This window comes from Corvus kubaryi, unplaced genomic scaffold (assembly GCF_017639235.1).
Source record: "Corvus kubaryi isolate FWS band 111438036 unplaced genomic scaffold, C.kubaryi_AGA036_p1.0 37398, whole genome shotgun sequence".
Taxonomy (NCBI): domain Eukaryota; kingdom Metazoa; phylum Chordata; class Aves; order Passeriformes; family Corvidae; genus Corvus; species Corvus kubaryi.
This window is the reverse complement of record NW_024581137.1, coordinates 43,012,122-43,156,300: the sequence shown is the minus strand read 5'-3', so window position 1 is coordinate 43,156,300 and position 144,179 is coordinate 43,012,122. Positions and strand designations below refer to the sequence as shown.

Below are 144,179 nucleotides of genomic sequence, written 5' to 3'. Positions count from 1 at the left end.
CTTGACACCTGGTATGTAGCTGTGGATGTTGGTCTGCTCTGTTCAGTCAACTCACTCCACAAATCCCATGTTTTGCAATGAGGAAAAAACCTTGATACATACCTTTGTTTTTAATAGGGAGAATCAAGGAAAAATATTCTGTTTTCTTGAATACCCAAAAAATGTGAGTCAGCTCTGGTTTCTTAGGTGGGCTTTCAGGGTGGCAGTGTCCTTCTACTTGAAAATTAATCTAAAAATCAGTTAAAATCATATAATATGCAAGAAGTATCCTATAACTTCTTTTTTCCTTTTCTTCTCAAGCCAATTCTGGAACTGGAAAGGATTGTTATATTTGTCTATACAAAGAGCTCTCTGAAACAGTCAAGAACTGTTTATGCTTTGATAATTAAATATGTTTGAAAACCTGAAAGGAGATAGATTGGATGACTTTTGGGAAGCGTTCTTTCTGTTTCCTATTTTGAATTTTTCACTCTTTTCAGCATAGCAATGCATGTAGTTTGCTAATCTTTACACGTATTTGTGTATTATACGCTTGGAAGCAAAATAAAAGTGGGCCTTTTAGGTGATGATCGTATGCATACCCATATTGAGGAAAGAGTAAAAAACCTACAAAACCTTTTCTGCAAGAATTATTTGCACTGAAATAAATCCAGTCTAGTTCTAAGTTACTAAAAGGATCAGTTTTTAATGGAAATGCCAATTCTTATTTTCACTTTAATAGCCAAGTGAACTGTTCCATCATGTGTATGTGTAAATACACATGCCTATCCAGCATTTAGCCCTTTTCTTGAAAGATAAAACATAATAATTCTCACATGGTACCTGTTAAAGTGAAAAACATTTTACATGTCATGTGTGCACTGGAGGAGGGGGCAGAACAATGTACACTCCATATTGAAAGGTAAGTGAAATCATACATTTCCATGTGCAAATGGAGAAGATGCAGAGTTTGATGGTACCTGGGACTGAAGTTGAAAGAAACTGGCAGTGTAGGTGGAACCTGCACTGACAAGAGGAAGATGTAGAAAAAGTAGGAATAAAAAATAAAGGGAAAAGAGAGGAAGTGAAATTTTGTATTGAGGATGAAGAAAAGGAGAAGGAATTGCAACAAGGGCAATGGAAGAACAGATGGACAAAATCTGCCCCTTAGCCCCATTAAGCAAAACCCCACAGAGGATGGGCTTTGATATTATTAGATTAATGCAATTAACAGTATTATGCAGGAGTGTTGCTATAGTCATTGCTATTTGTGCAGTGGTTCAATTGCTTGCTGATTCTGTTTAAATAAAATACTAATATATGTATTTTGTAAAAGTCTTTGAAACAGTGAATGCAAAAATTACTGACAAGAACTCTGACCTGATTTTTTTTGCTATTGTTGGTAGAAAACCTTAGTAAGTTCAACAGTAATATCTGACACGTGAGATAAGTGGCTGTTAGATGTTCAGACCTGCTGATAAGATTGATATGTTAATTCCCAGGCTCAGGGTTAGTGCAGAAGTGATGGAGGAATAACGAACCACTGAAGCATATTCAGCATTTTTTCAGTACTTAACAGCAATGACTTTTCAGCAAAAAGTGGTTTTGTACATTAATACTGTGGGGAAAAGATAGTGGGGAAAAAATTGTAGGAACAGGCAGCATAGGAAAAAAAATAGGAAAATGGAATGAAAGTAAAGGAACAGAGTTGCATGAGATTGTGTGCGTAGGACTAACCCTGCATGTGCTGGAATGGTGAACATGCCATATACCTGAGTGGGTGTGAGGGAACTCTCTGGGATGCAGAGGGAGGTACTGTTGGTGTGTCTGCCTGTGTGCAACAGGCTTTCATGTGTCTGAGCTTGTGAGCCACTGCTGAATGCCAGCTCCACAGAAACCTGCTCACCTGGAATTCCTCAATAATACTTAACAGCATTCCCGGCTTTAGGAGGTCACCTTAGCTTGGACAGCTTTGTCAGCCAGAGATGGTTCTGTGAGTTGTCCTGTTGCTGCATGCCAGCTAAATTGGAGTGACATGAGACTTTGTATGAGGAAGAATTATTTTTTAAATAGCTCCCAGTCTGTTAACTTCAATACAAAGACTGCTCATGCTCTGACTGTAATAGATATTGCCAACAGGTTTGGTCATTCTTGCATGTGTAGACTACGTTAATTTGTAGGCACAAGTGCTAAACTGTTTTTTTAAGGAACAAAAAATCTTTTCATAACAACCAAACAACTTACTATTCTGCAGTTGTTATAAACTGCAGTTATCAGCCAAATTATATTCCTTCAGCATAATTTTGCTTTCACAGTGGTTACTCTGTTTATTCTTATGTTATGTATGTGTTGTCTCTGGTATGAAAATTGCTGGTAACTTTATATTTTATACTAGCGTAGCCTGTAAGCTCTGTTAGCTTGTGCACTGCATTCATATGTGTACATGTACATCCATACCCTGTGTACAGTTTAATATATGTTTGTAGCATATATGACAGAGTTGTTCAGAGATGTCTTTTTCATGAAAATACATTTGTTCTGTGTATTTAATGCTAAATGTAAATACTTACTGTGATAAAGCCGTCACCATATAGTTTTTCTAAGGCTTAAAACCCATTTTACTTTCAATTTTGATTTACCATATATGACTGGCATTGTATGAGCAAGAGGAAAGACTTAACTGCAGCCAAATGGTGTTCATTCAAACCCAGTTTACCCATAGTTGAGTGTCTTTTGAATTGAAGATTGTGTTCTGCCAACAAAAAAATTTTAACAGGCTAAAAGAATAAATGTTTTGTACAACTTGTGTTTGAAGACCAAACATTTAGGATAAATGTATATTAGGATTCTTTTGCTTGTTATAATTGCTGCACAATCTTAACTCTGCCTTTCTTCTCAGTATTTTTCTGTGTTCATATTTGAAACTTGATTGCCCACCTGCAGATAGTTACGAGTATATAAAAAAAATAAACCAGACCTATAAATTAGCACATTAGCATTTTTGTTCAGAAGTCTCCTGTCCTTACAAATCTTAACTTCCTACTACCACAGAGAAATTAAGGAAACCGGAAGCTGGATGTCATTTGAGTCCAGGTCACGTGAGACAGAACTGGAAATGGATCTGTCCTTCACTGCAAGACCATCCTTCTTCATTTTCCAAATTATCTTCGTAGAGATACTGTTACCTGATGGTTTTATGAGAGAATTAAATTAGATCATCTTAAATTTCCTATTGCATGAACTTATATGTATCATTCAATCTACAAAACTCCATAGGATAAAAACCTGCAAAACAGTAAAAATGTTGATTGCTATGTGGGACTGTTCATCACTAAAAAATCAAGACTGCTTAATAAGGTAGAGCATTGTCCCAAAGTAAAGTATAGTTTAAGGAATAATGCAACTTTTTTGTGATAAGAAACTAGAACAGAGCTGCTGGGTCTAATTTTAGATTGAGAAACATCTAAGTAAAATTGCTTGGTGGAAATATTTTTGAAAGAAAATCAACAAAAGCTAAAATTCTTAATCTGGTGCTGGACTGTTCCAAAGAGTTGAGAATGCTCCTGGAAGTGGCCCTGGTTTTGAGCTTCCTAAGTAGTATAATTTAGGTGAGGCCCCCAAAACCAAATCTTGATTACATTTCAGTTAAAATACATACAAAAACACAGTGTATGCGATACTGGTTTTCATTGTTATAGTTTAGCATTATTGGCTACGCTGAAATCTTTCTAAAATGAATAAAACCACCTACTTCTTAAGCTTCCATTGCACTTGTGTTTCCTATTTCTTTTTTCCCATTTGTCTTGTTACAGCTTTGTTGTTGTTTCATAAACCTGTTTCATGACTATTTTCTTTGGAACTTCCTCTCCCTTCTTACCACAATATATTTCATTGATTGTATTTCTTGTTTTCTCTGTGTTTTATTTGCTCGATGTTGCCTTATGGTTTGGGTTTGGTTTTTTTTTCATTTTGTCGTTGCTTTTGTTTTCCTACTTCCCATCAGATTTCCTCCTCTTCAGTCCATGACCTCTTTTAGTCTTTAATTTTTCCCTTCTAGATGAAGATCTCTATTTCCTTTCTCAGCCCACTTCAACTTAGTGAAACTGTATTGAAAAACTGTATAGTTTTTCATGTCTCAGAACTTTGGAACTTTGGACACTTACTTGCTGCATGCATACAACTGCTCCAGATGCACAGAGCTGTATTTAGTAGTGAATCACAATACAAAGTTTCCTGGCAAGTCACCTCTGACTTTACTAGGGACAGGCAATAGCCCTGGTAAAATTCCTTGTAAAGTTCAAACTGGGAGCTACATGTTGATGACTGTTTATAGCTGCATTAAGCTATGAAAACCCAGTGATTTCCAAGATATTTTCATTACAGACTGTTATTTTCAACCTTAAAAGTAGCCCAAGAAAGTTAAGAGCAGTATTAAGAAGGAAGATTTTTAACAAAACACAAAAAGTTCAAAACTCCTTTACTTTATCTCAGCATTAAACCTCAGCTTGTAGACATTTTGGCTTGTGCTCTCTGGGATCAGCTGACTCACTTGGGAATCCTAATGTCTTTCATTTATGGATAAGCATGTTCCCTTTCCTGGCAGGGGTAGCCCAGAAGCCTGGATTCCTTTCAGCTGTTCTCAGCCCTGATGCTGTAACTTCACCATCTACCACACCTGCAGGACTCCTGTGAGTTCTGCAGTGGTCAGGCTTGAGCGAGTGTACACCTGTTCAGACCTCTGTCCATGTGTACACACAGACCTTCTTTGCTCCTGCTCTGGTTTTTCATGTTCATAAATGAGGACTTACCTGTTACCATTGTTAAAATACCAGACAGTATTTTAAAATGCACACTCACTAGTTAAGTCAAATAATTTTCTTGAATTCAGGAGACTTTTAAAATCTATTTATATGAACTGGTGTTGAGCATTAGTGACTTGTTTTCAGGAGATACATTGTAGTCTACTGAAAGTCATGGAAATGGAAATATAGAAAAACTTGGACATTACAGAGAAGGAGAAAAGAATTAGTACCTGGAAGCCAGCCTGCCATTCCAGATCCAGCTTTAGGGCATTTGTCAAGAACTGGGAGCTTTTAAAGTCAAGAGAGGAAAATGGATCCAGTGCTTTCACTTTTAACTCACAAAACTGTCTACACTCTTTTAAGACACCAGATGTGGTCAACCAAGCAGTGTTCACCTTAGGGGACTTCCCAGCCAACTTAAACCATATGGTCACCTTGACCATAGAAATAAACTTTAAATAAGATTCAAAAAAGTCTTCCAAATTTGTATTTTAAAATGTAAGTCCTCAAGAAAAATGGTACCAAGAAATGATTGTACAAAACATTATTTTTCCTGCAGCAAAAGAGACTCTTAATTTCATGATGTGGAATGAGAAAAGCTCTTCCATGTGGTCATATATGCAGGGGAATTTTGACCTAGTTTTTATTTTGTACATTAGTTATGCATAAAAGGTTGTAAAATAGCTCTTGAATAATTTTTCACACTCTGAGAAAAGACATGCTTCATGGAAAGTCTTTGAAATAATTATATTTTAAGCCTATTTATTCACATTTTAAAGGAAATTTGAATGAAAGGTAGATTGTTAAATCTCTCTATAAATCTTAACCTTAGTATGTATTATCTTTGTGCACAGAACTCCATTATATTTATCTTTCTTTTCTGTATAACCCAAAAGATGATTAGAAAAATGTATGTTTTCTACTATCAAGGCAGCAGAAATTTATTGATTTACTATAGGTAAGGAGAAAGTCTTAAGTAGATCTATTATATTAGGATAATGTCAGAGAAAAGATTACAAGAGTATATAAATTCTTCCAGCATGTTTTCAGCTGCAATTGTAGACTTAAAAAAAACAAGACAAAACAAAAAAACAAACCAACAAACAAAACCAACCAAACAGAAAAGCCATAACCAAAAAAGCCTCTTCAAAATCCAGCTCCACGGGCAGTACCAGCTGTTACTGTAAGTGCAAAAAAATACTGAGATTGTGTTCATGGTAGTGTTTCCTAGAAATTCTAGATTAAGATTGATTGATTTGAACTAACAAACTTTACATTTAATACCAAAGAGATCGTCCATGACAACTGGGTAAGGTCATTGCTACCAAATGAATAGTGGAAGAATCTCATATGGGAAGTTTAAAGTGCACGTAGTATTTCAATGCCTTTTTACGTCCTTTTCTGAGTGCAGTTAAACTCAGTACTGGTATGTTGGTATATGCCTCAATTTAATAGGTGCTGTCAAGAGAATTTGAGAGTAGCTTACATACCTGAATTTTTTCCTATTTATGAAGTATTAAACAATAATACTTTGTCTTTTTGGCTGTTCTAAGATGAGGAAGCGGTTGAGTGTGGTAGGTGCATTTTTCTTTTTCGATTTAACTTTTCTTTCTTAGGTTATGTTTTCACTCAATTTAATTATTTCCTTTCCTATTTTTCCTTTGTGCTTCTCAGAGGAAATTGAAGGTACATGTATAAAAGTTTCCCTGAATAGCCCAATAATTTTATTTAGAGAACATGTGTTTAGAATTAAATTGAATATAGTCCAATCTTTCTAAGAGATGTTATACCTATGATGCTTTTATATTGCCACCAAATACATTGAATCATGTTTTAAAGTAGATAAAAATACCAGAATATTCCTAGTTGCTTCATTTAATGATCAGTAATTTGAACTATTGTTTTAAACTGCTTTCTCTCTCTTGAACTTCTGCAAGATAGGTATAGAAAAGTAGTATGATAGAATAATACTAGCAGCACTTGGGTGGGCTGGGATGGAAAGAGATGGTTCTGAGTTAATTTCATGGCCATCAGAGGTCTTGCGTTTCTAATTAATACTGACAGACTATTTCTCTGAGATGGTAGAAAGTTCATCTATGTGGTATCATCGTTACTGTTTTCCCTCTGAGTGTAGCCAGTTACTGTTATGTTTGCAGCATATGTTAAAGTAATAGCAGCTGATCTCTTGTGGTTTTTTGTTTGGTTGGTTGGGGTTTTTTTGGTTTTTTTTTTACTTAAGAGGCTTTTGTTTATAAAAGCATTAGAAATTGTAGCTCATATTTTTGATCAAAGGGCTTCTGGCATGTAAAAATATACATTATAGCTATTTTATATTAAATGAGAGGATGTGTTTTTGATCAAAAACCTTTCTGTCTAATCCAGTGAGCCAAAATTTAAAGCTAAAGTCTGATAATGTATAGTTTACAAAAAAGCTTGATTTACATCAGATCGTTTTGCTTTCTTTTAAGTGGCATATTTTCTATTAACTGATAAAATGTGAATAATACAGTGTTAGAATTCTTTTTAGAATGGTTGTTGTCATCACAACTTTTGCTTGAAAAGGTAAAAAGATCAGTGTGCATGCTGCAAAATCCAAGAATATCTCCAGCTAAAATATAAAACAATAAATATTGTTTTATGTTTTTAAGAAAATGGCTTATTGAAGGCTTTTTAATGCTATGCTTTGTACAGTTGTCATTTTTAAAATAATTTCTTCTGTATTTTTTGCTGGGCTTCTAACTATTCTGCTTTATTTCTTGGCTTTATTCTGTATGCTTTTACCCTTCGTCCAGAAGATGCTGAATGTTCTGGTCACAACAGTGGATCCTATCTAGGTGAGCAATTGGTTACAAAAGACGATTTTTTTCCTTTCTTTCAGCTTCTTTTCCCTGGAGCTACTGTGTCCACTTTGCTTTTGGGGGTAATCTGCATACAAATGTCCTTAATCTGCATGACAAATGCATGAATATTAAGGTTTTAAACATGGCTCATTGGATTTGACATAAAGGGTTTATGTAGTGTATGCCTTTACCTGGTTAAACATGGGCTACTAAAATACTGGTTTGATTTTAAAGTCAAAATTTTTAAAGTACATGAAGTAAGCAAAGTGTTTAATGAAACAAAAAGGTTACTGTATCATGAAAAATTTGAGTAATTATTTTAAAGCACTTTCAAGGTTTTATTCAAGTTTTGTGTACACATTTTTTCTTTGTACATGTCTATCTAACCACTTTGGGAGGATTCAGTGAGAATACAGAGTAAATTTGCAGGCACCAGTTCTTTTTCCACATTACAAATATAATAAGTCATAATAACTCAGTAGCTTCAATCTAGCTTTAAAGCTAGTCTGAGCTCAATGTATCATTGCAGGGAGTGGGAAAGAGGAGGGGAAAGAGTCCTTTGGCTTCAGTTTCAAGATTCCAAATTTCAAACAAACGTAACATTTAAAAAAGGTGAATGTTCCATGATATGTTTCAACTTTTTAATTTGTGCCATTTTGAAAGCTATGTAAAAATATTTTAGTTGAAACTGTCCAGAATTCCTGCCAGCTGGAGGCTGGCTGGAGCAGATTTTGTGGCAACCAGCCCTTTTCCCAAGACTTTCATCCTCCTACTACAAGAGGAGTGGGAAGAAACTTGTTGAAGTACTTGAGTACATCCAAGCCATTGGGTTCACCAGTGCTGTAAACTGGAGTTGGTTTTCACATTGTGCTTTAATGGTTTTAAATGTGGTATATAAACTACATCAGGTATACACAAAGTATATATAATTGAAAGAACTTTGACCTTTTTACAAAACCTTAGTGTGGTATAATTCCATCATGTGTTTGTGGAACTCGTGGTCATCTGATCATGTTGCAAATACACATCTTACCTTTGTTAAGTAATCAACTAAGTTAATGTTGAATTGTAATTGTATTGAAATATTGAGTATGTTTGGAAAATGATAATTTGGATGTGATTCCAGATGAAATTAATTTTCCTTATCAAATAATTTCTTTGAAACAGGAGCAACACTCTCCCATGAATTGTTAGGGTGAGACTATCATGGTTTTGCAATCAGATCTTAGTGGGCTGCTGCTTTATTTGAGAATGAAGGTAGCTAAACAGAATCCACCTTTTCTTGGTGCTGTAGCCTTTTTCATGGAAACGTTTTGGTCCATAGTTAGCAAAAAGACATGGCGATCTTGGGAAGGAGGTGTCTTGAGGAAGAAGCTACTGTTGTCCCAGAAGCAAAGGACAAAAAATCAAGATGGGTATAGTTCACTTAGGCAAAACTTTACAAAAATTATTCAGAATTATTAAGTACAGTTCAGGCAATGGTTTCTTTCTTGGGAGCTTCCATATAGTGGCATGCTGCCATCAGTCCAGAGGTGGTACCTTCAGCCTTCTCATGCTGGGTATGTGCTTTTGGAATGAGATGTCAGAGAGGAGAGTCAGAAGGCAGTAAAACTAGGGCCAGTTTTGGAGTAAGGACACAAGTATATTCACTGATTGTGAGTAAGTAGCTTTTTGATTTAGAAATTAGAGGTTCCTTGGAGCTCTTCACTAAGGATCATTCGTTAAAAAAGCAGGTAGGTTTTTGAAAGTTGATGTTACCATTCTTTTGCATGCAGTAACAGGACACAGTGATTTATAAATCAAACTGTCTCATGCACTTCAGTGTCTCCTTGTTTCACAAACCATATATATGGCTCTGGCACTTCAATCCATGAACCAGATTATTCTGTGAACATCTGACCCTCTCTGAAAGGATATGTACTTCAGACCACTTACAAGGTGGTCATGAAGAGCACAGGAAGAGAGTGTTCAGAAGGCAGAATGACTGAACCATTTGGGGTCAAATCTTTTATATCCAAGGTTATACTGCTATTAATTTGAACCCTCTCCTCTACAGTGACTCAGATAAATGTAATGATTTTTCACCAAATTCTAATATTTAAGTCACAGTATAGTATTGTATGTTTCTGCTGTAATTTCCTGAGGAATTGTTGAGGAAAAAGTTAGGAGTTTGCCTTTGCCAAGCTTAAATTCTAGTTACATTGCTTGAACCTTTATGAACATACAGTAAATATAGATGAATGTCATCTGTTTACTATTCTCAATTTCATCTTTAAAATCCAGACATAATCTAAATTTTTATTAACCCTGTCTAAATGTGCAAGCTGGGAATCAGTCCAGAAGCAAACAGAGTAAGAAGTCTGCTCTGTGTTTGTGCAGTTCTGTGTAACAATAGAAATCCTCAGTATATGAGCCAGTGTAAAAAAATACCAATATTTTGGGGGAAAAAGAATATCCAGAAATATCTAGTAAAAATGTTATGTTCATACAAACCTAGATAATGACCGTGGTACCAAACTTACTTTTGTCAGTAATATGAATACAAAGGGTGCTCTTAAATGCATTTACAATTAAATAGAAGTTGTTCACTCTATGATGACATTAAATTCCGTGAAGCACATATGTAATATAAACACGTACTTAAGTACTTGTTTTAATGAATGAAAATTAACAAAAGCCTGTGGAAGTGCTTTTTAACATTCTGGAGCCTTACTTGTGAATTCATGAAGCATGCATGAATTTATATTTTATTATTTCCTGTTAGTGTAGTTTCTCTGAACTTGAGAAATTTACTTTCTGGTGTTATTAGTATATTTGGACTGAAATTTACACAACATAGTTGCAATCTACTTATTCAGAATTATGTCATTAAATGTAAATAAGCACATCTATTTACATCATCATCCTTTTAAAATATTGCGAGGGGGGCAGGTTCACACATTGCCTGTTTTCAGTTTGGATTTCTGTGTGAGGCCCCAGTGGATTTCTCTGTGTAAGTGTAAGGATGTTGTTCTGAGATGACGAAATGTGTACTGCTAAGGGTTAAAAGAATAATCAAACTTTTCTGCTAAGGTGTTTTTTTAATTCTTAGAGATCTAAGTGGTTTCTCTTGGATTGTTGGGCCTTAATTAAGTTTATTAGTATTTTATTTTTATTTCATATTGAGAAATATTATAAGTTTTGAAGACATCAGTAGTTTGAGAACATTTGTTCTTAATATTTTCTTCCCTGAGCCTGCTCTTATTTCACCAGATCTGTTACATTCCAGCAGTAGTTTATGGGTTTGCATGTTCAGTAAGCTTCTAGTTGTGTAGCTGTAACCAGTGAGCTGGTGCAAGCTTCTGAGTGTTCAGGAAATTATGTCGCTTTAGTGACAGAATTTTCCCCTTTTATTTTATAGTCTGCATACTTGGCAACTAAGGTTAATCTCTGCTGATATCCATATTCCACAGACAGTGTAGCCTGCAGCTCCTTTCATATTCATCAAGTTTTATATTATCAAATATTATCAAATATTCTAGGCAAGCAATACTTTTTCCTTTTCTTCTTTATAGAAATATACTTTTAAATTACCTAATGATACCTAAATAATTTTATAGAAACTTTTTCTGTTGCATATTAGTATTTGGTTTGGTTCTCCGTAGTAATTGTCACTACATTTTAAATGATGCTCTATTGTTAATTTAAATATATGGAGTTTGGTTTTCATGTTTTCAAAACTATAAAATATGCAAACATTAGTAGAATATTTTTTGCCTTTTCATAAATGTTTTTATTCCTTACAAGTACAATAATATTGTTTCAGTTCAGCCTAATACTTTTGTGCAGTCATAGTTCCCAACATAAAATGCAATTACAAATGCAGACATACAATAGAAAATATTTATTAACATTTCTATAAAATAGCTTCTAGGTCACAGTAAAGTTAAGCCATGTATGAGAGGACATGTAATGGCAGATGATGAGCGATGAAGAATGAAGATGCTTTCAGGAATGCAGCAGCAGTACCATAAAAGTGTTCGACATATTTGAAACAGTGTCATCCTTACTCTTGGAACTGTATGTTTTAAAACTGCTGTTTTAAAGCAAGGTTTCTTGAGTTACTGTATGGGGCTATTCAGATGGACTTCGAGGAATAGTTTAAAACACTTTCATATTTACAATAGTCATAAAGTGGCGAAGCAAACAGCGTATCACAAACTTAATAGTCAGTAGTTGTACAGAGCATCTTCACCAGCACACTGCAGAGAAGTCAGCCTTACTTTGTCTTCTGTATTTGTCTCACGTTTGTTCCTTTTAATTAGTATATTTTATTTTCTGTAACATCTAAGTCCTGGTTGAACTTCTTGTTGAGCTTTCTTAATATATAGGACAATATTACTATTTTCATTTTACCAATGAGTTTCAGTGGCAGAAATATTTATTCAAAGAAATGCATGTTAGCAGTGGAATCATATCACCTGAGTCTTTGTTATGTTTTCTGTGGAGCCTGTAAAAGTGACAAGGGAAAAATCAGACTGCAGACAGCACTGAAAGATTTTCTCCTTTTTGAAGGAATAAAAGAAATAAAAATTATTAAATAGTCCACCACCTGGTAGTTTGGTAACAAAATCTGAGTAAATTGGTTGGAGAAAAGAGGAACAACTTAGAAATGTTCATACTAAAACCTAAAAGCGGGGATTGAATTTATATGAAGACTTTGCAGAAAAAATATTTTTCCTAAAGATTGCACAGTTCACCATTTAAGTGGAGGTTGAGAAGCTGTTCTAATGGCATTTTGAGACAGCTGATCAGGGGCACAGAGCTCTTGTAACTGTAAGTTCAACACCAAACTGGAACGGAGACCATTGATTTAGCTTCATTTGGTCGTTATCCTTACTTTTTGCCTTTTCCAGGTATGTGGATTCTTGTTCTTGTAGCAAAGCTCTTACTTTTGTAAACCATTTCATAGTCAATGGTGAAGAATTATTCTTTTTTTTTTCTCTATTTTTTCTTTTTCCATAAAATGATTATACAGAAAAAAAAATGCAACAAACAGAATAATTTTCAGCTTTTTGGGAAACTTCTTCTGTTGGTTTTTGTCTTTTGTGGAGCATTTTAGATGAGGCCTCAGGAAACTTGTAACTCACTTCCTGTGTCTGTAGTCTGTATTGCTAAAGCTACTTTTCTGTATATAGCTGTCTCAAATCATAACTACAGGCATAGTTATGATCAAGAGAACATCCTTGTGTCATGATGGACTTCACCATAGGGAAGGCAAGATCTCCCAGGCCCTCTTGTGGGTGTGTAAGCTCTCCAGCTGGGCATTTCTCTTTCTGACTGCAGTCACTTCAGTGTTAGTGTTCTCTAAATAACAAAATAATGTAACCCAGTTTATTTCATTATGTTTTCATAGCTCATATTTTGATGTTTTTTCTATGCCAGCCCACATCCTACTTAGTCTAGACTATACTTCTTGAAAATATCATCTCCCCTTTCTGTGGATGCTAGATCTCCTTTGTCATAGATTTTCATTTTACTTATTGGTATTTTGAATATGAATGGGTTGACATCATGGTATTCTCAAAGACATTTTTCTTCATTTTTTATGTGTATGCATGTGTTGTAGATTCCCATAGGTATAGGGGCTCACATCAATTAAATAACTTGGTTAACATCCTCTGTGGTCCAGGTTCCATGACAATTCATGTTAGTGAAACTGTGTGTGTGCAAAATGTTAAACCTGTAACTAAGCCTTGTAGCATTTCTCTTGAGATCTGGTTCTAAATATTTGCAGAACTGAATCTTGAACTTGCACGAAATTACCTTTGAAGAAGAAATTGTAATATGAATACTTCTCAAACACCTAAACTTGAGTGCTATTACAAGAATATGAAAACATTTTGCTGAAAATTTGGGGTCACCAAATGTTTAAGCGTTTAATGTCCTATTAAGTGTTCTGGGGGAAAAACCCAACAACTTGTCCAGTATTTAAAGTATAGTTTGTGTTTTACTCTGCTACCACCAGGTAGTGAAATCAGCTTTGCAGTCTTTGCAGTCTTTCCTGTACTTCCATATAGAACAAAAGTGGTGTTGTAGAGATACCAGTAAAATATAATATAATACAATATAAAGGATTTATTTTAAAAAGTAAGGTAAGCATTAACAGAGGAGTAAATTAGTTTTTAACATGTAGTGTAGAGCAGGTTTTTTGTGCTGTTCTGCTTGAAAATGCCTATAATTTTCTCCTTTGAGAGTGCTTAAAAGCTATGTGAAATTTCAATTCTTCTTTAGAAGTCACTATAGATGTCACACTGTTGATGCAATTGTAAATATAGATTTAGTAGCAATATTAACTTTTAATTTCATAATATGGGTACTGTATTGTCTAAGCTGTTTCTAGTATTTTGTAATTTAACTATGAGTGTTTGGATTGACTATTAAACATATTCAGGAAAGGTTTCATGCACTTTTTAAATATACTACCAGCATGGAGCTAAGCAAAACAGAATTGTTCAAGGAACTAAATCTCATCAACCCTTTCAACCACCAGTTGTGTTTCTATCATATATTGTATTTGTGTGCTGTGGTGATTTAATAGACATGCATTAGATGTGGTATGAGAGTCCAGCTTGCATGAATTGCCTTGTGTATATATATTAATTTATAAGATACTCAAATTGTCTAAATAATCTAAATATATTAACAATTTATTGCAATTGTATTTTGCAGTTTGTTGTTGCAAAGGTTATGTTTTTTATTGGTAATATTAATTTTGCAGTTTAAATAGGTACCTGATATAGTTTAAAAACATGGGAAATATCATTCTAATGACCTGGCTTATTAAACATATAATATACTTTTTATTCCATGCTCCAATCCTTGAATGTTTGGAAGAGACTATTTTCAAATGTTTTAAGAAGACTTACTTTCTTACTTTGAAAAAACCCTGTTCTTAACTGCAGCTGGTTTTAGAAGAAGCTTTCGTCTTAGCAGAAAAGATAAAAAAACAAACAAGTCCATGTATGAGTGCAAGAAGAGTGATCAGTATGATACAGCAGATATCCCAACCTATGAAGAAGTTGCAAAATATAGACGACAACCTAATGACAAATACAGGCTTGTTGTTTTGGTTGGTAAGTTGTTTTCTTTATTTTTTACCTGGTAAAACAGAGACCTGCTGATTAGCACAATGCTTACCAAAAAGTCATTTAGATTGGAAGGGTTCTCAGGAGTTGACCTGGTCCAGCCTCCCACTGAGCAAGATTAACACTAGATTCAAAGCAGGTTGCTGATGGCAGCAACTTTGGGAATCTGTTGTCCCATCATGTCTTCTATTGTCTTCCCACCTCACACCTCAGTAAAGAGATGGCCTCCATCTTTTCAGTGAGTATCAGAAGGGTGCTGGTGGGTCCCCCTGAAGACACCTCTTCCCCAAGCTAGGCAAGCCCAATTCGCTCAGTCTCTCTCAAAGGTCATGTGCTTCAGCTCTTGACCATCTTGGAGGCCCTCTGATGTCTTTGATCCAGTTTATCAACAGTGTTGTAGTGCAGGGCTTGTGGACAGAGTATTCCTCACAGGGTCTAACAAGTGCTGAGTGAAGGGGAAGAATCATTCCCCCCTATCTGTGGGCCAGGCTCTTGCTGATACAGCCCAGTCTCCTGTTACCCTTCATTGCTGCCAGAGAGGGCTGGGGACTCATGCTTAGCTCTGCCCACCTGGACCCCAAGGTCCTTGCCATCCAGCCAGCAGTCCCCAGCCTGTAATGCAGAACTTTGTCTTCATCAAATTTCATAAAGTTCTGCCACCCTATGCCTGTAGCGCTCTGGATGGAAGCCCTGCCCTTGAGCAAGTCACTTGCCTCACCCATCTTGGCATCAGCAAGCTTTGTAAGGGCCCACTCTGTGTCATTGGTATGGATGTGAAAGAGAGTATGTCCCAGGGAACTCCTCTTATAATGAGTCCTAGAGCACAGACCAATAAGCCCTTCCCTTTAAACATGCTCCAGTTTTCACCTGTCTAGTAGTCCACCTTTCTAGAGAGGATGTCCCAACTTGCATATAAGGATGCTTTATGAGATTGTGTTTAAAGTTTTCCTAAACCAAGGGGAGATGACATTAAAATACAGCTACCATGGTTACAAGTCTGAACGTGGCAGTCAAGCTGTACTAAAACTCAAAAGAATTGTGTTGGTATTCCACTCTTAGAGATCAATCAATATATCTTAAGAGATCAGTCAATCAATATATTTATGTAGGAAAAAAACGGACAGGATAAATACCTGAGGTCAATGAAGACAGACAATAAAAGTGGAAAGAAACAAAAACACCTACTGCATTAGAAAAAGTAAATGGACAAGTAGTAAGAAAGGTGGATGCAAGGTCTACCTCTGTAGGCCAAGGATGAATGTAAGCATAGCTGCAGAAGACTCAACATTATCATCCTTAGTCAGCTTTCTGTTCTTCTATAATCTGTCACTGCCATGGCTTCCTCACAGCATTTATTATATAACCAAAATGTATTGCTTCAGTCTCCCCAAAAGAGAGAAAGTGCATTATCTTAAGCTTTTTAAAGGCAATGATTGGCATACCAATGAGTAATGAGTTACCATTGCTACCAGTGTGTAATGTCTCACTGATTATTGTTTCTTTGCCAGTAGCACATAGGCTGATGCTTCATTAGTAAAATTTCCTGCATTCTGAAAGCAGCAGAGCAGAGGAATATAACCCTCTATCAGGGACTTTTAGGAACTGTTGAGTAGCTGTGTTTTTATATTGCTCATATCCAAGAGAACATTAAATTGAGTTTTTAATAAACAGTTTTGTCACTCTCCAGCACTAAAAATCAGCCACCTACTAGTGTGATTGTGGGCTATATGCAACAAGTAATAACATGGTTGAGTTGATTTTACAGTTACATCAACATAGTGTAGTGCAAACGTGTGATAAATAGACTTTTTATAACAATTTGTGTATGTCTGATCTAAGGAATGCCTAGAGATTCCATTTGAATTTTGTTGTAATAAATCAAATGAAGAAAGAGTGCTTTTTCAGTAACAAAAGCAATTCAGAAATTTATTGCAGACTTCAGTAATTCTAATGTTTTTTCTCTGGATATTAAGAGCAGCTTAAGTCTGGCCAATACCATAAAAATGTCTTGGGCAAAATGTGGAAAAACTAGCAGAGCTAAGCAATACAGGTATAGTAGAAGTGAACACATTTTTAAAAGCTTTTTGTGTGCCAGTAGCAGCATTCCATATAATACATTTAATATAATTTGGATAGTAGTACCAGGAAAGAAAGGGACATACAATTAATTTATAGCTGTAATTGGTGGAGGCACTAGATGTCTATTGTGTCTAAATATATAATTTACTGTTTAAAAGGGAGCATTTAGGTTTGGTTTTGCCCTTTTTTTAGGGGGAGGGAGTTTGACAACTTCAAAACAAATTTAACTTAATTTTGAATTGGTCTAGTCTACTTTAAAGAACATGAATTGTACACACAGTCATTTTAGTACCCTGTAGTGTGATACACACTACTCTCTGGTTCAGCTCAATGTACCAGTTTGTCAGGATTTTACCTTGTCTGCAAATGTAAGTTCATGAATAAAGCCCTGCAAATCCTTGGGGCTTAAATAACATCATCTGAAGCAGTAATGATACAAACATTTCTGTGTGCTTTTAATTGTTAGGATTGTGATGAGTCTGCTAAAAACGAAATTATCCAGTATTATGTCACCAGTCAGCTTCTAGTAACCTACTGTTCCCAAACTGCCAAGAAATCCTTAAAGTCTTCCATCACAAATATTGCCTGCATCCTAAGTGTTATACCTCACAGCCTTATCAGACAAAGGCAGAATATTTTAATGCATGTATTATTTAGACACCAGAATTTTCATTTATATCAATGAGGGAAAAGTCCTGCTCACAAAGTCTTCTGCTGTGGTTAATTTTAAGAGCCAGAGTAGCATAAATTTTATTTCCTTAGAGTTAGAATGAATGTGCTGCATGCTATAACTTTATCTGGCATAGTTTCAGCTAAGTCAGAGCTTTCTGAAGGGGCAGTGCTAGGATAAAGCGAAGTTGTCAGTAACAAACCATGAGCATTTGTCCCACAGAATACACACTGTTTTGTGCATGCAGTGTGATCACCAAAGCTGTGCAGAACCTTTCAGGTGCTGTGGTCACCCATGGTGATGCCTCTGTCCAAAGTGGGCAGTGGTGGAAGCAAGGACCAGAGGTGTGTAACCATAAAGGAGAAGTTGGTGGTGGTGTCTGACACGATCAGAAAAGCATCTGTCTCTGAATGAGGCTGTCAGTACTTCTCACAAAGATGTGCTTCTGGTCACTACTGTGAAGGAAAGGAATCTGGGACTGGAAAAGCTCTCTATTTGTTGTATTGCTTAGATATCTTTTAAAATCCATCACCTCTGGTTTTATCATGAAGGAGTATATGATGAGGCCAGGTCTATTTCAGAGCAAAGGAGGATGAAATGAACGGGCCTTTTAACTCTCCACATCTCCTGACTTAGCTTTAACATGTTCAGTAGTGGCTTGCAGAGTCTTAGGTGATCTGCTGCAGTAGTGCAGGAAAGTGGCCTGCCATGGCCATGCTACTTCCGGTAAACTAACTGGACAATGACGAAGGAGACCTATAATTGCTATCTGCCTTAAACCTTCCTGACTGAAGGCATGGGAAGGTCAGCAAGGTTCAGGAATAAATACGTAGGATGTAACATAGTGCCTAGCCTTGCCCATGAGAACACCAGGATGAACTCATTGATCCTACTTCAGTGAACAGCAGATCTTGAAGTACACTCCCACTGCTTGTTAAAATGTACTGAAACACAAAATAATGAGGTTCTCCTTTCCTACCACACTGAGCTACAGTCAGACATGCTTGTGCAGTTACTGCGTTATAGTGTACTAGGAATTGAGCCACAGCGCCTCTCACAAGGCATGTCTCTTACTGGGTCTTTATGATCCCAGAGGGGATATTGTCACAAACTCACAAAATCTTTTCTGAAAGACCACTTTCATTTTCTTTTAAAAAGACTATTAGGAGCTCATTATGTGTCTATGGGTGAAGAATGGCTGGTTGGCTTAACCCTCCCAAGACCTAAACTTAGAGTTTTTTCAGTTTTCTTCAGACATGTATGAGTGGTACAAAATTTAGTGCAAGTTTTAATGATGGGTAGCTTAATTCTGCAGATGTCCCTCAATAAAGTGAGGTAGGCACTGCAGTCCACTTGTGTAGGATTTGACTATTAACATGACTTAACATGCAAGAGCAAGCAGCACAAATGTTCCTTTGAAAAAAGTAAACAAAGTATCTCTAAATCTGTCACTGTAACTATAAATATTGCTGCCTAGGGTGATTTATAGTAAATGAAAACTATGCTACAGTCATGGACCCTGCATGCCTTACATTTGACTATAAGAATCTGGATTGTCCTTTTAAGTCCTGACACTTTATTCTCTTTTTGAGTTCAAATTGTGTTCAGATTCATAACTATTAGAAACTGGCATCATTCTCTGCTGCATCAAAATGAAAATAATATTTAGAAGGGCACTGTATGTAACACCTGGGAGAGGTAGTGTAAAAATCCACATAATGGATGGCTTTGCTGAGCTGGAATCAGCCTTCAGTGTCCACATGCTACAGTTATGAGAATTCTGTGAGGACAGCACTGAAAAAGAAGAGTCTATACCTTTCAGTAGTTCAATTTAAAGATGATTTTTAAATGGTAATCTGGAAAGGGAGACAGTAGTAGTGAAGTTGTGGTCTGGAAGCAGAGTTGAGCTAAGTTTCCAAAGCATGTGTCGCAGGAAGTGAAGCCTGGATTCTTTATATATATAAATAGAGCTAAAAGCGTACTGTTGATTTGACAGCATGTAGACTGAGGAAATAATATTTGTGTAGATTTGATGAGAAAGATTTTTTGCTTAAAAGTAATAGAGTGATTTTTAAAAATTGAATTCCATTTGGTTTGGTTTACTTTGCTAGGATATATTAAGAGTTTTAATTACTTTTCATCTAAAAGTCCATATTTGCCTTAAATAGCTAAACTATTGTAAAAAGGAAAAAAAAAGATAACAAAAGTAATGCCATTATCTACACAACACATTGTAGTCCTCTGCAGACATGCACCAGTAGAGGCTGCTGTACACCATATTAAATAAACATTTATACATACTGATAGATTAATTTACAGGAAGGTCAGAGATGGCACTTGGAATGTAGTTGTGAGTTTAACTAATATGAACACATAGAAATTTTAAATGTAGAAACTCTTAAGATTTTACAGCAGGACCATAGTCTGGGCGTAGCAGCAAAGTAGCAAGCACTTGCTTTTCATCATTATGTGTTTCAGCTCCAGACAGGGTGTTTGGTCATTTTTACAAACAGGCACCTCAAGGTACTGAAGCATCAGTCTGGTTTTGGACTCTGACTAGTATTAGCGATTACAACACTATTTCATTGAAATGTTTATTAGGTTTTGTATTTACAATGTTTAAAATGTCTTTGTTAAGAAGCACTCTATACATAAACCTGTCACTTTTACTAGATATGCAACAACTTTCCTTAAAACCACAGGTATTATCTTTGCATTACTTGGGATATGGTTCCAATGACTCATTCTCCTTTGCCTTCTGCTCTTGACCTGGCTCTGTAGAAATGAAGGCTCTCCACTGTCAGAAACATAAGAACATGCAGAGCTGAGCTCCCTTCACACACAGCACCATGTCCCTGTCACCAAAGTGGGCACGCAGGCTGGAGCCCTTCACGAAGGGCTCCTGGGGACAGGCAGCGAGTGCCTGTGGAGCCTTTGAGACCTCACAGGACAGAGTGCCCTCACTGAGACCTAAGGCACTGCTGGCAAACAGCTAAGAAACCCAAAAGCCAAGAGGAATGTCTTGCTCAGTAGCTTCTAGTACAGCACTACTCAAGTGGAGGTGGAGGAGACGGGTCAAAAAAATTCCATGCAGTCTTTGTTTATTCCTGCCATCCTCTTTCCAAGAGTGGTCTCTCTTTGGCAGTCGCATGACGAAGGAAACATTTGCTTTGGACCAGTTCAGACAGCAAGCAGGAGACAAGCACAGTTTAAAAGAAAATCAACAACAAAGAAAGAAACCCAAACATCCCAAATGGGTTGTGACCTGGCAAGTGCTGCCCTTCCTTCCTCTCTCCATGCAATGCCACCCTCACACAGTTGAAAGGTGGATGGTGACAGCTACAGCCAGCCAGGACCTGGGCAGTGTTTCTGCCTGCAGCAGGGGCTGGCAGGAGCAGTGCTTCCAGGGCATGAGAAGGTGGAAGCAATTGTCCCCAGGGGCATCTGGTGCAGGCAAGGGATGCAGCAGCAGGAGGGAGTGAGGCCATGTCAACACAGAGTGCAGAGGCTTTGGGGGCACTTTGCACATTGCCAGCTGGGGTCCTGTAGTCTGAAAGTTGGGGATATTCTGGCAAAATAAACAGCCAAATCAGTTTTTATTCTGGAAAGCTGCAGGTTAGGATGCAGGGGTTTGTAGTAGGGCTGAGATGGAGGTGGGTGCACACTGAGGGTAGTTGCTGTAGAAAAGAAAGTCAGCTTTGCTGGCACCTTTTGTCACTGATTTTTCCTCAGTAATAAAGTCAGAGCAGAGTAACCGCCAACTACATCCCCTGAAATTTGTCAGCTCTGTATATTCTAGGAGAGGCTGGAACCATGGGCATTTCCAAATCCCTGATTAAGAGGCAGTAATGTCACAGCTACATGCTATGTAGTCTTATCTTGGAGTATACTTGCACCTGAATACAAGAGACAACTGGCTGTTGGGAAACAGGACAATTTTTTTCTTTCAGGTCCTGTAGGGGTTGGACTGAATGAACTTAAACGGAAATTGCTCATCAGCGATACCCAGCACTACGGGGTAACAGTGCCACGTAAGTAAAAATGCACTTCTATTCTCTAATGATATATTTGCATTATTATAATTTATTATTGTATTACCTTTAAGGTACTTTCAAATTTGGGTCTCTAAATGCATGCTTGGCATCCAAATTACTTTTCTAATTTTTAAAAGTGCTGCTGCAGTTCTGTATTAAATGCTCCCTAAAAAAACTGATAGGGCTTTTTGGCTCAGAGGCATTGCAGTACAATTTCAGTACAAGTTTAGCATGATTGATGTCAGTGAGGTTTAGTAAATGAAACTCTGCTGAAGAACACCCTGGATTTGGCTGTAAAGCAGTGAAATGTACTCTGTTGCATTCAGCAAACTGGCCTTTATCTGTTAGGCTGAAAAATGAAGACTGATGATAAACAGTTTAATCCAGTGAATAAATTAATTATATATATCTCTTTAATTAGCTTTAGAAGAGTTGATTTGGGGATGTTTTTTTTCCTCTTTCCCCTATCTGACCAAGTAGTGTGATTTTTATAAAATTGAATAGCATTGTGCTCTATTAACTTCTACAATACTTTATCGGGTTTTCTTTAATATGGAGAACTCAACTGTTTTAGACTTCCATTTCTTGATTTGCTTTCTACTTGTACCTTCTATAGGGATCCGTCAAAAATATTGTTCCAACTTTCTGAATTTGGGAAATCCTGTCACAGGTTTTTTGCAAGTGCAGATACTCTGTAAAGCATATATATATGAATGAATTTGCTAAAGTAGAAAAATTAATGCATTTGGTTTGGCAAGTCATTTCTTTTGCATGTATTTGCTTCAGCTGGGTATTGAAAGCAAGAACAACAAAAAAGCCAGATGTTCCCAAAATATTTAACTCATTGAAGTATATGCAGTCATTTGCCCAAAAATATTTCTCTAAAAATTGCCAGTATTCATCAAGCTGCCTTCTCTTTTTTCTCTTCCAAATTTGTGGTTATAATTTAAAACAAACATGTAAAGAAATCCCTCTCCCTGAAATTCAGTAAGTCAGGACTTGGAGAGAGAACTGGGGTTCCTGTCTTGAAAATGTTCCTCATTGTGTCAGCCTAAGAAGAAGAGCATTATATCAAATGGCATTTAAGACTGTATTGCTGCAAGCAGGTTTTGTGTGTCCATATGTGATGGAGAATACATGATGCTGTAGTATTCAACTTGTTTGAAACAGGATGTTTTAATGAGTTCATTAATCATAAGTGGCAACCCCACAAATAAGTTTCATGTATAAGCAAAACCCTTATACCTACTTGGGGGAAAGTAAGAAGTGCAAATAATACAGGGCTACTGAAAGAAAACAGAGTTCTATTTTGATCACCAGATAAAGAAAAGCACTAAAACATAAAGTTCACACCCCATTTTTTTACTACCATGCTTCACATGCCATAGCTACAAGTGTTGTTAATGAACATAATGTTTTATAAATCAGGATGGTGTGCTTGTTTCCCTTTATGGTGTCATATGCTAATAAGTTTAACAAGAGGCAAGGCCGGGGTAATTGTTATGGACTGCTGCTCCTTTTATTATTCAGCTGTCCTCATTTTATTGGATTTTTCCACTACTTAATAAAAAATGATAATCTGATACTTGTCCAATAGGTTTTTTCCTGCTTTTCCTGCATGCATTTAAAACTCAATCCTGTAATGTGCTTGTGTGCTGCCTTCCAGATCCAGAGCAGCCTTATATGCTTCAGAAGTGAGGGAAGTGCTAGGCTTAGTATTGCACAAAGAGTTTGTGCTTTTCCATTTTTCCTGAACTGGTTTGCATTATATTGTTTTGTGCATATTTTTCTTTTTTTTTATATGATGAAACTGCAGACACTACCCGTCCAAGGAGAAGCCAAGAAAGTGATGGTGTCGAATACATTTTCATTTCCAAGCACTTGTTTGAGACAGACGTACAGAATAACAAGTATGTTGAAGAGATTTTTAACTAGAACTGCAGTTAAAACAATGGTTTATTATAAAATGGGGCTGGTTGTTATTGTAGATAATAAGTCAAAGTGGATATAACTTGCAGTGATTTAAAGATGTGTTAAAATTACATTTTGTTATATAAGCAGCTGGGAAAAAACACAGAGCAAAAAAAAAGGCATTACGTGCAAACAACAGTTTCTAAGCGTACAAGCAGTTTCAGTACCTCAGCTTCTCAAGAAGATACTGAAATTATAGGTGCTTAGGATGGGGGAGCATTCTTTTAATAGAGCATCTTCTGTCATAGCAGCAAAGCATTGCAGCTCTAGGGAAGGGAGGGCGTGGAAGTGCTGCAGACGTGCCTGAGTCAATGTTTGCATAGTTCTGCTCTCTTTCAGGCCAGGCACTTCCTCTGCTTTTGAGTTTAGAGATCCACAGTGAAGCCCCTGCCTGTACACCCTCCAGAAAGTAAACTAAAATGAAGAGACAATGGTAGCATCGTGCTCTCCAGCAGCCTGTAAAATTCTGTAGCTTGAAATTCTGCCCCAGTTTCAGAGGGCAAAAGTGTATTAGACACAAAGCTGTGGGTTTTATTGAAACGTCAAACTTTTGAAGCTTTGCTTTTCTGGCAAATAGTGCTTGTACTTTTATAGCAAATAACCAGCCGCCTTGGTTCCACCAGCACCATCGTCAGTCCTCCTCCTCTTCTGAGACAGAGAATTTGGATATTCTGTAGTGTGCAATGAAATTTCAGTAGTTTCTATTGTTTAGCTTATCCACTGTTTTATTGCATTGCATTAGTTCAGAAAAAGAGGTGATGGAAAACATTAGTGGGCTGTTGGACTACAGTACTTTTTTCTCTTTAAGTGTAATACAAGCAGGTGTTACTGATTTGAAAGCAGTAAAGTAGAAGATTTCTTAAAATTGACATGCTGAAGTACTTGACAGCATTTCCTTTATAAAACATGGTAGAACTCTTATGTAAAGTAAAATATTTTTGCTCCTGAATTAAATCTTATAAAGCAAACTGTTAAGGTTTTTTCTGGAGAAAATGGAAATGATTCCAGTTGTTTTCACTTTCTGCCACAGGTTTATCGAGTATGGCGAGTATAAGAACAACTACTATGGTACAAGTTTAGACTCTGTTCGATCAGTTCTAGCTAAAAACAAGGTTTGTTTGTTGGATGTGCAACCTCATGTAAGTAAGCATGTCTTCTGAACTCTTGTACTTCCCCATATTGCATATTGCAATTCCAGGGAAAAAGTATTTCTAAAAAGGTGTACTTTATCCCACACTGAATGACTGTTGAGTGGGTTTGCTGGCTACCTTTATCTCAGCAAGGCTCTCTGAAAAGAGACAAATATACAGCCAGTAAATAAGGGAATTGGAAGCCTGCAGCATAATACCAAAGATTTAATTACAGAACACTCCTATATTTCCATTCATCTTTCTGTTAGCTTGGGCAAGAGATTGTCCCTGAAACTTTAATTTCAGAATAGCTTTATCATGCAGTCCAGCAACTCTGTCTCACATGTTTCACTAGACTGTTCATGCCAAAGGTTTCCCTGCAGGGTGAACATGAGTCAAGGGATGCACTAAATGTGATGTTGGCTGGATAATTGTTAAGAACATTCCTCTCTAAACCATTTTTTCTTGCACTGACCTTGTTTTTTAACCCCTCTGAACAGCTCCACCAGGAATTTTTTTGCTCCTAATAACCCCAGTGCTTCCAGGAGCTGGACTAGTTTGTTTAACCTAGCCAAAACATCTCTTCTCCAAGGGTGGCCAGTGTATGCCTTCTGAACCTTGGCAGCTTATGTGCAGCTCCTGGGGCAGTTTCAGATGCAGGCTTGTGCCCTGGGAGCAGGGCAGCAGCTCCACTGGCAGAGGAGTGGCCGGGGAAGCCATACCCCATGCCAGGGGAAGAGGGGAGCTGACGAGACCATTGCCTGTCCCACACAGCCCTGTGTTCCTGCAGAGCACTAAATTCTTTTAGGGACCCAAGCTTGTGAACCATTCTGGGACTCCACTCTCCAATATGGGATTTTCCTGTGGACCCTGGCAGTGTGGAAAGGATAGAAAGCTTCTGACCATCCATACTACCACCCTGTGCTGCAACTGAATCATAGACCTGCCTCTAACACCACACAGTAGCTTGCTCAGGAAGAACAAACAGCAGGGAGTTGTGTGGTGGGCACAGAGTACTGAAGAGAAGAATCACTGACCTTTTGTGAACTTTTCATGGGTACAGAAGGAGTTATTCTTGCTAAAATGGGTTGAACTTTTCCTCCCCTGGACACCTGCTGTTCCCCTCCATCCTCTTGCTGCCAGTGGCACTGGTGTGCACAGCTCAGCTTTTGCCAGACTGATGGGGTTTACCAGCAGGCATGTGGAAATCAAGACCAGTGATCACCCTTGGAGAAAGGGTGTTCTTACCATTCTGAAAATTCTCCCTACATGAATCAATGCTGGTCAGCAGAGCAGGATGACAGTAAATGAAAAATACCCGCCTAGAAATGCTTTATGGGTTTATTCTGGTCAGTGGGGAGTTTCTTTTATTACAGTAAATTCCATTTTGTAAAATCAACTAATTAATTAAAATCTTTCCTCTTCCCAGACAGTGAAACACTTGCGGACATACGAGTTTAAACCATTTGTTATATTTATAAAGCCTCCATCACTTGACCGTTTGAGAGAGACCAGAAAAAATGCCAAGATTATTTCAAGTAAAGATGATAAGGGAACTGCAAAACCCTTTACAGTAAGTATAATTAGACATGGTAAAACATGAGAACCTGTTAAGTGTTTTGTTGTAGAAGTTTACCTTGAAAATAAAGGTGATCACTGGATCTCATTGACTGCACTTGTCAGGGCTTACACAAGCATCTTTCTGTTTCCCAGCCTCTCTCACATTACACATTTACTGTGGTGTTTTCATTGTTTGATATGCTCATGGGTATTTACAATTTCCATGGTCCTCTGATTTTATGTCATTGAAGAACCCCCACAGTGCAAGCATATCTTTATGAGAGATAATGCTGTGGATTTCCTTTAAAAAATTTGCACCTGGGCTTAGATGTTTCTGTTCAAATATAAGAATTTATTTGTTTTATCAATGTATTAAGGGGTCTAAATTAAGAGCAAAATTCAAATATAAAAAACAATTAAAAAATAAATGCTACTGTAATAAAAAGCCCATATTTGTGGATAAGAGAAATAGAGGGGTTTTTAAATGTTATAGGAAAATAAACACTGTAAGATAGAAGAAGAAATAGCTAAGCAAGGAAAAAATGCTGGTTTTTGTCAATAGTCAGAAAAAAAATCTAGATTACCCAATATTAACATACTTGCTTCCTTGTAATATAATGAAATCATATTTAATTGAAGCTACAGCAAAGCTGATCATTGTTAGACTGTTTATCTAGTGTGTATAATTTTTCCTCATTCAGATGTTATTTAGGATTTTTTAGGTTTTTTTTCAAAGTCAGTCACAGATATAGTCACAGATTGTATCTGTGTACAATGTGCATTTGGAATAGTTTGGAAACTACATGCTGTCAGAAAATGTTGGTTTGTTACTTATAAAAAGTAAGAGGAGTTTGTTTGTAAGAGCAACCTTCAGGACATTGCTTAGTTAGGACAGGTTTAATCTCTCAAAGTCATTTAAACAAGTTGCTAAGGTTTGTTCCCTCCCCAAACATGACGAAAAATCCACTAAGCCAGATCGAAGAAGGCATAAAATGTTGACTGCTACCAGGCTCTTAAAAGAAAAAAGGCTGTGCTGTAATACATGGTGTGCTAGTAGCAAGCCAAGACTAACATAAAGAAACTTTAAATGTATCATCAAAGTAAACAGCTAGAAACATTTTGCACTGGTGCTGCTAACAGAAAATGTCTCTGTAATTACCATCCAGTGACTAATTGTGTCATTTCAAGGGAAGAGATGAAAGAATTGCCTGTTGAGCAGAGTCAACTCATCAGAATACTCTCTGAGATCACTTGTAGTGGTAATTTCTATTTTTTTAAATTAGAAGTACAGTTTCCATCTCCTGATGAAATAAGAAATAAGCGATTAGACCGTGTTTAATACAGAATGAGTTTATGCAGTGTTGCTATGGACTGGCTGTGCACTGATCTTCATTGCACTGATCTTACTAGGAAGAAGATTTTCATGAAATGATTAAATCTGCCCATGTGATGGAGAGCCAGTATGGCCACCTTTTTGACAAGGTGATAGTCAACGATGACCTCGCTACAGCTTACAGTGAGCTTAAAACAACTTTTGACAGGTTGGAGACCGAGACCTTCTGGGTTCCTGTCAGCTGGCTGCACTCATAGTAACGTTTTAAGTAGAAAAAACCTCTGTTGTGGTATCAGCATCTAAACCTGGGGCATGGTTAGGCTTTACTCGATGGCCATTTTCTTGGGAGGAGGGCTTTTAACTCTACTGAGCAGCAGGTATACTCTTCATGCACTTGGAACTGGTCCTGTTTTCCTGTGTCTTCAATTCTCTTGCCCACAATTTGGGGCAGAACAGTCAGATTATACCAGAGATTTACTGTGCTCCATAAAGTGAGCTAATACTAGTGTAGCAAAACTGCCAAACACCTCTTTATCAACATCTGTGTTTCTCCAAGGTGAGTGTTTTTAACAGAGTTTGCAGAAGATAGAAATCAATGCTGGAGATCAGCACTTCAATGGTTTTAGGCATAACTGTTCCTATAAAAGAGCACATCAGCACTTGGAAGTTATTGCCCTTTTAATGTTTGAGAGAACTGAAACAGGCAAAAGTGACCAACATTTTTATGAGGAAGACATCATAATTTTAATTATGCATCAGTGTGTTTTCACTTTTCTAGATGTGAACCTTGTCTTACATGTACAGACTGATTTAAGTATTCCTTTGCAATTACATAATCATGTGAAGAAAGATGTACTCAGTGGCTTAATTGTGAAATACTCAGCTGTGAGTATGCATGGATTGAAAATACTTTCACACATGCTCTGTGGCACAACAAAGAAAAGTCATGGGAATAATTATTTAAATAGGAAAAAATGTGAGTTGGTGTGTGTATATAACTTCAAAGTCTTTGGGATTAAACTTCTGTAAAATCAGTGGCAAAGTGATACGAATAGCAACAAAATAGAGAATAATTTTTTTCCTCCTTTAAATTGATTTCAAATATTTTTTGGCATGCTTTAGAACAATTTTCCCATCAGAAATTTTCAAACAGTGAGGAAACCTTGGACATCTGAGAAGCAGTTGAAAGAGATAAATTCTTTTTATTGTCGAGTATATAGTGATACTTTCTAGTAGTGTAACATGTATTTTGTCTCCACTCAAAAATAAATTAATGCTGTAGAGTTCTCTATAAAAAACATCCTTGACACTGGTCAGACAGTTGGAAACCCTGTTTCAAGATCTGATGTGTCAGTGTAAGCAAATGTATATTAGAGGATGTATTTTTAATATAGATAATTTGGTATTTTTCTTTATTTACTACTGATATGCAGCAAATGAGTACAGATGTAAAGACCAAGTAACACCTGTGTGTTGTGTTGTGAATATGTCTTGTAAGTACAGAATGTGTATAGGAACTTGCTGACTTCAGATCTTCCCATCTGTGGTATTCAAACAGGAAACCATTATTTCATGGTAATCTGTAAAGAGAATATAGCTCTCTTGTTTAAAGAAAGAATAATTTAGTGAAACTTTATATATTTATGAAAGGGTTGAAAAGGGATGTTAAGTTTTTAAATTTCTTGTCAATGTGATCATTTATTAAAGAGATTACTAAGTCTGTAATTTGAAACAGTCTGTAAATGGAGCTCAACATTCCATGTAAATATTTTATTTCAGTTCGTATGCTGATAAAGCCATCAGGTTTTGCAGTTTTATTCTAAATGTGTATTTAATGTGTGGGCCATTGCATTTGGCTTAGAGTCTTATAAAACAAATGAAATGTAAGAAACAACAGCAAAATCCCTAGGAGTCTGGAAATGTTTATGCAAGAGTTACAGATGTACTGAGTCCCAGTATGGATACATACTCTGCTTGAACAGCCCTACTGTAACTTCTGTCAAATTTCACCATTTTCCTGGTGGACTTAAACTTTTTTTGTAACATAAATAGGAATTTGTTGATTAAATTAACTGCACAGAGATTATCTGAGTTGAGAAGACATTTTCTATTTTTTTTTTTATTACTGAAAATCAAACTATTTTTCAGGGGATATGGAATTCAGTGGGTCAGTTTGCCTTTGCCTGTGAGATGCCAGGTGCCTTCACCATCTCTTGAAATGGAGAGGACACTCGGCATCTCTCAGGATCTGGCCATTTCCAGCAGAAGGGGCTTTAGTCCTCACTAAAACACTATTAGCACTGCTTCTAACCTTGGCTGTCTTGGAACATTGGGGTACAATAATGCTCACATAAAGGACCTGCTTTTCTCTTTATGAAGTAGATGCTAGAATAATCTGCAAACTCCCTGGTAGGGACAGTTCTGGCTGTCCTGCAGGCTGTTTTTCCTGTCTTTTTGAAATTAATTTAATTCCCATTCCTGGGTCAGTGTGGTCTAGAAGGGTCTTGTGCACAGCTTTGCTGTCCTGGGCAGCAGTAAGCAGCGTGGTGCTCAGCTGCATTCCCAGAGACACTGACCCTCTGATCCGCGGCACAGTCCTGGCAGGAGTCTCCCAGACCGATGGCTGCCTGCCCTGTCTCTGAGCCAGGAGCTAATTCCTGAATAGTAACACCTGCAAAAGAAAGGGAATCTCAAAAATATAGATCCAACCAACAGAGTAAAATGTGCACAGTCTTTGAGGAGCTAGAAATGGTTTTAATTACATTACTAAATTGCTTTTGAAAAATCAACATTATTGCAGTGTTAACTTCAAAAGCTAAAAATCAAAGCCCTCCACGAGGCAGGCAGAGATGACAGTAAGTCTAGGCAAAAAAATCTTAGCCCAACAGTTTCAACAGGACAGGAGCCTGCTTATCAGGATGGATGCTGAGCCTGCGTGCTGAACTATTCTGGGATACCAAGGGGAACAGGGGGGTGGATTGTTCCTTTGACTCCTAAGAATTTGGGAATGAAGACAACTAAACATGTTTCCAATATTCCACATATTCAAGTTCTGCTGTGTGGGTTTTTAGAGAAATATATGTTTTGACAGTCAAGTCCAGATGTTTTTATTGTGTTCTAGCTGTTTGCTGTAGTCAAACAAAGGGTAGTACTTTTTAATATTGTACCAAGCTCTATACTTGAATTCACCATCAGGTTCTTGGTTGATGTCTTACCTGAAATCTGATCTTACCTTCTTATGCAAAACAATAAATTATTGATATATCACTGAAGGTGTTTTTTCTTTATTGTAAATTGCACCATAAAATATCATAGACTTATAGAATGGTTGGCATGGGAAGGGACCTTAAAGATCATCTCATTCCAACCCCCTGCCATTGTCAGGAACACTTTCACTTGACCAGGTTACTCTGAGCCCCATCCAACCTGGCCTTGAACATTGCCAGCAATGGGGCATCCACAATGTCTCTGGACAACCTGTTTGTGTCTTACCCCTCTCACAGTAAAGAATTTCTTCCTAATACCTAATCTAAACCCACCATCCTTCATCTTAAAGCCATTCCCCCTTGTTCTATCGCAACATTGCCTTGTATAAAGTCCTTCTCCAGCTCTCTTGTAGCTCCCTTTCAGCACTGGAAGGTGCTATTATAAAGATCTCCTCAGAGCCTTCTCTTCTCCAGGATGAATAAAATTACTTAAAAAGGTAAAATGCCTAAGTATTAAATTATTTAATGGGACTCTCTATTAACTGTAATGCTCCGATTATCTTAAATGGAAAAACAAAGCACCCTAGAACAAGAACAACAATTCTTAATATTTCATTTTTATTGCCAAACTCTTCTTCAGAATTGATGTTTACCCTTTCCTGTAGCCCACCCCATAATGAACCATTTTCTTTCTGAGAGGAAAAGCTTATGTCAGTGGATCAGACTGGAATATCAGCTTATCTGGGCTTGCAAAGTCTCAGGGTGTTATCCAAGTTGTTGACTTGGAGTGTTTCACCAGGCACATACATTTCTAGGCCACTCACTAGTCCCACAGGAAGTTGTGCTCATTTGTAGGACTCAGAGAAAGTAATGCTTGAACTCAGTTACTTTTTGCATTGTGTTATGCGTTTTCCAGAAAACAAAAAAGAAGCCTAACACAAACTAGGATTAGAGAGAAGACTTTTAAGCCCCTTCTGTTTTGTTTCAGTGCACTATTTTGCATTTCCCACATGTACTTCAGTTCAGGTTTCTACTATGTGTGGAGAATTTTTTCTTCAGTAAAGCTCATATTTAGCTTTTCTGAGATTGTTTCAAAGGATGAGTAGTTTCTTCAGAGATTTGAAGTTGAAGTTATAATCTAGTCTATTTTTGCTACTGCTCTCTCTACAGTCATTTCCCCACAGGATTAAGAGTTTTCTGTGTATCAGTGCTTAAAGTCATTTGTACTTGAAATTTGCCCAAGATCCTTCTGCTCTCAGAGTCATTAAGTATTTATCATATATTACCATGATTAATGTATGATACCAAGCATTCAACAGAAAAACGTCTGAACACAAAATTAAAGGAAGACTGTAGGTGTATTTATTGTTTAGGAATTCTGGTGCTAGATAATAGTTAAAGGTTTCAGCAGAAATACACACAAAACCATTTGGAAACAGTTAAAGTCTGGTCTTAAATTTTGTCTTATGTTAAATGGCAGTACAAATGAGAGAATTTGGAGTTCTAGACAGCTGGAGACTTTTCCCCTCTTGATATCTGTGTCTGAAATACAAGCTGGATATTTGGAAGACTGTATGGAATGATTTTACATCTCTATAATAAAATACTATGGTATTTTGTGTAACTGACATCCAACATTTGAACCAAGAGGGCAAATCTGTGTGATTATTGAGACTTTGCTTTGCTTCTGTTTCAGTTGTACGCTTACGTATGTTTAAACAATTTTTAAAGACTCAGTGGCAAAAGCTACCAGCTACACATTTCAATATGTGGAGAAAAATATCCTCAGGGTTTCCAAGAGGGTTCAAATGGCTCCAACAGTATCTGAAAACTTGTTAATAGGAAATAAATAGAGAAAATTAGGTCACAATTATTTTGTAATTAGATCTGTTTCTTTTCAGTAGCTGGGTTAATATTCAGAACTTGAATATGTTAAAAAACCCAGAAGGCAATAATTTTCAAGTGAAATTTAGATTTGTGTTTTAACAAAGATGTTACAAGCTTTCTATAGGATTATACACAGGCTCATAGAAACTTTGGGTACATGTTTTAAAGTGAGGGTCTGTGGGTATGGCAGAGATGAACTGAGAACATTAAAAATGCAAGTACTGCCTTGAAAATGCATATTTGGTTTCGTAAATCACTGAACAGAAGGTCAGAGACCTGTCTGCAAATGTGCTGTGGTTTCTGTTCCCTCCTTGGTAAATACAAATAAGCACCAGTAATTCTTCATTGGTAAACAAAACTAAAATTGTCCAAATTACGGTGCTGAAATGTAGTATTCCTGGTGATGTTGGCCAAGGTGATGCTTTACTTCCTTCTAACTTGATTAACTTTTGCAGCAAGAGTACGGCAATCACAGCTCTAAGTCAAAATTACCAAACTGTGTTTAGTCATTGGCAGTTTCATTCTTTGTTTTCCTCTTCACCCTTGTACAGCTTCAATTCAGTAATTCAGTCATACAAGGAGGGGAAAAGGGACGATTAACTGATCTTGGAAAACAGACACCAAAAATTTGATACAAGGGCATTTTTACCTCCTTCCCAATGGGCACTGGGGTGGTGTGTTCCTGAAACGCAAGTGAAGAGCTAGTGTTTTTTCCAGATGGAGAGCACCTGAACAGTGTTTTGTCCCATGAAAATAATTGCTCTGAGAGTTCCCTGTGGCCTGTTGGATGCATGATAGCAGCATGTGGTAAAAATGACCAGGAGCAATTCTAAATTTTATGCAGCCAATGTTGGCTTCAGGGGTTCTTGTTTAAGGCAATGGCCATTGGGGGCAGTTGTGCTTGTTTTCTGTGTGACCTCTGGACATTTCCTGGTGTGTTCTCTCCCTTTTCTAGACTTGCATTAACGACTTGTTTTTAAGCAAATACGGTTCCCTAAAATTGGTCTTAACCTTAGGTAGTGGGAGTAGTCATGTTTCACGATCAAGGCCTGTATTCATGATGGGGCAGTTGCCCAGATGTGCGCATGGGTTGAGACCACTCCACAGAGCTTTCTTTGCATGCCCTGTGTGGGTTATGCTTCTCCACTAAACCGACTTGGATGCAGCTTCTGGAGCCCTACCCCCACATACAGACTGGCCTGTGTTAGGCACCAAATGAACATGGACTAAAGACATAGTCCCAGGTTCAAAGGAGCTGACTAAACAAAGTGAGAGAGATGGCAAAGCAGTGCAGCAGGAAGGTGCAAAGAGATGCACTGGGCACAACTCTTCCTACCAGCTGGCACAGAGGCAGTGCTGGCCTAATGGGGCTGTCAGATCTAGGATTCAGCACCTCATGGAAGGACCAGGTGGTTGGAGCTCCCTGGCAGGGCTTTGGCCCATGCTGTGCAGTGCCCAAGCACAGCTGAGGGCTTGCAGAAGCCTGGCCCTGGCAGCTGTGCAGCCAGCTTGGCTGCAGGAGGGAATTAGCTGTGTGTGTATGAGCTGTGCTCCGCCTCCTTCCTGCAGAGCCACAACGGCAGGTCTGGTCTTGTCCCGTTTCCCTGCCTGGTGCCAATGGAGGCAGGAATGCTCCAAGTCCTGTGTGCAGTCCTGGCTACTACTGACTGTAAGGCACAAAAGGAGTTTTCTTGTTTGGTTGTGGTTTTTTCATTGTTGTTGTTGAAAACTGGCTTGAAAGCTTTGTTATTATTGGTGCTATCTGGATAGTATGAAAGAGCAGCCTAACTTATTGGCCCTGCTGGGTTATTATTCCAGATGTTTTTCTTTACACAGCTGTTAAGCAGGAAGTAGAACCAAAACCAAAGATTGATTTGAACCATTGTTTTGTCAAAAACCAGAACTGAACCTGAATTATTGTCTTCTTTTGACTTCATTGAATTCAGATCATCACTAGCCACAGCTGGATTCAACCCCAGCTCAAACCGCACTGAAAAAAGCACAGAGCCTGACCACACTTTTGAGTAGGTGAGACTTTGAAGGCCAAGAGCCTGCATCTTGTCATGAGTGCAGCTGATGTTACCTTCAAGCCAACAGCAGCTTTTACTAAGTGTGTATGCACAGGTACATATTGTTATGTATTTATCAAGTGCTTTAGTGTACACCAGTTTATTTTAATGAAAAATGCAGGCTTATGTTGCATAATTGGAAGATTACGGGCAGACTAAAGAAAAAAGTCAACTTAAAGAATACCAAAGTTTTAGCAAATAGATGTACAGTTTTACTCCAGCAGGACTCGCACATCTCAGGAAACTTCGAATTTTACATTTCGTATATATTGGTTTGTCCCTTTTTTCTGGAAGTCAAAAGAGCTTGATTGAATGCAGACTACAAACTTGTTCACTGCAAACCTAGTTAAACATGAAATCTTGTGGGATTAGCTTAATTGTTCCCTAAATGAAAAGGCTACTTTGTACACAGACTACAATTTTATGCTTGCCAGATAAAGAAATGTGAACCTGTCCAGAGACACAGGAATTTGTCTGTGTAGGAGTATCACTGGGCCAACTGTCTTGCTTTTTATGCGATATTGTGGTGTAAAACATCACTCCACTGGTTTCATTTTACAGAAAATAGTCTTTGTGGTGGTACCCTGTGGGAACTGAAGTATCAAGTTCTATTTTCCCTTCAAAAATCCAACTCCATTCATACCCTGCTCCTGACACTGTGCTCTCCGTGAGTGTCAGCCAGCGCGTGGGCTCGGGGGATGCTGCGACACGGCAGGGGAGCTGCAGGGAAGCTGTTCCAAGCAAAGCAGGAGGTGCCACTCTTTGCCACGGGAGAGGCTGCCATAGGTAACACCACAGTGTTTGAAATGAGGGATGGTATCCCTGATAAGATTACACAGTAACTAAGTAAATGAGGAAAATATTTTATTATTCCATTTTTAATTTTCAGAGGATTACGTGACACTTCTGATTATCAGACATTATTACTGTGACTGCACAGTCTTCTGTTTTTCTTTGGCTTCCCTACTGCCTCCTTGAAAGCAAGGGTTGCTGTAATTAAAGACTTTGTTATATAAATGTAACCATAAAACATGTGGAGTTCCTATCTTCCAAAGCTACCAGACCAAGCAAATAAAGACAAAGTTTCTGCAAATGTTCTCAAGTGACCAATTCTATTTAATCTCGTTTCCTTTCTTCCTAACCAGTCTTCTCAAAAAGCCTCTCCATGTCAGGGGCCAAGAGTTTAACAAAGGCAGTTTGAAGCAGAGAGGAGAGGCTGGCCAGGAACCGCTGGAATAGAGAGGCTGGGGCACTGCTGGGCTCTCAACACTGGCAAGTCTCCAAGCCTGCACAAAAGTGAGCAACCTATGGGTGAAGACAGCGTGGGAAGATGATTTGAGCAGCGTCATTCACTCCACTCCCTCCACTACAAGAAGGAGCCGTCACCACCCTTAGCCCTTCACTTACGCACATTTAGCAAGGAGCATTTGCATTACCTGTGTCAGGTAACACACTCCAGTGTGTAATTCTTGACTACCTCGTGGCAGACTCTGCATGTGCTTCCCCTTCACAGTGTCACTGAACATAGCTCTTGACTTTGTGGTCTCCAGAAATCATCTTCTGAAAGTGGAATTAAAACCTGACTACCCTTAAGAGCCTGTTTGAGTCCAGCAAGTCCCGTGACAGGCATGGTTGAAGTGTCTGTGTATTGCTGACAAGGTGATAGCACTTTTAATCCTGAGCCTCCTTCACATTCACCTACTTTGTGCCAGAGGGGTGACTGGTGTTAACTCTGCTGCTGCAACCGTGTTTAAGTACCCGCAGTGAGACACTCCGCTCAGATTTTCTGCAGGAACTCCTGCGTCGCTCCCAGCTACACTTATTTGTCTGTCACAAAGTGTAAGTGGAAAACACAAGAGGCCAGATTCTCTCCAAATCTGAGCAAGCTCTGCTTCCCTCACAGCTCCACTTACAGCAGTGGTTACTTGGCTTGGGCTCATGAGCATCATGTAAAGTCCTTATGGATCCTCATGGTTCCAGTGCTCAGGATTGATGATTCTTTCTTCTCTTTTAGCATCTTGTGAATAACTTAGAATTTTTTTATGCCAGTGCAACTCCCTCTCTTCCTGGTAAATTGACTCATTTTGTGCTATTGGAAAGTGCTTAGTCTGGATTGCTTCACTGTGAATACCTAATGGCTGCTGCTGCTTTCTGTATCATGTGCCTTGGACAAGGGTGAAATATCAGCAGAGAGCTGACACCACTTCAATCCCTAAAGGAGCGATAGTAGGAACTCCTCCTGTAGTTAGCCTCAAATGACTTTCATCTGTACCACTTGAGCACACAGGATGGTTCCTTCAGTTTAACATCGTGGCACAGATGAGATGGCAGTGGATGAACACGATAAACACACAGTGCTGGTGAAGTTAGAAAAGTTTGATTTTTACTTTAACAGTATCAGAGTTTTACCTCTTGTCTTTCTGTGCTTGGGAAATCAGGGATGCCTTTGCTCTGAAGACCTTGTAATCTAATGCCAGGTCTTGCTGACTTTTACAGTTGAACCTTAGTGCGTTTCATGTGTGGTCCCTTTGACTTCTGCAACACTCCTCACAATGGGGTTGGCAGCTCTTATCCTGGAACCAAGCTGATTACTTCTCTGGGCTCAGGGTTTGGCTTTGAGATAAGATGCAATCAGGAAAGATGATAAGTATTTCAGCAACTAATCAAATGTGTGAGAGCTGTCTGGTTATTATCTTTGGATTAGTATCTGAGATTAGTATCTGGGAGCAAACTTCAATGCAAATGCATCAAAGTCCCGTCAAACACGTGGTAGTAAACATGTGTGGCTGATAAATCTATTGACTCTTTGTCTAAATTATTTAATGGAAATTGTGGGACTGCATTAGATGGCCCTGCCCTTTGCTGCTCAGCTGTCCTTCCAGCATTTCATTTCTTTTACACCTACAATGTGGTCACAATAAATCTTCTCTCACGCTTTTAAGTAATTTCCCAAGAGCTCTCAAAATGGAGGCAGCAATTCATTGCTGTCACTTTAGGCAATTATTACTGAAATCTATGAAACAGTGTTTCAGAATAATTAACCTTAGTTAACCTTAAGCCTTGAAAGATTTTCTAGCGTTGCTCAGCAGCCTGTAAGCTGCCAGTCATACATTTGTACATTCGGAGCTCGCAAACCCTGTCGAGTGAGCTCTGTCTGCTTTACTGATTTCAGCTCATGCACAGGCACAGCACTGTACAGCTCAACTTGTAAACGGCGTATCTTGGGGGTTTTTGTTATTATATTTCTGTGTAATACTTTCCAAACTCTACTTTATTGTATTTTATAGTTAAAAAACCACCTGGATATTCCTTTTCAATTTTTTTCTTTTTTTTTTTTTTTTTCCTTTTTGTTTTTGAGACTATCTCTAAGCCCTTAGCCTTGCATGTTTTTGTAATGTGTAAGACAGACTCAGACAGAGGCTTGAGAAGACTTGTGCAGCTGGTAGCTTTTTGATGATTTCATTTCACAATTCTTTAGAAATAAATATGGGTACTAATGAGAACAATCAGTAAAATGTCAGTTGTACAAAATATAAGTGATCTGTTCTAGAAAAATACAAAAACTTCCGTCAGTTCAACTACACCTGTGCATCATTCTACTTTAGCAGAGTAAAAAAAGTAAAGTCTAATGGATGTGTGGTAAGGATACAAATGTTTTGATCCAAGGAAACATCATAAATCCTTTATACTAGAACTTTTGGTGAATGTTTTAAAGACTGGGAGATGGGGATGTGTCCAGGTGTCCTTTGAACCCTGCAAGGTGATTAAAATGAACAGTATAAAGCCGAAGTGACAGTACCGAAATACATGGAGATAAATGCATGGGATGGGGATTTACAGAAGAGGAACAGCAGGTTCACGGGAATGGCAAGACTATCATGCATGGGAAATAGGGGAAAGGAATATTTACAACTTTCTCCAAGTGGGAAAACTGGTTGTGGGGAATCTCTTTAAATATCTTCTTTCACAGGAAGTAAAATCTTATTTATTTATCTCAAAATATTCATTACTCTGCTGGAAAAAAAATGAGAGCCATGATGAGTTGAAAGAGTACAGCCAGTTACAATCAGCATCTAAGGTCTTCATGAAACAGTGAAATATTCAGTGCTAGAAGGGGATAATCAGTTTTAGACATTTTAAAATTAATACAAAATGCTACTCTCCCATTTTCGCTGTACAGCCTGGGTTTTAGAATGTCAAGAAAGTATTTGACATTTACAAGAGACTGCAGGCTCTAATACAAATCATTTTTATCCATTTATGCATTTTAACCACCACGCTGAGTGAATTGTTGGCTCTGTGCAATTAGTCTCTGCGCTTCTTGACAATATAACCACAGATTTTCACAAATTCTATTAAAAATGCAAGGTGGAAGCTCTGTTCTCCAAGTCTGCTAGTTTGCTTCTAGAAAAACATTTAATTTCTTACAAACCTGATATAAATAGGCCAGCTGACAAGTATCCCAAAAGAACAGAATATGCTTGGAATAGTAAGTTTTGAACTGACATATTTCTGGCAAAAGAAAAGTTATACAAGCTGTATTTGTCTGAAAAATTAAAAATAGGAGCCTTTGTCATATATGGCAAGAGAGGCCAGGTTGAGTCATGATTGATGTCACTTGAAAGAATACTTTAAGCTTAGAAAATGACATCAGAATCATCAGAATTTAGTGAGATTTAGAGCGGTTCCTGAAGCCAGGGTGCTGGGGATTCAGGAAGATACTTTGTGGATGATACACAGCACACTGCCAGACATCATCTGAACAGAAGCCAGGAGTTACGGTACTTTCAGATTACATTTCTGAATGATGGGTATAATTTGTTTTAATAACATTCATTTTAAGTTAAATGCATGTTTTCAGTTTTTTAGATTTGGTGCAACTCCCCATTTCAGGCTGGCAGAGCAGTCTGTCACTGCCTGACCTCTCCCCTTACTCACTTACATGACAAGTTTCCAAGAGCAGTCAGGAGTGCTTTCCTTATTACCACGAGTCTGCAAATACAGCAGGATCTCTTTCCATTTACTCTTCTCCAGTTTTAGTGCTCAATTCCTGCTGACTTTACTACTGAGCATTTATAAGTCAGACTGTAACAGTACATATGTATGTTAGAAGTATTTCTTTTAGCTCCCAGGCTAAAACTAAACTTTGTCTGTCTGTCTGCTACTGCTGGTGTTAAAATGGAAGTAACAAAACAGAAAAGGCGCTTGAATTTCGCTTTATTAAAGATAACCAATAAATCGTGCAGAGCCCAGGTCACGGAGAGGCTGAGCAGAGCTTTTGCTGTGCGGAGGAGCGAACCTCTCTGGAATAGTTTCTTACATTTCTCCTTTGATTTGCCACATATAACAAGTCTTTGCTCCATAAAGTAATTTTAGTGTGAAAATTGGTATATTCAATCTAAGTACACAAAGCTACTTTTGATCTGGTTAGTCTGTTTTGCTTTGAAATAGCTTTTAAACATGAAGAGAAAGTAAACTGCAAATCACATTTCTGAGCAGACTTGTACTTGCATTTAGCAGCAGCATGTTTTGTTCCTAAAAATGATAGATATTAGTGAAAAAGAGAGTTGTACAGTTGCTTGGCTGCATGCCTTTAACAATATGCATAATCAGTTTTCATAACTAAAATGAGTTCATTCCAGGAAAATAAAAAGTTCATCCCGCAAGCAGCTCCATGGGTGAAGCGTGTGTGTGTGTGTGTGTGTTAGCTGAGAGCCGCCGTTATCTGCCATTTAGATTTGCACGTCGTGCTCGTTCCTGTTCTGTTTGAAGAGCCAAGTGGTGGATGAATTATTCCTGGTATTCCTGACTTTTACTTCAAGCCAATAAACACCTGTGTGCGACTGGTCTGCCAGAGCCATTCCATGAAACATCTGGGCATGCTCCAGCCCTGGGGCTACTGGCGTTCAAAACAGTTTTCCCAGATCCTACCGCTCACCGCAGCTGCAATCGGGCCTGATTACACGCAGGAATTGGATCAGGAATCCCATCACTCCCATGCACCCAACACTCCTGGTGGTAGAAGAGGCAGACAAAAGGACAAGGGCTATGGTGGATTATGTCAGTGGTGAGGCAGAGGGAACTGTGTGTGATTCCTTTGAGCAGAGGGAGTTTTCCATGCCCTCCTGTGTTGTGTAGCGCACAGACAGGACCCGCGCTGGAGGACAAATCATGCCATAGTAAAAGTGGATGTGCTCTGTACAACCTGTACTTTGCTGCAGCTGTTGGAAGGACACAGTGAATGAAGCAGACAATTGCAGAGAACACGTTTTTCATGATTAACGCATGAGTGCAGCTCTGGGGAACCGAATCGTATCCCTGCCTTTGCCACAGATTTCCTGTGCGATACAAGTCACTTTGCACATGTGGTTGTTAACTCTGTTTTTCGTGGTGCTTGGTATGGAGGAGTGTAATTTGCAGAAGTGCCACTGCAAACTGTAGGCAGCGGGAGCTGTGCTGTGCTGAACACTGAGAAAGCAGGCACCCTGCATCCCAATGAGGCAGGCAAGCCAAAGTGGAGGAAGGGATTACAAAGATAAATCTTCGTGAGTTCAATTTCTGTGGTTGAAGAACAGCTTGAAGGGGCTTGTCCTTCTTAAACTTGTTCTTCCCTGTACCTAAAATAAGAACAGCAAATTTCTAGCTAAATACAAGTGCAGTATTTGTGAGCAATTGCTGAGTTTAAGATAGATCTGCTAAGCTGAGACGTAGTAAAGTTACTGTTTAGCACTTGTCTGTCCTTATCTTTCTTCTTCATCTTTTTAAATGGAAATGTTATTCCATCACTGAGCAGTCACTGAAGAAGTTCCTATTAAAGCAATATTGTGAATGAATACATGTATGCTTTTACTGGTCATATGTAAATTAGAGATTCAGTAACTTCTGTGTTTTCCCATAGTCTTAAGGTGCAAAACAAAAGCTTAACAGTACAGCTAAAAGGAATAAAAATACTATACTGTTCTGTTGGTAGAAAGACAATAGGACACTTAATGGGAAGATACTTCTTGAAGTGAAGAGTTACTTTTCTGCTTACACACAAAATAAAGCATGATAGTTTGTGTATTGTGGATCTTATACATCACAGATTACATGAAAAAATGTATAGCTTTTTGTGTGGAAGCCTTCCTTCTATCAAGATGGGCAAAGGCATATGTGAAATGGAACAATGAGAACAGGAAAACCTATAACTTCACAGATTTCTGTAGCATAGTTTTGTCAGCTTAAATATTGTCATTCCTTGATATTGTAATCCCGTGCCAAGGACAATTACAATTTGCTTTTCAGAAGTTCTATTTATTTTGCATAATTACCATATTTTATTAGAAAATTCTTCTATTCCCCCACTGGTTAATCACAGGTTTTTAAAACAATACATTTGGGAGTGTCTTTTTTATTAAACTGGAAGAGGTATGCTCCATTCCACCAGAGGTGTTAGTTACATAGTTGACTAGAAAATTACAGGATTTTTTTTTACTTTAGTAATCACAAACACATAGTACAATGGAAACCCAACTATTTTCAAAATTTTGTTTATTTGAGATGTAACCTATATTTTTGTTGGAATACAGATCATACACTCAGGATGTACACAAGGCACCAAAAGAAGAATTCAGGCAATCCAAATCCACAAAAGTGGTTCAGAAAACCTCTGTTTTACTGACTGTAAAATGTGAATTCATTTGGCTCCATTGTTTTAGTCCCGTCAGTGTGCTAAGTGCCAAAGCTCAGGTTTCTGTGAGTACATCAAACTCTCAGTTTCTACCTGCAGCTTCTTTTAACCCCACTAAAGGACAAGTCTGGACTTGGTTCCTCGAGGGTTCGCTTCAGTCCAGGTGCCCTGAGCACACCTACCACTTAGTGACACCACTGGCTGCTTCCAGGATGGATCTCACTCATGTCCTGGGCTCGTGGGTACTTGGCAATTGCCCGTGACCTTGTGGAGTTGTCCAGTAAAGTGGTGAGTTACAGAGGACCTGGGTTCCTGCACGCTTCAGAGTCCCTGCCTGACTGTGCAAAGCTTCAGCCAGTTTTATAGAAGGAAATCCCACTGGACAGAGACAGGAGCTCCATGAGGAGCCCTGGGAGAGTGCCTTAGAGCCCTGCACCCACACAGGCACCCCCAGGCTCCCCAGAGAAATGGAGAGGTTCAGAAACCCCTCTACGCTCACCATTCCTGTCTGGCAGACTCAAGAGCTGAGCACAGCATGTCTGTATGTGCAGTGCAGCATGTTCACAAAATCTGAAAGCTGTAAAATGTTTTGAGATTCATTTAAATATGGTCTGCTCTCAATCTTAAACACAGCATATATAATGATCACCAAAAGTGGACATGAAAAAAATCACCATATCATCCTTTACATTTACCAGTAAAGCAGACAACATCAAGCATTTCTAATTACTGTATCCTACTTCTATAGAGAATAAAATAAAGCTGGGTTTAATTGTAGTCTCAATAGAGTGAGATTGCAAACAATTTGCCCCCCTGAAGATTCTACTCAATCCTTCCCCATGTGGCGTATTTAATTCCAGTTTTGCTTACTTTAAACTGAATGGAATTTTTGTACCAAATTAGGACAACTAAGTCCTTCCACGCAGAAAACTACTAAGCTCACTGAATATTTTTCTGTTGTGGTGCCAAACCATACAGTAATCATACTGAGGATATGGATGGAAGAAACATTGCTCTGCACAGTAATTCCATATAGGAATCACTATTGATTACAGCGAGGCTACTTTATGGGTAATGGTAAATTATGAGGTTTCTCTGGTAAGTGAGAACATTGATTTACATGAGTAATGCAAAGGCTCACACGTAAACTGAACTCAGACTTCAACTGTCAGCCGTAACACATCTATTTATACCACAGATCTGTGCTTAGCTACTTATATTTAATTACAATCAGTTGTGGTGCCTCCATTTTCTGTGTTTACACAGAGAATCACATTTCTGAGGTCAAATGGAATGACAGTTATACTGTAGTTATTTGAAAACATGCTTAGCAGACATTATGCCTGTATCTGAGGACTAAATTTCTGCAGAAGAGAGGATGCGTATGATTCATCAATCTTTCCTTACATGAATAAAATTTCACACACTTCAGTTTTAGTCAGGGCATGTCTGTGCTGCACAACATGGAGAGATACCCAGAGCAGCTCAAAAGGAGCCAGGTTGGGTAACTGGAAGCAGTTTAACCACATTGCTTAATGCTGCACACTGTCTAATTTACCCTGGTTTGTAGCAAAGTAAATTAGCTTTGACAAAGCACTGCACAAATAGGCTACCCTGCTCCCAGCCCATGAGCCAGCTTTGGCACCGATTTCTACGTCAGACTTACTGTGCAGTACAGCACAGCTACTAGCAGATGCAAAAGACTGCTTGCATAAAAATGTGCAGATTCAGATCCTCAAATTTTATTCTGCGCTCATTCATTTTAATAGCATAAAACATTTTTAATTCTTAAATGTCCCTGATTAAAATTCAGTGGTATCACTGAACCAGAACATCAAAAGACTACAATACCACTATAAATGAATCACTAAAGCACATCAGTTTAGGCTTGCCATGCTCAAACAGGCTTTTTTTTTTTTTTTTAAATTTATTTACTGACAGCAGTAGCAATCTGCTAATTGGTAGCAGATTTATTCAGACTCTTAAGCCTAATTTCTACTGACCTTTGGCATCCTTATTTCCAGCATGAAAGGCTTTACCAAAATCCTAACAGATCACAAAGCTTTCACACTGAAACCTCAGAAGAAAAATGTCATTAATATAACCACAGTATGTTTTAGAATGTCACAGGACCTAGATTTTTTTTAAATACTCTGAAAAAATGAAGCTTTACTGCCTGCTTTCTGACAGCACTGTTGATAGACCAAATCTTTCCTCCCATGAAATCAGTGACAGAAATCCACCAATGACAATGGGTGCAGACACTAAGGTCTTGCCAGGTACAATTTTCCAGTAGGGACAGAATCCTTTTTCATCTCTCAAAAATTATTTCAAACTTCCTAGTAAGACAGTCTTTTGGCATCATAATCAGCAACCTTTTCAATACCAAAGCAAAACATGCTAACTTGATATTCCAGGAAAAAATTATGTTCAAACTATTCTGTTATTCTTCCCAAATCTAAACAGAGCACATACACATGCATTTTGAAAAAGTGGCCTGCTTCAGCCCCCATATTTTACATTCAGAGTTGAAGGCTTGCTGAAAATCAACAGCTCTTGTAATAAGCTGAAATATTAATTTATGTATAAATTGGGTAGAAAAGTAAGAGTTTTAAAAACTAGATAGTTTCAATCTCTATCTCTGCTTGAGCTAAAATATAGATGTAAGAGCTACATGCAACTCTTTCTACAATAAAATAACTAACTACCTAACTGTGGCAGAGCTCCAGATCCTCCAGAAGAACCTTAATGATCCTAAATTTAAATTAAAATACTTGGATGTATACAGTTATTACCAGAGAAAGAAACGGAAAAAATCAGAGGAAAAATGTACCCATATGGAGGACTCTAATATCCATGGCACAGATCTTGAGAACAATACCAGAAAATTGGCTGAATTAACTGTATCAGAATGTACACTATGCAAGAAGACATGTATATGCAACACGCATTTCTGCTTCTCTCAATAAAAATAATTTTGATAAAAAGGCAACTTTCCTCTCCACATTGAAGTTCTATTGTAAAAAGACTTGGAATGGAGCTATAATCTCTGTTCTCATCCATGCAGGACTTCATTTTCATCCAAGTTGAGTGAAGATGTCATATTCATCAAACATATTCTATGGACTTAGAACTGGTTTTTTATTTTGCTTTGTTTCACAGTTCACACAGTGCAATGACTATGAAGCAGAAATTTAGATAAATACATTATTTTTCTACCAGGCACTGGATTAATGCTCAACCTTGCAACATCCAACTGTTGCTCTATATTAATTTTACAGCCAGTTGCTGCTCAAACCCTGTAGCGATTTGGCTTTATTCTGATCTCCACTCCTCTCACAATTTCACATTTTCCCATATAATATTACCGTACCACCATAAATGATAGAAGCAGTCTCTTCAAAACCAGTGATTGCTCCAAGGTGCTTGAATTTCTGCCTTGAAATGACCTACAAAGAAGAGAAAATGCCCTGATGTCAGTCTTGGCTTTCTTTCTGATTATATAACAGGGGAAAAATGATACAGATTTTTTTTACTGATATTTTTATGTTAGTTTTGTAAAAACTATGCAGGGAATTATCCAGAATTACTATTGGTGATTACCTAAGGAGTGAAATGGGGCTACCACAGTAATAACTGGGAGCTGAGTAACTGGAAAGTATTCTAACCTTCTCTCTAACTATGTAGTGTCTTTTTTGTGTTTGTATTCGCACCTCGTGCGAGAATCTGCTCTTCAAGAAACGGTCAAAATCTCTCTCCCGATTAATATCCCCACATTACAGTCCAAAATACTTTCCACCAATAACTCTCATTTTTTCTCTAGGAAAAGAAATTCATAACTGGAGACTACTTATGACATTCTATTTCTAATTTTAAAACAATCTCCTTTTCACACTCCCACCACAAAACAAACAGCCCAATCCTTTCTCCCTTTTTCCCCTTGAAAAAGAAGGCAATTTATAGAAACTACTAAGAAAGCAAAAGACATTTGAGCATGTCAGTAGCATTCACTTTCAGAAGGTTTATGTTTGAAAGCTAAAAACACTGTCCTCAATACAGTACAAGACACACTATCTGCAGTATTGCTTTTATTATCAAATTATTGCAAATGTCTAGCACCACAAGCTAAACCTATAACTAAGAAGTGTAGCTAGCAATTTTTCTGCATACATTTAAAAATAATTTTCCATCTTATTTTTACTCGCCAGAAAGTCGAATTCATTTCTAAGGTACAAAGTGTTTTAGGATACACCTAACTTAGTTTGCAGAGTTACTAGTTAGTCCATTACACTTGGCACACACTGTTTGGGACAGTTTTCTTGGTTTGATTTTGTTTTGTTTTAATTGAATCTCTACTACTTTGGAGAAAAGTACCATTGCCTGATTTACACTAAAGCCTTAAAAGGCTGCTATATCCTTCTGATGCTGCACGGACATTGTATTAACTTTGTAGTTATAATCCACTCATGCAGCCAATTCAACTCACCAAAGGGCAAGTTTTAAAAGACACTATGTATTTCCACTGATACTGAATTGCTATACTATTAAGGTCAGAACAATTAACCAGTTCTAGAAAAGCATTTTATCTATACATCAAAATGCATAGATATTCTTTCTCCCTGAAAAAATATAGGCAAAATATGATTTTTTTAATGCAGGGAAGAATAAATCATAAAAATAAAGAGAAATAGCCATTAATGCTTTCTGTGTGTAAGGGGTTGTACCAGTACATGAACAAATTAAGGTGGCTCATTGAGTCAATACTTTGGTGACACCTTGCATTTTAAAACAATTCCAAATTTATTCATATACTTAGAAAGCTCTACTTCAGAACAGCTTTCTCCAAAGCTTTCTCTTTCAGTGGTATTAAGCACACATATTTTTTTGCAGAAATTTCAAGGCAAAGTATTACATGAAGAGGGAATTGAGGTTGAAGATGCAAAAAGATAATGCAGGGATTAAAAAGTAAAATCTTTGAATGTAATTATTCCCCACTAGAGTATTACAAACCCAGGAAAAACAACCTAAGTTTCACTGAAGCAACATGCTACCATCTTAAGGCCCCTGATAACCTGAGATTTTTTTTTTTTCCAATGATGCAAAGAAAACAAGTGAATGAATTTACTGCATCTTTCAAAACCACAGTCTTCTAACCTAGTATTCCAAATATTAGTATGACACAGTTACAGTCATCTAGTTATTACACCAGACTGTTTATTTCTTTCAAATTATACTCAAAAATCCTGGGTAGTAGTAAATAGAAATTAACAAAAAGGAATTAATAGCCATCTACAAAATAGAGGGAAGTCTAGTAACACTGTTCATATTTTGAAATATTATAACTTTTACTGATAGAAACTGATTAAATCACATTCAATCTTGGACTGTAAAACATGAATCCCATCTGGAAGCCATTTCTAAAAAAGAGCAGCAGAATCTCTGTTACTGTCATTGTTCAGAAAATAACTGTGCAGATATTGTCAATCTATCACTCATTAACCAAAATATTGTCCTTCCTTATTTTCTTTGAAGATTTTTGAGTAACTCTCTCTTTGCCAGACACCCATGCACACCCTTGCACACCTCTGCCCCTTGCAGGAAGTCCCATTTGAAAAGTGGCCTTTTCTGTTTCTTAATTTCTAGGCCCAAGAGAGTGTATTGCACAATGTTCAAGCCTTAAAAATCTCCACTGCAAATAATCTGGCATTTTTTGAAGCACATAATTACTCAGAAAACAAGATGTGAGTATGAGATCACAACACAGAAATCAGAGACGGGGTGAAAAATTAGTAGTCCTTTTCTTTCTAAAGATTAAGTTTTAAACATTGTTTTCCATTAAATCTTGCTTAAAGAAAAGATATCAACAGATTCATCATGTCCTCTGCTTCATTTTCCATTCTTATGTACATCATCTTTTGAGCTGAAATCCTGCCTTTCCACAAAGCACTGCTCCCCAATTAAAAAAAACCCCCAAACACACAAAAACCCCAAAAGACAACAACAAACAACAACAGATGACCAGAAATAAAGATGCAAGAAAAGGTTGGTTAACAACTCCACACACCTAAATGGTGCATTTGTACTGATACAAAATTAAATAAAAGCAGCACAAATGGATTTTTTTATTTCTCTTATTAAACCCTTTACATCAAAACAGTAGGAGTTTGGTTTGTTTTGTGAATGCCAAAAATATGTAAATGTTTCAAGAAAGGCAAGCTAATGAACAATAAAAGGAAATTGATGAATATTATATTGTTTTCTGCTGATTTTCAGCTTGTCTGACAAACTGACCATGAAACTGATCAGCTAAACTGCTATTTAACAGAAGGACTAGCTGGTCTGATTGACCTTTTTTATTTTATGCAAACCTCTACAATTTTTTTTACAATGGGTGTTACTGTTCTTCTTCAACAGTAATAATTTACACCCTCTTCTATAATAATGTGAGGAAAAATATGCATGAAAAATTTCTTGCACATTCTGGCTGCAACTTTGAGATTGTAAAAAAAATTTCCAATTGCCTTACTCTCCATGTTAACAAATTCTTCATATTCCCCATTTCTTTGTGCCAGTAAGAAATGATCTCATCTTTTGTTACTGGCAAACATCTCACCTACTGTTTTATAAAATGTCTTTTACATTCAAAATGTAAAAACAACAGAGAAAAAAATCACTTGTACATAAATGTACTACTACCAGTTTACAGAATTAGCCAAACATGGTGCAAATGCCATCTCTGGGCGGACCCAGTTCCTGAGTGAGCTGTTTTTGAGAACACATTACAGCTTTATTGCCTGGAATTTTTTGCACACTGATTTTGGGGCACCAAAAGAACACTTTTATATTTCTTTAAATGATTACTTAACACTTTAGCTTTCAGGCAAAATTTTCTTGCAAGGTATCCACTTACACTCTTGTGCTAGTTAAGTGAAGAAGTACCTAAATACTTATTTTTTAGTGATAGCTGATGTAAGAGGGCAAGATTCCTTGTCATCCAGCAAGATAGGCCTGAATGTAACCAAGGGAATAAGCCAGAGCTCAAATACCAATGCAATAACTGCTGTAATGACTTGCTACAGCTGATATATATCTGAAAACGTGCAAAAACCTACACAGCACAGAGACTACAAGCAGTAACAGAAATTGTTCATATCAGTTAATTATTTCCAAGACCACAACCCTCTGTGAAATACGTTTCAAATTTAATATCAGATTCAAAAGCTACTTTGGAAAGAGGAAGAGGATGAGAACTAAAATACAGAGACCACATGCTAGAAATATTTTTTTTTCCTTTAAAAGTGGAATTTGATTTTATAAGGGCAAACTGCAATATTATATGCTCAAATCCTGCAGAAAGCTACAAACCCATCAGCTGAAAATAAAAGTAATGGATTAAAAATTGGTTGATTTATTCAGTTACAAGGTGACAACAATCCCCAAATGTGAAAACCAAATGTAATCCTAGAGTGTAGTAGAGGAACTTCCAAAAGAGATGAAGACTATTAATGCCATTGTAATGGATCTTTGTGAAAGGATCTTAGAAACAGTGCTGAATAGAAAAAAAAGCTCAGAACACAGGCAAATAAGGGATACTAAGATGGTAAAAGAAATTATGAACTTGCAGTCTGAGTCTAGAGGAACTGGACTGGTTTAGCCAAACAAAGTTAAGTCTAGGACAAAATATTCTAACTCAGAAAATGGGTGTAAAATCTATGGAGGAAAAGTAGCTGTTGAAAATAAGATAAAGAACCAACATTTATACAAGAAAAAGTACACACAAACTAGTCATACATATTGAGGTTATAAATTAAATCAGGTGGTTTCCAGCCTTCAGAAGAGTTAGAGCAGTCTTCCTAGGAGTACTGCTATGCTACAAACTCTGCATTTGCCACAAAGAAAAAAGAGGAAAACTTCTGACTCTTGAGCATCCATAGGCATTGCTTCTTATACCAGATCCCAGCAGCATTCCTCACTGCCGGCTTGCAGAATCTGTTCTGCTTTATCATTTTTTGGCTTACCTGTCCCCACAGAAAGTTCCACTGGTAACTAAGCCTGAGCTAGTTACCAAAGCTCCTTTTATGGTCAGTGGAGATGCATAGTCTTTGAGGGCACACCATCCCATTTATCTTTGTCATTGAAATATCTTTGCTTCTTGCTGTTCAGTGGAACAGAGTGATCTCATTTAGGAATTCTATTTCTTACTCCACCGACTTCTTGCTTAAAATACTCATCTCTGTGTGAAAACTCACTGTCTTCACTCCCCACCACCCATGGCAGGGATACTTTTACTCCCTTTCCCATTTTGTTTCTTGCACCTTCTGCCCTCAAAATCAATTTTTAAAGAGTCATTATTTCAGTAAAATGAAGAGATTTAATCCCTTCTGGAAATGCATTCATACACAGTATTCCATACAGAAAAGAAATTGCCTTAAGTCTTTAACCAGGCTTTTAACTAAAAAATTCTTTCAGTTTCACTTAATAAAATTAGTAATTTTCTATCTACTCTAAGTTAAACAAGTAAAACAAGAAAAGTCAATCCTATTCTTAAGCCATTAATGTGCAGACTTCATGTACTTATACATAGTTCCTGCTTGAAAGTTTAGGTAAGTAAAATGTATATGGACAATCATCTCCATGCAAAAAAGTGTATTAATCCCATACTGTTATTCTTTGAGATATATCCCACATACATTCCATGACCTTCCTCATTGTTAGAGGTTTCTTACCCGGCTGAGTTCTCAGCTGGTAAATAACTCTCGGCTATGTTGACTCTATAGTGTAGGAAGCTGGGTACTCCTGCTGGACTGTCCTTGAAAGGATTATTTTCCTGTGTCTTCAGAAGGACACATATACTGGAAAGCTGACCACAGCTTCCTAACTTCAGTCAGCGTACAGCAGGTAGCAATTCCTTCCCAGGTCAAATCTAAGTCCAATTTTTATCATCTGATCGGGATTTTGATGGAGACAAACTGGAGGGGGAACTGGAGGGGTCATGTACAAGTGGGAAGGGAAGTCAGAGAATATATTTCTTACTGGCTCAGTGGTACAAAAGATGACCCAGTGCATGATGAGTTCAGTAGGAACTTTTTAACAAAAATTTATCCAAAGTGATGGCTCATTCAACAACTTATGAGTTGATAATAGGATCGGGGAAATAGGGTAAATTTCCATTCTGTGTTTGGGGCTTTCTATTTGTGTGTGTACAGTGCTGTGTTGTCCTCAGTATGTGAAAGGACTTTATTCACTGGCACTACCCCGACCTATTTCCTTCCTTCACTTTCAAGAAATACTAATTACACATTACATTTCCTTTAACCAAAAGCATTTCAAGCACGATCTGTCACGCTGCCTCAAGAACTAAAAGTGGTCAATCTTAACCTTTATTAATTAAAGCTGTTTTCCTGTAACCACTGACAGTCAGGGAAAGGTTTAAGCTGTACTGGATAGAAGTCAAGCTAAAAAACTTTCGGTGGTCTTCCTTCAACCTCCGGTGCAAGGTAACTCTAGTTACTACATTATTTAACTCCACACAAAAAGCACACAGCCCGCTTTACGACTTCCAGCGCCGCTCCCTTCCCTTCCGACGAGGAATGCCGGCCGGGGCCGCGGCTGTCCCCGCTGTCCCGGTAACGCCGGCCCGTCCCCACGGCAACGCCGCCGGCCATGGCGGGGCGCGGCGCGGCGGGCCCGGGGCGAGGTGAGGGCCGAACGTGGGGCGGGCTGCGTGCGACCCCCGGGCTCCCTGTGTCCCTGCTCCGGGCCCTCGGCTCCCGGCTCCCTCCCGCTCCCACCCCAGACCCTGGTCCGTGCTCCCCACGCGGCCGAGGCCGCCCCGAGCCGGGCTCACTTGGGCGGCCCTCGGCCTCCCCTGGGCTGGCCGGGCGGGGCTGAGCCCCTCTTTCCGCCATTCAGCGGCAGTGCCGGGGGTCATGGGGCCGCGTCTGTCCGCCTGCACACGGGGCTTTAACAGTAGGATTCTTTTGCTGCAGCTTCAACAGAGGCCTTCTGCTGCCGGCTGCAGGATTTCTAGTAACACCAGCAATTAAGAAAAAATAATCAGTGTTTGCACTTGATTTCCCCATTTCTTTAAAATTTGCGAGTTGGCTTCATCGAGTCCCCCTTCCCCTCTTCAGGGATTTAAATGAGTTAAAAGAACCCAGTCGTTCCTAGATAGGTTTATATCAAATCATAGCAGCCACAGCATATTTAACCATTTGAGAGCTCGGTTTGGTCGTTCTGTGACAGGGTCTCGTTGCCACGGTGGGCTCCGGTGACACTGACCAAGACCATGGGAGTGGCATTGGCGAGAGCAGCTCAGTGGACTGCTGCTGGCTCTGGAACTGGCACACTTGAAATCACCCCTTTGAACGAATCCCTTTTAAATCAAATTATTAAGTTTGCAGAGGACTTCAGCACTAAGCATCCTCAGGAAGCAGCGTTTGTCTTCAGAGAGCCTCTTGAGTGGAAAACGCAGTTGGACTCTTCAGTGTTTGGAGAGGGTTATGAGGTCAAGTAAGTCTGAACTGCGGTGTGTTTTCAAATGCAGATGTGAACTATGATGCAATATTGTCCTCATTTAGCATAAACAAAACCTTATTGTATTTGGGAGGCTGAAACAGGTGGAGGTTTTTTTGATAGATATTGAAAATTTTGAGCTAATATTAGTAGAGTGTAAAAACTTGCTTTTTGAGAGTTTGAGACAATTCTGTCTGGTTTGTGATGCAGACTTGTTTAGCCAGTGATCTATATAACCTGCCCTGTCTAGTCCCAAGATTTTTTACAACATGTGTAACAGTGATTAACTGTGTAATTTCTCTTGGTGTTAGGAGTTACTCCTGTTTGGTGGGTTGACCTTGGCTGGTTGCCAGGTGTCCAGTAAGCTGCTCCCCCTCCTGTAATGGACAGGAGAGAAAAGTACAATGAAAGGCCCATGGACTGAGATAAGGACAGGGAGAGATCACTCACCAGTTACTGTCATCAGCAAACCAGACTTGAGTCACGGAAATTAATTTAATCTACTGCCAATCAAAAGTCAGAGTAGGATAATGAGAAATAAAACAAATCTTAAGACTTTCTACCTTTGTCCCACACCTACCTCTTCCCAAGCTCAACTTCACTCCTAATTTTCTCTACTTCCTTACCCCCGAGTGGCACAAGGGGACAGGGAATGAGGGTTGAGGTCAGTTTTATTCTGATGTTTCTTCCTCCTCACACTCTTCTGCTCCATCATGGGGTCCCTCCCACAGGACAGTCCTTTACGAACTTCTCCAATGTGAGTCCTTTGCAAAGCCTGCAGGTCTTCACAGCCTGCTCCAGCATGGGTCCCTTCTGTGGGGTGCAGTCCATCAGGAACAGGCTGCTCCAGTGTGGGTGTCCCTCAGGGTCCCAAGTCCGGCCAGCAAACCTGCTCCAGCGTGGTCTCCCTTCTCCATTGGTTCATGGGTCCTTCCAGGACCCTGCTTATTGTGGGCTTCCCATGGAGTCACAGTTTGCTTTGGGCCTATCTATCTGCTGATGTGCTGCAAATAAATTGGTTTACCTTGGAAGTTTTCTGAAATACAGTTTAAAGAAATTGTATATCATGCTTTATTATGTGATGCTTGAATAACATTCAAGATTCTTCTCTATTCAAGTTCTTATTTTAAAAAGATAACAATTTAATTTTTCTAGTGAAGCGACTGTTCAGTCTGAAGCCAAAGGTAAAGATGGCCAACCATTGCTTATCCTCTCGGCATCAACTCTCAGAGTTCGCAGTTTTGACCAGCTGTCCCGTTTGCTACGAGTTGCTATGGAAAAAAAGTTAAAGGAAGCACAGGCATGCCTTGAAGGTTTTCTTTCTTCTTTTTTTTTTCATCTCTCCTCTTTCTTAAGAAGTATATGTCTTCTTCAGTTCATATTTATGAAATGTCCGGGAAGGAAGATATGCCTTCATTTTAAGTATATGAGAAGGTGTTAATTCATGAAGGTGGCTAAAAGTGCTGATCCAGAATGTAATGGAGTTTCTATTTCTTCTTTTATTTACATAGAAATTAATAACCCAGAAATTTGGAATAAAGTTAAATAAAACTGTTGAATCTCATATACAAATTCATGTATACTGAGTAATATCCCAGCTATTGCAACAGACAGTAGATTTAAATTTTGAAAAAAAAGGAATGTTTTATTTGAGGCTAATAACAGATTTTCCTATGTATGTAGTTTAATACTCCTTTAAAATGCTACATCCTTTAAAGATAGCCAAAGAAAAAATAATATGCTTAAAGCCATTCTTACCTGCACAAGGTTCACTGTGAGCACTTCTAGATTCCTTCTCACAATGGCTTTAAAACAGAGGTACAAGTACTTCCACTGTGTCATCTTCAAGTCCTAGATTTTCAAGCTGACAAGACTCTTGATATGCTAAACTACTTATCATTCTCCTACCTAGAGGTAGAAGAAATCAGTGGTATTCTTTGATAGTAGTAGTGGAAACTGCCTTAATAAAATATAAATGCTCATACTGGATCAAGTTTCAGAGCCATCTAATTATGGGTCCTGTCATTGATCAACCATGAATATTAGGGAAGAATAATATGGACAGTGTATCATGCAGAGCCATTCACAGATGCATGGGACTTCATTTGCAGGAACAGAGCAAAATGGTTTTGTAAAACACATTGATATGCAGTTATGTCACTGTTTACCCAGAAGAACAGCTGGCATAGCTGAGGAAGTAATGGGGCCATTGGGAATGCTGCTAGAAAACCTAAAGATGTTCTTTAACACTAAATTGTATTTCCAAAATGATCAGTTTTCAGTGAGTTAAGCCCATTGATTTCCTGTTTTGGAAATCAGCCAGCCATATTTTTGGATTAGGAGAGAGTGTTGATAAAAGGAGCTATTTAATATTCACCCCTTGGTTGAATGAATCTTACAATCTTTGCTTTGAAAAGGAATTAGTTTGTTAAGGAAAAAAATCCTTTTGTTCTTAATGTTTTCATATTCTTAAAAGTACATTTCAAATTACAGTAGAGGGATATGAAAAAATACATCATACAGTAATGTTTGATGAATAGCTATGCACATTATAAACTTTTTATTGAAAATTAATAGCCTCAAAATCATTGAGCAATTGGAATAAAAAGAGTTTGTCTTACCCGAGCATTTTAAACATAGTAGCACATAACATGATTCTGTTTCGTGTTTACAGCTAACAGAGATCCTATAGTGAAAATTCTTGGCCCTGAATATGGGACTGTTGAAGGAGAAGATACGTCCATCTTGCATTTATTTGACAAAGTGAAAAAAGAATCTGATTTTGAAACAGAACTGAAAATGAAAATCGTTCTTCTTCTTCATCAGCTGGATTTGCAACTGCTTAATAGTTCTTTGAAACAGATTTCACAGTAAGTGCATTTCAAATAGAAGCTAAGCATCTCAGGCAGTACATTTTTTTGGTTTTTTTTTTAAATCAGATTGGTTTCAACCCACAACATGTGTTTTTGGTGTGACAAAGAAATTTATTGAAATAATTTTCACTGTTTTCTAAGTTAATGAAAAGTCATTTTTTTCTGAAGTTTTTTCTATAGATGTGGGTATGTAAGTGTGTGCCCACAAGTGTGGGGGTGTTATTGCATTTATTGCATATGTTTTGCATTTTGTTAGCAAATTGAAGTCATTTGTGCAAACAACAAAGTCACAGTTAAGTATTTTCGAGGAACTGTTTATTTCTTCATGGAATTGTATTAAGTATTACATCGAGTCTGTTTCAGAGTTACAAGGACTTTGCATTAGGTATGGAACTAAAATTTCACTAGCCTATGGACAAAATTAAGAAGATGGAAGATAACCCATTTTCATATTTTTGTTGCTTCTATTAAGACTTGGTGTAAACGAAAAAAAAGTGTAATATTCTCTGAGTACATCCTTTTCAATGAATACATATCGGACCATTTTCTATTAATTGCAGAGATGTAAGACTAAATCCAGCTGCTGTAAATAATCAAGTGAATCTTCTCAAGAATTTCTCTGGGCAAGGAGAAGATACTGTACTGGAATCACTGGAATATACATCAGGTACCAATCTGACCATATCTCACGTTTACATAGACCTTTATTTAAGTACTTGAATTCTGTGTGAAATTTTCTGAATTAATTTCAATAATACATTTGAGGTGTTTATTTCTACCTTGAAGTTATAAAGTAAAATAAGAAGTATTTTCTGATATGCAGTGTTGTTCCTCAGCCTTTACATACAGAAATAATCTCTCAATTATATGAATATTTTCAATGGAAGCAGAGGAAGAGATATGAGTCCCTGATCCTGAAAAGTGCTAAGCACAGTTATAGTTCTTGGTTGGATTGGGCCATGGGTCACAGAGTTTTGGATGATTAATACTTAACAATATGAATTCTTAAGAGCAAGGTATTGATTTTGGAATTTGATTTGCATACGTGTAATATTAATCATCAAGCATAACTATTAAAATATTTTTAAACTGGATTCAAACACTAATGCTAATTGATTACAGATTACATGTTCTCTAATGGATGCCGAGCTCCTCCCTGGAGACAAGTGCATGGAGAAATTTGTTATTTAGTCATCAAACCACATGACACTGATCCTTTGTATATCACTTGCAGCACAGCAGGAGTGTTTTTAAATGGAGTAAGTAATAATAAAGGATGCCATTGAGTAATGAATATTTTTATGTGCTAAAATCAAAACTCAGTCATGTTAGGGTGGTTGTATTGGGCTGTAAGACCTGCAGAGCTAGTGTTTTGGTACAGGAGGGAAAGCCACAGTAATAAATGTATGCTAGTTTGCCCATATGTTCTAAGTGCTTTTTCTATAAGTTTTATACTAGGAATGTATTCTGCACTCTTTGCTAGCAGTGTTTGATTAGTCTCTAAATAAAAGTTCTTCACACTATTCCTATTTAAAGGTACTGTGGGACTTGATGCCTCTCTGGTGCCTCATTGCTCTTGATCTGAGGTGTGATGTTAATATGTGAGGCTAGTAGAGCTTGCTTTGGTCTTTTTATAAATGATAAGCCGTTCCTCCTTCTTTCAGCAGAAGTTTTTTAGAAATTGCTTCTCTCTTTTCTCCTTCTTTTCCTTTTGGCTACCTTTTTCCTAAAACCTAAAGATGTGTTTTATTTAGTCCCTTACGTGTGTTAAGTGGTGACCAGAGCTCTTACATTAATTTTGAAGAGAGATTGATGTCTGTCAGGCATAACTCCACAGATTGATTTCCCAAGAGTTGAAAAATCCAGGGAAGTTTTGACTTGGCCCATTTTTAATAGATGAAGCTCATAAAGCTCAGGCCGTCAAGTCACGTTATTTTCTGTGCCTTTTAGACATCTGCCATACTGCACAGGAAACTCATATTTACTTGATTGTTTGCCATAAGCCATAAATTCTTTTCAGTGGAACTACACAGTGTACAATTAGCTGATGGTTATTGCCTGCAAAATTCTGTGTAAGATCTTGATCATTTGTCCATTGGGGTCCATGGAGATGATCCACGTCTCTTTATGAAGCATTTTTGAAGTTTGGTCAACTCTGCTGAGCATGAGACTTCTTTATCTAATCCATTACAGTATGACCTTGGTGCTCTTTTGCATTATTTTATGATGCAGATTAAATTATCTGTGTAAGGCATAACTATTAACAATTTTAAATGTATTCTCTTTTTAAGGGTCAGCTAAAGGGTAAAGATATTGACTATGAAAGAAAAAGTGATCTTTATAAAGACATAGTCACATTTTTAAGGGAGAAATCACCTAGATTTGTAGAAAATATGGCTAAACAGGTATGTATTTATTGGTACTGAGTGTACTTCTTTGTGCAAATATACATTGGTAAGAGTTACCTTGTAAACCTGGCTGAACGTTTATGTTCTTTATCAAAGATAAATCTAAGATTAAATGAAGAATTTTAAAGACTGCAGTGCTTTTTAAAATTATTATTTGTTTCAGTTTCTAATAAATAAGTTTATTTTGTAAATAGCAAATAATACACCATTTCATGTATTGTTCTATCATACTTTATGGTGGGGTTTGATCCAGCATGTGAGGTCAGCTTCTAATTTTGCATGAAATGTTTTGCCTGTCTTCTGGTATTGTTCTTTATGGAGCAGTGGAAATGTTAAAGCAGGAAAATATGATATCTGTATGGAAAAGGTCAGCTTTTTATGACAATATTTTTCTGTGATCAAAACCACTTAAAGTTTTATTTTCATTTTTTGTAACCCAAACATAAATAATTGCCCAACTTTTTTTATGAGAGCTGCCTGATTTAAATATCAGAGCTCTGAGAGTTAGGTATCCAGCTTACATACTTTGTCTTGCTTCAGACACTGTAAAATGCAAGTGTTTTGGCTTTTATTTAGAACTCTATACTAGCTAGAATCACACATTACCACTATAATTTTAGTTGTTTCATTGTTCCTGATAAAACTATTTTTTTTTTCAGATTTCTAGTGTGGTTTTAACAGATTAACTTGGTGGTAAAATTCATCACAGGCCAAAACCTGTCAGGAGTTTCATTGTGATTATTTTAATCCAATTTTAATTATTGAAAGAAGGAAGTAATTAATGGGGAATTAATTATTCTCTAGTTCTGATTTTCTGGGATGTAGGGCTGATATTTTTTTGAGAAACAGACATTTGACAGTTTTGAAGGAACAGAGCATTCCAAGTTGTGCACATAAATACAGTTGCTTATATTAACAGTAATGGAATGGGATGGAATTAATGGAAAAAGAATTTGTGAGTTGTTCTGTTTGAAAGGGTATTAAGTTCCAAATTTTTTCATTTATCTCATAAGCAAGTATTTTTTTAATGTTATACCTAGATATTGGTTTACACTTTATAAATAGGACAACATATGAATGTTTTTAGACATTGGCTTAATGTATTTGCAGTGATTTGGCTTCATTTGATGCTCATAAAAGGTAAAATATGGTAATATTTTACTGGTTTTTCTGTTCTAATCCTAAATGTTAATATAGATTAATGTTACTATTGGTGATAGAGATAACATACCTTTATTTACTAGTTTTCTGTCCTTGTATGTTGTAACTATTTAAGAAATGTGTGCACTTATTAAATAAGAGCAAATAAATAGAATTTATCCTGTTTTTCTTCAATTTTCATGTAAATCACATACTGAGTATTCCCTGGCTGTGTAAACAAGTTAATGCAGAAGAGTATACATTATACCTTTTTAATGGTTTAGGAATTTCATATCATCTTGCCTTGCTGAAGAGCTAGTTTAGTATATTTTGCTTTCTAAATCTAGAATTTGAACAAGTTGATACCATAGAGCTGCAGCATATTTGTACCTGAGGGAAAATCTTCTCTGCTCTAGAACTATGAAAATGCAGAGAAAAACTGTAATTTCAAGTTTCCCTAAATGAAGTGAAATATGAGTGGAACTAGTTTTGATTTATTTTCTGAAGAGAAGAGAGCTTCAGAAAGCTCATTACATACACATATATTGCAATACCAATTAACTTTTATATCTGCCTGGCCTTGTTTAAGCTAACATTCAGAATTGCTGTGTTGGCATATAGTGCTGTCGCAAACATACTTTTAAAAGTATGCTTAACTGATCAAACTACAGCACTTATTCCCCTGTGGTTTGTCTAGTTTATCATGTGCTAAATTGTCTTGTCTAGAGTACATTTTCAGAATGAGAGAATTAGCAGGAGTTAGTTTGGAATTAGACACTTGAGTTGGCAAGGCGTCAACAGCCAATTCTCATCAGGGACAAGAAAACAGACCCTACTGTGACAGTCTCCTTAAAACTGCCCTGAATCAGTCACATAAAGGAATGTCTTCACCTATCTGATACTGACAGCTGCAATAACAATAATAATAATAAGTAACGATCATATGTTGACTTTCCTGTAAAAATTGAATGTGTTCCAATAGAGAATAAGAGTTGACAAGAGTCTTTTCTGTTCTGTATATTATTGATCGGCCATGGTACTAGACACTGACAGCTGAAGGATTGGTAGGTGCCACTCAGCTCCATTCTTGTATGTGACTTGTTCAACAATGTTTTCTCCTGAGACGCAGAAGATGAAAAAAAAAAAGGAATGTGTTTATATTAGTTCTAAAGTATATCAAATTAAATTACTTGGAACTGAAATCTAGCAGTTTATGATAGCCTATTTTCAGTTTTATGTTCATTACTTTTTTGTGGGAATTTTTTGTAAATCCTTTATGCAGGGAAATAGTTTTTATGTAAATGATCCATTGAAAGCAGAATGGCTGACTTCGCAATTCTAAATCTTAAAACTCATTTGGACCTAGGTTCTGTAAAAATGCTTGTGTCACAGATTTTTGACATACTAGAAATCAAAACCACCAAATATTCAAGGATGTTCCAAATTTATCAACTTGATTTACTTAAAAGACTTCAATTTACACATGATAACTGCAGCTTTCCAAATTAATGTTTTGTTCTTTTAAAGACAATATAATTTTGTGCTTAGCATCTAATTCTACATTTAATGCATACAATTTTTAAGCACGGCATCCTAGAATTGTGCTTATAACTTACTGTTTTAGTCTCATTATTCATATAGCAATGAGTGACAAACCATGTCTCCTTTTATTAGGAATATAGTTTTTTCAAAGAACCAGCACAGGAGAAGAATTATCAGCATGTGGAAGGTGCTGGGGTTTCTGGCCAATCACAGAGCCTTCATGATTTTGCAGAAAAGACTTTATGTGAGAAAGGGAAAAGTTCTTCAGCAGGGGGAGGATCCACTGGCCAGAGGTTAAAACCATGTATGAAGTGGAAGAGCAGTGGGCTTTCTGCTTCCCAAAGATAAGTAGTTATCTTTAAGATGTAATTTTCTTAAAGATCTCTCTAAACTGTGGTAATGATTGGGCTGCATGTTGTAGGTTTCCATTATTGTCTTAAGTTAGGAGGAGTAAAACAAAGCTGACTACATGTTAATTTCTAAAGAGAGAGTTTGGACCACCAAAGAGAGTTCTCAGTTTTTTCTGTCATGCGACAACTTTGATGTCATTAGGTCATTTCCACAGCAAGGCAGGGAGGAAAACTTGCAATCATCTGCAGTACTGGTCCTCCAGGGCTGTGATATCATCGTATTTTTGGTGTAAAATGCCTTTTAAGGCAAGACAGAGTAGAAAACCTAATCTAAACCACAGTTTCTGAGGGAGGTAAAAGAGGTCCAGGATGGAAAATCAGAATGAATCTTACTTATTACTACCACTTTGTAATGATTTCTTATTGTATGAGCTACTTCTCTAGCTCTGCTTAGCCATGATATTCACTAATGAGATTATCTCAAAGTTTGAACACCCAAAATAGAGTATACATATATTGGATATTGTTGGATTTTTCTTCTGAAATCAGAACTCTGTTATGATTTCATGTTTCCTGATTTTGTGTTGGTGGAGGAAGAAGAATATCTGCAGAAAAGCCTTTCAATGTCATCCTACAAAAAAAAATAGTATCTTTCTCAAGTCTGCCAATTTAACAAGTTGCAAGAAACATTTTAAAGAGGTTTTGGATGTGACCTATGGTTATCAGTTAAAAAAAAATTGGCTTTCCAGAGCAAGAGCTAACCTATTTCTACAGTCATTGTTAAAGTCTTGATGTAGTGAAATTGACTGTAATCATAAATAATATTCTCTTTTTTTCTTGTGACTGTGATAGAGTGACCAGCCTAGGCTCAAAAAGACATTTTGCTTTCATGACATTGTAATTTAGGGACAAAAGGAGCACCAGAGATTGTGGCCAACTAGGACTAGAAGTATTTTTGGAATACGAGGAAAGCAATATATATTGTATTCAGCTGATCAAAGCTATGGAACATCTCAATGTGTGGAAGAACTAGGTAGACCAAAACTGCCTGGAAATAAAATTACTAAAGAAGAAAGATACAGAAAATCATGTCTGGGGATGGTAAATAGGGAACACATAGTCACTGTCAGTTCTAGGACAAAAATAAAGGACATCAAATGTAAATGAGGCAGAGAGATCAGTCCTGAACAAAGGAAGAGACTTCTTCCTACACCACATAGTTAAGCACTTGAATTCTGTGCCAGAAGGTAGTAAATTCATTTGTTTATGTGAGTACAAAAAGCAACTAGAGACATTCACTGAACTATTCATCCATACAAAACTGTTAATGCATGGACAATCAAGAGTTTTCTGAATCACAATATGCTGAAGAATATTCTGGAAAAAATAATTTCTGTGTTCTTTTCTTTTAAATAAACCCAAATCCGGTAGTGTAAAGGCTTCAAAAAAAAACTCTGAAGAAGAAGGGAAAAGTAGTACTGTACCTCTGACTACAAAAAAGACAGCCAGTGGCAAATCTAAAACTGTTAAAATTCAACAGACTTCAAAATGGTATGGGTTACTTATTTTTCTTCCTTTCAGTTTTAAATTTTTATTTTCCCTATCTACAGTAATTATCACTATACTTACTATTTGGTAATGTGAATTGTATTTTTCTAGTTCTTTTATTAGTCAGTGTTGTCATACCTGTTTGAAATGTGCTTGTCCATATTAGTTTATAACTATTTGAGATTGGTGATTCTGTTTATTTATTTTAGTAAAACATCAAGCAGCCTTGAAGATGTTGGTGAAAGTTCCTCAGAGACTGATGAAGATGAACAGCCTGTACATCGTCAGGAAGGAGGCACCGATTTGTCACCAGAATACTGGGGAGTTCAGAAACTTGCAAGATATGTAAAAGTAAGTAAGCACTGATAAATTGTATAAAAAATAAAAATAAAACAGTTATGTTTGAGGACACCAGACCAGTTCCTTATCCTTATCCACATTCATTATTTCGTATAGTCCTGCAGTATAGTGGACTTTCCTATCACACACTTTCCTTTTAATCTGCTATTTTTGGCTTATATAGCCCTTTAGATTAAACCATCTGTTCAGTGTTATTTAAAACATAAGATGGCATAATCTCTTTATTAATTATTTGGTTTCTGCTTTTCTTTTTGTATGAAACTTTCAAAGAGATTTCTTTATGTGGATAATAACTTTCAAGAGTTTTTATTAAAACTGAATAGTTGCCTAAAGTCTTTCATCAACTATAATTAATGCATGTCTGAAATAATTCTAACATGGTCTTGTGTCTGGATAGATGCTTTAGTGGACAAGAAAATGTATGATAAACAGGCATCTTCTAAAACAAACCAAAAAAAAGGTTTTTACAGAGACTTGTTGAAAATCTTTTGGAACCTGTAAATATAGATAGTTAGAATCCTGAATATGTCTGAAACAGATCAAAAACCCAACATCCCTTTACTGTTCTGGAAAACTCGAATTATTTTTTTCCCTCAGGAGAAGTTCCTTTACAAGTTTGTACTGGAATTTATGTTCTGTTAAGTTGCTAATAAAAGCCCTGGCTTATTTATTTTTTTGAGTACAACTACAGAGTATACACATCCAACTGATAAAATGATGGTGCTGGCTTTTGGTACAGCAGAAAGAGTAAGTCATACGAGGAGCAGCTGAGGGAGCTGGGCTTGTTGAGTCTGGAGAAGAGGAGGCTCAGGGGCGATCTTACCTCTCCCTTCAACTGCCTGAAAGGAGGGTGCAGCCAGGTGGGGGTCAGCCTTTTCTCCCAGGCAGCCAGAGACTGGACACGAAGACCTGGCCTCAAGCTGTGCCAGGGGAGGTTCAGGCTGGACATCAGGAAGAATTTTTCGCTGAAGGGGTTGTTAAGCTTTGGAACGGGCTGCCCAGAGAAGTGGTGGAGTCACCATCCTTGGAAGTATTCAAGAAATGACTGGATGTGGCACTTGGTACTGTGGTTTAGTTGACGTGGTGGGCCTCAAAGGTTGGACTCGATAATCCTGAAGATCTTTTCCAACCTTTTTGATTCTATGATTCTACAATTAAATACTTGTGAGGAGTAAGCAAAGTTTTGGCTCCTCACAGTCCATTTAACTATTGTAGAAGAGTAACTCAGTATTTCAAAATGTATTGAGTACTCACACTGCTTGTTCTCAGTTTGTGTCTGTGGGGCCTTCTAGTGGACCTGGCAAAGAGACGCAGACAAGCATGGATAATGCAAGCCTGTCTACATTTATCTTTTCTAGGTTGGACCTCTTTATTTTTGTCATCTTGGCTATGGTAAAATAACCCTTTGCAAATGTAACTTCGAGCATGTTAACTTGCTCAGCTATTCCTAATGCTGAACACAGCATGTATACATTTTGCATTACAGAATTCTCCCAACTTGCATGTAATTACAGTTCAAGAGGTTGTTTTCAAACCTTTCAGTTTGCTAATAACCTTTCAGCTTGCTTCTGTCTATGAAGCAACTCTTTGTACTTTTCTGAGAGCTCAGAAAAACAACCGTGTTACTTTTTAGTAGACTCAAGGTCCTTCTGGAGAGGATACTTGAAATTCATTACTGTTGATGAATTCCCACTAATCTTTTCATTGGCCTATTTATGTACCACCCTCTACTGACAAGGCTCTTGTCTCCTGGTTACTTAAGTCTCAAACTCCCTTTCCTCTCTAGAATCTTCATATAGTCATGTTTATATTTTAGTATTGAACTTAAATCAGTATTGAAATTCATATCTGTATTTGCATAAAACCATTCTGAGAGTGAGAATGACAAATAGGAAAGCATATTTTTCATGCACCTCTCTTTTAGAAATGAGTATATTTTGTTCCAGCTGTCAACTAGCAAAATTACATCATGGTTTAGAACTAGGAAATGACAGGGCAGCATTTTTGATCAGATAGTGAGTACCCATTAAGAAGTTTATAATATAAAATTCCATAATATGAAAAGGTTTTGTTGTGAAAATTCAAATATATACTTCTTTATGTATTCACGCACACCTGAGTCTTCCAATAGTTTTTTAAGTTAGATATAAATTAAACTAAGTATTTGAAGATATAATTAAAATAGTTCTGTGTTCAGTCTTAGCTACATAAAGCAAGAACTCCCTAGTGTCAGATAAAGCTGAAAAGAGATGCTTCAGTGCCATACCACAGACAGTGGTTGAAATGTTTTATTGATGGAGTGCTACTTTAGCTTGCACATGGAATTCATTTTAATTCAAGTATAAATACTGCACTTCTGGCCAGACTTGGGAGATTTTTTGGCATTCTTGTTGTTCATGTAGGCAACTGTTCATGACACATGCAACATAAGAGAAAATAGATTTATGACTGTGTTATTTAAGCATCTACAAGCATATTTATATAGAAGCACAAATTTCAAAGGGCTTGTGTTGTTTGCCCATCTGAAAAAATTAATAAAATGCCTTAAATAATAGATGTTTGAGATACCAAGAAAATACTATAATTTGTAGATGCAGTCATTTTTCAAATGTCTGCTAAAGTGAATCACAATTCAGCAAGACTCTATAAATCAATTTGCAAACAAAAAACTCCCATAAAACCTGAAAGATACCTACTTTTTTTATGATGTTAGATTGTCATTAAATGTTAAAAAGATGGTTGCTCTTTGTATAAAGCAAACTTGCAAGATGCTGTGAGTTGTGCCTGTAGGCTCTGTACTTGTATTCCTCTTCATGGAGAGAAAATCCAGCGCTGGGGAAATTCCCTTCTGACTTTTTGCCCTTCTCCACTCCCCTTCCTTTCTGGGAAAGAGTATCAGGTTGGAATTGTTCCGCTGGGAAGCAGCTGCTTCTGTGGTCTGGCTCCTTGTCCTACCTTCAATCTTCCCAGGGCTGTGAAGTAGGAGATGGAGCATGTGTGTTCCTGCCATGCTTCCCCATTGATTTAACAGAGAGCAGAAAAATAGATCAGTGAGCTTGGTGATGGCCTTGTGTTAGGCATCCTTTGGGGCCAGAGTAGATAAAATTGGAATGAAGAGCTCTGTTGATGTTTGTAACAGTGAGATTCACCCAGCCTACTTCAGATTTGACATTATTTATTAAATTGGTGCTTCTGAGGAATTGGATTTCTAGAGGAAGGACTACATTTTACATCGGAATAGTTTTAGGAGTAGGATGAAGGGGTCATCTTTTTCAGTTTTCCTTTTACTAGGAATGGGGAACATCAGGTAGAAATGCAGAATATTCTTTGTGGCAGAGCTGGGGCTGTTCACTGAAAAAAAAAAGAAGAAAACAATGGTGAGAGCTGGGCTTTGTGCTGCCCACTGTTGAGCACTGGCTATTGCCAGTTTTATGATAAAACTGAGATGCTGAGAGATGTATTGGGGCTGGTGACTGTGCCAGGAATAACGCCAATATCCAGAATAAGTCTTTAATCCCTTAAGAACTTGTGCTGTTTGATTTTGGTTCCCTGCAAGGGCGTGATTTATGCGTACACCTATGCCAGGATGAGGATGAAGAGAGTTCTGCAGGACCATTCGGTTTCTTACGTGGAAAGTCATTCTACTTTTGGCTGTATTTCAGGAGTGTGCTAGTGAAACCAGTCAAATCTCACACTTTGTGTAAAATATCCATTAATTTCATATCTGTTTGGAATTACTCCAGTGCAAAAGACCTCATTCCCCGAACAGCACTGTGTTTCTTTTCTACTTTGGAATCATATCTGGACAAATCTGCTGTCCCTCCCTAGCTGTTTGTGTCCTGTGCCAGGCCCAGGAGCTGGAGAAAGGCGATGGCACTGCACAGGTGCCAGGAGGGATGTTCCTGGGTGTGGCCTTGGACAGCAGCTCCCAGGTGCCCACGTGCAAATGAAAATTGTGTGGTTTAGCAGCTGATGTATACAGCAGCTCTTTTATAAGAGCCAGTGATAAATTTACAGCACTTGTGAAGACACTGATGTGGCTTGCAGATTTTTCTCAAAATTTACGTGCAATAGAGGACAGACGGTATTTTTAAACTGCATCATGGAAAAGTATAGCTTTCTTAAGTTGTAATAGAATTGGAAACATTCCATATTATTAGGATTACACTACTGCTCATTATAAAAATTTAAATCAGCTTCATGAGCCATGCATTAAGAAATTGATTGTATTTTGGGATTAGCAGAAAAGTAATTCTATTTTATTCTAATGTGCAGGACCTCAGAAAAAGACATGAACATCCCACCCAAAGGAATAAGTAGAAGTAATTAGTCTTCAAGTACTAATTGTTTAAAGTAAATTACACAAAAAGTAATTACAAATTTAGTAAGACAAGGAAAAATAATGTTAGTGTTACAGTTTACCTACTGAAGTACCAGACATTTGGTTGCTTATTTTGCACATTGTAATGCTACTTTTAAAGTTTTTTCAGTCTCACAGATGTCTTAAAATCTCTGTTGTTTATGGATGTTCCTGTAGTCCTGAAATCTGGCCCTGTATGTATGATAGATGCAAATGTTAGAATCTAAGAGGAGGAGTAAAAGTCCCTAATCTCTGTAGGACATATATTGCACGTCAGTTTTTTCTACAATCTGTGGATAAGAGCTAACTGGTTTTTCTTTATAATATCTTATTGGCAAGACTTGCACAAGATTATATTTTAGCTGGTAAATACATAATAAGCATATGTAAATGCATGCAAAATATTTTTGTACATGTAATAACTTTGTCTCTGTATAATGCCTTTTTTCAGGAGTGATCAACTTTGACCAACTCACCTTATTAGTAGAATGTCTAACAACAAATCTTTTCCCTCATGAAAGTATATGGTGGGGTAATCTGGAGGAGGTTATTCAACTGGACAGAAAAATCAAGATGAAAAATAAATTTTTCTTTAGTTTGGCTAAGGCTGTTACTTTTCAGCAAATACCAAATGTATGTGACATAATCGTGTGCCACCTGCTAGTGTTTCCTGGCACGTGTTTGGCTCACCCTTCAGCCTTGGCAAACCTATCAGCCTTCCTGTCACTCCCTTCTCTAGTGCTCATGAATGTCTCTTGCTCCCATCTTCCAGTACTAGCCAAGATTTTATTTTAAAATTTGGTAAAGGATGTGATTACTGAAAAAAAAAGGAAATAAAAATATGTGAAAAATGCATTTTGTAGGTAAGATATGTATTTTCTAAAAACCTAGATAGTGCTGATCATGAAAAAGAAATATTTTTGTGATAACTTTACTAGGTAGGAAATACTGGCAAATGGCGAACTCTCAATTTATTATTATAATTGGCAACTCTGAAGCACTGGAATAGGTCTCTCCTCAAAATACCATACAATCATTCTTCATCCCAAGAGACATATAAAATTCATAATAACCAGTTGAATTTTGACCATTAACACCAACACCAACTCTGATGAATTTCTGTGTAGTGGAAGTTTAATTAATGTTCACAGGGTCACACATTCCTTAGAGTTTCATACCTGATGAGATGAAAGACAATCTATAAATGAAGAAAAAAAGTAAACAGAATTCAGTAAAAAAGGGGAAAGAAGAGATTGTAGATGAAAAATAAAGGATGGAGGAAAAGAATGTAAAATAACTTAAGTTTGATTCTCCTCTTTCTGCAGGGTTGTATTCTATGATGAAAGCAGGCAATGAAATTAATGAGCTATGGTTTTGACACCATAACTGTAGTACCTCTAAAATAGTAGTAAATTACCACTGTTGTCTCAGTCTGACTTCAGGTTTTATATTCATGAAGTAGATAATCAAATTGTTATGTTTCCTAAATAATTAGAATGGGATGGTGTCCGAAAGGTAGCAAGAGTTTTAAGTAGTGAGAACAACATTCTGCATTGTTTTTAAGTGTTCCGCATTATTCTAGGCTCAATTTAATCACAGCTCACTATACACACAGTTATCTCAGAAGCGTGCCTGTGCTTCAGCCATGTCTTCACCCATATTTGTTTTTCCTATGCTCTCACTAAGCCCCGTTTCTAAGTTTGTTTTATTTCTCCAGAGAGCACCTATCTCTCAGTTTTTCATAAACTATTTTTATAATTTTGTTTTCCTTGCAAAAATTTTTTTTGGCCCGTTTCAAATGAGACTGTCTCTTCTGTCTGTTCAGTGCTTATAAAGCTTCAACAGTGTGCAATCTCTCAAGTAGTCTGCAGAGGCAAAGGTCCTTCCTGGTTCAACCTCATTAACTTTTCTTCTCAGATTCACATCCACTGGTTTCCTAAATTAGTTGGATACATAAAATGGCTGTAATAACATTAAGGCTTTTATCCTCTTTGTGAGCCAAGTACTAGGCAAAATCAGAAATGCTCAGGCAGGTCTGACACTGTCACACAAGGTCAGTAGCACACCTGTGTTACGGACAGCATATGTCTCATCTCCAAGCCTGCAGTCAGAGTTTACAATGTTAAATTACTGTTGACAGTAGTGCTGTTCGTATAGGGTTTTTTTCTTTTTTGAATTTATTCTAGACCTTTTTCTCTTTCTCATTCAATCCTATTTCCTTCTAATTTCTACATGTTCTTTTAAAACACATATATGCTTTATTTTCCTCACATGAAGTGTCCTTACAAAATTGTCCAGATGCATCTGGGGAAGAAATTCACCCCTAAAACGAAAATTTCGCAATGGACTAGAAGATAAACTTGCACTGTTAAGATATTATATATTATCTTGGCCAGGTTTTCTGTGGTTTTGGGGTCACCATTTCACTTCTTTCCAAGTCTGAGGTTTGAGAAGTTACTAGGAAAAGTATTCTATTATTCCTAGTCCAGTGAAGTAAAAGTTCATATGTTTGTACATGAACTGTTAGACTCTTACCTCCTCTATAGCAGAATCCAATTTCTATGAATCAGAAAAGGAAAGCTTACAGAATGGATACATGTCTTGGAAGAGTTTTCAAGAGGGAATCAATGCTTGCCTAACAAAACCTCCTGGTTCACACAGAAAATAATAGACATTTTTTCTTTTGAAAACTCATTTATTTTCAATTTCATAAAATATGACAATTTAAACTGTATCTGGGTCATGATATATGTGTCACTTCTGCCACTGTGTAGGATCAAGGTCAAGGTATTAATCTGCAACTAAAACTGTGCAGCTTCTGTGCATTGTTATAGTCCAGTGTGAATGTTTTGAAACTTTGTGATGCCTGTGATTTTCCACTGGCTTTACTTATATTAATCTGTATTATTTACATACTGCCAGGCTGGAGCTAAAGAACGCCAGAAGATTCAGGAAGTGGGTCAGGGAATTATTCCATAACTCAGTTATACTTGTCCATAACTCATGTCTTAACAAGTTGCAGCTTGTATGTTTTATAAACTAAGATGAAAAATTGGAACTAGTATTTAAACCATAACAAAACTCAGAGTGTTTAGAGATTCACTAGCATAGAAAACTTGCCTTGCTGAAGCATATTATGTATTTTATATTGCAATACTCAGTCTTTCATTAAGCTGTATCAAAATTTATTTAGATGTGGAAGTATTTTCTAGCAGAAAATTACAAAAGGGTCTGTGATTTAAGAGAGTCAAGTTCAACAGAAAATAAAAAAGTCACTAACCTTTAAACTAAGAATTCTGTTTCATACTTTACTATTTGTTTTGGATTTCTTGTTTTATAAAAATTACAATATTACTTTGGACTGGGATTCCACTTAAACAATGCTCTTTTTTCTAGGAGTTTTTTTTTGTTCCCTTAATGAATTCTAATTTAAGAAGTCTGATATAACAATAATATACCTACTTTTTTGAGGCTATCACATTATGCTATTTTGTTTGTTCAGTATTTTTAAAAAATATATTGACTTGGTATATTTGGTCTTAATTTTGTCAAGTATATTGTAATTTCCATTCAGATTATATATACTCATAATCAAAACAGTGGTATTATACAGAAGAATGAAAAAACTGCCCACAAACAGCAGTTTTCTTTCCTGTTATTCAGCCATCGGCTTGTTACCATAGACATGCACGTTTAACTATCTATCCAGGATTTACTTAATACAGTAGAGAAAATACACTTTTACTCTGGCAAAATATATTTCAGCCATTGCTCTAAACAGAAAAAAAAAAAAGTCTTTGACATTGCCATGCAGAGTAAAACAATATTTCATTTTCTGGTAGCATTCAGTCATGTTCACTCTAAATCGTAAACCAAATGAAATTGGTGCCATATTTATAGAGATATTTGTGAGCCAAAAGCTGTATAATTTTCATTGTACTTAATTTTACTTTGCCTTGGGAAACTGTAACTTTGTTGTAATGTTTATGTATTTCTATGCATAGACTTCCTGTTGCTACAACTTGGGCTACAAATTTGGAATAATCTTCTTTATAATCCTGTTCATACTTCTATTACTTGTACTTGTACTTGTACTTGTACTCCTATAATGCCTTTAGGTTTCAGCTGAAAGAGATGACTCTAGAGGAAATTTTGTATCTTTCTTTCCTAACCTGCTAAACTGACATCATCAGTTCAAAAATTAAAGCTTTGTATTGACTAGGAATGGTTAAATTGGGATGGGACATGTGCTATTGGAACTTAAGCTTGTATATTTTATTATCTATTATCTGTATCTATGCTTGTATTATCCATTATGGGTCTACTATTTTTTTTTAAAAAGAAGTAAATATCAAAACCATTTATTATTTCCAAAATTTCATGGTAGTAAAAGTTCACAAAAAAAAAATAACAGAAAATAGGACTAGAGCAGAATGTAGGAAGTCATTGACTCCATCTGCTTGCAAAACAGCATCAATGTGTGTCTTCTGGACAAATGTTTCTCTACCTTTTCTTTCCTGTCATGGAGATTTTATGACTGCTGTAGGCAATATATTCAAGAATTCAAATGTTCTTACCAATAAAGCTGGTTTTGTTGAGTCTTTTTTATTACCTAGAATAGATCAACCCTGATGCCATTAAACCCCATTATTTCTTGTCTGGACCTGGAGAACAGATGATTGGCATTGAAGGTGTTCTTTAAACCACCTTCTTATTCTCCAGAGTAAAGAGCTCCAGTTCCTTCCATTTTTTGGTGGAGATCATAATTCTGAGATATTTTGGTGTCCTCTGGACTTCATCAACTTTCTCAGTATCTTTTTTGAAGTGTAATACCTAGAATGAACGTAATACGTAAATTTGGTGCCAAACCAAAGGAGGATTTCTTGTCTCTTACAGGTTACAGATCTGGTTATAAGTCTCTCTGTAAAGTTTGCTTTTTTGTTTAGCAACACTGTGATATTGATAGGTAATATCAGTGTTGTGTTCTGTTGATAACAACAGATTTCTTTCTACAGTTCTGCAAACTAATCTTGGCATCAGCCAATTCTCTCAGTACCATAGAGCAGAGTCCATTGAGCTCATCTAGTATGAAAACATCTAAGTTGTCTAAGTACTAACTGACTAGTTATGTCCTTAGCATAGTCAGAGTGTTCACTATGCCATCAGTGGCATTAAGTAACCTTTAGCAGAATATATTAAAGGTTAATGCAGAAAAAAGACCCCTTAGTGTTTCTGCTTTCTTGGTTCCATTTGTTGAAAGCTTGCCATTGACTAACAGAGTTTTTCCTCTTGATTATTACAAAAGTACCAAACAAAATGATGGTTTGAACTTGTGTGTTCCTTGGTAATTGTATTTTGGTTTGTGTCTGTATTTGCTTGTGTTTTTCTTTTCTTTTCATTCTTTTTTCATCTTGTCAGTAGTTCTTTAATTCTCAGTTCCGAACTGTTCTCAGTTGTGAGTTTGAGTGTTGTAGTAGAGACATTACACATACAGTGCACAGATGTTCTACTGGTACTGTCACAATGATACTGGTTTATTTTCATTTAATTTGTGGATATATATGTTATACCAATATATAGGAAAAGAGACACATTTTTAACTAAGTCTGTGTTTAATTTCAAGCCTTAAAATTGATTGTTGATCTGCCAATAGAGTCTATTTTGCTTCCAACATATCAGATTTCAAATGGTATAGCAACATGATGCAGATTTTATGTCAACTTAATGGAGAGGTAACTATTTCCATGCATGTTAGAATCTATGCTGTAACTACTGCAAGACTTACTGTAATGATAACTTCAAGAAACGAATAATAATTGGTGAAACCATCAGTAATATTTCTTATTTTGTAGAACGGATGCTTCAGCACATATGAAAAATATTTGATTGTGGTTTTACTTTAAAAACCCTTGAAGTGGTGTGTTAGTTTTTGAAGCTTAAAAAATAACGTGCATGTATATATATTTTAATATATACAGTTGTATTTTTTTTCAGTATATGAAAATTAAAAGCTGTTTATTTTTTAAAAACCTGGTCCATATTAAATGTCATATGCCAACCCTTATACATGTAAGGTAAGGGAATTACTGATGACTCTGTTATGTGTCAATGCAGTTTCAGTGTAGGAGAAGCAGTCCTCAGAAAAAGAGACATCACTTTTCAGGTTAGCAGTATACTTCTTACACTTATGTAAAATAATAAAAAGACAAGTTTTCTTTTAAAATACCTGTTGTAAATTTTTTATCATGCAAGGCAAAGTAAAAATCAAAGTCTAATCTATGTGAAAAGGCCACAACTTTCATAGAAGGACAGCTGTTAGTTTTTTTGAGCTGCAGAATATTCTGTGTAGTTTTGTAATCATATTTTACAGATTTAAAAAAAAATAATTTAGAGTTTTATATGTGGAGGGAAACTGCTTGAGAAATTGTTACATTATTTTATACTCTAGGACATATTTTCAAAGTAGATGAAAATATGTTGTTAAGGAAAGATACATTTCATTCTCCTGAAGTCGAGATGTTAAAAAAGATTAAAAAAAGATAATTTTTTAAAATTGTAGGCATCTTCCTCTAGGACACTCTGTTACAGATGTTTAAAAATTACCTTTATATTTAACCACTGTTTTGGGGGAAATTCTGTGGTATCTATTGTTACAAGAAATTTAAGTAAAAATTATGAAGTGCTATGAATATATACTTTATTGATTAGCAGTTTTGTCTGATGTAAATTACTGGTCTGAAACTTTATGAAGTAGTTCTCTCACGTTATTTTTGGATGTTTTTTCTCACCTGTGATTCTCTACTACATTTATCATAACTTGAAGAGCATATTAAATTTAAATTCCTTTTGTACTGTATTTGTCTTACTGTTTCTGTTTACATTTAAGAAAAATATGCTTCAGAAGTTCTGTTTTTGTTAGATCTGTTTTATGTTAGCAAACATTACTCAGTTTTTGAATATTCTATGTTTCATTATGATGTCCACAATTTAGCAGAACACTCCTCTGGGAATGGATGGCTAAAAATCTTTTACAGATTCAAAACTCTCATTTAAAAGAGGTGGGCTTGGGCAGCACAGTTCGGATCGGGATGGGAGCCAAAGCTTCCCTGGAATGCAGGAGGTGGATGCTGTAGTTTGATTTACTAGGTACTCTTAAGTTGTATCTTCCACGTTAGTACCAGCTGGCAATGTTTATGCACTCCAGCTTCTGTTGCAGCTACATGGTAGCTCAGCTCTCCTAATTTCCATGCAAGTCGGTTCATCCCTGATTTTATTGACAGTAAACCTATATTGTAGACTCAAAAAAATCTGCTGTCATATGGTTTAACTTTCTGTGTTGTGTTCTTTGATTTTTTCTTTCTTTTAGTCTAGTTGCAGTGACTGAAATAGAGCTTATCATTTAGAAAAACATCCAATCTGGTCTATTCTCAGCAAACCATGTTAGTAATTTTCCACCTGAGCTATGCACTCATTTGAATCTTTATGCCATTTACAGACTTTATCAAGAGCTCAATTTCTTACTATGTTTGCGTTATTGAACACCATAGAAACAAAATGGTGTACGTGTTTCTTCTTTAGTAGTAGTTTTACTAGCATGAGTAGAAGCGATTGAATTTTATATTAAATGCACTTTACACATCTGTTAATTAATTGCTTTATTTTAGGGAGGTGATCCAACAGCTACTGTAATTGCACTGTGTTCAATGAGAGATTTAAATCTGTCTCAAGAAACATGTCAGCTGGCCATCAAAGACACTGGATGTCTTGAAGTGTTAATTAATTTACTTGACACAGAAGAAATTAAATGTCAGGTAACTAGCTTTGTCAAAAAGAGCAATGAATATGCCTTTTCTATCAGAATATTTTTTCAAGTTTCAAAGTTACAGAGTATAAAGAAAGTTCATTTCTTTTCTCATTTCTGTACTTTCTTGTTTTATTCAGATTTTTTAGAAAGACATCTCTCTTCGACTTTCAGTTTCCTTTTCCTCTCCCGATTAAATACAAAGAAAAAAATGAAATAACCCGTCATTTTAAATAATGTTAATGTTTTTGTATACCTAAATAATGTTTAACTTTTATCATTTCCCATTATTTAGACTGGTTCATTAAAAATCCTGAAGGAAATTAGTCAAAATGTATTGATCAGACATGCAATTGCAGATCTTGGAGGCTTAGAGATCATGGTGAAAATATTGGACTCTCCAGATACCAATCTAAAATGTTTGGCAGCTGAAACAATTGCAAATGTTGCTAGATTTAAACGAGCACGAAAGACAGTAAGGCAACATGGAGGAATCAAGAAATTGGTAAGCAGACATTAGAATTTTTACCCTTGTCATATGCGTATTTTTGTTCAAAAAACACATCATATGTTGTGAACATGATTATTGTAGTGTTTACCATAATTAGAAAGCAGCGTGATATCAAAGTTCCCTGTAGATATTAAGAAAGTCGTATTTTTTTTAGGTTGAGCTGTTGGAATCTATTTCAGCAGGATCATCACACCAAGCCAAAGACACTGAAACAGCACGCTGTGGGGCTTTGGCACTCTGGAGCTGCAGCAAAAGCACCAAAAACAAGAAAGCAATCCGTAAAGCTGGTGGCATTCCATTACTAGCTAGATGGCTCAAATGCTCACACACAAACATCTTAATCCCAATAGTGGGCACACTACAAGAATGTGCCTCAGAGGTGAGTAAACATATATAGCTAAGTTATTTCTAAGCATTAAAGAAATTGGCCACTAAAAAGAGGTATTACATTCTACAGTCACTTAGATCAGTTATGCCTTCAGAAAGTAGATGCTTTGTGTAATCAAAGTTGTTTTGAGAAGGTCACAACTTGGATTGAAGTAAAAGCCACATATTTTTTATTAAAAAGGCTAGGAGTAATGTATGAAAGAAAAAATGTAGAAATGAAAGTCTTAATCAGTTTCTGTTATTATTTTTTTCATCATACTTTACAGATTTCGCAACCTAAGATGCTGTATTCTGGTTAATCAATGCATTTAAATTCTACAAAACTAACCTGCAGGTGTGGCCAAGAAGATCCAATGCAGTGCAGGGCAGAGTGGTTTACAGTGTCCTTGTGCATTGGGTCTGAACCATTGCAAATAGAAGAAAGGAATATATGTGATTTTTCTACGGATTTCCATGACACATTTTGCAACTTTGAGTATATTCAGTTTTTAAATTTGAATACAAATATTTTTTACCATGACCATGTAAGGGATTACAGGAGTGGGACAGTTCTGTTTAATATCTTTATGAATGGTCTGGTTGAGGGGATCAAGGGCACACCAAGGGTGGGAGTGTCAATGTACTAGAGGGAAGGAAGGCTCTGCAGAGGGATCTGCACAGGCTGGATCAACAGGCCAAGGCCGGTGGTCTGAGGTTCAGCAAGGCCAAGTGACAAGTCCTGCACCTGGGTCACAACAAGCCTTGCAGCACTGCAGGCTGGGGAGGAGTAGCTGGAAGACTGCCTGGTGGAAAAAGACCTGGAGGGCTGAACATGAACCAGTGAGTGCCCAGGTGGCCTAGAAAACCAATGGCATCCTGGCCTGTATCAGCAATAGTGTGGCCAGCAGGACCAGGGCAGTGATCATCCTCCTGGCACTGCTCAAATCCTGTGTTCACTTCTGGGTCCCTCAATTTGGGAAGGATCTTGAGGTGCTGGAGTGTGTCCAGAGAAGGGCAATGGAGCTGGGGAAGGGTCTGGAGCACAAGTCTGATGAGGAACAGCTGAGGGAACTGGGGGTGTTTAGCCTGGAGAGAAGGAGGCTCAGAGGGGACCTGATCACTTCCTCCAACTACCTGAAAGAAAGTTGGAGCCAGGTGGGGTTGTTCTTTTCCCCCACGTAACAAGCAATAGGATCAGAGGAAATGGCCTCAGGTTGAATCAGGGGAGGTTTAGATTGGATATTATCACCAAAAGGATTGTCAAGCACTGGAGCAGGCTGCCCAGGGGAATGATTGAGTTACCATCCCTGGAATTACTTAAAAGATGTGCAGATGTGGCACGTAGGGATGCAGTTTAGTGGTGGACTTCGCAGTGCTGGGATAATGGTTGGACTCAGTGATCTTAAAGGTCTTTTCCAACCTAAATGATTCTATTTGTTTATGATTCTGTATCTTCATTTGAATTTGAGGTATATTGCATTTCAGATAAAAAAATATAATTTGTCTTGGTGAATTTGAGGCACTAAAGATATAATTCTTCAAGAGATTTTACATTATTAAACACTTTGTCTACTAAAAATTAGCTTCTTGAATTTCACAAATTTATGCATGTTCCATGAGACACAAACCTGGCAGATTTTAGGTTCAGTAAGTATATATTGAGAAGGTGTCATTTTTGAGGGTTTCTTGTATGGCCTAACTTGGAAGGAACACTAAATGCATTTCTTACACAGATGTTTCCCTCACTTAAAAAATGATCCTGTTACAATGCCTGTAGGTTAAAATTTGGATTAAAATATCACTAAAAAATGTTAATCCTAAGAACATGTTTTTCTAACCTTGTTTTAGGAATAGATCTGTTGTTTTGGCTGCTGGTTCTCGATGAAGTGAGTGGGTACTTCTTGATCCCATTCTGCAGCATCTTTTGCTTTCTTGGGTCTGAGCAGGGAGTCTGGACACCATTCAGAATATTCTGCATTCTGCGTAAGCCAAGTGGCTACAAGATAGGCAGTGCAGTACCTCGTTTTACAGGTGATTTGAAGAGCACTGCAGAGAATGTACCTGCTTACCTTTGAGATCATCAGTAGTATTTTCAAGGCAATCATGACTTGTACTTATGTAAAGTACAAGGCTTCTCAATATCAAACCCTAGCATTGTAGCATTGTATTATTATTGTGACCTATTAACTGTTAATATGCAGGATCTAAAAGATGCAGTTTATCTTTTTAGCCAAGTTACAGACTTGCAATAAGGACAGAAGGCATGATTGAGAACCTAGTGAAAAATCTGAGTTGTGAACATGAGGAGCTCCAGATGCATTGTGCAAGTGCCATATTTAAGGTAATTGTATTATAATCAGTAGATCAGAACCAGCATTAGCCCTTTGTTTTCATGTCATTGGCAGTTTTAAATTTTCTTAATTTCACTATTTCTCTAATGCGTAAAAAATTATGGAAATGTTGTGAATATTTTAGCTGCATATTTAATATTATAATTAGATTCCTACTTGCTCTTCTTGTGTGCAACCCTTAAGTTGCACAGGTAACCAATGGAGAGAGGTAAAGCATACTGTGCATAGAGCTGTTTTGGGTTTTTTGTTTGTTTGGCCCTAAAGTGGACAATGTGACAGTACAAGCACTGCTGCAAATACAGGAGCAGTTTACTGTCAAACTCACTTAGTGAGTTGTTAGCATATTCAGATGCTTGAATATAATATTTATGTTTTCTTCTCTATTAGCTTTTACTAGTTAAAATGTAATTCAGCTAGCTTTTGAAGACATAATTTGACACATTTTTACATCATATATATGTTTAATTGTTTTTTTATAGTGTGCAGAAGATGAAGAAATACGTGACCTGGTTAGAAAACATGAAGGTCTACAACCACTATCTGTTCTGCTTGATAACAGTGAAAACAAGCAACTTTTGGCAGCTGTGACAGGAGCAATCTGGAAATGTGCAATCAGTAGAGAAAATGTGCTAAAGTAACAATTTAATTTTACAAGCATTTATTACATTATCATGTTTTGATTTTACGGGCCTCTATTGTTTTCAAAACTGTTGTGTCATGCTTCTTCATAATCAGTCTTTATAATCAGTTGGGCTTTCAACTTAGGTTTTATAGTACTTAAAAAATTGTCACCTGACCTCATCAGGGTACAGTGTTAAGGTCCTAGAATCTTAACAGTCAATGGAGACAAGTGGTGCCTCTAGTTAAGCTATAGGATATGAGTCAGGAGCTGTACTAGCACATACCAAACATTTGACACGTGGCCATATCTGATGATATCGCCCTCCTGTCTGTAGCTTACAAGCCAGAATCACTGCTGAATGGTAGAGAGAGTATGTAGTACACTTAACTTTAACATTTTACATCAAGAGAAGCAGAAACCAAATTATCTCATTGTAGGATAGATATCTAATATGTATTAGAAATATACTGAAGTCTAGGATAATTAGCCTACATGCCTCTCTTCTTGACTACAGAAGGGGCTCAGAAAAGTAGCTTTGTCTGGAGACCCAGCTTCTAAATGAGTGGAATTAGCTGATGAGAGTCCTACTGTAGGTACCAGCAACCCCTCAGTACCAGGGTCCTGAGTAATTATCTGAGAATGTGACAGTAGGAGTTGTCACTCTCCACCTTCCATGGAGCAGCGTAATGATTGAGAAGACTTTACCCTCTCATCTAAAATTAATTTATCAGATGCATGCACCTTACCAAAAAAAGGAATCTGGCTCCACTGCATATGTCCTGTTTCCTGATGAAATTATGCTGCTCTGTACAAAAGAATGAAAGATGGATTAGAAAGGTTAGAAAGAGTATTCGTAAGCAGTAACATCTTCCTGCTGCCCTAATTTTAGTGTACCTTGCTGGATAAGCACATATGACAGATAAAGACTGGATAAAAATTAGGAAGATTTCCAGGTTTTGCATTCTGTCTTTTTACTCTCCTAAATGAGTTCTCAAACTGTTGGCATACAGACCCATGGTCTTTACATCCTTTACTGCTGTTCTACTGCTTTTTTGCATTCTTGATTGCACAGTAAAATAACTTTTCATGAGGATGTATCCTTCTTTTCTGTGGACTTTGAGTATGTGCAGAGGTATCCTGATTTTGGATCAATCAGTAATGAGATGGACTGAATGGCTCTCTCTGTACTAGTTAACTAAACAGGGCCAAACGTTTCAAGGTTCAGGCTCTATGTTAGGATTATCCATACTGTTTAACTACCAGCACAGTCCCTTATACAGTTTGGCCTGTGCCAGCAAGCGCTCTCCCAGATAATGCCCAGACACTCTTTGGGAACAGTGCAGGCAACAGATTGTTCCCATTAGACAGAATGGGCGAGGCCACCCTGCATGGTGAGGATAAGAGATTTTAGCTGTGTGGATGCTATGTTGTGCTTCTTGTCCTCAGGGCTAGAGAACGAGCCCTAGCCTGTTTTATTTATTAGTATAGCTGTAGGCAATAATTCTGTCCAACTGCAAACAGATTTTTGTTGGGCTACTCACATGTCTTTGGCAAGTGCTTGATGCTCCACAAAGGTTACTAGCCCGGCGCAGCTCAAGCTGAATCCATGTGTTACACAGTGCTGAGTCTGAAGCAGTAAACCCTATCCAAACTCAAGATGGGAGGGCACTAAAGAAAAGGGAGCGAGGATAATATGAAAACACCTAAGTAGATCTGGAGGGATGAGCCTGTCTGGCATGAAGCTAGAAATAACAAACCCTGCTGGCTCCTGCAGCGGCACTTAATTATCTCGAAAGTGCTCCAGAGTATTTCCTGTGCCTGAGGTTCACTGCTGAGATGTTGTGCTGACTCGGCCGTGAACTGGTGCAGGTGCCTGTGCCCGTGTAGCTCCGGGTGCAGTGGGCGTGGGAGCAGCCGTACTGCTCCTGGACACAAGATGGCCCGAGCCAACAGCTCTGTCAGACTGCAGCCTGCCTGTTGCAGAGCCAGCTCATGTCATTCCATCTGTGAAGCAGTTGAAATGCCAGCAAAAATTCGTTTTGTTTTGTTGTTTTTTTAAATTATTTGCTTACTTTATTGCTCTTTTTTTCATTCTGTTGATGTTTACTCTTGAAAAAAATAGTTGTAGGGATACTTCCAAATTACAGTGAACAAAGAGGAAAATTTCTCTTTAAGCAAAGGTTTGGATGATGAAAAACAAAAGTTTCTCATTTCTCAGTTACTTTAATTATTATGCTGATAATCCATCTTGAAAAGATTAGTTTTTATTGAAACAGATCTAGTTCTGCCATAAAAATCTCAGAAATACCAATATTTTTTTGTATGAAAGAAAAGCCACATGAGAAACTGATTCCTGGAAAATAGTTCTTGTAGCTCAAGTAGACATTCCCGGAAGCTAGGGGCTTGGAGGAAGGCGCAAATGAGAATTCACTACCCTCAGAGAAATTTTCTCAGATAATTAGATTATATACAGGTTAGATCTAGCTTGATATACCACATGGAACTGTCAAGGTGTATCAGAAAGTGTATAAAAGGAAGATGCAGTATTTGTTAAGTGTTAAGAATCCTCTTAAGTTTTGAAGAACAAAAAACAAAACAACTTAGAAGATGATTCCGGAACCGAGGAAGAAGTCCTGTTCTGAGTGATGAACTCCTGAGGTTTAGCACACATCTCTTTGTAGGATAGGACCTCCAAGATTTTAAAAAACATGTTTTTGATTCTCAGTATCAAAAGTTTCATGAAGAATGAGGAAAGTATTAATATAGCAGTCAAGTCAAATTTCTGTCAACTTAATTTTTAATTACAGGTTGGAATCTAGCAGTGTGCTATAGAAGTGTACTAGAACTATGGTTCTGACCTCAGGAAAATGCAATGTATTAGGCCTGAACTAAGTATAAAACTGGTCAGGGTAAACTCTCTAAAAAGCTGATGTTTAGTGAAAAGTAAGGGTGATCCTTTGGTTCAGAGAGGTGGAGGAGGGTCTGGTACAATACTACTCTAGCTATTGTTAACACAGCAGGAAAAAGTGCTGGAAGTTAGGATAGCACAGTAATTGCCAGTCTTCTGGTTTGTTTTCAGCTATTTGTAGCTGTTGCATGCATATGTCAAGTGTAAAAAAACTCTCAAACTACTCAGGAGATTCTTAGACAGCTAAATTAGAGAAAAGTAATTAGAAAGGTAGAGTAAGAAATTAGGCTGTATGTCACAGAGTGTTCGGAATGGATTACCCGTATTGGGATTTCTTCAACAAGATGATTTACATTCAGAAATTAAAACATATACTTCAATTATAATAATACTTAAATTATAAAATCAAGCTTGTAGTGGTAACATACTGAAAATAATAGCTTTGGATTTATTGTTGTCTTTTAGATTTCAGGAATATAAAACTGTAGAAGCTTTGGTAACACTGCTTACTGATCAGCCTGAAGAGGTCCTTAAAAATGTCATTGGAGCACTGGGAGAATGTTGCCAAGAGCAAGAAAATCGAGGCACTGTCCGCAGATGTGGTGGAATCGCACCTATAGTGAAGTTACTGACTACAACTGATCGGGCACTACTTGTGAATGTCAACAAAGCAGTGGGAGCTTGTGCAATGGAACCTGAAAACATGATGTAAGTTGTTAATATTAATAGAATTTTAAATATTGAAAAAAATTAGTTATTCTGATGCAAAAATAGTCAATTTTAATCTGACTTAAAAGATATTTTACTTTTTTGCTTTTTACAGAACTGTGTGGGTTAGTTACATCCTACTGTAAATGTGCTATAGATAAAAAAAATATTAAGGAAATATATAGAACGTAAAGCTTTTGTATTTTGAGAAAAATCAAATAAACCTTTAGGAAATTGATTTTTGTTAAAGTTGAAACTCAAAGTTACAAAGCATCATTTTGAAGTGCTGCATGATAGGTCCATGTTTTACCTTCTCTTTCTACATCTGTTCTCAAGTAATTAAAAATAGCCTAAATTAGAGAAAGTTATTCTAAAAGGAAACATGCACATTTACTGTCATGAAAATATACTTCATTTTTTTTGTAGTAGAGTATTACTTGCATTGTATATCTCTTTTGTCCCTCTCCATCATTCCTTCTGTGAAGTCAGACAGTTTGGGACTCTTTTCTCCCCTTACTCCTTTGCAAAACCAAAGAAAAAGACTGTCTTTGATTTTGTGATGTAGATTTGTACAAATTATGAATATTGTTGAGTTTTATGATTAAGTGTTTCAGTTAAATGTTGAGGTCGGCATTTGCTGCACTTACTGTTTTCTTACAAGGATATTTACTTCAAGATTCTCAGCATATTTCCCTCCTTATACATAAGAAGGGTCAGAAAGAGAGTTTTATTAAGCTCCTCCTGTTCTGATTTGCATAATTCACTTGATATTCATATAGCAGTGCAGGGAATTCTTTTCCTGAATAGGGCTTTTGTTTTCATGCTTTGGCTGTCACCCAGTGGCAAAAGGCTGGATGGTACACAACCGTAAACATGGGTTGTATGAGCAGTTAGCCATGTAGCATAAAAGTATAAATAAATGAAATCATTTTAATGACATTTCTCACTAAAAATCAGCCTTTAGCATAAGGTATTAACCTAAGAGAATTAGCATTGCAAATACTGAGAAACTTAAATGCCAATAAATATAAATTGATATTTATAAAACCTCAGACATACTCCAGTACTCAGAACTGTCACTTGTAGTATCCAGTATGGACTGCTTCATTCTGGAATGTGTTCAGTATAAGCATAAAAAAAATTCCGAGTTGCTGCTTAAATTGTGATAAAACAAAGTCTGTCTTGTTTTAAGCAGAAAGTACAGGTTTGGGACAAAATTTATATTCTAGAGTTTGTAAAGAGTGAACAAAGGAGTCAAATGCTGAATTTGATTTGTATAAAACATTCTCTGTTGATGTTCTCAACTTTAGAAGTGTTTTTAAAAGTATTTCAAAACATTAGCAAGTAAGCAAGATGTTAAATAAGTGTAGAATATACTTTTTGCTACTGCAAAAAAAAAAGTTACACAAAAATTTTTATCAAAACTGTGCCATGTACCTGATGTATTGTGCTAGCTATGCTTGTAGTACTAGAAGAGATAATGCTGCTCTATTTTTCCCAAAGCATGATTCATCCAAGTATGGATAAATTTGATACTAATTTAGCAAAATGTTTAAAAATACTGCTTAGTTAAAACATTGACAGCAGTGTAACTGTTCGTATGTTTAAATGATTTTCTTGATTGAATGCTCTGCCTCTCACAGGGCAATTACAAGCAACCTCCCCACCCATCACTGACCCCCACTTCTCTCTCAAAAAAAAAAAAAAAAAAAAAGAAAAAGAAGTATATTAATTCCTCTATCTTCTCCTCCTCTCAGACCAGTGCAACAGAAGTTGAAATTGTATCTTCTCATCTCCTCATCCAAAGTGTTCTCCTTTTGGGAAAGAACAAGTCACCAAAGACATGAAATACACACACTGTCTGTAGTATGGCTCTTTTCCATTTACTAAACTGGGGCCTAAAACAATAAATAGCCTTGCTAGAAACTACTGTGGAGTTCAGTCTCTTTCTGTAAACATTTTCTAGAGTTCTTAACCAAAAAGACACATCTTAACAAGGGTGTGGAAATGTGCCAAGATTGCTTTCTAGAAAGAAGCAAAGCCACTTGTAGCCTGTAAGTATTTACAGGTGATGAGAACTTTCTATTGCAGCAGGTTGATACTTAGCTGTTTATGGTCTTTCAGATTCATGTAACTGGATCCCTATTACACTTTTTATTTCATAATCACTTATTTCTCAGAATGGTTTGACAGGTTCTAGGTAATCAGTTCTTCTCTACTGCCTTTGTCCTGTCAAATTTGGCTGGCAGGTCTTGAGGCTTGGGGGTTTTTTGTCATGTGGTACAGACAGGCTCTGTTTTACAGTGTAACGTTTTTCAGTTTGGCATTATAGAAACTTTGAAAATTATGATGATTTTCCTGGATTCTGCTATCATTGACTTTCATATGTAGAAAAATTGAAGCGCTCATAAGGATTGAGAATTTTCAGATATATTCTTAGTTTCATTAGCTGCAAGTGTGTTTAAGAAAGTGTGGCTTAGAGACTAAATATTCAGTTGAGCAGTCTTCTACTTTGAATGTGCTTATCCTTGCAGCAGCAGGTATGTGAAGACCACACAGACCAAGAGTGGAGCTCACATAATTTCTGTAAATGATTCAAGGGTATATAATGAAGAGGTTGTGATTAATATAAGAAATAAAACATCATTATGGACTAGAAAAAGCTGAGAATATTCTGTGAAGCAGTGCAGTTAAATTCTGAGGGACGTACTATGCAATTATCTTACGTTCCATGGAGGAAGGTTGCACTGACAGAAAGACTAATAGGTGAATAGGTGAATCTACATCTTCTGTATGTCTTTTATGTATTTTATTTCTGCTATGTTTCCTAGTTGACACTGTGACTCTTGCAACTACTGAATGGGAGGTACACTAGTGTTACTTTTCTGCACCAATCCTTTACTTCAAGGCAACTTGAAACAATTAAATGATTCTTACTGACTCTATTGAGCTATTTAAAATTAAAAAAACAGCAGCCAGCTTCTCTCACAGCCAAAAATAAGTTCGCTTATCTAAAAAACCCAACATAATTATGTGACTGAACTCCCTTACTGTTATGTAGACAGCATGAAGCTGTTCTCCATACTTGGTCTGCTGTACTAACGCTGACAGAGATGCTGCTGTACATTTTCATGTATATTTATCGTTTTGAGGAACTTTTTATAAGTTACTCATTTTCTTTTACTAAAAACAAAGGACTAGTGCTTATTCTTCAACTGGCTCTAGATTTATTCATTTGCCCTTTCCATTTGAAAATCCATAGACTGCATCACTAGCATTCAAAACTGAGGGCTTAGAATCTTATAAACTAAAATGTACAATTATTTTAGCCAAGCAGATGGAGTTTTAGTCATTGGTATATAATACTATTTATCAAAGCAGTCAGCAGAAACTAGTGAAAGTTTTAAGAAAAATGCTAAATTGTGGTTTCAAAAAAGATGAGATTACATTCTGACAGAATTAAACCCTGTAATCTTACCAGTGAGCACAATACAGAGTCCGTATAACTTTATTTATTTACATTTGTATTTGTGGTCTAAATTGGCAGGCAATTAAACTGAAGTTCTCAAAGTTCTGGTAAGTAACATTGTAGCAGAGAAAGATGATAGATATGACAAACAGATGTCTAGACTGTGCGTACGCATGTGTATTTAAGCAATTCATGTTGACATTTCTACTGGAAATGTTCAATATTAAGTTTTAATTTGAAAGAGAAGTACTATTTCAGATTAAAGGCTTTGGTAATTTCAGATATATTTAAAAAAGCAAAGTAAATTTCTAGAATTTTAAGCCACATCTTGCTCATACTGTTCAATGATTTAATGATATTGAGATTCTTAAATAATGTGGAAAATCTTCATTAAGCAACTTTTGCCTGTGAATAGACAACAAAAGTAATTAAGAAAATTATCTTAAATTGACCAATCTGTACTGGTCAAATAGCAAATACCAATTCACTTAACCTAAAAATTGCAGTCATCTCTGAATGGGTTTAACTGCATTAAAATTATTTGCCCATAAAACCTATTCTGTGTACACCATACGTATGTTCTGTGTTGGAAGCAAGGAGATGTTTTGGTCCTACACCTTTGTAGTGGTTTGGTCCAAAATACTCATTACTGTTTATCTGCTGTGAGATAAGAATTAGGAGAAATGCAAAACAGGCACCAAACTTGAAAGAATATAAAGAAGTTTATTAACAGACCTAAAAGAAGAAGGAAAAAAAATTATACCACCTTCAGAACTCTCCTCCTCCCCCCACCTTCCTCCCTTCTCCCACTGACAATGTGAAAAGACAACCCTTAAGATGTTCAGTCTGTTTACCACTTCCATAATAACCTTGTTCAGTCATTTAGAAAGAGAAGTCTCTTCTTGCTCATGCTATGAAAACATTATCACAACGAGACAGCCGCCCACTTCCAAATATTGTTCAGTCCATTTAGGAAGAGGAGTCTCTCTGCCTGCGTGTGAGTCCTTTCCCCCGACTTGCAGCTTTTCCCGCAACTGCCTTCGAGGGTCCACTCTTGAAGTTTTTTGGGGTACAATTTTAAGGTTGAGCCGTTCAGAAACAAAAACAGAGGCCCTTCTCCTTCCCTGGGAGCAAAGGGTCTTCATCATCTTCATCTTTAGGACTATCTCTGGGAGCATCTCTACGGACTGAGGTTTTCTCCTTTCCCGTTCGGAGCAAAAGTCCTCATCTGGTTCATCTCTACGGACTGAGGTTTTCTCCTTTCCCATCTGGAGCCAAAGTCCTCATCTGGTTCATCTCTCCCTGTCCAAACTTCTCATGAAATTACAGCTGCGTCAGCATCTGCCTATCTCAGCGCAGGTGCTTTTGCTCACGAGTTGAACACTCCACCCCCCATATCTTCATGAAATTACAACAGGATACTCTGATATATCATAGCTTCACAACAGAATTTCAGCTTTAAGCATCTCCTCTCTCTCTTCCCTCAGGTTTTCAGCTCTTCACAGCAATAAAAGGGTTACTCTCACCTCGGCCTTGCAGCTTTGCAGCTGGAATGTTGAATTTTTCTTATCGCAGTGGAGAGGGGGGAGAGCCGAGCCGCTCCGGCTGCCCACGGCAAGGCAGTGGGGGGGGGTTCCATGGCTGGAACAGGTCCATGGCTTCAGGATGGCCGTGGCCCGGCCCGGCCTGGCCCAGGCAGGGCCTGGCCGGGCCCGCTGGCCCCCACACGGGGCCCGCAGCCACCTGTGCCAGCGCTGGAAACGAGAGAGAGCTTGGAGGGGGAGTTTGCCTATTCTTAAATGTGGATCACAGAGGTGATCACAACTTTAAGTGGCTAAGAGAATTGTCCATATTCAAACTGGCCAGCTGATAGGTTCTATCAGGTCCCAGAGGAAACTGTAAGCACCCCTTAGCAAGGACGTCCCTTCCGGGACTATGCTTGCTAACCTATGACATTCTTGCAGTTGCCTTTTGGTAGGAGTGATGATGCCAGCTGAATATATCCCTTCACCTCTACTATGTATGGCCAGCGCAGGAGTACACGACAGGAGTGCCTCTTCAGCCAGTTCTAACTGCCATTGCAACTTCTTGTAGTTATTTTGAGGAGCAGAATAATCTACACCTATTCTAAATTATATCAGTGATCAAATAATGTGATAGAGGGCTTTGAATTAAAAGAGGTGGTCCGGTTCTGTTGTGAGATGCCTTTGCTATACTAAGGAATAGAAACTGGATTCTTGCTTTTGAATTCCACATATTTATATATTGTTATGTATTTACAGTGAAGGAACAAGTGGCAATTACTTATAATAAAGTTTACATTTCTACTTTGGGTGAGTTTCATTCCTGTTAAGATTTGGACTATTAATAATGTCCTGTACATTAGATGCATTACATACATATGTACATACAATAGCAGATCAACTATTCTATAAAGCAGTTAAATATTTGAATATTAAAGTATTAAATAAAGATTTTTATATCAACTGAATATTGTATTATTTCAGCTTTTATGAGATTTCATTCCGCTTTCAAAGAAAATGTTTTACATTTTTATTAAAAAAACCATCTTTTAACAGTCCCATGAGTAGTTCCTTGCTCCAGATTCTACTGCAGTTTAATTTTATCATCAGAATATCAAAAAATTATTATAAAATACATAATTTAACTGCCTGAAACCACAGAGTGAATAATGTGCTAACTATGAATGAATACAGAATTGAATGCCAACCAAAGTAAATTTTATATTTGTTTGTATTTATTGTGGTAAGAAGCTTTATTACCGCATCCTGCTAATAATATTATAATACATTTTGAGAAGAAAATTGGATACAAAAACTATATACAGAAGCAAATCATAATATTGTTTAGCATAATGTCATCAAAGCTACAATTTTCAAGATTACAGGACTATTTTCCTCTCTTTGTTTATTTGTAAAGAAAACTGAATGTGTATTTTTGTCAGCTTTAAAAAGGAATTTTTACATAGGAAGGTGTCATAGGTTAGCAAGCATAGTCCCGGAAGGGACGTCCTTGCTAAGGGGTGCTTACAGTTTCCTCTGGGAACTGATAGAACCTATCAGCTGGCCAGTTTGAATATGGACAATTCTCTTAGCCACTTAAAGTTGTGATCACCTCTGTGATCCACATTTAAGAATAGGCAAACTCCCCCCCAAGCTCTCTCTCGTTTCCGGCGCTGGCACAGGTGGCTGCAGGCCCCGTGTGGGGGCCAGCAGGCCCGGCCAGGCCCTGCTTGGGCCAGGCCGGGCCGGGCCACGGCCATCCTGGGGCCGATGGACCTGTTCCAGCCGTGGAACCCCCCCCCCCCACTGCCTTGCCATGGGCAGCCGGAGCGGCTCGGCTCTCCCCCCTCTCCACTGCGATAAGAAAAATTCAACATTCCAGCTGCAAAGCTGCAAGGCCGAGGTGAGAGTAACCCTTTTATTGCTGTGAAGAGCTGAAAACCTGAGGGAAGAGAGAGAGGAGATGCTTAAAGCTGAAAGTCTGTTGTGAAGCCATGATATATCAGTATATCAGAGTATCCTGTTGTAATTTCATGAAGATATGGGGGGTGGAGTGTTCAACTCGTAAGCAAAAGCACCTGTGCTGAGATAGGCAGATGCTGACGCAGCTGTAATTTCATGAGAAGTTTGGACAGGGAGAGATGAACCAGATGAGGACTTTTGCTCCAAACGGGAAAGGAGAAAACCTCAGTCCGTAGAGATGAACCAGATGAGGACTTTTGCTCCAAATGGGAAAGGAGAAAACCTCAGTTCCTAGAGATGCTCCCAGAGATAGTCCTAAAGATGAAGATGATGAAGACCCTTTGCTCCCAGGGAAGGAGAAGGGCCTCTGTTTTTGTTTCTGAACGGCTCAACCTTAAAATTGTACCCCAAAAAACTTCAAGAGTGGACCCTCGAAAGCAGTTGCGGGAAAAGCTGCAAGTCGGGGGAAGGGACTCACATGCAGGCAGAGAGACTCCTCTTCCTAAATGGACTGAACAATATTTGGAAGTGGGCGGCTGTCTCGTTGTGATACTGTTTTCATAGCATGAGCAAGAAGAGACTTCTCTTTCTAAATGGACTGAACAAGGTTATTATGGAAGTGGTAAACAGACTGAACATCTTAAGGGTTGTCTTTTTACATTGTCAGTGGGAGAAGGGAGGAAGGTGGGGGGAGGAGGAGAGTTCTGAAGGTGGTATAATTTTTTTCCCTTCTTTTAGGTCTGTTAATAAACTTCTTTATATTCTTTCAAGTTTGGTGCCTGTTTTGCATTTCTCCTAATTCTTATCTCACAGCAGATAAACAGTAATGAGTATTTTGGACCAAACCACTACAGAAGGACTTTAATGTCTAAGCCTTTTTATAGAGGAAACATTGTTCAGGACCATTTATTTTAGTGTTCCCTTTGCTGTTAAGGCAAATACACTCATTCAGCACCCATTTTCTTCATCTGCTGGATTGTGCAGTGAAACCATAGGGAGATTAAAAAATTGAACTCTTTAGCAGTGCTTTCTAGATTGGCAAATGTATATTCTCAGCAAGATGAAAATAGCAAGATTTGTGCTTGCATGATGATTACACAATAATAATTCTTCCAGAATGAGAATTTAAGAGCATCATTCCTGTATGTGGAGTGTTTTTTATTTTTGTTAATCTGGTGTAACTGCAAGTAATCAGAGATGAGCAATGTAATTTGGAGATTTTATTGTTTTGTCTCTACTGTTTCCTAGTTTAAAATTATGCATGTTGAATGGTCAGAGAACTATACTTCCAGGTATTCTGAGCTGGGTTCTGTTGATCTAAGACAACTGGTCTTTCTGGTCCTTAAGGGAAAGGCAAAACACTTCAGAAAATTAACGATAGAGTGAGTCTATTTTACCTTGAAACACTGAAGAGAAGACAAGAAAACTGAAAAGAAAATGAAAGTAAACCTTCAATTGAAAATGAGCTTTAAAAAAAATAGAAAGGAAAGATAAATCAGCCTAGAGGTTGTTTTTTTTAAGTGTGGTGGAAAAATCTGAGCTCAGTATTTGGCTTCTATCTCTTGATTTTTATATACTTGTTGGAGCTGGGTCATTTATATTTAGTCCCTCTTGGGAGGAAGTACCTCATGTTGGTAAATGATCAGTAGTCTGCTTGACTAGAGGAAAGATTCATGAGTTCTTTTTTAATTAATTCCAATATAGGAAAAAATTCCTTGTACTTTCTGAAATGACAGGAGAATAATGTTAAAATTGCTTAAAAGTGTTTGGGGTTCAGAGGGACTTAAAAGTTCATTTTGAAGCTTTTACTTAAGTCATCCTTACTATGTGAACGTATATGTGTAGTTGTGTAGTTTGTGCTCATGTTGTTGTATTTTGTTGTGTTAAGACTTCTGAATTTGTCCTTTGAATGATGATTTTCTGGCAGTTGATTTGGAGCTGAGCATGTAAAATAAGCTATACTGAAACTGGCAGATCTTAAAAAACTTAGGGTTTTTTAGCTTAACCAAAGTTTTGTTGAAAAAGTATTATTTTGAAAATCATAGTTGTTTAACCAGTTTGCATAAAAATGTTGTGAATAAAGTCCTTGCTTATTTTAGACAGGCTTCATGTCCTTATTTATTTTTTCTGCTTCAAATGATGATAGAATTACATACAAAGTTCATTTTATAGTTAGTTTGAAAATTTCCTGGCAAAGCATAAATAGTGAACACAAATGAAATGCTTTATCTGCTGTTTTTAAGCTCTCTTAAAAATGTGTTTTGAATTCTCTTGCATTTACAGTTAAAGATACAAACATGTTGTATGCAACTGAATTTTTTACTTTTGAGGTTAGACAATTAAGGTGTGCTTGCTTTTCTTCAGCTCATCTGCTTTGAGTTTAACACAGTTTTTTGAAAAAAGGCATGTTAGTAAAGGCTATTAAGTTTTGTTTGACCTTCCTTTCCATTTAGGGTATTCACGCGAACCTAATGTGAAATTATGATCCCCAAGCCTGATCAATATGTAAACATAACACAGATGGTGTAGAGATGATTCTGATGATAATTCATTTCTCAGCTAGTCATGAAGATACTTTGATTACAGTATGTTTAAGTAGTTATAACATAGTGCTCAGTGTTGGTCTTGTTAGTAAGGAACATATGGGAAACAAGTTGCACGTTATTCGTGCCCAACTTATTCGTGCCCAACAAAGGATGCTCTGTGGTGTGACCATTTTAATTTCTAATGCTTGATTAGAAACATAGTATTTTAAAATATGTCATAGAGCAAGGTAAATACATTAAACATAGACTGAATAAAAAGTTAAGTACATAGTTTTGGGCATAAATATTTGTTTTGGAGAGTATTTGTTACTATATGAAAGAAGCCAGTATACTCAAATTCAGATTTCACTTTGCATGCAGATCGTTAAAAAGTCACATGCTTGTTTTCACATTTATGAGTTCTGGTTATAATGTAGTTTACTTTATCTTCTATAAGAGCTCTGAATGACAGCGTTGGAAAAAAATAAACAACATTAATGAGATTTAGTTAGAAAACATTCTGTCTTTACATCATTTGTTCACACCCATCCGTTGTAGTGGGCACTGTTTACTGAGCATGTTGATGGTGATTAGCTGACAATAAAACACAAGCACTTGCGTAAAGCAAAACAGTGTGTCAAAATCATGCCAGTGTTTCTTAGAGCAGTGTTCCAAACAAACTGATATAATTTGAGATTCAGCATTGTATACTCCATAATTAATTTTCCCTTTTTGGTCTGTTTCTGCAATAGGATAATTGACAGTCTAGATGGAGTTCGCCTACTCTGGTCATTGTTGAAAAATCCTGACCCAGATGTTCAAGCAAGTGCAGCTTGGGCTCTTTGTCCTTGCATTGAAAATGCTAAGGTAAGAAAGTATTTGAAGTAGCAGTTTTGTTATATATATACTCATGTATAATTTTTATATTTGGATAATTTCCAGTAATACTTTGCTGTTTGCTACTTACACTCTTTTAATTCTGTTAGCTGCCTAAAAAACATACGTATTTACTTTTCAAAAGTGAATAGTCCTCCATCTAGCACCCATTATATAATCTGTTTTGCCTTTACAGTGTTTTCTGGATTGGCAAATATATTTTAATAATTTACCAGGACCTAACCTTACTGTTGCCAAATAAAGCATGATGAAAATCTGAGAATGCTGAAAACAGAAAGCTTCTACTCACAGGCTATGAATAGCATGGGTAGTTCTAGTTGTTCTCCACTGTGAGGAACTTCAGCTGTGTTCTCAAGAGACCATCATTTGGTTTCAGAGTGTATTTTAGACTCGGTGCCAATGTAATCTTCAGGTTTTCTGCTCAGACTGCCAACAAAAAGTGCCAGTTGTGAATAGTGGTAGTTGTGCAGGTCATTTGTGCACAGAAGACTGAGCTATTCATTTATTTCATGTCAGTATCCAAATAGAGATAAAATAGTGAGGATAATCTGCATGTCATCTTCTATGTATTCTTAGCACTGACATGTGGTAAAATAAATGGGCAAGGTTTTGTTTCCCATTAGAGGTTTCCTAGAGTACTAACTTTATTCCTTAATCCTTGTACAGTACTAGATTCCACTTCTGATTTACCTCTGTATTTAATGCAACATTTGCATCTTTTCTCTACTATACTAAAATATATATATCCTTCCACACAAAATTGGAGATCCTGACTATGTAAATAATAGTAATTCCTTCAGAGTGCTAGATATCCATAGCATCCTTCGCAGGCAGTTTCCTGTTCGGAATTGAGCACTGCTCAGTTGGCTGCTATTAATTTATGTAGATGATTTGGTGTAGTTAGAGATATATGGATGTAGAGATATATGGATATATTGTGAGAATATTTGGTCTTGATTTTTATAACTTAAGCATTTTATATTTCTTCACAATGATTTCTAAAATGGCAGCTTGCTTGTCATTTTTTGCACATGCTAGTTATTCTGAATTATCTTTTCATGCTTTTATCTAAATGTACACTCTAGTGCAGTAAAGTTTTTTGGTACCTAATGGTACAGTCTAAACATGTCTCCTCTGTCAAGATACGAATATACCTGCCTCTCTCTTGAACAATATTGCTATAACTGAATGTTAAAATACTACTTGATCTCAGTACTGAGGTGATACTTCCTGTAGGTAAGACTCTGTGACTTGAAGGGCCAGAGTAGAACTGCACATTGCTAGAACTTCCACTAAAAGCACTTTTTAGAAACTAAGGGAATAGAGTACAACTACTGAAATAATGCATTACATGGATTTTTTTCTTCATTTTTTTCCCTGGGGCGTTTGATGAGTGCAAGCTATGTACACCCTTAGTGTAGCTACCCTCCTTTCATCTCTCTTGGCTGCCTGCCCTAATGCTAATCTGTGATCCCACAAAGAGTTCTTTGTGTGCCACTGAGACCAAGTGTCTCACTGAAACAAACCTACCAATAATACCCTTTCCACTGACACTGAATAGAAAGAAATATGTATAAAGCAGCAACTACACCCACACTGACAAAGTGCAGCAACTATTTCTATCTAAAGAGAATTTGGGATTTTTTTGGTCAAAGTTAATATTATTCAACAAATTACATGATCTTCCACAAAGAAGTTTGGTTTATGCAGTGCTTGATTCAAAAGTGGTAATAAGGACATGACTTTAAAGGGTTATGTGTGTTCTGGCCTTTCTAAGCCTGTACTTGGGACTGCAAACTGTGTTTCCAATAGCTGTGAGAATGGAGTCTGTTTTCTTTTTGTGTTCTTTTGTGGAAGCTGTAGTGGTTCTCTTCTGTGTTGTGGAGGTTCACAGATGAAATTGAACTTGTTAGTAGTATCATAAACAAATTTTTTTAACAACGTAATGCAGCATCCATTTTTCTGCACAGACATTTTCATTTTACAACCAAGTTAAAAGTTATTTTCTGTGTTTATAAAATCTTAGAAGCTAATCAATCATTCTGATAGGATGGTTATTGTCATAGTATGTGATTACATGTTTCTCTTTCATGCTTACTCTCACCATAATCTGTTTAAGAGTACTTCCCACAGAATGGAATTTTATCAGTGTGATGTAGCTAAGTGATATTGTTTATTACAGAAATATGATAAAGGTCAGTGATATTTGGTCCATGACAGATCTACAACTTTTTAAATAGAGGATATAAATTGTACACTCTGGTACATAGACTGTTAGAGCTCTGACAACCACAATATTGGTTTCATGTCAATCATCACCTCATATGCCAGCATTAGTTCTAAATATTTTTAGCTTGATGAATTTCTTGTAGAGTGAAGATCTTGCTGTCAGTGGTATAATTTGTGTAATAAAACTCTCCTGAGAAAATTTGCACAGTACCTGAAAGTGCTGCTTGGGAGTTTTAGACAACTATCTCATGATTTTGGATAAATTAGTTCATACCTTTCTTTAAAATACAAGACATAAAGAGTCACGAATGTCATTTATTCAAAGGAATTATCTTAATAGTAGCAGATTCTTATTAATTAGTTCCTTACTTCCAAAAGGAAAAGTTGCTACTGCAGGCACATTGCTAGTGGCGAAGTGTAAGTGCACTGTCCAAGAAACACAAATGATTATGAAAAATGAATAAGAGATGTCTATTCAACCCTGTTGATGTTGGAACAGCAATATTTGGTTATGATGCTCCTTTGAAAAACAGTATTTGTAATGTTCTCCCAACATACATCAGCCCAAACATAAACATTTGGAGAAATTCTGCAAAGATATAATTTGGGCTATTATAAAAATCACCCAAATGTATTGTGCCAATAAGAGGAACACTGCCAGCTTGAGTCTGTATGAAAATTCCTGTTTCCTCACAGAGGAACTTTCTACTAGAATCTTTAAATAAATTAAAAGAAAAAAGAGAAAAGGGAAAAAAATTCTAGGGGTTATTTTCTGTCCTCATATTTAGTAGAGTTTTGGGTGCAAACATTAGAACATGAATGGTAATGTCAGGCATCGTGGTTTTCTGTCCCATGTGCCTGCGTATCAGCTTTCAACTTTCAGTTTTAGCCTTTTTGTAGCTACAACTGAGACGCTTTCTTAAAGAACTTCATTAAGCCATCTGTGTATATAGTTGTCCTGGTTTCAGCTAGGGTAGAGTTAATCATTTTTCAGTAGCTGTCACAGTGCTGTGTTTTGTCTGTCAAAATAATTCAAGTAAAGAGTCAGAAACCAGGCATTTGAAAAACAAGAGTGAGAAAGTTATTCTGTTTTCTTAAAATATTGTAGAATGACATCTCACCCTTTCTGATAAATTGTGATTTCAGTTCTACAGGGGAGTATCATGGGTGTGATGAAAGATCATGAGACATCTGAAGCTGTCTGTGTATTTCTTTCATAAGGGGATAGAGAATGCCCATGCTGACACAAAAAGACCCCAAACCAAATCAAAACTAAACCAGGTTTAAGAGGGAAGGGTCACAAAATGGGTTCATGTGAAGGTCAATTAGTCTTCAGTCCTGCAACAGTATTATGTAATGAGGAAGTGAGTTTTGTAGTTATCAGCCTGGAGTTAACCTATGGGTCGAAAATATGCTGCTGATGGCCTATTCTTACATAGATTTTGCTTGTTATGGAAAGTTTAACATAACCATATGTGTAAAACCACAGAGAGCATTTCTTTTCTAAGAATAACAAAGAAATGTAGTTGAAGTTGGAAATTCTTACAATATTTAAAAAATAGTAAAACTATTTGCTGTTTTAAATACATTAAAATGCTTTGATTACACATTTTACTAATTTAAAACTATAGTGTATAATCATGCTCCATACTGCACACTGTTGTTCCTTTGTTTTACATTTAAATATTTTAGTTAACTACTACCAATGCATTTTTGTTTATGTACCATTCTTGGGTTAAGCCTAAAATGTCAAAATTACCTTCTTGCACATGTACAGCATTTTCCAGTTTCTTTGTTTGCCTTGCTGTGCTTCTTGCAATTTTCCACAGAAACCTTCGTGGTTCAAACTTAGTGCTCTTACTGCTCTCCTTCCATTTTTCTATTTGTTTTCTCTAGACATTCAGATTTTTTACATCTGTCATACCTACTTCTCTATATTTGCTCTCATTTTATGCAGTTTTTAATCCCTGATATCTGGATTTAGATCTCCCAAATTTTTAAGTATTTTTTATTAACTAAGCATTACAAGCGTACCATAAGAGAGACAAAAAGGAAATTTTGGCTTGCACCTGAAGCCTTCCAGAGAACCAGGATCCTCAGAGATTTAGGAAGCCCAGGAATCCAGACCTGGCTTGGTGAATCCATGAGTGACTGCAGTGCTTACAGGGTACATACAGAACCAGCTCATCCAATGACTCTTGACACAGGCTGCCTAGTTTAGTGAACCAACTCTCAGGAATTATTTGAGCCTCCTGCAGACATGCTTGAGATCTTGAATGGACTGACATAAATTACCCTGAGGTCTTTAATGTCTACAAATATAGGAGTCCAGTTTCTGTAAAACACATAACGTGGAAGCCGGGAAGCAAAGGGTGTAGCCTGTATCTCCCTCACACAGGAGCCTTGGGCCCTAAGTTCCATGCAAAGCAGCTGCCTGAGAGCTTGGAGACCACGAGATGTCAGAAAGCTTAGGAGCTCCTGGAGACCTGGATTTCCAGCTGTTTGGCAGCCCATCAGGCAAGAAGTCAGGGATTCTATGAAAACTAGAAGCCGAGCAGCCTGGCAGGCTACTCACCAGCCATCTGGCTGACAAGAGAAAAGATGAAGAGACGCATTGGTTATTTAGCCTGCCTTTCTGCCTGGTTTCTGTCAAAACTTTTCAAGAAGTCGTTGTGTTCTTATGGAAGGTTTTGGTTCCATTCCATTAGCATTTTCTGATGGAATACTGTTCCACTGGAAAATATTTGACCAGCTTTTCTTGTAGCTTGGTTTATTAACAGCTACACATGCTAGTCAACAGCATATTGTGTAGTTTCTTTACATTTAAGTCTGACTCACTAATTCAATTTTTAAAATCTAGAAGAGGATTAAACCCCATCTTCTCTAATTTTTTTCCTCCCTTCTTTGCTTTTCCTTTTTGTCCATGTCACTCTTTTCCTGTCTTTACCCTCTCACTTGCCACGTGGGACTTCCATTGGTCTTAAAGCAAGAAAAGAGCATGGAGATCATTGTGTTTCATTTACTACATAATACAAACCAGAAGATTTCAAGCAATCATTTTATCTAGTGATGAAACTTTTAATTGAACTAAAACATATTTTATGCTGCTTGTTCAGATTCTCAGCGGTCTGTAATGGTGAGTGGTACAATATGATATGATTGCCTTCTTATATCCCACTCTGTTTCTGGAACCATGCCAGACATGCAAAGACAAACATTAACTATTTTAACAACTTCTCAGTTTGTGTTGTCACTGCACTGATTGTTTAGTTAGACTGTCCTCAGAACATCCTAATATTGCTGTCTTGCATCTCTACAATATTAAATTATATATTAGTGATGACTATCTCATAAATGTATTAATGATTATAAGAAGTTTGCTTAGATGTGTTTGAATTCAGTTCAACACAAAAGCAATAGAAATGATGTTTTCCCGGTTTTTCCAGTTATTCAATGTTACCTGTTTCTCCTACTTCCATTACTTAAATGCTCCTCAAAATAATCTAAAATAATTGAGACAACTGTAGCCTCAAAGGACTTTGCTATTCATTGTTTCACTGCTTCTGTGAAAAAAAAAAAAAAAAAAATAGGATTTTGGCAATTACCCAGGACTGAACTTCAGGTATAGTCTGCCAGACTGAAAAGTAAGGAAAACAACAGACAGAAGGACTACTAAAAGTTGCATTAGTCACTAGGTACTGTTTTACCCCTGCCATTTTTTAGAGAACATGCATTGCATGCCTTCTTGGGCTGTATGCTTGGATAATTGACTTTGCTTTGGCTTCCTGAAACTGTCGATAGCAATACAGTTGCCAATGATCAAATCCCTGAAGAGAGAGAGGAATTCTGAAGAGGAATCCTGCTCTTATAGGCTATAGAGTAGCATTGGAACCATATTAAAGCAACTCTGCTGTGTTGCTTTGTCTTTAGTTGGTTCTGTGAAGTAAAGAGGAGAGGAAAATCCATGTTCATTGTCTGCTCTTCTTCTCCCAACACATTGCATTTTCCAATACATTGCATTTTCACACAGAAGAAAAGTTGTGAGATGTTGGGAAGTAGTTTCATCTTACAGTTTCTTCATCTGTTCTGCTACAGTGGAAGCCTCCAAGTTTGCATAGGCGGGAATAAGATTAGCCTTAAAATATAAAGTAATTTGATCAATATTACCACTGAGTTATTTAATAAGAACAATGAATAGAAACTACCATGTACAAATTGCATTTCCCATTTTCACTAAGCAGCTATGATATAGACACTTTTTTGCGTTTCTTTATTTTGAACTTTAAATTGCCTTGTGCACTAGAATGAGAAGTTATTCAGTTAGAAATAGGAAATGGAAAGGAAAAGCTTCCTTCATTAAAGAAAAGGTAGTTTAAAGATGACTCTTGATAACTAAAGTTTGTTTGCATAGCCACACCATCACTTTTTTGGCCAAAAGTAATTCAATCTGACAAATTAGCTTTGACACCTTAAGCTTTTTAAGATGTCCTAAGAGTGATATATTACTTCTCTTTAGTGGAGAAACTTTTATCTTTCAAGTGGAGTATATTTTAAACACAATGTGTTTTTGTAATAAGGTGTTTAGCTTTAAATCTTTCAAATAAAGAAAACACTTTTTGCTTTGGAAGAAATAAAAAAGGAATTATGTTACAAAAGAATCCTGTAGTTCCTCTATGAGACCTTTATGTCTCAACTTAAGACTGATGAACTGTATTTACTTAATGAAAATAAACACAAAAAACACAGAATATGACGATGAGAACATCAAAAATTGCAAATGTTCTCCTTGTATAAATACCACAAAGATCAAGTCCTGCAAATACCATAACAGTTTCTGCTCTTATTTTAAAAAAATATGCAAAGCTGGTCTGTCTCACAGTATTTTTTTTCTTGGCTGAAGCTAATACAGAAATAAGTGAAAAGGCAAAGTTAACTGGATCTTGTTAATAGTCATGCAGGCCAGCAAGATGCAAGTATGTAATAAGAGTAGTGGGATGAGGCTTTTATTAACACAGCAGGTAACTTTCTGGCCTCAGCATCTATGCCAGATAAGTGGTTTTTTACTGCTTGAGATTGCAAACTCCTCCTCTTAAATCCAATTTTAAAATAGTATTTTTCATACTTTCTGAGGACAAAACCTTTGCTCTCCAATACTTAGAAGATGAGGTGACATGAAGTCATGAAAGATTCTGTTATCTCTTTTTTTAGCCACTTAAAACGTAATTTAACAATCCATGTTTTTTCATATGTCACCTCAGGTTAAGTGTTGCATTAAAAACTATAATAAGGATGAAGATACAAAATGAAGTTTCCTCCTGTTAATACAATAAAGCTCTCTTCCCCCTTTCAGTTTTTTTTTACATTTTTATTACTTCTTTAGCTATCTTTGAATTTGGCCTCTTACTTTGTTCAGCTCAGGAAATATTATTGTTAAAACAGATGCATTCAGCCTATTGTTAACACATGCACTCAGATATACAATGAAATTATCTATTTCATTGCTTTTCAGTGATTTTATCAATGTTTTTCTCTTTAATGACAGTTTCTTAAGCTTTATTCTAGAATTTTTTTCCTGCCTAATTCTACCTGAATAACCTTATTAGGATGACCAAGAAATAAGATTTTGTCACAAGAGGTAAGGGAGTGGAACACATGGATAAAATATAGTACAGATAAATATGAAAGCTTAACACACACCAATAGCTGGAAATTACAAACCCTTTAGGTTGTCGGACAAAGTAAGTTGTTTGTCAATTAATTCAGAAGGTGGAATTTAAGGATAGCATTTTTTTCTAATTGAAACAAAAAGTAAAGGAGTATTTCCAAAGACATGCTATATATTCTTTTTTCTTTTATTTTAATAAAAAAATTATAAATGAAAATGCCTGAGAGTATTTGAAAACTGAAGTCACAGAAGTTACTTTAGACTTTACACTATGAGCAGTATCTGATCATTAATACAAGTATACTCAAAGAACTTAGATTCCAAAGAATTAAGTCTAGGCCTCTGCAGTCACAGGCACAACTTCATATAAATTCTTTTTTAAATATTGAGATATAGCAATTAAATATAATACATACAAATACTTCAGTTTAAAAAAAGAAATCTAGAAATCTATCATACAAAGGAAGTGTGTGGTTTTGCTTAAATGATACAAAAAAGATCATGTTTGTTGTTTAAATTTCTCTGAAAAAAAAGAAATCTTGTACATAACATCATGGGTTTTAAAGCTCTCATTTTGGTCTTTCTTTCCACTCATTGTTCTTCAAATTTCTTGCTGTTTTGCTTTTCTCTTTGTCTTGCACAGACCACCAGACTACACCCACAATCACATTTGGGAAACTTCCCTGACATGTGGTTTTTGCAGTTTCCCTCTGCTTTTCATCATTGGTAGAAAGTTCAATCCTCGTGTTTAGTTGGTTTCACAGATGATTATTGAAACTCTTTCCTTTTTCTTACTGCTGGATTGTTTATATGTTATTCCATGACTTTAGTTGGATGTACTCCATTACAAAATGTGGAAAGTATAAGCTTGTCAGAAGAGAAATTAAACAAATAGGGTTATAATCACCTGGAAAGAAAATATGTACAGGTAGAAAAATAAAAAAGGTTGGTATTGGTTCATTAAGATGAGATAAAGGCTTCATGGAACATCTTTCAAAAGCAGGAATAATAATACATAGATATCGGAACAATGCAGAAACACAGAATCATGTTCAGGGTCCCGTTCAAATCTTAGACCTTGTACTGTAGCATTTACCTGTTGAACAGAAGCCTTTCTCATCTGTTGAGCCAATATTTATACCCAAGATAATGCTGTAGTGACTTTCAAAGAATGAAAGTAAATGTAAAATACCTCATTTTCTTTCCTCCTCCCATGTCTTGTCATTTAGCTTCTACATGAATATATGTAGGTAAGAAATTTTTGTGTAGAAAGCTTTCTCAGTAACCCATTATATATTGCCTTGGGTCAAATTTTAAAATTTCAAGACAAACATGAAAACTGATGTGGAGAAGCAGTGTTTTAATTCAGGTGGTTGTCTGTAGGTGCATTATATTGTGGTATGCATCCACTAGCAATGATAGAGGAACATTTATGCTGGTGTATCCATGGGAAACCCTCTGTTAAGCCCACCTGCCTCTACATGCAGCTCACATGGTGATAGAAGTGGCAGAGCATTGCCCTTCCTTCTCTTTCTCAACTGCTTTTCTGAGCCACAAACCTTTATTGTTGTTCTTCTGCATTTAGATTCTATTTTAATTTCTATAAGGACCTCTTGTTTGTTCATTTTGGGAGTTTTAGGACTTCTGCATGAAGTTTGCTCTTGGATGCTGCCCTTTTCCCATATGCTGTGGCTTCTGTTTTTCACCATTACACAGTTTGGCTTTAACCTCTCCCTTCCAGTCTCAAGATTTGTTCTGCCTGTGGCAAAAAGTGTTTCATTCCCAATGGGCCTACCCACTGCTTTTGCTTTCTGTGAGAAGGAAACATCACAGCTAAGAGTTCTGTTTGACATTTAGACCCCAAACTAAAAAAAAGATGAAACTGCAGCATCTTAAGAAATCTTCATTTACCAAGTCCATGCGTGATTTGATGGATTTGCTCAGCAAAGCTAACACAATACAGTTGGACCCTACTCTGTCCATAAATCAGCTCCCAAAAAGAAATAAATATAATCAAAACCATGCTTGGTCTTCAGGGTCACTCCCTAGCCCTAGGAAAGTTCATACAATCCATGTTTGCACTTACATGAAGTCCAAAGGGTTTCAGGAGTGTCTGTTAATTTTTATTCAAAATACTCCTATTGACCTGTTGAAAGAAACAAAGTAATTCCACTTGCAGACCTTTCTTTCCATTGCTCCACATTTATCACCACTGAGAAGCACAGGCTGGAATTTATCCTACGAAGTTACAACCAACTTGACTCTCGTTCCAGTGTAGTAACAGTTTGACACTAGACCGTCCAATGCCACCCTCAGATGTGCCACCGTAACATCACTTCAGGACTTCTGTGCTCAGGAAATTTCTAAATCAGAGTGAATACTTTCATATTGAATAACCCTTAGAGGATTTTCTTTTTTTCTTTGAATTTGTCTAACATGTAAATTTTTTGAGAGCCACTGCAATCCTGCTCCAAGGACTTCCAACTTCTCAACTGCACATTGTTTAAAAACAACTTTGATTTTGAACAAAAATGCCACCTACTAATTTCTTCTGATGATCTTCTCCTAGAGGAGAAATCCTGGTGTGCTCTTCCTACTCTACTCAAGGTTCTGTACATCTATATCACACTGCTCCTTCTTTTTCTTTTATCACCTTGAGTGTCCTAGTTGGTTAGTCATTCCTTCTACAGAGCAGTTACCTACCGCTGATTATTCTTGTTGTCTTTCTAAACCATTTTTAATTTTATGGTAACTTTTTGAAGATGGTAAAAATAGACCAGGTCTGCCCACTGTATTCAAGATCAAGGCACGCTGTTTCCTATTTCATTTTTATGGGCAAACTTAGACATTTTTCCAGGGTAATTTTCATGTCCTTTAGTGACATTTTACATTGATTTTTCATACTCTGAGGTGCACCATGGTTCTCCCACTGTTGCAGTCATGACTGGTGTAATACCCCCTCTTAAATATTCCTGAATACTCATTTGCATTGATACAAGAAAATGGTATTGTTGCTCCTTTGTCTTAGATGTCAGACTAAGTGTAGGAAACAGGAGACACTTTGAGAGCCTAAACAGGAGTGTGTGTTGGTGCGTTAGATGTCCTAAGGTGTGCAAGGCACCCATCTGGCCACTTTGATACTACTGATAAGAGAGACTTGCACCCTTCTAAAGTGACAGCTTGAGACTTTTATATCCCAGGGTATGAAAAATGATAGATAGCTTTATTGAGGCATTGAATTTCTGCCTGGATGGTGGTATGCAAAACAGTCTAACTCTCATGTCAATCAAAAGAGCTCCAAGTTCCAAATTAGCCATATTTCTTGGTGAAGGCAACACAGCAATAGCTGAAGTTTTGAATAAATATGTCATGCCAATCTCTTTTTTAAACATTTGCATATAAATACTGATTGAATATTTTAAAACTACGCTTCTTTTGATTCTCATTTAGAATTCTGGGGAAATGGTTCGATCATTTGTTGGTGGCTTGGAACTGATAGTCAATTTGCTAAAATCAAAGGATAAGGAAGTTTTAACAAGTGTATGTGCAGCCATTGCAAATATAGCTAAAGATGAAGAAAACTTAGCTGTTATGACAGATCATGGAGTCGTCCCTCTGTTGTCCAAGCTAGCAAACACAGTAAGTAACATTTAAACATATCATACAGAGCATTGGAATTTCTTACATCAGACTGCATTATGCCCAACTAAAAGGTTATCACAAGAGCAGTGGATTTTGCAGCAGCTACAAGGAAGAGCTGTATAATCATTCCTCTATGGGACATATATTGGACATCAAAACAGTCTGTGTCTGCTTCTAAAATTGTTTTGGAAGATGAGCTTCATTTTAATAGTTACTGTTGCAGAATATTGCTTTTGAGAGGAGCAGCTGCCATATGAAAAAAGCACAAAGGGTTGAGAAAACAGTAAATCCGAACATGCAGAAAATCTCAATGATGGGGCTATATTTTACATTTTAATGCTGTCTTATCTAATTTACAGTCAGTCTAAAAGTACCTTTGAAATAACATAAAAATTCACAGCACTTGCTATAAAAAGAATATTAAGGGACTTTAATAGCTGTATCCCTTACAGCTCTCTCCAGTTTTAATTGTACTGCAGTTAAATTGGGATGCCTTAAAGATGTGTGAGAATACAATTCTGCTTTCCAATGACTTTTTTGTTGTGTGTGTTGACTTAAATTTATTATGTTTTTACCTTCTTCAGAACAGTAACAAATTAAGACGTCACTTAGCAGAGGCCATTGCCCACTGTTGCATGTGGAGCAGCAATAGAGTTGCCTTTGGAGAGACCAAGGCTGTGGCTCCTTTAGTACGTTACTTGAAGGCAAAGGATCCATTAGTTCATAGAGCTACAGCTCAGGCTTTGTATCAACTTTCAGAGGATCCCAACAACTGTATCACCATGAATGAAAATGGAGTGGTGAAGGTGAGGTGGAAGATTTGTCTTATTTGGGGGTCAAACTATTGAAGGGGTGTGGCATGGTCAAAAAAAAAAAAAAAAAGATCTTTAATTTGAAATAGTTCTTTAATACTGCTGTGTACCTCAAATTTTCTAAACTTTATCCTAAAAATGTTCAGCTAATTAGTGAATTAGGAAACAGGATTTTGGTGCTAAAAATATTACCGCTAGGTGGGTTTTGGGAATAGAAGTATGATGTGGACATTCACGTTTACTTGTCTCTGACCTAGGCTGGTAGTGACATGGCATCAGACTTTGACATTCTCGAGTGACATTTGCTAAAGAAGTTGGGTTATCTTAATGGATGGTTGCCTAATATTGCAGAAAGTCACCTAGGAACTGAGTGTAACTGGATTTGGTTACAAATTAAAATAGAATAATACGAAGGCTTACCTGGAGCTGTTTCGGTGAATTCTGCATTTACTTATAAAAATTTTTATGTTAGGAGTTAAGCACAAGCACATTCTGCGAAGACCTTATCCTAGAACAAAATTTTCTCTCATAAAGATTTTTCTAGCAAAGTTTTGTCTCACTAGTTGAAGGCAGAAGAGTTATTCCTTTGGCACAGGAGAGGTGAGCATTATGGCTTTAGAGATTGAGGTAGTAGGAGTTCTCAATTCTCATAAATTCCCTGAAAGATTCACTATATGCAGACTTTTCATTTTACTTGATGTTCAGGTAAATGTATTCTCAGTAAGAGTTGACTTACAATGTAGTATTTTTATTAATGTTGAGTTTATGCCTGCATTTATGATAGTGTAGTGTATTGTGAGCAGTTTCAATTCTAGCACAGTTAATGGTCCTGAATTGTCAATTTTATCTGTAGTTGGCTTTAAACTACAGGATTGACTGGTCAAAAATACTTAAATATTCAGTTTTTGAACTTACTCAAATCTAAGCTACCCTTTCAGCACTGGAGAGTAACACCTTCCTATCACAGTTGCATTATATTGGCAACATATATACAGCACAGAGGAATGAATATATGCTGTACTACACCACCAGCATTTGTTGACTTTTTGATCTTGCTTCTCTCTCCATTCAGCTGGCACAACCCTTTTTCTGATCTTCTTTCATTTTATTACGCAGATTCCAGGTTTCATAAGTCGTAGCACACTGGACATTAGGCAGATCCTGTTGATCACTTTTAGAATAATTCCATCTCACTCTAGAGTCACCTTCACTTTTCCGTCCTAGTTAAAGCATTTAGACTAATAAAAAACATTAATTTGTACTTCCAGATAAATAGGGATGTACAGAAAAGTATAACAAGTGTTTAATGTTTTTGATTATTCACAATATTCTGGATTGCCTATAATATGATATGGAAGAGAAAACAGAACTGAAAACAGAACTGAAAACAGAAAAAAGAAAGACAAAAGCTGCAAAATAAAGAAACCTGGATCATGTTTGTTACATCTAAACTTTTTATCCAGGGTGCACTTCTCATGTACAAGAAACTTGTGTTTTTGTACTAGGGTGGACAAGTGTTTGAATGTGTTGTATGTGGTTCATTACAGAACCAAAGTGGAAGTGCCTCTCATAACTGATGGATGGCCTGAACATGAGAGAATATATGGCTGAATCTCATGTTTGCCAGTACACACATGTATTTGTGTCATACAAGCAGATGTGCATTAGTAGTGTGACAGGAAGCAGCTGCATGTTGAGACTCTCAGCCAGGGTAGCAGTTCTTCGGAAAAAGACCTGGAGTGGAGGTTAAGCAAGTTGAACATGAGCGTGGTGCCCTGGGAGAGGTGAAGGCTAACAGGATCTTGGGCCATGGTAGAGTGAACATAGCCAGTAGGTCAGGAGTTCAGAGATTCAGGTTAATAGTCTGTGAAAAACCTATACCTCAGCCTCTTCTCCCTAGATCATAAAGTGACAGAAGTGCAGTGAGAGTCATCCAAGCTAGGTCTCTTGAGCTGTCTTGAGCTTTCTTACCTGTCTAGCTTTGATAGCATGGAGATCAGTGTCAGATGATTTGCTTTCTAGTACTACAACTGCAGCATAGGCATATCCATTTTACAAAAAGTATTTCGTTCGGTTTGTCTTTGGTTTTCAGGGTATGGAATTCTCCTACCCACAAGAGGACAACACCTATGGTCATTTAGAGTTTCTAACTCTAAATAAAGTCTGATTTAATTTGCAATTATCCTGCTGTGATGTTTCCAAGCACTTCCTGATGTTTATGTGTTGTGTTATATGTAAAACGGCAAGGCAAAGTGAAGAAACAAATAGGCCTTTTTGAAAGATACACCAGACCAGTGAGACATAGTGTTTCCTGTCCAGTGAGGACAAGTAAATGAAATGTGGTGGGCAGTCTGAGACACTATGTTCTGTTGGACCTATGATAGTTTTTCTAGATGTGCTAGTCCAAGTGCTTTTGTTCTGTGTTGCCAGAGCTGAGCAGATCGTGAAGCAAATCAGCACATGCACCATGACAGCTCAGGGCACAGATGACCAATCCAACACTTACAAGCTTGACTCCCTTGCTGGCACTGTTGGAATTGCCATCACGAATCAATAACTGGAGTTTCAGAAAGGCTAGAGAGGCTTTCCCAGATGGCAAGGAGAGTGGGTGGAGGAGATTTAGTTGCTCAAGTGCAAGAGTTAGTACAGTGCTGAGTCTTGCCTGGCCTATGCAGTTGGTCTGCCCAGCACAGGGGAGACAGTAGTTGCAGCACTGTGTCTGCACCGTTGGATGTCTTTGCTCAGTGCTTTGCAGTGATGACAGAATGTCTGGGTGTTTTCATTCTTCTAGTCTCTCCAGTGAGTAGTTGACTGAAAGCATACTTTGTATTTGTATAGAAGTTGTTATGTACAGGTTATTCCAGGACCAATCATATTTTTTCTAGGAAACTTGTTTGGATTTGTTTGATATTTTTTCATCTTTTACCAGTTATCTGGTGTTTCAGTGATCATGCCCAGTTGGATTATTGTCACAGCCTCTGTAGTTCTGACTAGGTTGCAATACATGCCTATTCCCAGGTGTTTTTCAGCACATGTTCATGTGCTGTGTTCACATACAAAGAATGTGTGATGCTTCAGGGAAACATTTAGCCTGTGTGAATGACACAGTTGCTGAGTGCTTGAACAGTTGGCCAGAGACTTTCTCAAAGCGTTAGACTTTCTGACCATTCCCTACTCAATGTGTATATACATGCTTTTGTCCAGGAAACCAGTAATAAAATTATAAACAGAAAGTAATTTCAATCAGATTCTTGTATTTCACATTTTGCCACTGCTTCAAACAGTATTTGCTAATTGCAAAACAACAGTTGTGAGAGAACCAGTGTTGTAAGTTTTCACCTATTTGTAACTGCACCCAAAATACATTCAGTTTTCTCAAGTGAGTCTATATAAAAAGCTTGGAATCACTGGTGTATGTCAGCTACCATGTGAAATTCTGAGGAGACAAACAGGGGGATTTTTGAGAATGTTTAGAAAGGCAGTTTATGAAATTTTTCTTTTATGTTCAATTCCACGATCAATGTTCTTATGACTGAGAATGGAACAATGGTTATGACCTGTGACAGATGAATCAATGCTTTCTTTCTGCCAAACACCAGAACATATTTCCTCTTTCTGAAGTAAAAATTCATGGCTGTGCTGGAAAATAGATTTGCATTTTCAAAGATCCAGTAATGACATGTGGGACAGTAGACAGCAGGAGAAATTGATAGACATCAAACTAAGGAACAAGTATGAATTTGAATTCAAAACTGGGAGATAGCCATCCACAAACCAAGGGAGAAGAGAAATCCAGTGAGGATTTGGCAGTTTACAGCTGAGATAAGCAGGAATATCAGGCAACATTCTTTACCCTTGGAGTCCGTCACTGTTACAGACAAGAGAAATAGGAAAATTCACAGGCAACTGGAAGTATCACCAAGCCATCACCACAGTCTTCAGGAAAACAGCAGAACATTACCCTTAAGGCTATTGCAGGGGAACAAATATGTCCACCTATATTTGCCTGCTGCTGAATCTTAGAACAATCAAGCTCGTTCATGAACGTGTCTAACTGTGAGCTAAAGAGTACAGGTTTGTTATAGGGATGCCCTTGTAAGATGAATTGTAAAAAGACTGGGGAAGAAATGGGAGACTGAGGAAGTGCAGATAATTGAGTAGTGAAAAGATGAGTGTAAACATGTTTTAAAGGAAGAATTAAAGTCATCAGAAGATGCTAAAAAAATATTTAAATCTGTATCCTACAGACCATGTCAAGCTAATACAATGCTACTCTGTGCTAGAGTCACTCTTTTTCTTGGTTATGTTGGCAAGATGTAGACTTGGATTGTTTCGGAAGTGAGCAAGTGAGGATGGTGGTGTGGTCGGATGGGCACTCATGCAACTGTTCATCACATACCTTCTAAAAGGCTTCAGAGATTAAAAAAGATGCAAAGTATATACAGTTGAAAAATATGTAGCTGATTATTCCTGGTCATTCTTCCTTTGCAAATGAAGAAAGATGAAAGATAATCTGTTATGGAAGTTAATTTCTGCTGTTGCAGAAGTTAATTTCTCACTTTTTAAGTGATATAAAGGATTTGTTTTTGTGAATGATGATGATGATCACGATCATGATGATTATTATTTCTTTGTAGAGAAGGCCTAGGATGTTTGAATGGCCTCATCACCTACAGAGTTGAGGCAAGTCTTTTATTATGAGGCTAATGAGACTCTGAGGAGTCTCTGAGGAGATTATTAAAGTAATGAAAAAAGTAAGAACAAGAGAAAATAAGCAGCCAAAGTCAGGCTGTGGAAAAACAAAATTCATCAAATTAGTAATTCATCTTAACTTTAAATGTTTACACTGTGCACATGCCAAAGTGCAATAGTCATTCCAATTCTTAAAATAGTCAAGGAAGACGAATAGGTTTTTACTGTTTCATCTCTCTTAATTTGGACATTTATGCAAAGATAAGGCACCTTGGTTTCTACTGGCAATATTTTGTGGTCTCCTTCAGCTGTAGTTGCAGTGCAGGTTCAAAGGTCAGATCTGCACATCTATGCTGTAGGTATCTATGTTTAATGGGGTGAATCCCATCCAAGGCAGTGGAGAACTTAAAAATGAGCTTACAGTCCATTTCATTATTAGATAGGAATGAAAGAATTCTGACTAATAGTGCAATAAGAAAGAGCTATTAAAAATATTAATTTTTCTTCTCCTAGAAGAATACAGATGAGTTGAATTTATATTGCTATGGTGGTGATGAAACTCAATCCCAGCTGTAACTGAAGCACACTTTGAGTATGATCTAATATTGCCAGATGTTTTAAATTAGTGGATCTAACTAACTTGAATCCAAGGATTTTGAAAGAGATCTTTGGAGTACTAAGGATGAATTCCTTTCATCTAACTTTGGCCACTTTTAGGTATGGAGTTTAAGTAGTCTAAACTAAGACACCTTCTGTAGTCAATGGAAAGAGAGAGACACCTGCAGACTTATCCTAGCTGAAAATAGATGCCCAAGATATCTGCAAGGAATAGACTCATGAAAGTGCCTAATTTTCTCCACTGAATATAGAAAGGACTTAGGTGACTAGCTCAGACTAAACAGCCAGCTTTCAGACAGCTGAATTTAAATTAATATCCTCCTGGATGTTGATTTTTGACAAGCTGGTGGTACAGGGGAAGTTGCAGTGCTGGTAATGTGCCAATATTTAAAATATTTATTATAGTCTGGTAAACTGGACACTGTTCTCACGTTACATAGTTGTAGGTCCATACATTATAATACTGGAAGGATCATTTTAATGACCCAGTCTGACTAGCCTTGCTCATGCAAACCAGAGACATTGCTTCATTTTTTTCTGTTTGGAATAGAGTATATCTTTTAGAAAAACACTGACTCTTTACTTAAAAAATTCCAGCGATGGAAAATCCACCAGAGACATCATAACTTGTTCCAGTAGTTAAATACCTTCCTCATAAAAACATTTGCACCTTGTTTGTAGGCTAAGGTTTGTCTAGCTTTATCTTATACAGTTACATGTATGACACATTTTCTTGGTAAACTGACAAGCCCTATATAACTTCTGTTCTCGTATACATTCTTATTGAAAAAAATTAAATTGCTTATCTCAGTGTCGTATTTTTAATTAGCTAAGCAAGTATAATCACTGATGGAATTTCTATCTTTTTAATTCTTTAATTATATTTGTATGTCAGTTCTGAATTTTTTATTTTTGAACTCCCTTTTTGGACTGAATTGCAACATACTTAGAAAAAAATTCAGTATTCCAGTAATACCTGTATGAATACTTAAATCAGGTAAAATAACTTCCCTGTTTCTGTGTAAGCTCTGCTTGAACATCAGAGATTTTCATTATTCTGTTTGGCCACAGTATTGCCCTCAAAGTTCATATTTGGCCAATTTTGTACTTTGATTTTCATGTCTTTTTGGAAATGGATCCCCAGGTTAAATCTTTGCATGCTATACTGTTGGCCTTCATGCACACGAGTAAAAATCACCAGTGAATTTAGACCTTGTGATGTAAGCTGATTTTTTTTTTCAGGTGATTAAATAATGTTTTAATTTTTGTCAAAACACTTAATAAATGTCAGATGACTTAGCTCTCATTTTTTTAAGAATAATTCACAATTCAAAACCAGCCACAAAATATATTCAAGCATTTTATTGTTTTAGAAAGGAAAATTTTCAGAGACCAATATACTGACTCTTCTTGTAATGTCTTTAAAACAAAATACTGCCTTTCCACAGTAGAGGATTGCAGGTTTAGCAGAGATAAGATTCATTAGAAAACTGAAGGAGTTTACTGGCTGAGAAAGTGGTAGATACTTTTGAATTATAGAGACATAAGTGTATTAAGGCCTGTGAAAAGAATACCAGTGGCTTTGAAGCTAAAAAACGCCTGTTCTGCCTGCCAATGAAATTCTACCTTTGCAGGTACCCGATCAGATGGTACATAAATATTCTAAAAGATTTAAGGAGATCTTCCCAGTGAGTTGATTTCCAGTATGATGATCCCTTGATATTTTGACTTGAAGTTTCTGCTTGAATTCTGAACTAATTAACTAAGAAATAGTAAAGTTATTAATTTTTCTATTTATGCATTTATTTCTGTGTACTGTGATGATGCTTAAAGGCATTGACCACAGATAAGTAGTTCACTTCACTAGGGAGGAATGTGTACCCACATGAGAAGATGACTCCAGAAAGCTTTCAATTTAAATGTAACACACAACGAGGTGGAGGTGAACAAACAGATAGGAATGGAGTGCTAGAAAAATTATGTAAAATATTTAAATGGTCATATTTCATAGTTCAAGAAAACCAGGATACAATTACTGCTAATTTGTAGCTGCAACTCGGTCATCTTCAGTAAAAAGTAAATAACGAATACTGACTGTAAGCTTTTTGTAAAAATCTAGAACAACTGGATGGTAGCCAGTCACCCAGACTTTAAGGCACTCACACCATATGGGAACCATAACTGGTGCTGTTGGCAGGTTTTTGCATGTGTGTGCCTGTGCTGAAGGCTACATGAAGTCAAAGTAAATTAGTCTCTGTTGAGCTTTGCATTGTTCTGAGCAGCTTTTATTTTCCAAATTTATTTAAAGATATTTTTCTATGCTGCACTATGAAAAAGTCTATTTTCTCCTGTTCTTGTTCCATTGTACATACAGAACTAATTATTTTTGGGCTAGAGGAACCATTAACTTAATGATTGAGGTACATACCCGAAATGCAGATGATCAGACTATTCGTTCATGTTCTGATATTTTTTTATTCTTGAAAGTGTCTATCCAACCTACCCATGCATAAAACTGCTTTACTCTGTGGTCTGGTTTATGCTATTATTTGCCCTACATGGAAGTGCTCTGTTTTCTTAATACTACAAAATAATAATAGATGCCTTCTAGAATATCAGTTGTGGTAGCTTATAAGAACATCACCAGGGATACTGAAAAACAAATTTCAACTTCTTGGTACAATAAAGTGGACAAAGAAGACACTCATGCCTTAAGAATGGGACTTGATTTGTATAATCATACCTCTTAATATTTTTTTTTTTAATTAGTCCATCAGATTTGTCTTTTCATCAGACTAGAGCCTCAAGAGATGCGTGGGAGGGGACGTGGGGAGAGGGTGGATGTGTTCAGCTTGGGCTTGTTGGTTGGTTGGTTTTGGTTTATTTGGCAAAGAAGGCATAACAGCTATAATGTATCTTCTGAACCCTGTGTGGAGTTAATAGGAGATACTAGTGCTTTTTGAGTTCAGTTCTTCGTGGCAGGAAGGTTAGGCTCTTCTATTCCCTTGTAATATTCCAAGATATAAAACCAGTTTGTTTAACCACAATTTCTGAAAGTTATTGGAAAACGAAGATTTCATATTTGGAAGGTTTTTTATAATGAGTGTGTTAAAAAATACAATTTCTGTAATTTATTGTGCAGAGCTTCCAGAAAACTGGTCATTGTTTTCTAAAGTCATAAATCCCTACAAGAAGTTTTGGCTAACCATTTTATGTGCAAAGACTTTCATAAGACCATCTTTCTGAAATAAATAGATGTGAATTACAAAACATGGAAGACAGTTACTGGTAATTTCTACTGAAAACATTCTAAAGCCAACCTTTTATCACATACTATATTCATCTGGAGTATAGAATATGAAATGCAAAAGCACTGGCACCTACTTCTTTACAACTATTTGGCAACAGGTTTGATTGTTTTCTTGTGAGGACCTTTGGTGAGAACATTAAATACACAATGTGGAGTTTTACATTATAAAGTAAGGTTTAAAATATCTTCATAAATCAATCCAAAATATTTCATTTAATATCTATGCAATAGTACTATTGTGGTATAATAGTATGTATTTGCAATTTACATATTTATGTTGTAATTTTAAGTTTAGAAGAACCCCCTTTGTAACTGTAATGGTTTGCTCTGTTCAGGCTCCACAGTTCAGGCTGGAGATATGGCGTGTCTGGCACATACTCCAAGCTGATGCCTGTTGCTTTTTGTAACAGTTGTTACAGTTCTTGGACATCAAGAAAGAGGGCACTAGATTCCAAAATTTCTGCATGTCTGTTGTCTACAGAAAATATGCCAAATCCCTTCACCCACAGATGTATTGATCACATCACACTTAAATTTTGGATATAAGAGATTTTATAAACTAAGTCCCACAGTAGCATATTTTATTCCATTTCAGAAGGATTAATGTAAATTGACAGTGTTACACCAGTTTCTATTGTGTTAGCAACTGCCAGGTTGCTTGAAACATTTTGCTTACAGTTTCAGCTCCAGGAAACAGAAATCAGTAGCTGTTCTACCTTTATAATAAGCAAAATGTCACCATTCATAAAATAAGGGTACTTTTATGTAAAACATTCTGCTTTTGCACCACTGACAAAGGTAATGAAGTTTGGCTTTAGTATAGATTAAGCTTCAGACTTTAGATTACTTTTTTCAAAATTTCACATTACTGAAGTTTATGATATGTAGCAAGTGTTCTGTTAAAATCTGGCTGACTGTGGATGGGAAAAAACAGCAGCCTAAGGGAGATCAGCTTTTTTTTGCCCAAACTCTGTGCTTCAGGAGATCTCTAATTTTGTAACATTTGGATAACAAACCTAGAGGCTGGCATAAAGCTCCTCTTGGCACATTTTAAACATCTTTTAGTCTTATAAAAAGAAGCTTGTCCCACTAAGCTGTACGTTTGTTGGAGCTGTTTAACAGTAGCTGTGCCCTGCAGCTCTTTTAGTGATAAATGAGCCATTTCAAATAAGGGCAATTGCAGCCAACTGTGCAGAAGGAAGCATTAAAAAAAATTTGAATAGACATTTTTGAAGCTTAAAAATGCACAAACAAAGTATGTTAAATCAAAATATATGCTGCTCCTTTTAATGGAAAAGATTGCTACTGGCTAAGTCTGCCAGCTTCAATAGGTGTGCCAAAAAAGCCAAGGAATCTGGCAGAATCCACAGATAGCAGTTCCATCTTTCATCTATATTTCTTTTCTGTATTTATCTTGCTTTAGAAAATGCAGAGAATGTCTTTTCCTTCCGACTTGGCACTATTTCCAAACCACAGAAATACACAGAGCAGCTTCTTGCAATTGTTTAGCTCCCTGCACCAGTCTTATCCTTGTGACTGTGTGAATCATTTCTTTCTAATTTGGCAATAATAAGAAAAAAAAGCATTAAAATATTTTTATGTTTATGGAAAAATGGCTGAACTGTCAGATATAAAATTAGTTTTCTTAATTGAGAGACACTGAGCTTAATGTGTAAAGACAGAATGCCAGGTAATTATTTTTGACATTCAGCTGATCAAAAATAGTTTCCTTGAATGTAAGGAGCTATTCAAAGAATCTGAACATAAGAAATACCAAGAACAAAGTTCTTCCTGTAGAATCAATCACTCAGTTCAGCTTGGCTTCAAGCCCTGCTCATTGTAATCTCTCTTATGTCGCCATTTCAAAGAGCGCTCTGTGGTATCTTTTAAGTGATAGGGCACATCTTACTGATGTTGCTTTCAAGGTAAAGATACTAAGGAAAAGTCCATTTCAAGTGTGTGGATTATGGGATGGGCTCTAGTGTTAATGTTCCTAGTCAGTGTTCTGTACTTTGGCATCAAATCTAAACACCTGACAAGGCTGCCAGGTGGCACGAGGCTGATGAGAATTCTGTCCTGACTTGAGTGAGGGCAGGGACAGGATATGAATTGCTGATGCAATTATGCTCATTTAACAATCAGTAGCATGTAAAAGCTAAAATGTATCTTCTCCTGGACTATGAGTGAAAGTCCATATGATTTCATTTTATTGAAAATTTTATTTTAATTAATGGTGCTTTTATCTGCAAAGATAATTACTGGCTGTATTTATCAGCTGCTAGTCAGTGCAGAATTTCTTGCCATGGTTTATGATAATTCTTGATCTCTGGAAGCTTTGAAGAAAAAATTGTAATGTTAAAGTGAGAGAATATTAGCCAGTAACACTATTTAATTACCAAAAGAGTCTGATGCACTGCAAATTATATGCTACCTTTGGATTTAGGGAAACTGTAAAGCTAGATAGATGGTGCCTTTGGGTTCATTCTAGTCTACTCATTGCATTTGTGTTGAAGGTATAGATAAAAATAAAAAACCTCTCCATGACATAGAATTGGGAGAGCAGCAACTCAAAAAGGTGCTTCCATACTGCTGTATAGGTATGACAATTCCAAATACTGGACTCAGGCTAAGACACATAATTAGGGTTCTGTGGAAATAGAGAAAAGTTTAAAATATCAAGAAGGTCTTTAGAACACTTTAAATAAAAATTGCCCCTCTGAAGGTCCTGTCTTTCACCAGTTCTTGTCTACTGTCTACCCTGACCACAGGTGTGTGGGATGAATCCAGGTTTATTTGCTCTTTTTATCTCTTACATTGTATCTGTGCAATCTGCACAAATAAAACATTAATTAGACTTGATTAGCTCCTTCTCAGAATTCCAGAGAGGTGTAATTGCTGGACTCTAGAGGCATTATAAGCTAAGGGACTGTGTATATATCCAAAAAAAGGTCTGTCATACTTTTGCACTGGATCTACTGAACATTCATGGTATAGAGAATATTTTATTAGTCTTTTGCTTCTCAGAGCATGTTGTCTTTCCATCAGTTGATTACTCTATTTGTGTGCAATAATCCTGTTACTGTTTGGAAGGATGGAATTGACCATGCTTGGATTTTAAGAAAGCATTGAGCAGCACTCTTCACCACAAACTGTTAAAGATGTTAAAATGCTATGTGGTGAGAAGGCACAGTCCTAAAGAGGATAAATAACTCTTTAAAACTGAGGAATCAAAGTGTAAGAATTAGGATGAAGTTTTGGAGCCAGGGGATCTTGTCATTTAGTATTTCATAAATGATAATGGGAAGGGTGGTAAATGGTGAGGTCGCAAACTGCTGACAGTACAGTTCTCCATGGTAGTGCAGAGACAATTGCAAACTGCAATTCACAGTGCAGAGCCATGGAGGTCAAATCTCCTGTGCAAATACGTCACAGCTCAGTGCAAAGATTTTCCCTTTCATGGATTTGCTACACTGAACAGTTTTGCATACTGCATGTGCAGTGGATGCAGAAGGACTGCCAGTAGTTATTGGTTAGAACTGAAAAGATGTCCAAATGTTTGGGTGAGGCAATAAAGTCCTTGCAAACAATTTGGACAGAAAAATGTTCAATGTAGGATACAGTTGGGGACACTATGAAGCCCTGACTTTGATTGATCAGGCTGTTTCTGTTAATCTTTCTGCTCTTGGTCTCATAATCCAAGAATCCTCATAAAACTTGCAGTTAAATATAGGTGTTATTTATCTTTAAATTTTTGTTGACATCCTGGAGTGTGGGGGGAGAAACTGATAGTCTGTTTAATTCTTCAGCATCAGAAATTCACATGAGGGAATTGTATTTTGAGAAACCACTCTTTCACAAAATTTATAATATTCTGCATAAAGATACTTCTGTTCAGGGAAGGATGTTAAGTTTCTTAATTGTCATCATGAATCAAGCCCATGATGCACTGTTTAAATGAAAAAGTAGCATGTTTGAGTGGGGAGCTGGTGAAGTAGAGAGTACATTCCCCATGTGGGAGTAGTACTTTCTCTTAAACCAACTTCCACATATTGTTTTTATTAGGTGGCAGAATGCCCCAAACATACTCACCCAAGAAAGTCCAACATGTGGTCAGTAATGTTCTTGTGCTTGCCCAGTGTTTTGAAATAATGTCTTGGGTAGCTGGTTAACTCCAACCATTTCATCCTCCCTGAGAGACAAAGTAACCACCACACCAGGTTTAAATTGTGATTCTTTTTACCTTCTGCAGTAGCATTCAGGTAGAAGGTTCACATGATTTTTTTTTCCCTGTGTCAAAGCACAGAGTTGCATGGTTTTAGAAAATTAGTTTTCACATCTTCCCCCGCATGCTTTAACCAGCTTTAGCAAAGCTTTTACGCATGTGGTACAACCTCCACTTGCCCAAGCACAACTATAACTTTCTTTTTATAGAACTAAAAAAGCTCAAGCAAATGAATAAGCCAAAAACATTTCCAAAACCTGAAGCTTGGAATTGAAGTTGAAAATTTAATAAAAAAATTGAGAAAGAGGCTTTTGCTCTAATCAGAGAAAGTTTTAAATTTAACCTCTATTAATTAATTTTTCATTCTCTACTTCACAGTTACAACTTTAGAGAGGGAAGGAAGCAGTCAAGCTCTCTAATATTTCCTGGCTGACATACACAAGTCAGACAGGTATTATTGCTTGCTTGTTTGCATGCTACGCAGTATTTTTAAAAGTCTCTGATCTCACAAAGCTTCCAAAAACCAGCAGCCATTCAAGCACTTTGTGGACAGAGTCCTTGAGTGGCTTTGGAGAGATGTTTTGCTTATTTTTGAAAAAATATCTAACTCCCCTCTAAAGAACTGTATGCAAATCAAAAATACTTTGGTTGACTATGGCCTGAATGGAGTGCTAATTCAAGCAACTCCCTTTGTTTTAATCACCAAAAAACCAAAGTATGTATCTGACACAGTAAGTGTACATGGTAACGTTTTTCCACTACACAGACTTTTAAAAAGCACACAAATTTCCAGCACTTGTAAATATATCTATGACAACTGACCAGACTGTTCATAAAGAAATTTGGGTTGATAGGAAGTTGACTCCGTAGTATAAAATAATCTAGTTTTCTCTAGTAACAAAAAAAGCAGTTTGAGAATCTTGGCAAATAAATGGTATCATACATTTAATTTTCTGATATCATACATTTAGACTTACCAGTATGAATGAACCTATTCATGTTCATGGACTATACATGTACCTTTGCCCATGAACAGCCCCAGATCTTTTCTTGCTTCATCACATTCAGTTTCACATTTGTATGAATAGAGCAGATCTGTGCTCATACCATCCATACATTTATTTACCCTGAGTTCTAATTGAACATTTTCTAGTACATTTACTTGTCTAAAATCAGATTATATGTTGAACAGTACCACTCATCTTCCAGTTTATGTAAATGTATGCGCTGTTGCCACCCCCACATCTTAAAACATAAGACTATAGAACAGTCTTCTTGTGTGCCACAAAAAAAAAACCAAACAATTTTAAAATACCCTGGCTCCTTATTTCAAATAAATGCTATTGTACAAATTCACAAGGAGAACATCCTGCTTTTATCCCCAGACTTTGATATGTCAGGTTTACTAGCAAAAGCACCTCACTGTTTTTGATTATAATGATTGTATATAGGAAGAGAGACAGACCCTTAGACCATTGGACCTAAAGCTATATTAACTTTAGAGATCAAAATCAGCACCTGCAATTGAATACAGAAGAGAGTTTCAAGTCAGTTCATGCATACCAATAGATCTAACACACTTTTAAAATACTGGTGCAGTCAGATTATGTTCTCTGACCCCTCTTCTCAGGATAAGATGCACTTGAGAGAAACACGGCAAAATTTGTTAAGTCTGAAAACTGTAGTGTCCCTTTACTGCAGTTCAGTGTTGTCTTCAAAGACAGAATAGTTAGAGTGCATTTCAGGAATATCAGACAAACCAGAAGGAAAAAAACTCACATCATGTTTTCAGGGCATTGCTGAGAAATCAGGCAGAACCATTCAGAATGTCAGGGTTAAGGACAGCTTAAACCTCATTTTTTTCCTCTGACTTGCAGCTGATAGTTTATTTGCAACTTCCCCTGATTAAGGTTTATATAATCTTCGTATGATTGCTGGAGATAGGCAAAATTATAGTATTTCTATCCATAGTAATGTTAACAAATTTGAAACAAAACTGAATTAACAATTCTTTCTCCATGTCCTATACTACCTCTTCAGTAATGTTTGAGAAGGAAGGGAAAGGTAAAAGTCATGCTCCTGCAAAATGAAAAGGAAAGCAAAGAGTGAAAAAGAAGGTAAGTATGGAAAAGGAGCAGGAAATACAAAAAAGAAAAATTGATCAGGCTCGCAATGATATAAAGGAAGGATAGTCCCCAACATGTTCCTGAGCCAAAGTAAATTATGAAAGGAAAGGGACATCCATGACATAAGTTCACTTTTTTGAATGTCCATTCCATATAATAAGTAAGCAGGCTCATAATTTAATCTTAATAAAGTTAATTTCCCATGAAATTAAAAAAAAAAAATTGAACTGTCACTCTATTGAAAATACAAAAAAAGTTATTTATTCTCTCTATGCCACCAAAAGCCTTTTATATGTTAATCTTCTTTTGAAAACAACAATGAAATAAAAATAAAATACAGAAAGTGGTTCAAATAAAAATATGCTGTGAGACCCTTGGCTTCATCACTTTTGGATTATCATATCTGCCAATTGTTTTTTTATGGGATGAATTTTATATCCCGTAAGACTTTTTGTACACTGGAATGTTCATGATGATTGAATTCTTTCTTAATATCACACCAAACATCTTACAGCTGAATGTAGATTCAAGCTGTCTGCCTTTAAGGTCTTCAGTTACATATAATTGTACCTTTTAAACAAAGATTAGAAATTATTTTGATCACTACTTTTATTTAGTTACTTCATCTTTGCATTATATGTTTATGTGTAGTTAGATTTACACCTGGAATAGTTGTCAATATTCCACTGAAATCCTGTAAGTAGCCAACTGAGATGGGAAAACCTTTAAATTTAGTATATTTTAAAGTTGTCTGCAAATTTGCAGTTTTTAAACTATTCTATATTTCACCATTTGGCATTTTGTTGACTTTCTCCTTGACACTGATATTCACAGTTCTTTGCCCATTTATTATGTCTTTGCAGAGAAGGAGGGAATCCTTCTCTAAATAACTATGTAAGAAATGGACAGTAAAATAGATGAGGTGGAGAAAGAGCTGTAGAGTTTATTCATATTTTGTAGCTGTATAAACATTTGCAAGTATGTGTGTGTGTACCGTATTGTAATTCCCTTTAGGCATTCGGGTTGTATGTATTTCTCCAAAGTAATGCAATGCAACATTTAACCTTATTAGTGAGTATGACAACTATATTCTTATTTTGTATGTTATTATTTTGTGGTCAAGAGATTTCTTTTCAAGAGTGCTGTTACGATTCAGATGTTGAAGAAATATGGCCCTTGTCCCAAATGCCTTTCAGTTTAGTTGTAACAAAAGAGGGGACTAAACAAAATAGACAAAAATGGACAGCAGGTAGGAAAAATGGAAAAATGAAGCTGTACCCAGAAGGATTTTAAACTTCAGATCTATCATGGTGTAAAATCAGTTGTAGCTCACTGAAGCTCTTTATTCTAACAAAATAGTAAACATCTCATGGTAAAGTACCAGTAATCATATATTCAGAATCCTTTACTGAGACTATCAAGCCCTACTCTTCTTCTTCCCTCATTTCCTGGTATTTTGTGGGATTCATCTTGCCAACAGTCGTTTCGTCACAGGCAGTCACATAGGAAAAATGACTTGCCAAGGATGAGTCACCTGTCCTAAGTCCTGAGAAAGTTGAGATGGTTTAAGTGCACAACAAACTGCAGACAAGTTTATTCTCATCATAACTCAAAGTCCTGCACCTCTTTGCAGGAAGTGCACAGGTTTTCTGGCTCCTGTGCTCTTCCTGAGGGAGGAAGGGAAAGATGAGAAAGAAGAGACAGTTCCTGGCCAGCCTGCCAGCTGCCACCGCGTTCAGGTGTGCCTTAGCCCAAGCTGCATCCTTTGGACCTCCTCATACCCCCCAGCCATTCCTGAGTGATTCAGAAAAGTTGTTGTCCTTTTCCTGTGGCTGCCAGAATGGAGATGTGCTTCATGGGAGAGAGAAAAGACAGAAATAGGACAAGAAAGGAAAAGAAACCAGGTGTAATCTTCCCAGAATTTCTCCCACACCAGCCAGAGAGCTTCAGTTTTACCTCTTATGTTCAGAATGAGTGAACTAGGCTGCACTAGAGGTTGCTCTGACTTTAGTCCTGGAGAGGAGAGACCCTGTGCAAGGGGGAATCAGCACAGTGAGTGTCAGCCCTGCCCATCCTTTCCCTTTACTGGAGTTTCTTGGTACTGGATTTTGTACAGCTGCTAGCTCAGAGTGTTACCTAGTGCATGGGACTTTAGTTTGAAATCTGTTTTCTTTGCGCCCCCTAAGAAATGAAAAAGAAAACAAAAACACCTCAGAACTTACATGAGCATCTTCTTCTTAAGAGTCTGGGTATGGTACATGTTGTCTTACCCTTTCATTCAGCTGAAAGGGGAAATCAGGAAATTGGCCTGAATTTTAGTTTAGAAACAGTGACTTAGCTTAACCTTCATTATGCTTTGATTGTGGAGTATGTTTTATTATTTATAATTTAATTTTATGAGAAGTATTTTCATAGGAATATGTGTAACGTAACACTCAAACTAGGTGCTTTAATATTTTCCAGTGTGCAATATGGTGTTGAAAGTTAGAAAATGCTGGCTGGATCTAGACTGATACTTTCTTGGATAAGCTTCTACCATATGCTTTTATTTAAAGCATTCTTTTTTTCTTTTAGGTTAGATTTATAAAAAACACGTGAAAAATGTCTTTTTTATGTCTTTTTTTGTAAAAGAAGTGTTACGCAATTAGAAAATCACAGCACTAGAAATTTAGCATCCTTCAGGAAATGTTGCATGTAAAAGAAGCCAGATACTAAATCTAAATTTAAAAAAGAAAAAAAAAAAGAAGGCGAGTCCTACCACTAACTGGAAATGCTATGTCAATCTACAAGATGTTGTACTGAAGTATATGTCTTTAGTTCCAGGAATTTTAAGCTCTATCTGAACTCTGAGTAGCTTCCCAGTATAGATATGAATCTTGTTGAAGGAGTTTGTCCATATTTCCTTCTGATTAGAAAAATTCAAATAAGATTTGCTTTACAGGGAAGAAAACCTAAAGAAGCCAGGACAAAAAGGGCATAAATATTTTTTTATATAGTTATTCTTTATTCATAATTTTCTTTCATGTTCACAAGACTCTGGATATTGAATAGGCTGATCTTTTATCTGTTTTGTGTGAGCAGGGGAGCCTCTTTACTACAGCTTTGTTTTACACTTTCCATTGTTTTAGAAAACTTGTTGTGGACACATCCCATGACTAACCCCTTATTTAGAGATTATTCCATGCAAACCTCTATACTTCCTGAAAACAGGACACCCTATGCTTCCTGCTTCCCCACTCCAAGTCTGGAAGCTGCAGTGACTGTGGCTGAAGGAAAGTGAGTAATTCTAAGTTATTGTAACCAGTACATGGAGACCATCTGAGATTTTTTCAGATTTAGGGTTTGTTGGTACACTACTTACCTTTGCTTTTTCTGCTTTTAAATCCCCTTGGGCTACTTCTTCATAGAAGTGAAAAATTCTAGAAAGACATCACTGTTTGCAGTGATACAGGCTAGAGACCACCATGCTGAGGAGCAGTTTCACTGAAAAGGGTATGGAGATTTTGTAGACAAAAAGCAGAACATTAGCCAGCAATGTGTACTGACAGCAAAGAAGTCACAACACTGGGCTTACAGCAGGAGCACAGCCAGCAGGTTGAGGGAAGTGATTGTTCCCCTCAGTACTTATTAGATCACACCTAGAATACTGCACCCAGCTTTGGCCTTCGATGTAGGAAAGATAAACCATAATAGGTTCAGCAGAGGACCACCAGGATGGTCAGGACCTGGAGCACTTGCTCTATGAGGAGAAACTAAGGAAACTGGGCCTTTTCAGCCTGGAGAAGAGAGAGCTTTAAGTGGACTCAGTAGCAGCGTTGCAGTTCCTACAGGGACTTCAGTCATCCAAAAGATGGGCTAGGCTTTTCACAGTGATGCATGGCAAGAGGATGAGAAACAATGAGCATAAACTAAATCAAGAGTAACTGACTGAGCACAGGGAAAACCTTTTGCCCTACCAGGTCAGTCAAACACTGCACTAGGTTGCCAAAGATGTTGCGCCATCTCTAGCCTTGAAGTTTTTCAAGATCAGACTTAAAAACTCTGGGCAACCCAGTCGAACTTTGTATCTGACTCTGCTTGGAGCCTGACACAAGGCTAGAGACCACCTGAGATCACCTCCATTCTGAATTACTCTGTGATTGTGTTGTCAAAACATAGTATCACAATTCTGGGGTAGTAATGGCAAAATCTTAATTGTTCTGAGTATTTTAATGATTTGGCTGTGCATTGCTTTTGGAATCCAGAAATGCTACATATGCCCTGTACGTTCTCCAAACAGCTTGTATTTGTGCTTATTTACTGGTGTGACGTGCAAACTGTGCAAAAATATTGGACTCTAGCCTTAGAATAGAGATACCTGCCAACAGAAAATGAAGGCTACATGGTGCTGCAAATGCTTTCTCTGTCTATGGAAAGTGCCTTTTGTGTGCCAGAAAGAAGCATTTATACCACATGCTTTTTTTACTGCTTCTCACATCTGTTAACATTTACATGTGTCAGAAAACAATACCTGAACAGTAAAGGGAAGGGATACATGAAGTTCAAGGGTGTTATATCAAGAAAAATGACGTGCCATATTGCACTAATACTTTGGAATAAAAAAAAAGGAAAAAGATTTCTTGTCAAATACACTTAATACATAGGTGTAGTTTGTATATACTATCTAAGAACACATTTCCATACCTGAACTGGATGACCCAAATGGCCAATAAATGGAACTGAACCCATGAAAGGGTCAAGGAGTGATAATCAGGAGGTGAAAGAATTATAAATGTCTCGGTTTATTAAAAAAAATAATTTTTTATTTCATTTAAGGTAGGATTTATATCAAAATCATCCAAGTTGGATTCCTAAATACAGAATTACCTACTTCTATTGAAATATTTTGCATTTTTTATAATCTTCTCTTCAGCTGTCTTTTTGTTAGTACAAAAGGAATAGGTTAACTGACAAATGTTGCTGTATATCCTCTGTCCTTAGAGGCAGCTACTGTATTGGGCAGTGTTTCCAAGAATAGTCCTTTGAAGTCTCACTGTGCAAATCCTGAGAAACAGTGTAGTACTGGATTTTGTATGACGTGGCAGTTCTTGCAGATGTTAGTTACCACTGGCAAGTGATTTAGAAGAGCAGCAAATTAGAGAGAAACTGATCCTTGATCCCCTGAACACAGAAGGAAAAAACAAGTATTTGATACCTTTGTAAAAATTGGTGTTTGCATTGATTGCATTTGTAGCACTAATTCTTTAGGCATCTATTTGGGTCCTTGGAACCAGTGTCATGCAGGATTCTGTTCTTTGATGCCTCACCCTGATTTTCCAAAATGCACCTGCAACAAAGAGCACAGACCCTCCCCTACAGCTATTGTCATTGCTTAATATTGAATTCTCTGTGGAAAGAGACAGAAAAATACCTATTCTCCTATGTCTTTTGAGCCTAGGAAGAACTGATGGCTAAAATAAGAGATAATTAAGCTTGAATTGAGTCCTACCTAATGTGTAGTCATAATAAAGGCAAAGGTCAATTTTTGTTTTTTCCTATGTTTCTACTAGATATGTATCTCCAAAACATTATTTTTGTGATGAACATCTGCTCTTCCACATGGATGCAAGTCATATATGAAATTATTATGGATGTTAGAGTTCCACACTCACTACACTGCAAAAGCCTTGCATTAGATCTGTGAAGATGCAATAAATAATCGCATAAGGCAGATAGTTTCCTTGCCCCCAAATTTAAAACCTTACCAAAACCACCATATGAACAGCATGTGCATACATATTTTTGGGTTTGAGTCAGGGATATGAAGGATTTATAGCAGTTTTCTTCTGTAAATTGCACAAGAAAGTTGTGAGGCACCCAAGGAATCACTTGGTAATTTAAGCTGGTGAGAAATCAGCTCATGGCAAATGGCAAAAAAGAAAGATCTTCATCCAGCAGTATTTCTGAAGAAAAAAATCAAGTTAGGCATTTGATAAGACTTGCATTCTGGTCTTTGTGCTTTGTAGAGCAGCTTTATCATTACAGGTAGACCTGGGGTCTCCTTGGTCTTATGTCCACTGACTTCTCTGGTTGCTGACCCTGGCCCACGTTTTGCACACAAAATAAAGTATAGGAACATAAACCTTTCTCGTATCATTTCTTCTCATGTCATTTTAACTCTGGCATATCCTTTCAGAAGTGTTCATATTTTAAGAATTCTACCTAGCTACTTGGACCTAGACATCTGATTACAGTAATGGAAATTTTAAGAAGGATTGCTAGAAAAAATTATCATTGATGCTTAATTGACATAATACTCTCTCTGATGTAATTCAAGCCTATCACAGGCACTCTTACATGTTGCATGGAGGGGTCAAAGGGTGAAAGGTGACTGGAAAGATGCTTGTTTTGTACATTTGGCTAACACAAATACTTCCTCAAGTACAAAATGCTTTGATCTCCCTAAGTAAATGCCATATGTGTGCAGCTGTGGCCCATGCCTCACGACTGCTGGAAGGTTAGGAAAAGGTAGCGTATGAATTTGATGTCTGCATTCAATTTATGCTTTTATATTTAGCAGTTCATAATTTTGTGTAATATTTTAGCTGTATGAAAAATATGCACCAGAGTTGAGTGATAACAGATTTCTCTGTGGTTTAACTCAACATTGTTTGGGTGAATACAGATTCCTAAGTATTGCAGACTGAAAATTCAGGTTTTAATTAGAGTTGTCTGAGCTTCAAAATACCTGAACGCACATTAAGCCTGGCAAATTTTCAGAAATCTGGGGGTTGCGTGGAGCTGATTTAAGCTAAGCAAGAGTCTTTTCTTTTCCAGCTCTATTGCATTTGCAGTTGCATCACTGACTTGCAACACAGTGAAGTGAGAGCCAAACCCATTATTAATGGTTTTCTGATATGTAAAAATGTTTTATCACCAAGGCCTGTCTTCTGTCATACTAATGTTGAACAGTACCTTACTCCCAGGGACTTTCCACTGAAAAATTTGAATGATTTCCAGAGTAAAGGGTCTACTACACATGACTGAAAAGCTAAAGCAACTCCAGAAGTTTGGTGCCTTTCTTGCTTGAGCTTTTGTTTTTCACTTCTACATGCAAATGTTTAAGACTGATATGCCCAGATCTATATCCCTCAAGATGTTTAACATGAGTGTTTTTCTGTGACAATAAAGAAACCTACTGCAGTCAATGGGACACAAGGATCATGAAACCAGTTTCATGATCAAGACCAAAAAAAAAAAAAAAATCATGGCTTTGTTTATTAAAAATCTTGAGCACGTACAATTATACTGGTGTACCTTGGGGGGAGAATTGTGACTCACATAAAACACGTGCAATTTCTCCTTATAATAAAAAAAAACAAGTCACAACCAATAGACAGACATGTTACAATAACCAAAAAATAAGACATGAAAATATCAATTCACTGGACAAATATGATAAAATATAATGCATTGCACTTTTATGTGGATGTTAATACATATATGTTTACAAAAGTATACATGCAGTAGATACATGCCTATATCTAATGCAGTGTTGTTAATATGACTGTTGGTATTTTATTTACCAGGAGTGTGGGTAAATTCATGCATTGTTCTAGATATGATTTGAACATCACTGAAACAGAAGCACACTGATTTGTTTTTTTCTGCTCTGTGTTTTTGCTAGCTCCTACTGGCCATGGTAGGCTCTACAGATGACACTCTGCAGGAGGCAGCAGCTGGTTGCATAGCAAACATTCGCAGATTGGCTCTGGCAACAGAAAAAGCAAAATATGGCTGATGCTTCAGCAGCTTTTACCAACACACTTGTTTAGTAATTCAGCTACATTTAAATACATGATTACTCCTTCTAGAATCTGTATTTCATAGCAGAGCTCATCTAGCTGAGGATAATTTAATAAAAACAAATCTGTGGAAACTTAGGTTTGTTTTTAAGTTACTGGTTTGTCACCCCTAGGTTTGATAAAATACTTATACCTAATTTTCTGTGTCTTTTAGCATTAAATCCATCAAAAGACTGTCAGTTAAGACATGTCAAAAACATTTTCTACTTTTGATATGCTTTAATTTTAATTCATTGTGGATATAAATATTTTTGCTTATCTGTGACATAACAATAAATTTTCCTTCTCTGCGTGTGTGATTATGCAGCAATTTATGAATGTCTTGAAAAATTCCCTGCATTATAAACTTGCCCAGTCATCCTCTCATTATGCTTTTGCATGTTTGATAACTTGTGAGTCACGGGAGAGCAGAAAATGCAGATACATGAATCTCACATCTGGTGTTATATTAGGACTGCAAACAGCTGTAGCAATAGACATCGCTCCAAATTTCCCATTTCTACCAACATCAAACAAAATAGTGCTTAATTTTATAAGTAGTGGTGAAATGTATTTTAATTAACACGTTTAACTCAGCTCTAAATAAAGAATCCAATATTAGATTTAGATTTGCACATTATCTTTTTGCGGGTTTTTTTTCATTTTTTCAAGACAACATTGTATTGATGTAGTTACTTTTTTTCTATATAAAATTATGTTCGGAATTACAGTTGCTTTCAAAAAACCACAGAAATTATTATTGATATTATAAATTGCAGACCCACTGTACATACCATGCTAAACAAATAATGCTGAGGTATTTCTTTGACAGCAGTAATGCCTTAATTACAAGCACAGACTGCTGACAAAAATGAAAAAAAGCAAATGTTTAAATGACTTGCATTTGTCAAAGACTTGCTTCTGAATTATTTTTTTATTTCCCTTAATAATGAACAATTTTCTTGGTTTAGAAGCATTTTGTAACTTCATTATTTTCCTCCAACTAGCAAGACTTCTCAAGGAGACTAATTTCCTTACTGACAGAACTTTCTAAGGGAGACATAATGCCAATCCACCTTTTTATTTGCGTTTTCTCTGAAGCAGACATGAAGATTCATTTAAAATTTCATTTTGGAAGATTCATGCAATTCTGAAAAAGGAGAATTGCATTGGCCCCTTAGGGAAGGTATAGAGGCTATTTTAAAGGAAGCCAGCTATGGACAGATGCTGGCAGTGTGGAAATAAAAATGTCAATCCAAGTAGTATTTTTTGATCAGTGCAAACACCAACATAGTCATGGGGTCCATCACAAGCTCCATCAGCATCCAGTGACCACCATGCTATTTTAGGTATTTTCCAGCTCTGCCTCACAGGCCTGGTATATTATTTTGAATAAACGTGTCTATATTATTATACTGACGTCACAGCTGTAGTAGTATCATATGCTTCATTGTTATACCCAAAAATACTTCTAAAATAAATGCTATTTGCCAAATTCATTTGAAAGAGAAGAGGCTTGATTTTATTTTTGTCTTTTCTGTGAGAGAAGCTGTGGATACAAATAGTTTATCACAGTCTCACTTATGAATAACATGTAAAATGGTAGCTTATTTTTCTAACTGTTGAGGGGAAAAAAACTCCCCGAAAATAACTCTTGTCCTTAACATGACCTCTCAAGGAACACTTGACTGTTTAGCGTGGATTTCAAATAGAGTAAGTTCTAAAGCAAGCTTAATTTTATGATACAGGTGTCAGGGCAATAAATGTCACATTTCTGACAATGAAATGGCCTCAGTTTGCCATTCTCACTCACACTGGTAGCCCTTATGCCTCCAAGTAGTTAATCTGAAACCTTTATTTTAAGACCTCAGACAGTTAATCCCAGACTTAATATAATTTACTTGTGCTGTTTTCTTTTCCTTTACCATGCCTGCAGTTTTTAAGTTCTCTACAAGGAGAAGAACTGTTGAAATAGATACAGATCACCACACAGGCAAAGAACCAGTATTTAAAAAATACATCTTTTTTGGCCAAAACTGGTGGATGCCATGTAATTAATATAAAGAGATTTAGTTTCTGGAAAATGAATAAATTAATGTGATCCCTGGCCCCTCTGAGCAGTGCAGTAGAGCGTGTACATTTGAAAAGCTCCCACATTGTCCACAGATCTGCACTGAGTTTCACAGCGCTGCAGCCCTCTGAAAAGGGATCCTCACAAAGCTGGGTCCCCCATGCTACTCACACAGCCCTCCACCCCTCCTGGCAGTGCCCGCCGGCCTATTCAAGCCCTGGCATCAACCCAAGGCGCTGCCGCCGCCCAGGCCCAGCATTCCCACCGGGTATAACCAGGCACCAGCCGGCTCCCGCTCCCTGGCTCCCATGCTTGGAAGGGAAATGCCTTCACTCTGCTCTTTCCACCACCTGCTACTTGTCCATGTAAACCTGTAGCCTCTTAGGAAATATGGTTGTACTATATAGGGGACACAGTATTATCTTCAACACAGAGCAATTTGATGTACAAATTATCTTAGCTGCAAAAATGTAGTGATTTAGAAGGGGGAATCAGGCTTTGTCCTGTTCATTTACTAACATCTGCTCAGTCTGCTTCCTTCTCATTTTCTCTATGTGATTCCTGTAGTTTCACTGTCTTGTAATATGTCCTTTTTTCCAGTTTATTTACATTGATGTTACCATCAGCAGGGAGTATCCATCGCTTGTCACAGTTTCGGGAGCCAGCTCCCAGCTCTGCACAGAGCACCATGCTCCAACTGGCAGCCGCAACACCAGGCCTGCTCTTCACCGGCTGCTCATCATCAGCTTTGTTCCTCAATTACATTAAAATGTCAGAAAACACAGAGTCCAAGTAAGAAAAGTTGTCACAAGAAAGTGTTGTTTTGAGTATGGAAATACTAGAGTTGATGAGAAAAAAGCAAAAGAAATCTTTCACCTTTATGCAATTATTTCTAGAACCTTATAGGCCCACCACATCTTTCAGTCTACACATCTGTCAGCAGCAGGATAGCTTTTCTTCTACCACACCATGACTTTATGATTTATTGCTTGATGACAGATAACCATTATCAATAATTTAGTTGTCCCAGGATGTTCAAACTATACATTTGAATCTGGGATTTATGTTCATTTCCTTTTAGTGTTCATGCTAATGACAAGTGCATGTGCTCTGACACACAGTATTGTCTCCAAGTTGTAAGAGAAATATAAACTTCACGGCCTGGGTGCAAGGAATCTGTGATGTATTACAGGCTTTGTTATTCTGCTCCATCACCAAAACTTTCCTTTGGAAAGTAAATGAGCTTGAGACTCACAGGACTGTCTCAAGATTTGACTCAGTAATTTGCTCTAGGGTAACAGATCGCTTTGTGTGAAAGTGTGGTACCTCTTTCATTCCATTTCTCCTAAAATGAGTTGAGTGAGCTGCTGACACTGGGGGTCAGATGTGAATCATCCCAGGAGGCTGAACTAGATAATATGTTAGTTTAAGAATTTCATCTCATAATAAATTAAATGGTTGTTCCTTGCACATTTCCACCAAAATAATCTTTGTTTTACACGTGACAGCAGGAAGACTGTGAGGGAAACATGTAGTGTGTTTCTTCGGCAGTGGAATTCAAGTTTCCATGCAGGCTGTTTGCAGTGCTTATTTCCAGAGTCAGAAGCTCACTGCTCCCCAACTGTAAATTGTGGTTTGCCTCTTCTTTAGCCACTTAAGCTTTTCCACACACTGCTCAGGATCCAGAACAACAGAAGGAGGCTGTGCTGCATCTTGGGCACTCTTTAGTTCAGACAACCTAATTGTGGACTGTTCAGTGATCTAGCACAGGCCAGGACCAGCATATTTCAGCCATAGCCATTGCAGTGGCAAGTTACATTGCACCATTTCTAAAGGGATTAATTTTGACACTTATCGTTCTCACCCTTGCTTTAACAGTGATGTTCCTCAGTGCTATATATCTTAGCTGCTTTGGCTATTGAAAGCAGCCAAAAGTCACCCATTTTCATGAACCTTTTCCTTGAGTGCAATTTTCATTGTAACTTGTGCTTTGCCTAGTTACCAGTTCAGTAATACAACTTTCTGGGAAGTATTTCCATGGACATCATCATGGCTTGTGTTTATCCTCTTGACTTGTTTTTTGTGTTATCTGCCAGACACCTTTCAGTTGGCAAGTTCCTTTCTCTTTTCCAGTTGTTGTCATTGGCAAGTTATGTGTTTTTATCCTGGTCTACATAGAGCACAGGACCCTTCAGTTGCTTGATCTTTTACAATCACACTCAATTCTACTTTAAACACAAATGTTTTCCTTCTGAAAGGCTCATCAATGCATGTAAGGAAGTTGACTCTGGCTGCCATACAATATGATGTGGCCTAATCCTGCCATGACACAAAGACATCTTCACTAATTTGCAATGTTTTCTTCCATCATTTGAGAATCCCGACATGGTGACAAGATACTACCTGGCCAGTCAAAACCTTTGCTTGTTGTTACTTTGAGTCTGTATTGGAAAAGGAGCATAAGAATGACATTGTACTAATACTGAACCATGAAACAAGAGGTCATAAAACAACAGTTTTTGGTCAACTCCCCATTGCACCAGGATGCTGAATGCCTTTAAAGCTGTTCCATCCTTCAGTAGGTGAGAAGTGGCCAAGAAGCTTTTGGGGGTCCAAATTGTTCTTTGCAATTGGTAATGACGGTTAAGTTTTTGTCCAGCCATGCTGTATCACACCCCACTTCTGCAAGGGCTTGGTGAAGGCAAGAAAGCAAAGCTGAGCACCTGTGCTCCAGTGGGTGCATCTGGCAGCAGAGTTTTCCTTCAATGGCTGAGCCTTGAACCGTACCTTCTAATATCCAGATTAAATAGCTAGGGATTTGTGTCCTGTTTCTGAAGGAAAAAAAAAGAGGCTTTAATAAAAATGGTAATTAAAAAAATACAGATGCTGATAAAATTAAAAACACATGTTATGGAGTTGAAATGATTTAGTGCTGAAAAATGTTGGTTGATTCAGTAGTAGTTAAACTTCCAAATAACTTGTCTTGAACAAGCAAATAGTTATAAGTATTTGGCTGTGTGTCTTTTTTAAAAAAAGTGAACACAGATCATGTTGCTGGTTCCCTCTACCACTAACTGGTAAAGGCTGCACTATAAAATTAGTGCAGTAAACCACTCATCTTTCCCGTTGCCGCATTCTCTTCCCCAGTTGACAGCCTTTTGGGGCCTCCTTGGCTCCTCAGCAGAAAGCACCAAGTGCAGTTCTGTTGCTCTAATGAAAACATAACAACAACGTCTGGGAAGCCATAGAATGATGCAATAACCGTACAGCTCTGCTTCCTTTAATGTGATGAAGCTTGCATATTTGCCTGGCTCCAGAGTTTTACTCCTGCCAGTATTGTACTGTAAAGAGACTTGGCAGAACACATTCAAAGGCTGTTCGTGGTTTTTCACTCAGCATTAAACCTTCCAGTGACGGAAGGGTGGGGGAACACATATTGGGACAAACAGACACTCAAAAAGTCAAAAAGAAAGAGGAGAAGGAGGCTGGTGGTAGATGGTCAGCAGTTATGTAAACCTTAGTTATGGGACTGGGGTTGATGAGGGCCGAGCTGAGACGCACTGGAGGACAACATCATGTATGAAACCATGGGTCTTCTCTGCCTGCTTTCCTAGGGGGTGATCAGCCCAAAATAAAAACAGTTCCTAATGTTCGGAGAGAAGAGATCAGTATTGCTTCATTCTCATAACCAAAGTCGTGCTCTCCTTGATAACTGCTCAGTCACAATGATTGCAATAGTCAGAGGCTCTAGGATTGCCTTTTTTTGTGCTTTCTTTGTCCAGTATAGGGAAAATCTCTGTCCCCATGGCTGCCAGTCTTGATCTGCAGGCCTTCATTAAACTCATTTATGGCTGATTCTTCTTTTTAACTACACCATTTGGAAAGCAGACTACCTAGTCCTTACCCATGCATGAGGTTAGGCAGGAAAATATTCAAAGTGAAGCTGGAGCAACTCTTGGAGAGAACTATTCCATATGCACTTGCAGATGAGGGGCAAAATATGTTCAGAAAAAGAAGTTATGGTCAGATTGATGCCTCCTTCCAACCCGTTCCACAACTGTCTGTGGTGGGGTGTCATGTAAAAGTAAAAATATTTGGGAAAGCGGACATCTGTGGGCCAGCCTTGGTATGCTTCCCAGAATGTAATGACTAGGTGAATGTTTTTCAGCACAGCAACTAAGGAATATAGGTGACTGCCAAGCGCTGGATCTGATGTGGTGTGAAGAGGTACGAAACAAAGAGGAGTGATTTGTCTGAAGAAAGTGAGGTTTAATTATTTCCAAACTTGGCATTAAAAAAAAGCACTACAAAACAAAGAGGAATGATTTGTCTGAAGAAACTGAGGCCTAATTATTTCCAAACTCAGCATTAAAATCTAGCAACGCAAAACAGAATTCTTTCCAATCCCTTCAAGTTGCTTTTCAGATTTTTGCATATCTTTAAGACACTTCCATGGTGTGGACATGCTCTTTTCACCAGTCTTGGGGCTCTACAAGTATGGCTGTGTACTCCCTACTGTGGACATTTCTACATCAACAGTTACTGAGGTCAATGTTATGATTTTAGATCCACTGGCAGTTACTGATACCTAATTACCACTTAATCTGTTCTGAACTTTGTAGGAATGTGTAATAGAAACCACTTCAACTTTTGCTAGAACTGCATTTGAATTGTGTGTATCTCCTGCAGGACTGCCACATCCATACTCACCATCCCAAAACAGCTGAAATGTATTTCAGCTTTAAGAGGAAAATACTCTGTACTCTACCATGTACATTCTTGCTCAGGGAGATGGGAAATGCAGGCTCAAGTGTCCCACAGCACCCTCAGAAACTGCAAGACTCAGAGTCCCCATCAGAGAAAGCAAACATGAGCAAGGACCCTTGTGACCTTGAAACAGCTATTCCGTATCATGGACAACCATTACAACTAGGACCAAACACAACTGTCATGCTGGGGCCTCACAAAGTGCTGGCCAAAACACTGAACTCCACAAGCAGTTTTAGGGATGTGAAACATCTTTTTGCAACCTCAAGTGTATAAGTCCTGAGAAGCTGAGCTCAAGCACAGAGCTTCTCCATGGGGTTTCCCAGTACCAGCAGCCCCAATGGAGGTGTTAGCACCCTGCAGCATTGGGCAGGGGGCTGATAGGCAGCCTGGGCTCAGGGCTTCCACCGTGCCATCTGGCAGGGAGTGCACTGGGTGCAGAGGCATATATTTTCATAGCAAATCTAAGTGGCAGTTTAGAAAAACTTACCCAGCCAAAGAAAACCTTGGAAAGCCCTGCAGAATGAATCAATAAAACTGTCTAAAAATTTAATCCAATGAGAAAGGTAGTAATTGTCAGAAGTCCATGAGATTTACATTTCTAAATTAAACAGGCCAACGAAGTAACAAGATTGTGCTTCTGTAATCAACTAGTAGCAATTTTACAAATTAGGGAAAATGTGGAGGGAATTCAGTTACTAAATGTGGCTGCCACCTGCAGATACCCCTTAAAGGTTTCAGTCAAGAAAGTCTGTGGAAAAATAGGTGAAATCTCACTTTTCTGAGACAGGTAACATTTTGCTTTGGCCAGTAGCAAGAATGATTTGGGTAAATATGTCTTGAATAACTGCAAATGAAATGGTGGCAAAACAGCTGAGTGAGAGCCAAAGGGAGGCTGCAGGCTACCCCTGGAGAGCTCCTGTTGGCTGAGGATGTGCTGCAAACCCAGCCTGCTGTGGCAGGAACACTGCCCTGGGCAGCCCTGGGTGATAAGTAACAGCATAAAAATTCCAGACATGGATTGTAGGATATCACTCTTGTCCAAGGAAACTTTGAGGGATAGAGGAGTCAGTTTCAGTGACTCCCACTTGCTGAGCTGATGTGCAAGCACCCAGTGTGCTCCAGCCCTGGGAGAACCAGGGCAGCACAACTGCATTCATGCTCTCTACCTCTCACCTGGCTTTTTGCTGCAGGGCCCAGGTGAGAGCAGCTGCACCATCAGCTGCAGGGGAGGTGCTGGTCAGTCACACTGCTGTATGGAAGAAAGTGAGGTGGAAAGAAAGGTTTTATTAAGGAAAGACCTTAGTAAGAAGCAAGGAAAGATGATGTGGTTTCTTAGCTTGATAAACACAGATTTTGGGATCCTGCACCCAGGCAACCCAGGCTGCCCAGATCCAAAGCCAGGCCCTCTTTTGGGAAATCATTCTGGACAACAAGGGACATGAATCAATGCTGCACCTACTCAGAAAAGGGGTATATGGCCTATACTACTCTCATGCTGCTCCGTTTTCCATAAATACACAAAAGTGCATGGCACTCTGCTATGAGAAGAGAGCTTCAGAAAGTTTTAAAGAAATTTTTTCTAGTGGGGATCCCATCATCCCATCCCTGTGAGCCAAATGCCTTCTGTCTGTTACAGCATTAGCTGAATTTTATGGGGATGCATCTCATGAGGGCATTACTCCAGCCTATCCAGATCCTGCTGCAGCGAGACCTTGAGTTTGACAGCCCAGACAAGTTGCTGAGACATGAGAGAAGCAAAAGGACTTGAAGAATGAATACGTGCACAGGCTGTCCTGCCTCCAGCTCAGACCGTTTCCTTCTGTCTCAGTCTGATAACCATGCAGTCTCCCAAAACCTTCTCAGATGGCTGCTGTCCGGCAGATCCCAACAGAAGCAGGGTGAAAAAAAGCTCACAAAAGGCTTGGTATCTCTATGAGCAGTCTCAGTCTCTGGTAGATTAGCAATCCAAACAAACGCAAGCGTCTTGGAACCAGCCAGCGACTTCTGGCAAACCCATGTGTTTGTGACTGCTACCTTCACTGGAGACAATTGACATGACTGTGTCCTTTCCAGGCATTTCGAGCATTTCTGTATTATCAGCCGCCTGATCCAGGGCTTCAGAGTCCGTCCAAGGGAGGACTGAGGTATGAGGACTGCTTGAAGCAGCTCCATGAGTAAAAGCCTTAAAAAGCTGGATCTTTTGTGTAAGAAATCATATTCCTTGGACAGTTTGTAAATGTTCATTGCAAACTATCTAGTGCTGCTGTCAGACAGAATTACCTTAACTGGGACTTTATGGCTCAATCCATGGAGAGTCTCCCACATAAACACAGGCACAAATCAAAGTGCCTTTTTTTTGAGAGACAGTGCTCCAAGTGGGCCCAGGCATCCCAGTTGCAGCCTTTTACAGGACAGTAGCTGAGACAACATTGAAAAAGATCTCAGAATTGAATTCTCTGAACTACAGGAGGCCCAGTGGGTGTCGTCCTCAAGGCTTCTTCAATAAAACCAGCAGTATGTCACTTGTGCGCTGCAGAAAGCCATCTGTTCCTTCCCAGATATCTGTATCCCAACCAATGGAGGCAGGTGTTACAGACCACTGAAGGAGAATCAACAAATGTTGAGAAGGAATCAATTTTTAATTCAAATACTATGTAGCCAGGTGTTTTTAGTCCTGTTATTGTCCCTAGAAAGGTGAACAGCAAAATCCTCTTCTCGGATTTGGCTGCTCCTGAAGTGCCCTCTTGGTTTGAGATCCTAGGATTCACAATCCCAGGGCTGGATCTGCAAACCCTGTACTATATCTTGTAAATGGTCTGACAGCTCTTGGCTTGCCAGGCAGGTATTTTCACATTCCAATTCACCCATCTGCAGTAAGACAGTAAGATCTCAGCTGTCCTTGCGGAGAGAATCAGCAAAAAACTAGAAGTCTTCTCTCTGTTATAGCACTGACTTGGCCCTCTCCAGCCAGGACCTGACAGGGTGACAGCTCTCCTAAGGACACCAAGTGTTTGAGCTAACTGCCTGGTGCTATGTGGTGATGCGAGGTTAGTGAACAGATCAGTTCAGGAGACCTGCGCTTTCATTGCTGCCCTGGGCAGTCCAAAATTCTGTTCACTTTCCCTCTGGTTAGAGACTAGTTCATGGGCAAGGTTGTCAGCTCCTCACCGGTGGCAGCAAGGTATCCCTGCAGGTGCTGCATGGACAGGTTGCTCACCACATCCCTGCATTCCTTTCCTTACTGAATGGGTGAAGAGAAAACATAGGCAAGTAAGGGATGCACCAGTCTATTCAAACAGGCTGGGATATGCCTGCTGGAGAAGGTAAAGTCCAAACGGATTAGCTGACCTCCTCTGTGCCCTGGGAAGCACCCATGCTCAGACATCTGGAAAACCTTGTGTTGCAGTGCAGGTGGCAGTGGCCACTACAGCAGAGCAGTCAGAGGACTGGTGGACACGCCTCCAGAACACATGAGGTCTGATTCTCACTCCTTGGTTACAGCGAGTTCCCATGTTCCTAGTGGTTCTTGGTTTACATGTTTTAAGTTTATGGGTTCAGGAATTTTCCAGCCAGTTTTATGTATAAGTTCATGTTTATGTATTTCCCCTAGTTGCTTATGTATTAGTTCTGGAAAGTTCTCCCTTCTTTGATGCCCCATTGGTTGGTTCATATAATTCCCCCCCTTAAGTTATCCCCATTGGTTATTCCCCTGTTATCTCTTCCTCCTCAGTCGATCCCCATTGGTTGTTTCTCTTTGTTCCACCTCATATAAAATGCTGTGCTCTCCCCTTTTTCCTGTCTTTGTCCCTGGATCCTCCCCTGGCTGTAGAGCAGCTGGAACCTATACAAAGACCCCTCTCTCATCCTTTGCCTCCGCTGATGCTTTTACACCACCTTTGTTTGGGGCTTGCTCCTTGCAAAGGAGCCAGCTTTCCCTGCAAGCTGCAGCTGACAGCTTTCCCTGCAGGCTGCAGCTGAGCCCTGCCTGCAGCAGCAGAAGCCAAGGACGTCTGCAGCTGGACGCTGTGCTGCCTCAGACAGCCCCAACAGTGTCAACCTTGTTCTTCCGAGAGATTTGTAACCTCACCTGATGCCACCACAACTCCAGAGTGGGTGGACAGCCCCTCTCTGGGAGAGGCCAGCCTGCCATGTGGCAGAGCACATATTCAGCCCATCACTGTGAAAGGGCCAGGGGCACCTCAGCGCAGCGCTGCAAGTACTGCACGGGCACTGCCGGCATGGGGCAGGCACAGCACCAGGATCTGCCCCGTGCCTGCTACGGCTGTCAGCCCAGTGCACATCCCACACTGGAGGAGCCCGCAGGAGCAGGCTACGGCCCTGCTTTGTGCTTGCACTTAATCCCAGCATTTACCCTGGCAGCTGAAGCAGGCAACTTTATACCATTTCGCTACTTTGTGGAAAGACTGTGAGGTGACCAGCACCTGAGTCTGTTGACAGCTTTGAAGGAAGCAATTTAATTATGCAAACCTGAAACTGAATCTGTCCGTATCCCTGGGGCACATCCCCACTGATGGCAGTTGCAGTCTTTCCGTGGGCATCCTAGGGCACCTTCTGTCCCAATCCTGCAAACACTTACTGGAGGCTTAATATTACACCAATGAGGAATTCTTGCAAAATCAATGGAAGAGCCAGTGGGATAGCCAACATTTATGTGTACATTCAAATGTGCAATTTGGGTCTGAGCACTTGGTCATATCCTTGGCCTGTGTTTAAAAAGAAAAAGAAAAAAGATGAAAACCCACAAATCACATTTAAGGTAGCAGAATGATTTATTAAGAAAAAACACAGATTTTTGAAGTACTGAAAGGGTTGAAATAGTCTGAATAGAATGAAAATTGACATGAATTTTTACCACAATGCAAAAGGAACTTGAACTATTCTAATAAGAGTTTGCTTTAATGTTCATGCATGTCTTCACATCCTGCTTTTGGCAATGGCCAGAAAAGAACTACTGAAATACTGTGAGAAAAGCTGTTCTTGTGTTATTTCTGGCCCTGTTGTAATGCATGAAATCAGGACATCTCATGAGAGAGACTGATACTCAAGATTTTCAGTCCATTTTTCAGATAAAAAAGTCTGAATATATATCTAAATTTCTGGGTTTAGTCATGACTAGATCTCAAAGCAACAAGTAAAGTATCTGTGAGGTCACAAGTCAAATAGTTACAACTCAGAAGAAAGTATAATAGTTATATTCAAGTAACTTGAGGGAAAAAAAACCTGTGAAGCTAATATTCACTTGCCAAGCTAAGGTGGATGTCTCCTCATTCTCAAAATAACCCTTAATGCCATCGGGGAATTTCTGAACTTTATTCATAGGGTGGACAGAGGTTATGATTAAACCTAAAGTGCTTGGAGACACAGCAACTGTCATAGGCATGGTTCTGTGCGTGTGTGTGGCTCTAATCTGTCTAAAAATCATTTTTGATAAACACCTTCAGGATCCAAAGAAATGAGGGCTCTATGAACTATATGTTTTCTGGTGCCCCTGCCAACTCTGAATAAATACACCATGTGTGTAGCCAAGGTCTTGGAGAATTATTTCCTGAAAACTACTTACTTTAGAACCAGAAGGAATTAATGAAGATGTGCCAGCTATTTCCTTTGCTGGCTTGCATGCCTCAGCCTCACCAATAATAAATAGTAACAGTGTGTACATGAGTTATGCTGTTACACCTCATGTTTTGCACCCTGCAGAATCCATCTATTCTGTACACAAGCAGGAAAGCACAGACAGAGTGCGAGTTTGTTGTCTCTCCTTGGGTATCCACATTTGAGGCTGGCAGTAGCTATCAAAACCAAATTGCATTTTGAGTCTCTGGCTTTAGCCTCTGCTAAAATAGCATTTGTGTATTTTACAGCTATTTACAGAGGTTTAACCTCAGTTCTGCTAAAAAGGAGATAATACAGCTATCAGGACTGGTTAAACAGATTAATATCATTGGCCTGACTTTTTTATCTGCTTGAATAAACATATTTATTATTACTGGACAACTTTCAGAAAACTTTTAAATCATTAGAGGTTTATAAATTATCAATTATGTAAGAACTAGAGCAGCTAGGGAGATGTTTATGTATGACTGCAAGCAATGAGAAAGGAGATTTTCAAATTCAGGCCAAAAACATTAATTGCAAGCCATCTTCAGAAGAATCTTCCCGCAACCTTGTTTTACCTTCAGATTTTCTCAGGCTTCCTTTGCAGGAAACCAGCTCCCCACTATGTGACTCCCAAGCAGAGCCAGAGAGAGTGGGATCCTGTGTCCCAGAGGAAGCTCTCCCCAGACAGCTCTGGGTGCCTGACTCCACAGAGTCTTTATAGAAACTGGCACTAACTTTGGGGTTTTCCTTCAGGACACAAAATCCCCTCAATCACATCTGTGTTGCCAAGGCAACACACTCCAACTCTTCCTGTCCTCTCCAGGACCAGATATCTACCAGAGGAGCTTCTAGACAGAAAATCATTGAAACCCTGACTCAACCACACGAGGTTTAACGCCATGCAAGCAGCCAAGAGGCTGAGGATAATTCAGAGGTATTTTATGCAATAACTGGAGGGCCATCAAACTGAAGCATGTTATGACGACTACTCCCTGTTTAAAATCCTAAAAGTCAGCTTGAATCTTGCATCCTCTCTGTCTTGTGTCCGGAAAATGCCTCAGATTTGGGGTTGAAAATGAATACGCTTTGGGCTGACATGTTGGGAGCTGCTACCCCGTGCAGAGCTCTGTCAGTACAAAGGAAAGAGGAAACGTTTCTACTGGTATTATTAACATGTCAGTAGCAGTGATAGATTCCAACTGAGATCAAGCCTTCTTGTATTAGCAGTGTGCCAAAAGCAGAGTAGGAAGCAGAGAAAGGGGAGGAAGCGTTATTATTCCTGTGTTACAGCTGCAGAAGAGAAGCATGGGGATTGTGAAATCCTCGAGGTCACACAAAACTGCATGCAGCTCAAGCGGGGAAGGGAGTCAGACCCTCACAGCTGCCCCGTCCGTCCCCTCAGCCCACGCGTGTCTCCCTGCCTTGCTGGGCTGGTTGACATTCCTGGGTATTTGGGGATACTCAAGACTTGGGGCTGGTGGAGTAAGTCCCTGGGGATTGGTCCTAGGCAGACACCACATGAATCACAGTGTCCTTGCACATTGCTGTGCTACCTTTGCTCTTACACATGTGCACATCCTTTTCTCTTCCTGCCCAAAAAAGACAGATTTGAGCAAAAATTCATCATGGTTTGAACCATTCTGCAGATAATAATTTCAAGTTATGGATTGATCTCTGTATCTGTAATACTGAAAAATACTGGTGGCAAAATTACCTGACTTTATGCTTTCCAGTGGAGCTAGGTGGGAGAACAGGCATAAAAAGTAGGGAATTCAATAGAACAGCATGGTGTGTTTATTTTTGCACAGGTGGCTGAAGAAAAATTAGATTTATAATTATTATTGTTATCAACTGTTCAGCATTTATGCTTAACTTTTCAGAGCAGTGATTTCTGCAACGTGACCTGTACCATTAATGTTAAATCCAAGCAAATCCACATTTGTTTTCCAAACGTAGAACAGACATCACCCATCTGAGATACTACATCAAATGGAACTGAATCATTCCCTGGCCAGTACAGACACCAAAGATGTGATTTTCCTCTGAGAATATTAAGTGCAGAATTTAAAGCTCACTTAAATGAATAAAATGTATAAAACATAGCAAAATTACTGATTTTGATTATATTGATACATTACATGTAATTAAGAACATCATCTTCTTTGGGGATGTTCGAACTACTGGTGGTTTTTTTTACAGAAAAAAAGAGCTCATGTATGTATTTAAGGCTTGAATCTCTGGCTTTGTATTCCTTGGGGTTAAAGCAAAAAGCTCTAACTGAGAGGTGGTGGTATAGACTGGAGCCACACATACAGCTTGGCTCCACAGAGGGCACAGAACTGAAGAAACCAGGCAGGCCACCAGTGCCATCAGTGGAGTCTCCAGTGGGGCACACACAGACCCCACCTGGCTCCTAAGCACAAAATGGAGAACAGCTCACACACATAAATGAAGCTTAATAACCAAGAGGCCTGATCTCAGGACAATGACTCTGTTCCAGGCCAAACTGCAGAACTTCTCCTGCTGATCACGTTTCCTCCTAATTAACACTGCATTGCACACCATTTCCATACCCAGGGAAACATCTGGCCCCTCTCTGGAGCCCTTTTGCTCTTGTGGCTGGTCACAGAGCCCCAGCTGAGCCTCAGCTTATGGGATGCTGGGAAAACACGTCTCCTGCAAACACCATGGCCCTCCTCCTCCTCCCTGCGCCCACTGCACACAGCAGCTGATGCACAGCAGAGGCCTTATGGAAGGAGTTTTGTTTTACATGGCCCAAGGGGATGGAAACCTAAAAAATGCAATAAAAAATGGAGGTGAGGCAGAGAAGTGAGAAAAAATAAAGACCTTGAGCACAAGTTGGGAGATTGTTTTTCTGGCTCTTTGGGGATGTGTTTACATGGAAGTAGAAATAACTGAGATCCTTGGTTGGAGACCTTGTTTTGGTTTTGTTTATTAATTCTTAAGACAAAGCACATATGTAGAACAGAACTGGATCTTCCACCCTTCTAGATAAAGCAACAGCTTTTCTGTTGGGGGCTTCCAGGTTTGCAGTTTGTCTGGGGCTTTTGCTGCCACCAACCCCAGTTTGAGGGCATTATCAGGGAGGCCACCCATAGGATCCCGTGCTTCTTAAAAGAAACAGGGGCCAGCCACAGCTTCTGAAGAGGCACCTGCCCCCTCCTCGTGTTTGCAGGCTCGGCTCCCTGACTTCAGAGTGGTCTCAGCCCCACCACACCTGACAGCCATGACTAAAACCATGTTTACAGCTTCATGGTTAACCTCTTCCTGCAGCTGAAGCACCCTGGCCACTTCCCCTTACAATATTATATGTTGTAGCACAAGTCCTCTCTACAACCCAGCCCATGCCCTCAACCTACTCTTTCCCAAACACAAATAGCATGCAAAACTTCCTGATTTGTGGAAGGCAAGAACTGGACCTTCACACAAGGTCATCTCCTGCATTTGTGCAGGGCTTGTTTTCT

The 144,179-nt window shown here is 37.6% G+C and overlaps 2 protein-coding genes across 11 annotated transcripts in view; both read left to right on the top strand.

Annotated features, from left to right (window-relative positions):
* The window catches only part of MPP7 (membrane palmitoylated protein 7), a 158,979-nt gene extending 128,187 nt beyond the window's left edge, over positions 1 to 30,792 (top strand). For 5 of the 9 annotated variants that reach the window (XM_042044616.1, XM_042044612.1, XM_042044614.1 and 2 more), the window contains 9 exons: positions 6,335 to 6,355; positions 6,456 to 6,467; positions 7,574 to 7,615; positions 14,566 to 14,736; positions 21,448 to 21,528; positions 23,348 to 23,441; positions 24,533 to 24,641; positions 26,062 to 26,205; positions 27,603 to 30,792. In XM_042044616.1, coding sequence (XP_041900550.1) covers positions 6,335 to 6,355; positions 6,456 to 6,467; positions 7,574 to 7,615; positions 14,566 to 14,736; positions 21,448 to 21,528; positions 23,348 to 23,441; positions 24,533 to 24,641; positions 26,062 to 26,205; positions 27,603 to 27,782 — 854 coding nt within the window. In that variant the 3' untranslated portion in view covers positions 27,783 to 30,792. Of the gene's footprint in view, positions 1 to 6,334; positions 6,356 to 6,455; positions 6,468 to 7,573; positions 7,616 to 7,659; positions 7,702 to 14,565; positions 14,737 to 21,447; positions 21,529 to 23,347; positions 23,442 to 24,532; positions 24,642 to 26,061; positions 26,206 to 27,602 lie in introns of all 9 variants that reach the window. The other 4 variants (XM_042044613.1, XM_042044618.1, XM_042044619.1 and 1 more) reach the window with 4 other exon arrangements.
* A 21,136-nt stretch (positions 30,793 to 51,928) lies between these two features.
* On the top strand, positions 51,929 to 129,733 carry ODAD2 (outer dynein arm docking complex subunit 2). Of its 2 annotated transcripts, XM_042043991.1 has the most exons (20): positions 51,930 to 52,053; positions 52,602 to 52,868; positions 54,027 to 54,184; positions 55,546 to 55,741; positions 56,305 to 56,411; positions 56,867 to 57,003; positions 58,036 to 58,149; positions 60,967 to 61,178; positions 62,601 to 62,735; positions 62,942 to 63,083; positions 75,117 to 75,263; positions 75,549 to 75,758; positions 75,919 to 76,143; positions 78,361 to 78,471; positions 78,961 to 79,115; positions 82,477 to 82,719; positions 92,951 to 93,065; positions 104,440 to 104,628; positions 105,216 to 105,437; positions 128,078 to 129,733. In XM_042043991.1, the coding sequence occupies exons 1-20, from the start codon at positions 51,947 to 51,949 to the stop codon at positions 128,189 to 128,191; spliced, it is 3,306 nt and encodes a 1,101-aa protein (XP_041899925.1). In that variant the 5' UTR covers positions 51,930 to 51,946; the 3' UTR covers positions 128,192 to 129,733. The 2 variants fall into 2 exon arrangements, with proteins under 2 accessions (XP_041899926.1, XP_041899925.1); XM_042043992.1 differs by lacking the exons at positions 104,440 to 104,628; positions 105,216 to 105,437 and having other exon boundaries at positions 51,929 to 52,053.
* The last annotated feature ends 14,446 nt before the right edge of the window (positions 129,734 to 144,179 follow it).

Coding starts and splice junctions, on each gene's coding strand:
- ODAD2 (XM_042043991.1), top strand. CDS start 51,947: ATGCCGGCCGGGGCCGCGGCTGTCCCCGCTGTCCCGGTAACGCCGGCC. Junction 76,144..78,360: donor TACAAGAATGTGCCTCAGAG/GTGAGTAAACAT, acceptor TTATCTTTTTAG/CCAAGTTACAGACTTGCAAT. Junction 105,438..128,077: donor ATGAAAATGGAGTGGTGAAG/GTGAGGTGGAAG, acceptor TGTTTTTGCTAG/CTCCTACTGGCCATGGTAGG.